Source organism: Astatotilapia calliptera, chromosome 10, assembly GCF_964374335.1.
Source record: "Astatotilapia calliptera chromosome 10, fAstCal68.1, whole genome shotgun sequence".
In the NCBI taxonomy this organism is placed as follows: domain Eukaryota; kingdom Metazoa; phylum Chordata; class Actinopteri; order Cichliformes; family Cichlidae; genus Astatotilapia; species Astatotilapia calliptera.
This window is the reverse complement of record NC_137431.1, coordinates 22,644,982-22,789,160: the sequence shown is the minus strand read 5'-3', so window position 1 is coordinate 22,789,160 and position 144,179 is coordinate 22,644,982. Positions and strand designations below refer to the sequence as shown.

The window sequence follows — 144,179 nt, the reverse complement described above, 5'->3', positions numbered from 1 at the left end:
GTGACCTTCACTGATTATTGTAATGGTGTGCATGGGTGATAAACCACTTGACAATTTAATGGAAATAAACAACACTATAAAGTCTCTCTTCTCTTCTCAGGTCTGTCAACTTGATAGCAGTCTAATGAATCTTTGAGTTGCAGCTAAGACCGTAACCGTGATGAGAAGATTACGATAATCAAAGGTCGTTAGCTCTTACGGTGCTACATGACTTGCAAATAAAACGGTTTGGACAGGATATGAATTTGCTGCACATTTGCGCTCATTACGAGGGGGCTAAATTGTTAAGTGTGCCGTGGTTGCCTGTGGGCCAAATCATGATGGGTATATTCACATGCATCTTCTGGTTGGCAGCAGCTGTCTTCTGCCAATTAGACACTTTGTCTCTGTGTGTGTGTGTGTGTGTGTGTGTGTGTGTGTGTGTGTGTGTGTGTGTGTGTGTGTGTGTGTGTGTGTGTGTGTGTGTGTGTGTGTGTGAGTGTGTGTGTGTGTGTGTGTATGCATCCTTAGATTCATCGCCAAACACACCCCAGTTCCCTTTGCCCCACAGGCACATGCTGCCTGAGCCCTGGCAACCCTGACGGTGTTCATACACAAACACACACTAACCATTAGATCCCGCAGTTTCCCCATACCCTGCCCCCACTACACCCTGGGTTTCTGTGAGGTAGACAAACACGCACTCTCTCTTTCTCGTCAATCCAGATCTAATACTGTCTAAATATGGAACAAAACTGGGTGAGGACAAAGGGGAGAAAGAGCAGAGCACGGGAAGGCTAAGATGTTATTGAAAATGAAAGAAAACACAGCAGGAAAGGATTTCATATCAGTATAACAGCACGCCTGTGTTGAATTACAACAGATATGATCTCAATATTACGTTGTCAGACATCATTCGTGGTTTGACATCAACGATTTTAATTGTGACTCACTTGGCGACACATGACACGAAACAAACTGTAGGTTTTTCGTAAGCCAAGTCGGGAAATAATTTTCCTTTTTCTCTCATTCTGCAAGTTACTATTATCTGATTTTATGCTGCACACAGCATGAGCATGCAAACAGCAGGGCACAGGAGAAGGAATTGGTTACCTTGCTGAGATTTTGGAGGTGTGCAGCCGGCCACCCGGCGCTCTTCATTTAACACTTCACTATGGTTGCACCTCCTTGATCTGCTACACACTGCAACATTTCAAACCGATCCATTGTCAAAAAATGGCAGAAGTACAGTAACTGATGTCTTATTTTATATATTTATTTTTGGTGAAACAGACAGATAAGCTAAGTTCACAGACATAACACATGATATTTCCCTTCTCAATAAAAATCACCAGTTAAATGCTTTTAATGTGAAGCACAGCTGTAGGAAATGCTCAGTTTGTATTGGCATTTTTTTAGGAATGTGACCGCAAGCATAACATTTGTTATATTGCAAAGAAATACAAAGACACGATTTTTCCATATTGGTTGAAAAGCTACCAAATCTTAAGAAAATCCTCTTAAATTTGAAGTTCCACTGATGCTCACACGGTTCTGGTTGGGATCATTCTCAAAGTGGGTGGTGAACCAAAAACCTTCTTGTAATTCCTTTGGTTCCTAGCAGATTGCCGAATTTTACCTATAGTTTGCATGGAAGATACCGACTTGTCTGCAAGCAGTTGAGAAACTTGAAAAAGTGTGACACAAACTGGAAACATAGACAATTTGCCTTTTAAAAAAGTGTACTTTACCAATAAGACTAGCACATTTTTCAAGGTGCAACTTTATTTTGAGCATGAACAGTCTGTTTCCTGTTTGCATAGTGCTCTTAAGTTAAAAAAAACTGCTGAGTGCTTGTAGACAAGTCATCTACAAGATAACTTCCATATAAACTATGGGCAACTGTAGAAATCTGATAGCTACTATACCAAAGCAAGTGCAATGGGGTTTTCGGTGCAGCACCTTCACTGAAACCAATTTCACCTAGCAACAGGGAGGAACTTTAACCAACCATTCGCTAATTGAGGAATACACTTTTTCTTTACTAACCAGTGGTAACAATGTAATCACTCATTAGTTATTTTTCCCCAGCCATGTGGTTGCCAACCGGTCTCTGTGGCTGTGTGAATGGGGCCTAACTGTGGAAAGTGATACATTATAATAGTCTTGATGACCTTTATTGTTGTGGACATGGCGCAATTCAGTTCTCGGCTTAAACTGGCTTTCTTCACTATTAAATGGTCTTCAACAAACATAATGTAACCACAAACGTATGGACAGTGCTATAGGACATGAATCAATTGGGTTTTAAATATAAACTTTCCAGAGCACATGGAGTCTAATTCAGGGGTCTTATTATGTCTAAAAGCTTTTCATAAAATAGTCGGATATGACGGCAGTGTTATTTTACCTGCTGCTGCAGGGGGGGGGGGAGCTTTGTTTACCTCACCTTTAAATGGAAAGAAAATTAGTTTCAAATTTGGAGACAGTGAAGCGCTAAAAGCTATTTACAGACCCTTATCACATACACTCTGTGCAAGAGTACTCACTAATGGTTTTAGTCCATTTTATATGACTATAAAACAAAAAAACAAAGAATTGTAGGTAAACATTCATCAATCCATCAAAAGTAAATGCTTATCGTTTAACCAGGCTGACACTGGGCAGAGTACAGCCTTGACAGGTTGCCAGACAATCGCAGGTCTGACACCCTGAGAGAGACAACCTTTCACACTCACATTCACACCTACAGGCAATTTATAGTAGCCAATTAATCTCAACTGGATGTCTTTGGAGTTATAGCACCAACAGGAAATCCACAGAGGTGAAGCTGAAACTTCACAAAGACAGGCCATTGTTTTTCTTACATGCATACAAAGTAGCAGTGCCATTAATGCCAGGGGTCATTTGTAGCAACAATAAATGTTTGGCATTGTTAAAAAGGAAATCATGAATTGCAGCGAAAAACCACTGTCGTTTCTGCCCTTTTTCTGTATATGGACAAAAAGTATTTGATGCCCAATACACTTGACTTTTAACCCCAAAGAAGAAATAATGGATGGATAAAAGCTTGAGTGCTCCTGAGTCGGCTTGCCAGAATACACTCTTAATCCCAAGGCGAACCATCAGTTGGACAAAACTCACACAAGCAAATGTGTGTGCACTAATAAAGATTGTGTGCCAGTTTTGACAGCTGTGTTTGTGTGAAACCTTTGGGCACTGGGACCTTAACCAGGCTGCCTGCCCATCCCTGCTGTTGGTCTGGTTCAAACTGATGCCACGCATGCATCCAAAAAAGAAAATGAACACGAAAAACAACTCAAACAACACCGAAATTTTGGACAGAGTCAAAAATTATGACATTTTCTGCTTCTTAAAACGCCGTTATTCCCCCATAACAGAAAAAGGTGACCACCAACCAACCAAAAACCGCCATCTCACAAGAAAGAGAGACCCAAAAATGACAGCAGTCGGTTGGAAGGTCACAGTCTGTGCACTACATATCCATTTGAGCTTTTTGGCATGGCGATCTGCTATGATAATGGCTGCCCGGAGGGGGAACTGGCTGGATGGATGGAGCTGTTTTAATCTCAGAGTGGTAGACCTCTGTGACCTTGTCAGGAGGTGTCCTAGGTCTGGGTGACTGACGAGACTCCCCACAGGCATGGCACATAGCAGGGAGCGTGACTCGGTACCCTCATGCAGTAGAGACTGGTGTTAAGAGAAAGATGAGAGGCAGAGTGTGCAGAGCTCATGTCTCAGGCTTAGTTACAAGACAGTGAGGAGCAGCTGCAGAAAGTTACAAGATAAGGTAAGTATGTGTCATGAGGAAGAACAAAAAAAGAAGAAGAAAGGTACTTCTTGGAACGCATCTTTTCTTTTAGCAGTTACTTGCAAGAAAAAATCCAACATATATTTTTTTACCAACAAGACTGATTTCTCAGCAACAGGCACTTCAAACCTGAGAGACTACAAGACCGAAAATGGAGATTGTGCTGTAGCCAAGCCACAGTCTTTGAAAAAACAAGCCAACATGGAAGTGGTAACAACTCTAATAACCACTTGAGGTCAACTTCCAAACAGAGTAAACCTTAAAGCAGAAATAAAGATGTTCCTAGCCTGGTACAAAAATTGGTCTCTATGTATGTTTACCTTTCATATGGTTTTTTTTTATTTTAATATAGCTCACCCTTTTTAAGTTCAATGATTGCTATAATTTATGCATGATCAAAGGCATGGCATTTTGGGTGCTAGCACAGACAGCTAAAGCATCACCTTAGGCCTGTTTCGCAGGGCTAGAGTGACCCCCTAGCAGAAAGTGTGTACTTCATTGTGATCAGTTTCACCTACCCAGTGACAGCTAGAGACCTTCCTCAGTCAATCGCCAAACAGTCAGAGAGTAAACATTTTTCCCATCAATTGGTTGTTACCAGGGGGTCACTAGCCCACCTTTAGGCCTGCATGATTGGGGTTTTATAAATTGATTTAACGGCAACTACCAGCAACCTCCAGCAGCCACAACCAGTCATTGAATAAAAAAAAGCGATTGGTGGTTGCCGGTTTTGATACTTGTCAAGAAAGGGAGGCATCAGCTTTACATCCAGCCCATGAGTTTCTAACCCCAAACAGCTTGAGATATTTTTGTAGATCCAGCTTTTTGGAAAACAAGAAGTCTTCATTTAGGAGTGCAAAGTCTAAAAGGTCATGAAATTATTTTTGTTGTTGCAAAATTGAGACTGATTACTCTGAGCTACATAAGTTGTGACAGGAAATGTTCAATTCTCAATCATTTTATTTGGCTCAGTAGCCCCTTTATCTGTTTGTACAGAGTTTATTATCTTTTGTGTTTCTTGCTGTTTAATATGCCAAAACAGCAACCTTGCTTTTTCACCCAGCTCTTAGTAAAATTGTCTTAGTTTCATCAGATTTTCTGTTGCATTCTCTTTCAAAAAACAACAGTTGATAGGGATTTTCAAAGAAATCTGTCTCAGTCTACCTTGTTCTGTTTCGTGTGGCTTTTTTTGTTTGTTTTTTACTGTTCCACCTACAGTCTGGAACATTTGTGCTTAAAACTTACAAGGCTGTCATCTAACCTCTTTTAAATGATAACTTTCCCAGTGCAAAGCAGCAACTAACAGGTCTGTGTTATTTTCAAAATAATAATCAAGTCATGCCCCCAATTAATTTCATGAATTCTGGATTTTTAAGCCAGAGTGGTAGGTGATGGCATCTTGGAGGATAATGCAAGGGTATAGGTATGTTCACAATGAGGGAAACCAGGGAATCATCTTTAATCATTGTACTATCATACCAGCAGTGTATAATTGTAGACATTAAGGTTGAAGTGACCAGGCATTAGTCAATTCTGGAAAATGTATAGTAATTAATGAGAGTAATAACAAAAGGTTTTCCTCTCACCAAGCATCAGTTAACTCCTTAATATAGTTTACTAACTAGTTTCAAGTCTACTGATAAAAAATTGCTTTTCCTGTAGCTTTATATCAGAGTGAAGTCTTAGATTAAAATAGTCCCCTTTAATAAAGTTTGGGGCAAGGTAGCGAGATAAAAGAACAGTTGTTTGAAAAAGGAGGGGTTGTCTTATTAGGTCTATACATATTGACCAGATTCAACCTGAGAGAATTTCACACTGAATAATCAGATAACTACCAAATCAATTCTCCTTAATGCTGATAAGGTGAAACGGTAGCGAGTTATGTATGAGAGTAATTATCCCACATGAGTGTAACGTAAAAGAAGCTGGGAATACTTGGTCCGACCATCACGTCGTCATTCTACTGATGGGTATCTTGGAGATAGATTATTTTAATATTTAGTTGGCTTATTCTGCTCATGAATTGCTTTAGCTTGACAAGTTTGATTAAACCTCTTATATTTCATGAGGTGAACTGAAGTTCAGAGGACACCTGATTTATTCACGTGATATTAACCGAGTTAAGTGGAAACAAAAAAATTAAAGAGAACAAAAAGAACAACACTGACAGCCATCAGCTGCTACCCCTCAGCATCCTAGCACATATGGTATACATTTGAAACTCCTATGTTGCTTTGTTCTCATGTTATCACATTCACAAACTTGGGTGTCCATGCCACCTGCATGCCTGGTGGTGTGATGACAATAAAAATGACATACCATACAACACTGAAAATATAACTGAGTATACTTTCCCAACTTAAATGGACCTTTTCTTTCTGGAATAAAAGTATCCAAAAAGCCTTTTAAAAAGAGCCATCCATGCCATCATCACAGTATGCCCTAACAATATGGACATCCAGGATGGAAAGTGTGGCCAATTTTCTTCACTTCATTAAAGATTTCCTTACATTTTATCAGTGCAGCTGACACAATGGGTGCCCAATGAATGAAACCAGTCGTAGATATTTGTTTAATATGCACACTGACATTCTGGTTAAAAATGACTCCAAGATTCCTCACATTGTTACTGGAGGCCAAGGTAATGGCTTCCAGTAATATGTCTTTAAGACATGCATGTAGATTACCTCATTGATCAGTATCGTCTGGCTTCATAGATGAATCAAGCTGGGTATCATCTGCATAGCAATGACAATATATGCAGTGTTCTAACAATATCGTCTAAAGAATGTTTGTATAATGTAAAAAGTATTGGTCCTTGCACAGAACCCTGTGGAACTCTGACTAACCCTTGTGTGCAAACATGCACAAACTGGAAGCAGATATGGTTCAAACTAGGGCTGGGCCATATCATACCGTTCCCGGTAATACCGGTATAATGTTGGGCAACGATTAGAAAATGAAATATCGCGATGGAATATTGGTAAAACGCGCATGCGCAGTGCTTTTATTTTCATACGCACATGGCGGAAAAAGCATGGCAGCGACGCAGAATGAGAAGAGCGAAAGCGGATCGTTGAATGAAACAGATGAACCAGAATTGGTTTGTAAAAATGCTGCAACTTCAGTGGTGTGGAACTGGTTTGGCTTTTATCCATCAGATACACAATAAAGCACTATTTTTGGTAGCGCATGCTAGCGGGCTGTCGTTATTTGGAAAATACGGAACACTTAAAAATCAATCCTTTGACAGTGCCCCTTATTATTCCGTGTGCCTTATGTATGGATTCTGGTTGTTTACTGACCTCGAAACGATTTATGTGGTACACAGCACTCGAAAAGCTGTCATATGTTTTAGTACGACTTTGCTAAGCTACGAACCCGCAGCGCTTGATGGATTGTCGGAGCATTACGGCTATCGTAGGCAGGAGCCTCGTGGAGTGATACGTACTGTGCTTCAACATAATATTACCGTATTGTGTGTGTATAACCTCTTTTTAAGTTTTGTGGATATTATACATGGTTATGCCGAGGATATGTTGGCCAATTTCCACTGGAAATGTCTTTGCAAGGATTTGCATTTGCACTGTTAAGTTTTTATATAACTTTAATGCACATAAAAAACAGTTGCTTGTTTAAGTGAAATACATTGATGTTTGTTTGGTTTGTTTGACTGCTACTCTTTCACCCATTTTTAATATAAATCAAAAGTTAGAAATCAGTATAGAATCAGTTGACACAGCTGGATCAGTTAAGTGCATTTAAGTAATGGTGCCTTAAGAAAGGTAGATTAATCACATTTAAAATTGAAGCGTTAACTAATGGAGAAACTTTTTTGAGTAGCCTTGTAGGAATGGGGTCTCAAACATGGTGAAGATATTGACTATCTATCTATGGAGCTATGTGTGAAGCCAGTATTTTTTGAATGTTAAATACAAACTTATTTTGGTGCCACATCACAGTGACTAATGACAATATACAATCAGTCAGCTTGTAGCAAAGAAATGGCTCTAACGAAGGTAACGAAAATATGACACAGACAGCAAGGCAGAATATTTTTATTCATACAAGCACACAAAGAGAAGGCACACAGAGTGCTCTTTTTAATTTCTGTCTGAACTACACTTTCCCCAAAAGACTGAACCTGCAATGCGAAAACAACCTTTCATAACCCCAAAGCATATTCATGCAGTGCAAAAAGCAATGTCTGTCTGGTAACCTGGCAACTCTCAGCAAGCAAGGCAGGGTGATAAGACTGAATCTACTGAAAAAAAAAAGAAAAAAAAAACAAAAAAAACTTAATTTCCCTCTACACACTCATGAGCCAAAAGATATGCATATTAAACTATTTTGGACACACTTAACCTGTAAAGGAACCACAAAAACAATGTCAAATCTACTGCTGAGACCATATTATAGCAATGCCAGCTCTTATAGTATGGTCTGAGGCTATTTCTTTAGAAAATGAGTTTTGGGAGCGCAGGATGGATGGAAAAGTCAATTATTAAATAACTGAATGATGGATGTGGCGTACAACAGCTCAGTTTGGCAAAGCAGTAACACATCACATCCTCTCACTATTAATGTAATGTCAAACACACTTCCATGTGTCTTCACATTTTTGTGCAGGAAAGTTGGTCAGCAGACAGGAGAGCCTTGAGACTCATGTCTGCTCTATTCAGCCACTCAAGTGCTGGTTACGCTGTGCTGTCTTTGTCCCCTGGCACAGCTGTTGCATCACAGCACTGGCAGAGGATGGGTTGTAAGGATGGGTAGTGAGTGCTGTTACTGTCTCCCACCTGTGTCTGTACTGGCAGGTTGGTTTTGGCATACATTATAATTTTGCCTCTCCTCTGGTTCATGTTTTACACTGAAAAATCTTGCTCTCAATTTGTTCCAAATGTGCAGATTGAGCAAGTTGTTTTAAGCTGTTCCAGTCTGCTTCCACGGTACTACAGTCAAGCCCATGCTGTACTGTGAAGAGGCATCTAAATGACGTTGACAAGATCTTATAACGCCGCACTGGATTGGCAGCAGGTAAACAGAAATGTGAGACAGGAAATGATGAGACAGGAAAGTAGATTATATGCCAAATTAATATCAATCACAAGATCCTCAGGTTGCACACCAATACCTGGACCCCTGTAGAAAACCAAGAAAATGCAGCAGGCATTCGAATTACTCGAATTTGAGAACTACCTTTCTATGAGACATTCATTGGGATAACACTGGTGTTACTGCTGATTATTGAAAACTGAAAGCAGTCAGGGTTTGGCTTAACACGTGCTTACACAATTGACTCAGGCCAACAAAATAAAGGAAATCCTTTTCAAACAGCTATCAACAATTCAGCAGCTCTGGTGATTTAATATGATGTTTATGTCTATAATACTGAGATAATTACATGGCACTGTGTCATTCACGATTGTGAGGCATGAAATTTTTCTTTGCATTTAGAGATAATTACAAGAGCAGTGAACAAACGATAATGCATAACGAATAATGAGAAATCAAGTCACAACTGCTGCTGAATGTTAATCTGATCCAGGCGCTTAACTTCACCTACACATTCACTCATGCCTAATCTCCATGTTTGCAGAAGAGGAACAAGAGTAGGCAGCTGCATGGAGCTTTTATCGGCTCTTTGAAAGTGACTAAGCTTGTTACAGCAGGGCCAGGAAAGCACAGCTTGAATTGCTTCTAAATAAATAGATGTACAAACAATGCTGACATTGAACATACTGCTACGATTTTGGAGTAATTTTGGCCAGATTGCACCGACCAATATAAAACGAGTTTGGTTGTTTAGACCAAAATATTCTTTGCTAAAAGCAGTTGCATAACTGCAGATATATTTTTTCCATTCCTATTCATTATGTGTGTTTATATAAGTTATTATATAAGATTTCTATTTTTTAGCAATTTAATTCTCTTCATTCTTTTCAAGCTCAGGTATATTTCTGCATAAACAGAGAAAATCATGTTCCCACTGTGGGCAGGCAGCAGGGGCAACACATTTAGAAACCCCATTCACACCTGTGAGCAATTAAATCTGTGGGACGAACACTTCAGTGAAGAAACCACCGTGACAAAGTTGAGAGTTAAAACTGCAATTAAACGGCTCCTGTTGCTCCTTCGGTAAAAGCCAGATCTAAACCACATTTTTAATGATGCTCCCGAGTCCCGAGCACAACAGCAAAACACACTCAACCAAACATGCATGGTCACGCAGATGTAAGAGAGCAAATTACCGGCAAATCCCTTAATAACACTTAATAAGTCTCAGTTTATATTATCACCTACCGGGAATGTAATGGTTCTCCAAATCTACGGTTTGATTCAGTCGGTTTTGTTTTTGTTTGCTTGGGTTTCTTAAGTTGTTTTGCTTTAGGAGACAAACCCATCATGCAGTTCCATAATGAAGGGCATTGGGCATTAAAAAAATATAAAGCTAATAATACTTATATTTTGGCTAAGTATCATTCAGCTAACTTAGTCCTTAACTGGTATTCTTCACCCTATATTAGCACACATGCTATATACACACACCACAGAAAAGTATGTTTATTGAAAAATTGTATCTCAAAGAAGGTATGTTAAGCGATGTAAGTGCAAATAACCATGTGGGCAGAGAATGTTTTCACTTTTCTGGCACATTTCACATAATGTAAGTTGCTTCCAGTAACTTCAGGACAGTTTTAATGTCCATGTTTAGTTTAAGACCAATTCACACTTATTCAAATCACTTGGATCCACTTCACAGTAGACGAACACACTGTCGTCATTCGACGTTACTAAAATATGAGTGGGTTCCATCTGCAGGGCAGGATGCCCCGTCAAATCAATGAATTGACGCAGCACATTATTACACAAAACATTTTGAACGCAAGCTTTCACACTATCAACAAGCTAATGTGAGTCATTGGGGTATGACGCACAATAACTTGCTGGTATAAAACACCGTTCCATATTAAAGTGATGGTTTCCAGCTTCCTTGGGAAGATAAAAAAAAAAAAAAGACAATTTTCACACCATCCTGTTTAGACCAACCTAACTATTTTTCTTGTGTCAGGCTGACAGTTTCTCCTCCCCCCTTTTTCCCCACAGCTACCCACTTGTCTCTCATTTCATCTTCGTCTCTCTGCATTTTTCTTTTCTTGTTTTGTTTTATCTACAAAAACTACAGTAACGTTTACATCTCGTGGATGATTTGGATCAACTGAGCCCATTAAGCTGAAGTTAGTCTTATAATGACTGATAGGTCAAGGCATTTAGACATTTTGTAATACAACTCTTCAGCTTTTGCACTAGTACCATTGTGCAACCAAATTTCAGTTTTCCTAATGCATTTATCAGCCTTCCATAATTTCTTACTTTACAAAGTGACTCAAAACTTGATATTTGCAATATTTATTGATTTCAATATGAAGTTTTCCATGAACAATGACTTACAATTTAAAAAGAAGACTACTAGACCTCGGGGGACACGAGTACCTAGGTTGGCTAACCATTTGACCTTGACCTTTGACCTTGATTTTTTTTTTTTTCGAGAAATCATATTGAGTAATATGTCATATGAAAGAGGATGGAGAGAGCTGTGCAACACTTTTTTTTCTCCAGGGTCACAGTGACACCATAACAGGCTGACATCAGCATGTTGCAATCAAAACATCAAAGTTTTAGTATAACCCTTGCCCTTCAGGTGGAGTTGTGCTCTTGTTTACACTGCCAACAAGTTATTCATTGGGGTATTAGCTTGTTGGGATGCAACATGGTCCATATTAAATGGATGGCTTACAGGAGCTGACTTTTTTGCTTTCAAACCATCCAGTTTAAAAAAAAACCAACTCTATTTTTCTTGCGTCGAGCTGACAGTTCCTCCTCCACCCCTTTTTTCCCCACATCTGCACTTGTCTCCTGTTTCACCTCTATCCCTTTGTTTTTTCTTTAAGCATCTCATGGGGAGCTGATGAAGCTTAAAGTGACAATGACACCGCCCTGTCTCATCCCTCAGAGTTCAACTTCTGTTCCTCTACCCAGGCCACAAAAACTCACTTTAATCTGACAATCGAGTTTGATGTTATTAATCTAAATCCATAATGCTTTCCACCTAATATAATTTTTTAATCTTCATTTGACTTGAAGCACAGATCACAATCAGTTATTTAAGTTCAAAATATAATTAACAAAGCATAAATATAGCTAGTGTGATGTACAGCATATTCATCTGATACAAAACGCAGTGATCGAGGTCAGCAATCAGCATATGACTCATACATAAATCCTGGCTGAGAATAGAAGCACTGAATACTTTCTGGAACAGTTAAAGCCTTGATATTTATGCAAACATGTGGCACAGCTTCATATCTATACATTATATACACGTCACTAACGAGCAACAGCAGGACCCCCCTACTCTGTATGCACCGTTCAGTGCTTGGCTACCAGATTTCATTCATTGTGCTCAAGGTTAATTGTTTTCTAGGGGAAACACAAATGACTTGTAAGTAGCATGTTCATGCAGCTGTTGGTACATGTTTGGGTTTGTGTGATGCACATTTCCGTGTGCACCAGTGTCAGAATGATTTAGCATCACAATTAACAAGCAATTGTGAATAAACAGACATGCATATGTTTACCCATCTCTTATGAATATATATAATATGTGGCAAAAAATAAATAAACCTAAGTAGATGCCCAGCTGTGTTTTCACGTGAATAAACAATCATCCATGTCAGCCACTCACATATCTGCACAAACAAGAAGAAAAAAAAAAAAGAAGCACAAGCGCAAATCAGGAGGGGTTATGTCACTGTGAAACCAGTGATGAGAATTTCAAGGTTAAGGTCCAAATTATGAGGTGGCAGTTTGCCCACTCAGTGACCTAACAGCCTACCTGGCACATTAAATTATTTTTATGAAACATAAAATCTTAACTAGCAAACATCTGTCTATGCATTCTTGGTTCTTGTAGTCCCTGGAATTACTGAGCAGTGAATAATGAATGCGTATACTAGGCTTTTTATAGTAAGAATATTTATATTTTATTATTTTATTGTTTTAAAATGATACAAGAAAATGTAGAGTTTTGAGTTTGGGTAAGCTAAAAAAAAAAAAAACTGATAAGATGTATATGAGGCATAACAGCAGATCTGAATTTTGCAGAACTCCTCTTTCCGTGAGTCTCCTTGGACAAACAGCTGCTACCTTTTCGCTCGATAAAGTCTTGTTCTGACCAATCACAGTTGTGCATATGTAGTGCCCTTGATCTCAACTGAACAATATCCTTCCAGTAGACATCTGCATTGTTAATCTGACTATGGAGATCACTTTACTGTGCAAAACCCTTTGAATCCGGAAAAAAGAAAAAACAACAAACGTATTTCTGATTGTACTCCTGACCAAGCACCAACTTTCATCTTGGACACTGTAGACAGCTGAAAACCGCTGTTTGGATGGCGAGTCATAGCTGAAGAGCAGGTTGTCATGACAATGATTGCTGCCATGGGAAACCCAGCTGAGTTTGACACAGACACAGAAGTTGTGCAAGATTTGCTTTTAGAAAACAGACATTTTACGCCTGTTTTTACATCTCTGCATGTTATATTTTTGCTTAAATCAAACTCAAGGAGCAAACTCAACAAAACCATCAGCTGTTGTTTTAACTGTCTTGCATATTTGTCTCATGAACAGAGACTTCAGTGAAGCACAGATAAGTCATTTTCTTTGCAGGGAGCAAAGGTGATTGAGTGACTGACGGATTGACGCAGGTTAGAGCGGCTGAATGTGTTTGCAAGTTGGGATCTAGGCGACCGTGTTTATAGGACGGCCTCCAAACACATAAATAGGAAGGTGATGGACAAACTGGGTTATGTAGTAAAACTAGCAGATAACAAGGAGGGCCTGATTACCACCATGATAGTGAAAATGATGTGGCAGAGAACAGCTGCAACATCCAGCCTTTAAATACCCAGAGCTTGATTAGTCAACTCGGAACAGCTGTGGAAAGGACAGCCTGAGCTGGAAGCCTCCACCAGAAGGTGGGCCTGCAAACGACTCCACCTGAGACTTAAAGAGGAAGATTAAAGGAGGAGAGAAAGAAGGAAAAAAGGGGGAACCAAACCCCATCCCTGCCTCATTTTGCCAGTTAGTGGAACAAAAGTTTTCACATTTGCAATGCTGCCTTGTGGTTCACTGTGAACAAGAACAAGATTATTTCTGTGATGGAAAAAGCAGAATTTGTTGAACTACAGAGCAAAAGGTAATAACTGAGTGTAAAACAGCTCTATATTCCATGTGTGTTGCTACACATCCACGTTGCATTTGTACTGCTGAAGGTTAATTGCAATCCAGGGAAGGCACAAGTGGTTTTGTAACAGCGATGTCTTGCAGGTTGCAATTTTGTGTGCGTGTGTTTTTGGGTGTATGAGTGTCACACTAAATCACCATCACAATTAATATCCAGTTGGAAGTAAACCTGACATCTAAGTGTATGTTCTTCTCCTGCAAGTAGACACGCACACAAAAACAAACCCACGGTTTTACCATCAGCAGTGCTGCCCGAAGCAATTATGAAGGTTATTATGGCCCAGTTGCGAGTGGCACGGTGGTGCTTGTGTTTGGAGGCTGACTCGACAGGTGAATTCTTTATTATTTTGACTGCTGGCTACTGGAGTCGAACAAATAAATACACAAGGCGCACACAGGCAAGCACGCACACTCACACATGCCCAGACTGCCGGGCCTGACCTGACAGCCGCCTACCCTGTGGTTCCCCGCCAGGTCAGACTCGTTAACTGTATTCCATAGCCATTTAGAGCCACTTAGTGCAGGAAACCGCTCCCTCACTTTCTCTCCATCTCGGGTGTACCGCACTCCGCCACTGACTCACTAACTCTCTTGCTCTCTCTAACACTCTTGTTTATGACAGGCTTTTCCCCTACCATGAGTTTCTCCCCCATTGACCAAGTTCTGGCCATTTAGCAAAGCCTATTAGGGCCCATTGTCTTTCGTGTGCAATGGCCAGTCAAACCATCTCAGCCTAATCAGAGCACAGGGAATTCATCTCAATCTTAAGTGGAGAGAAGTGTTTGTTTTTCTCTCAGACTGTCCAAGAGGCAAAAAACACACACCGCTCAGCTAAACAGCTCCACAGAGACAGTGATAGGACACTAAATTGTCAGCTTTCAGTCCATTATATTCAGACAATCATAAATATAAAACTGTCACACTCCAACAGCCTGCAATCAATCACATTTAAGCTGTTAGAATATTATAAGCAATTGTTACAGAGTTGCTCAATGATATGCAGGTCACAGCGGGATGTGTTAGCATATGTGAGTGTAGCTGTCAAAATTAAGCCGTATTTTGTCACTGCTAACTGCCACATCTGTCACGCACACACTTAAATTGAATTGATCATGCCAATCAGTCAATCAGGCAGTCAGTCATTTAGAAGGATAAACTGCCGGGAAGCCAGCCCAAAAAAAATAAAAAAAATAAATCAGGTCAGTAAAGTGCCAAGTCGGCACACAAGACTGAGCAGTGCCACAAAACAAACCAATGCAAAAAGTGAATAATGAGTTAACAAAAATATAAAGAGAAACATGCGGAAATCAATTATGTTAATCAAGTAGACAGTGATTTCCTAAATTAGCCCTCCAGACATCCATTTAATCGATGACAATAATTGAGATCCGTAACTTCTTTACAGCTTCTACATATTCCAAATTCTACGCTGGCCTCGAAGGTTTGACAAATGGAGGAATTAAAACTTAAATATGGCCAAATGCTGAATAAAAGTGGAGATGACAAGCCCGTTTGTCTTGGGATTAATTACAGGATGCTCAATTACTTTTCATTAGTCATGTAATTTGGTTAAATGGCCTTGGGAGTGGAAACCTTTTTATTTAATTGTCTACAAAAACTAGAGAAACATTTAAATTTTGTGATCTGGACCAGCTGAATTCAAAAAGCTGAGATTATTTGTCTCATATTGGCTTGTACATGTAGGTATTCAGAGATTTTGTGACATTGCGCCACAATAACCTTTCCAGTGGTGACACTGGTGCAGCCCGCGTTCAGTTTTGCTACAGCATTTATTTATTAACCTTTCATTGGGTCTTACTTTACAAAGGCTGACGGTGACTAAAGACTTGATATTTGCTAGATAGATCGATAGATATTTCAACATTAAGTTTGGAGTGAGCATTAACTAACAAATTTGAAATACAGCATATGACAATATTTATTCAATAATAGCAAAATGGAGTATTTATGTTTCTAACTGCTGTAAGGTAGACTAGGCTAGTATTAAATGGATAGGCTGGGGGGTCTGCAATTACTAGAAACAGTTGGCACCTCTTTTGCTGTGAGTACTCTCTTAGGTTCAATGACATGCTGGAAATATTCCTTATAGATTTGAATCCATATTGATGTAATAGCATCACACAGTTGCTGCAGATTCTCCTCACCACATTCAAAGGTGCTCTGCTGAATGGAGATGAACAACACTCAGCTAGGTCGTAGTATTTAATCCAGGGGTCTCAAACTCCAGTCCTCCAGGGCCGGTGTCCTGAAACTTTTCCCGTGTGTCTCTGTTGCAATACAATTAGTAGGTCATTAGTGAGACTGTATAGAAGTTGAATGCATGCTGAGGTGGCAATTCAGCCATTGGATTCATGTTATAGCAGCTCATGAGTGAATGAACATGGTGCAATAAAAGTACTTTTAGAAGTACATTTTTCCACTTAAATTTACTGAAGTAGCGTTAGTGGTTGCCACTTCAGCATGCAGTCAAGTTCTACACGCTTGCTAATGACCTAATTTTATTCAGGTGTGTTGCAACAGGGACATGTGGAAAAGTCTCAGGACACTGTCCCTCGAGGACTGGAGTTCCCTGATTTAATTGATGCTCATTTGGTGCTAAGGGGCTTACCCAAAGAAATATCACCTGCACCATTACACCGACACCAGCAACCAGAACAAATCCATGCTTTCACACCAAATTCTGACCCTACCATCCTAATGCTCCGAGTTGTCAAACCAGGCAATGTTTTTTTCAATCTTCTCTTCTTCAATTTTCATGAGCTCGTAAACTGTAGCTTTAGTTTCCTGTTCTTGGCTGTGTGGAGTGACATTGAGTGTAGTCTTCTGCTCCCATCTGCATCAAGGTTTGAAGTGTTGCTCCGAGATGCAATCATGCCTTGTTCAGTGTCACTCAAATCACCTTTCTTCCCGAATCTAATGCTTGATTTGAACTTCAGCAGGTCATCTTGACCCAGTCTATTTCTGCTAACAAGCAGTCGGACAGCAGCCAAAAACTGTATATTTTCCAGTAATTGGTAGCCTTTCTGTCAGACGTTAAGGTGCACAAGGGAACAGCAACAGGGGATGCAAAATTTGTAACAAATGCAAGCAACAGCTTCTGTTATGGGGCTATGAGAAATTTACTAAAATAATTCATACTAAAGTAGACAAAAAAACAGAGTAGTCCTCCACTGAAATTCATGCAGTTTTGCTGTTACAGCACAACAGTCATAAAGAAACAAACCACATCCAAGATCATATAGTCTGATACAGCAAGAAAGTCAGGAAACTGTAATGCAGAATAAAGACAATTGATTATATTTGATCACAAGACAATAAAATTCCTATGAATGAAAAAATAAAATAATGGTCAAATTTAAGTCATTTTTTTTAGTTGTTTACACTTGCAACCAATCAGTTTCTTCTCCTATAATAATCTTATTTGTACAGTTTCATCAAACCATGGAGCTAGAAATGCATGACGAATATGTTAAAGGGACATGCTGAATTCTCCTTCTAACCTATTATTTAATAAGCCCCAGAGCAATTAATTATTTTTTCTTGCTGTTATCATCACATCACAGGCCCTGTGCTGTCTTTATTGTGTTCATCATTGTTTATGGGCAGTGACAGGAAATGTCACATCTGTCACCTATTATGAGGCGCTAATAAAATTTGTGTGAATTATTCTCTCCCACTGAAGCTGTACCTCTCTAAAATAAGTTCAGGTGTGCTAAAGAATGGCACATAATCATGCAGTATTCACTCCATTTTTTTTTTCTTATCATCATAGCCTCTCCAATCACAAACAGTTCCTCCCTTATTAATGCAACAGTCATAACTGAGCTTCATTCATTTTGAACAAATCACAGCATTCTCAAGAATTTTCTAAACTTCCCAAATGTTACCGGCATCAGACCTACGGGAATCTGGACCGGCAGCAAGTGGCACACAGGCTAGAGAGCAAACAAACTGGATTAACAGAGAAAACACCGAAGTAAGCGTCTTGCTCAGGCCGCAGTTCATTTATTTCTGCAACATATACACAATACAAATCACACAAAACCATGGATTCTTCCCATAAAATAACATATTTCATAAACAAAAATAAAGTTACAAAAGGTATCCTCTCAAAAGCAAAATAAATACAAACTAATTCAAAATAACTTTACATACAACTTAATCGAAACACTTATGGCTAAAGCATAACAACATACCAAAATAACCCACCTTCACACAACCTTTCCCCACATTCGCGCCATATACTTTTGAACATGGCGTCCCCCGAACGCAGCACAACATAGCGGCAGACGACTGCAAATGTTGTTTCATCAACTTACAACTTTCCCCTTAAGACATGTACTCAGTACTGCTTGGCTAACACTAAAACAAACACTACAACACATTTTCTGAAGTCGCAGGTTGCCACTGTCATAGCATATACTTATAGTGCTACGTAACATAATAGCATTATGCCGATGATACACTAATGCTCATTACAACAAAATACCACAAAACGACATCATCACAATCATCTCAAAATATGGCCGAACAGTTGTTACTCAACTTACATGACATTCAGAACCAGTTCGGTAACATAAAAGTTTGTTTGTCAGTACTTGTGTTTTAATAGAGAGGACACCGAAGTTAGCGTCTTGCTCAGGACGGAGCTCACTTATTCCTGAGCTGCGCATGCGCAGAGCCTATAGCGAGTCTCTGGTAGTTCCACAGCAGTGCAAGAGCACCATCTACTGGCATAATGAGATATAACCTTGGTCTGGCAACGCATAACAATGTCAAAATAAGTCACAATAATAAACCAAAAAATAAGGGGGTATTTGGTTTCCTTACAAAACTAAACATGTAGCCTTTTCCAACCTGCTACACAAACATAAATCCCCCCACAAAAACAGCATTGCTGATTAGGTTCACCTACAAAGTCAGGCAGTCTATAATAGTTAAATTACAAGCATCAATTAGTATGTCAATCTACCCATCCATTACTATTCAATTCATCCAAATCATTGAAATTTAATCTTTTATTAGGTGAATATTAAAATGCAGCAGGTTCACATTTGGCATTCAGTTTCTGACAGAGCACTGTGACACAGCAACTGAGATAAACTGAGGAACATATATAAATCCATGACTAAAAGCACAGTATATTGTCAGAGCCAAACAGCCTCCAATGATAGTGTGGTATAGTGAACAGAGATATGCAGCAGGAGGCCTGCACCGGGATGACTATGTATAAATTAAACCCAATTTCAAACCCAAACTATTCCCCGTTCCCAATCTCATTTTAACCCAATTTTAGTGCAGGGTTGCATGTTGAACCACAACTGAGGAGGTCATAATGCATGATTACCTGTCGAAACAATCTGGTTCTAGTGCCAGTGTCCGATATGTTGTCCAAAAACAAATGCTGAATACATTTAGAGTTTGAACTATAAACAGTTTCCTAACTTTCAAAAGAAATGGCAGTCTATTCCTAATGCCTCACAGTCAGCAACAGCAGAGCGTAACCTTTTTACTTGCGCTTTTATACCTTAAATGTCTTGGTAAAATCTGTTTTGGTGATTTATATTTACAAAATAATAACCATATAACCCTCCATATTTTTTAATTTGTTCATCAAGGCTGTGGAAATCAATCTTTCTCAATCAAAGAAAGAAACTCCACCCTTGTGAAAGCATTGAAGTAAAAATTTTGGTCAAATCTCTCTTAGCTCGATTCATCTGTATAGTGTAAATAGAGACATTGTGCTGCGGAAACATTAAGTAATGTGTAGTGTTCAATGCTGGCAAGCAGACATGTACAAACCGAGCGTCAGAATAGGGGAAGAAAAGTGATTTAAGTGATTTTGAACATGGCGTGTGGTTGTTTGTGCTAGACGGCCCAGTCTGAGTATTTTAGAAAAGGCTGAACTGCCAAAGGAAACTTCAAATAACTATTCTTTACAATCAAGGTATGCAAAAGAGCATCTATGAATGCACAGCATTCATTTCATATCGTATTGTGGATGTGCCATATTTTCAATGTACGACTAATAAAATGGCCACTTACTAAAGAGAGCTGATTTTTCCAGAGACTTCCTATGAAGAAATGATCACGTGTGTCACGTGATTAACCTAAAGCCTGTGTGAATCCTCAGATACATTGTCAAACAGGAAACCATCCATTAAAAATAAGCGCAACAACCATAGAGATAACATTATTTTTTACAAGTGTTTAGCTGTCAGTTCAGTTTTAAAACTATGAAAGCATCATAACACAGTTGTCAAACCATCGCTAAAACAAAAGTTAGCTAAGCCGCTACAAGGACTTAATTGGCCAGGCTCGCATCAGACACCCTGACATGTTGTAGCAGGAAAAGCAGCGGTGTAATTAATAGGGCCTCGGCGGCTGTACTTCTACACTGGCACACACAGAATAATAAACATCATTGTGGTTATTAATTACATCTGCTCTTTTCCTGCTGTAAGTCAACATGCCTGAAGTGAGAAAGACAATTTGCTGGCATTATAAATATACATGTCACAAAATACATTAATTAGAAGGCAGCTTGTGAACCTGTTAGCACAAGAGGCAACTAACGCCAAGCAGTAGGCAGTGATGGGATGATTACTGTCGTCTCAACCAATAATAAATCCTTCTTTGGAAAGAGATCCTGCCCAGAAACATAAAGAAAACGCTGAAGCACTGACAACTAATAAGATATTCACCCCTACTTTACCTAGCTAATTAAGTGGAAGGCAACAAACTATGAGAGGAAAAGTCTGGACAGAGTGCTGACAAGGTCGGAAGTTCATTTTACTCTAACGTTTGATAGCCTTTTTTTTTCAGTGGCTGGCCAATGGATGGAGCAAACAATCCAAGGGCTACTTTTTTAAACCTCTGTATTTATATGCTCATTTTTATTATTTATTTAATGGTGGTAAACAACATGGTTTCAAGCAGTTTGTATGAACACTGTAAGTTCAGCGTAGGCATGGGTGTAAAATGATCACTGCTGGCATCAAATAATTAGTGAACTCAATACACAATAATTGCGTTTTTCATTCATGTAATAAATCATATTGTGGTTTGATGGGCTTTGTTGGATATCCCAGAAAACATGGCTGAAACCCCAATATCATCTCCCAGGGTGCAACTGCTGAAACATATCTGAGCGATGTTGACATCGTTTTGCAATGAGGTCTAGTCAGACAATGTTTTACATTTACATTTAAATTAAGCCATTTGCAGTTATGTACACAGGATTTCTGTCTCATTTGTTCCCTATTGTCTGCTGTCCCCAACATCAGCATAATGTAGCTTACACCCAGGGACCAGGACTGAACTGGTAATCAGGTATACTGGGTAGCTTTATTTTTATTTATTTTTTTGAGCAATTATGGTGGGCTGCCTGGATCAACAATGCCATGGCTGATTTCTTTGTCCAGCCCTGCCAGGGACACAACTAAAATGTTAATATTGATGTAAAGTCAAGTATCTCAGTAGGCTCAAAAGCCTGAGATCACAAATATTTTGTTTACTTCATTTTTATTTGATTTGATTTTTTATAAAATCACCAAGTACCTCGAACCAGTAGCAACGTTGTTTAACTGTCATAGATAAGGCAGGTAGACTCAAGATGCAGACTCAGGGGATCAACTTCAGTGTGTTTACTTACACTGAATGTGCAACAATGAATGCAAATGACAGAATTGTGAGTCAGCAGATCATTGGGCTCCAGATCAGGCAGTTCCACAGAAAAATATTCTCTCCCCCTCTCAATAACTTTTGCGGGGTCACCTTCATCAGATGCACAGATGAGAACAAATGGGTAAGAAAGGAGTATAAGCAAACACTATGAAGAGTGGGGCGGCAACAACACTGACTGTTTCCTGCTTAACGATGCAGCATAAATTGAATGTGATCCCTCTCCTTAGGTAGCAGCCAGCTGAGTTAATTGTCAGAGGTGTGCTGGACTGAAGGGCAGGAGGCAAAAGGACCCGCCCCTGCTACAGAAAGTGTGGTTAATCCAAACACACACACATACACACCTTAATACACAGACAGAGGAGAGGAGAGCGAGACTGATAGAAAGATTGAGCCAACACAGGAGGGCTGGAGGACCGTGGCATTAACTTTCCATCCAGCTATTCTCTTCCGCTTCTCCTTGTCATGGTCACAGGGGGGCTGGAGCCTGTCCCAGCTGTCTTAGGGCGAGAGGCAAACACCCTGGACAGGTCGCCAGTCTAACACATAGAGACAGACAACCATTTGCACTATGGGCAATTTAGAGTTACCACTTAACCTAACCTCACTAACTGCATATCTTTGGACTATGGGAGGAAGCAGGTGTATCTGGAGAGAACCCAAGCAGACACAGGAAGAACATGTAAACTCCACACAAAAAGACCCCAGCCTATTGGTGGAATTGAATTGCTGTGAGGCAACAGTGCTAACCACCATGCCACCGTGCTGCCCTGGCTTTAACTTTAATTTTGGAATTGTTTTTCAACAATAGATGTTGACAAAAATCCTTAACTGAACGTTTTCAGTCTCTAAAAGTTCACTGCAGTCCTATTTTAGAGCTTTACCAAGAAAGATTGTCACTAGCAGTAACTACACTGCTGTATAACCAGAATACAACCAGTTGGAGACCAGTTGCATGGAGTCCCCTACTGCAAAGAGACACATCACAGACCAGTTGCATTCATCAAGACAGGCGAGCTCAGAGTGATTGCAATGTTCTGACAATCTCTCTGCAATTATAAATAAAATGCCAATTATTTGCAAGCATTGCCCCCTCTCTCTGAGAGTGATGGATAGTCGTGTGCCACATCTACTTGCAATCAATCTCCAACAGCAAAATTAATCAGTGCAATCATTTCACATTATTCAAGTATGACTGAGCCCTAAAGCAATCAAATTAGAATTTGAGCATTAGGAGCTTTAAATCTTAATCATCAATACCTTAGACATATAATGTCATATAATCCCTACCTAATCATACATACATACATTATATATTAAGTGGCCAGTAATAAATACCAACAATTCAACTTTTACAAGAAGTTATAATTTGGCTTCACAGAAATTGGGTTAGTCACTATTAAAGCTGGGTTAGTATGAGAACAATTAAATGCTACAGTAGATATGGATATCAACATTAGTATAATGATAATAGTCATATAACTGCTAAATAAATGTGCACTACTACGTAATTAATGATACTTAGAGTAATTAGGTGAGCACTGTTGCAAGTACAACTCAAGTAAAATTGTGGCAGTGGCTGCATTGTTGCACTGCCAGCAACACTTTTATTAGCAGCCACTACACTGATCCAAGTACTTGTGGGTCTCTTTTCATTTCTCATCTTTATAATTTTGTGTTTTTATTGTTGCACAAAAAATGAAAGGTCTAAATAGGATCGTACATCTCTATTTTTAAAATCCTTTGGTTTTTTAGAACTTCTGAAGCCAGACAAGTGTGTCCAATTATTTGATTTAAAATGTATTTGAAGGCCAAGAAAGTTTAATAAATAAATCAGATAAATTATGTAATTAATGAAATAGCTCAAAGAAGCTCTTACATTATACAAAAAGCTTATAAGAAATTTTTACTTTGGCGTTTTATTTGAATCAAATTGAATAAAACCCACAGTTAGTAGACAAAATGGTTTAGCGAAATGAATGGTGGAAGACATTTGGCAGCTTACCTCGCTTTGCAGAGCATTAGATAATTGTAAGAGTTTTTCTTCCAAGTGCTTCATGTGGAAACTTTGCTTTCTCCCATATCAACTGATTTATTTAAGCATCCTAGATAGAGATAAATACCACTGGTACCACTGTTGTCTTTGCTGCACCCATAGAAAAACAGGTGAAACGATGCCTTTTTTGGAACAGTGAAGAAAAATCCTCTCTTCACAGAGTTACTGTTCAATCATGTAAGGGGTGTGCTTTTCTATTGATTGCCTATTTTCTATACTTTTTTCCACCACTTATTGGCTTCATAGGGAAAGCACATACATTCAGTTTGAAAATGGTGCCCCCTGCAACTTAGGAGAGTTTATTTATAACCACACTAGATTCATTCCCTTAAGCATATTCACAGGGTGGAAACATAGCTTGATCCCTAGACCTGCTGCTAAACAATTGACTTCCCACTCTGTAAGGATGTGTAAATACCCACAAGGAAATGAAAAGAAATAAATTTCCTGTTTACTAAAATAGTAAATGTTTGAACCGATTTCTAATTTTTCTCATATGTTCATATTATTTACTTACAAATTTGATGAGTAAATCGTAGCATTTAGGAAACAAACTGGCTTTTGCCTTTTCTTTTCTATTCATTATACCTTGGTAAGTAGCTGGTTGGTGTTTTTTAGATAAACCTGTCACTTCCATGCAAACTACAGGTGACTGCAGACATTTTCTAGTGACCAGCGTAACCACAAGGAGGTTTTTGCCCACTGGTTAGGGAATACACATTTTTCCCTAGCAACAAGTGGGTCAATGGGAGAAAATGGGGGTCACTGACCATTCTGTAGCCCTGTGAGATTGGGACTAACAATCATTTTCCTTGGAGGTGCCATCGACTTACAGCAACCACCTGTAACCAGATGGGGAATATTAATTTTTCCTTCGCGATTGGTGGTTGCCAGATATCACAGACCAGTCTCTTAGCTCGGGGGCCTTATTCGATTAATCCTGAATTGTCAGCATGACAAAAACTGTTCTGTGTACATTTACACTGTGTGAATGGCCGATTTCTGTGTGTGTGTGTGTGTGAGTTCATGCACGTATTTGTGTGTTTCATTTAGTGTAGAACTATATTTATGCACTGTCAATTAGCATATCTTTCATTTGCAAAGTACTGTACTCCTGAGGCACCAAGCTCCCCAATATTTCACACATGGGACTATATCACAATGATTTAGGAAAAAGGTTCAGTTTTAGAAAACACAAAACTGCAGAGGGGGAGTGTGTGATGCAACAGAAACGTGAACGGCGATGACGCAGGTGGGATGCGGAAGCATTAACTGTGTCAGTGAAGCTATAATTAATCTATTTTAGTGTTGCTTTAAAATCTCTCATTATGAAGATGAAAACAAATGCACAGCAGCAACCCTAAAGCCCGAGGATTTTATTTATGGAGACTAAATCCACCATGTTATACAAGACTTAGGAACCCTTTCAAAAAGGAAATAAATGGAAATCCCATGCAATATTATCAGCATGCACACCCCAGAAAGCTGAATTAACTGGCATCATCTAAAAGTTTTTTCCGGTGCTTTTGGATTGTCACCTTTCATAGTCAAACACATGCAGAGGGGCTCTCAGTAGGTAAACCACAAAGTGATAATCTGTCTTATTTCATTTCAATACTGTAGGTCTAAAGACTTCATGATATTGAAATTATATACTGTAGATGTGAATTCCAGTCAGAAAAAAGCTTAAATGTATATCCAACATGTTTGTTTTTCTTCTTTTTGTTTTAAGGATGCAGGTCCATTTTTCAGTAGAGCACCTGCTCTCAGACTTGACTGGTCAGCCTCAGAGTGTCATGCATGTATGTCAGACATGCAGGAAGGAGCACAATAGCCCCTCGGGGACAGTCTTGTTTTCTATCCTGTTTCCCTCCACACCTTAGACTTCAGACAGTTTATGGCTGACTGCTATCATGGGCTGTATCAGCGGGGACCCGGCTTTGTCGAGTGATGTCGGCTGAACCACCTACAGCTCAGCATCTCTGAGAAAAAAGAAAAAAGAAGCTGGAGTGGAGTTTAGGAGAAAGGAGACCCCCTTGTCACCTGACTTCATGAAAGGAACGGATGCAGAGGTGCTTGAGGACTTAGATACCTGGGAGACCAATGCCTCTCATCTCTTTTAAGCCTCTCTGGATGAACACAGGAGTAACTTTGGCGTCAGACTGTTACCATTAAAGGGCAACACTGAACACTACAGGAGAACCTTCCTCCCAGTGGTCATCATTCTGCACAGCTCCACTCTCACTGCTGGACTCTGACAAGGATTATTATCTTGCACAGCAATTGCGTGCTTCAAACTCAGTCCAGTGCTGTTAACACTTTCATCTCTCAGATTTATTTATTTTATTTTTTGGCGGGGGAGGGTATCAAATCTACTTGCTGTGTAGTGCATCTATTGTCATAAAGCAGCTCATAACTTAATGATCCTGCTTTTAATTGTTAATACTTCACAGCGTGGCTCACGCTTGTTAAGTGTATAAGGAACATATGTAAACGACGAGGAAGGGAAATGCTGGCGAATGATGGTTGCAAGGAGGGAGGGGCTTCTATCATGGCTTCCTCATGGACTGCTATGCAAAAAGAGAAAGAAATGGCAGAGGTGTGGACTCGAGTCACATGACTTGGACTCGAGTCAGACTCGAGTCATTAATTTTATGACTTTAGACTTGACTTGAAAAAATGTTCTAAGACTTGTGACTTGACTTGGACTTTTACACCAATGACTTGGGACTTGAATTGGACTTGAACCGGTTTACTTGAAAAGACTTGATATTTTACCCCAAATATAAAATTTAACATGCATATTATATAGAGATTGAAAATGTGACGTCATTCACGGGTAGAACCGCAAAGGATTCTGGGAACTCGTGGCAAGCGGTAGTAGCGCACGCAGGCTTTCAATTAAAATCAGTCACACAGCGATAAAAAGAAACACAAAAATGTCAAGAAGCTGTTGTATTATTAACTGCAATAGCCGGTCGCATGACAGCCACGGGAAGCCGACGGGTAAAGAGATCGGTTGTTATCGGATTACGTCGTTGAAGAGAAATTGTTCGAGCCATGTTTCCGAAGTAACAAAGAGGCGACAGATGGCCTGGATTGCAGCCATTCAAAGATCAAATATAACGTCCCAGAACACTCCAGTTCACAGGTTAGTCTGCTCCAAGCATTTACACGAAGGTCAGTGTTTTTTAGTAGTTAATACGTCATTTTCATAACATAATTGGTGATATAGGTTACAAGCAAGTCTGGCGCTGAACAGAAATTGTGGCGCTATGCTCCTTTATTTATTGTGCATAAATAGTGAATTGTCCTGACACAATATTGCGTTTCGCTTCTGTTATTATGGTACATTGACAAAAACATATACTTTTATTCACAGGATAAAACAGGTTTTTTGTATCACTAATTGCCCAGTACGATTACAGCATACAATATTGTCACTGCTACATTTCTGTGATGCTACCAGAAATTATTTCCACTACTAATTAATTACCGTTGAGCTCAAAGGTTATATTAATAAACGGTTAACGAATGTGTATTTATGACGACGATTTGTGAGACTGGTAAACTTATGATACGTACGATGGTCTTTCGTTCTACACGGTGCATTTCAAGGTCCTGCACCCATCCGTCGGTAAACTGTACCTGGGCTTGTTGCAGTGACCGGAAGTTACTAAACTTCATGAGTGTATGCACTCACTCCAAGAACCGTATGGTTATAAATATGCATATAAATATGCTACGATGAGATAGCTGACTTCATCTAACTAGCAAATGTTGTCCAGGCTACGTTGGTGATTCAGTTTTTTTTAATGTGTATGATATTTTTGTCATGCGATTTTAAAGCCGGTCCTACAACCGCATCCAAGAATAACATGCAGCTTATCTCAGAACTGTCGGTGAAAATTATTCTTGGAGCTAGGTTTAATTGAGCTGCATTTTAAAGAGGTGCAATTTCACAATTTGTGTATATTTTCTAAGTTCACTATTTTGTCATGTGTTGAGAAAAACACAGATTTTAAAATTACATGGTCTAATATTTACATTTAGCATAACTGCAACATTATTTTTTCGTTTTTTTTTTTAAAGACTCGAAAGGACTTGAAATTCAAAGTTTCAGACTTGTGACTTGACTCGGACTTTTACACCAGTGACTTGAGACTCGACTCTGACTTGCCTGACATTACTTGAGACTTGACTTGAGACTTGAGGATAAAGACTTGAGACTTACTTGAGACTTGCAAAACAATGACTTGGTCCCACCTCTGAGAAATGGTGTGCAGAATTTACCACACACATTTATGTTGACAGAAAGTGCTTGTTGCATGGTTTCTGCATGCTGCAGCTAAATTATTAATACATTTGTAACATTGCAACGTGAGTTTTTGCTCACTGTCTGTGATTTATATCTGACTATAGTAATCTGTACATTGCACTGTCGCTCACACAATCCTCTTCCAGGTTCAATAATACTAAAATCCCTTTTTTCATGTAAAAGAAGGGATTGTAAGAGATTGTAGGGCAGATTGGGGGGCCTCAGACTGAACTACACAGCACACTTGGATTGCACGTCATGTTGTTTTTGATTGATTGACACACAATTTTACACTATTTTTCCAAAAGTATTTGCTCGTCTGCCTTCGCATGCATATGAACTTGACGTACATCCCATTCTTAATCCATAGAGTTTAATATGATGTCATCCCACCCTTTCAGCTATAACAGTTACAACTCTTCTGAGAAGGCTTTCCACAAGGTTTAGGAGCATGTTTATGGGAATTTCTGACCATTCTTCCAGAAGCACATTTGTGGTCAGACAATGATGATGGATGAGAAGGCAAAGAACGCAGTCTCAGCTCTAATTCATCCCAAAGGTGTTCTATCGAGTTGAGTCCTGACCTCAACTCCAACGAGTTGAGGGTGAGGCCAGTCAGGTTTTTCCACACTAAACCTGCTCATCCATGTCTTTATGGACCTTGTCATCCCCAAACTGTTTCCACAAAGTCGGGAGCATGAAATTGTTCAAAATGTCTTGGTACAGAAGAAGCTGAAGCATTAAGTTCATTGTACTGGAACTAAGAGGCCAAACCCAATCTCTAAAAAAAACAACCTCAGAAGGCTCTGGTTTAAATTCTTCCACAAATAATGGCATAGTTTTTGTAGGACAGCAGTTCAATGGCAAAATGACAAAGCAACCTTGGTTTTAGATAGGAATATAACCGGAGTACAACCAGTTGGCAACCAGTTGAATCAAGTTTCCTATTACAAAGAGAGATGTTGCAGATGATTTGTGCTCAGAATAACTGTAAAATGTTGGCTGTATGCTTTTATAAATTAGATTGCAATTATTTGAAAACCTTCGCCACTCTCACTGAGATTAATTGCGGTCAGTCTGAGTTGGATTGTGATCATTTTGAGACAGGCCTTCTTCCACCAGGAAGCCTGTGTAATCAACTTCTGATCAAAAGTGGTTTCACAGAGGTTGAGCATGCACAACGTTCAGCCTATGGGCACCCAGTCGATCACTGCAACTACTTGCAATTTGTCTCCAACAGCAAAAAAATTGAAAGCAATCACTTTCAAACCATTTTTTTCCTAGTTGCAAGGAGGCTGTTGTCCTGTTTTTAGTCTAGTATATCTGAGCAAGAAAATCAACCAAATTAGAATTTAAGTATCAGGAAGTTTACATCTTTGCCATCAGTGTCCTAGGCAAACGAACCTTATCATATATACCAAAAGGCCAAGTCATAATTTAAGTCATAATTTCCCTTTGATAGAAATGAGGCTAGCCATTATTAAAGCCTGGCTTGTATAAGAACAATTTTAAAAAGTCGCTATGGATATTAACATTAGTATAATGATCTGTATAATTGATCAATAACTGTCCACAACTATAATGCCGATGATAGTTAGCTTAATTAGTAGAGCACTGTTGCAAGTACATCTCAAGTGAAATTATGGCTTCATTGTTTCTCTGCCAGCTTACAGCTTCATGAGGGTGCAGCAGTAAAGACGTTTCTGTCACCTGTTTTCTTTTTTTTAATCATACGCGTAATGTTTCAAGGACAGTTGCTTCTTAAGCCTCATTAATTTTGGACTGTCAGCCACAGGGCAATTGTTTTCCCTGCTGAACAGGTCTATTCTGTGACAAGGCAACTTAATATTAAGAGAGTGGAGAGAGTGTTCACTTATTCACAAGGTTTAGAGTAAAACTAGGAGACACGCACACACATTCACACATCAGACGAAGGTGAATGAAGCAGCGCGGCCCATCCACTCTCACAGCAGTAACAGTTTCGGTCCTCCACAACACATATCCATCCACAAGAGCAGTTTGCTCGTGCGTCACACATTTGTCCTTTTTGCATTATTCATTGAAATGTGCTCATCTGTTTTAATATTCTAAGATCTTCCCATAGCTTTTTATTCTCTCCCTGCGTCACTTTAATGACAGCGCCGGTGCTGGAATTGAATGATTTCAAACAAACAAACATTATTATCGCAGCCCAGGCCATTCATTCATTTCTTATTCATATTTATCTGTTTTCAATTGTTCTAGCTAGTAATTGGAAAAAAAATTGCTGTGATGGCAAACACTTTTGAATACAATAACAAATGCGCTCCCATCAGTGGATAAACAGCAACTTGCCAGTCAAATACTGACTGAAAGCCTGTAAATGCTATTAAATTCCAATTCAGACAATACAAAAACATGAATGTTCCATCTAAAAAGCCTGTTACACAGCTATTGCTTGTGATTTCATTTGCAAATTAGAATGAAATGTGGATTTTTTTTTTTAAACTCTGTCATGATCTAAATTTTCATTAACTGGCAGCAAAGCATTACATCAACGCAAATACTCCCTGGTTGCTTTTTTAGAGTACCACAGCATCTCTGCAGCCACCTCCCTGGGGCCGTGGACACCAAGGGAGGGAGTCGTTTAAATCATGGTCTATTTAAAACATAGGCACATAGGAGGCAGGCTGGAGCTCGCTCGCTGGATAGTTGACAAATATTTTCTAAATCTTAAGCAATGACAACAGTGAGCTTGGGGAGGAAGGCAGAAGGAATGAAAGAGAATAAAAATGAGATGAGAACAAAATAGGGAGCCGCCAACCAGCCAAACATGGGAAATGTGCCCATAATTAAGAAATCTAATTTATTTTATCACAGCAAAATGTAATGTTGGAGGTCTGCAGTGTAATAATTCGCTTTAGGGTCTTATATTCCTCACACTCGACATTATCTCATTATTGTGATCTACAATTTGTGTCTTAAACGACATCTTGTCTGGAAAAAGTCTTATTTGAGTGTTTTGAAGAAAAAAAAACCCACCACAAGAAATGAACAGAACAGTTTGAACATAAAAAAAAATCCAGTTGCTGAAGTCAATGAATATATAGATTTTACACATGAAATACCTTCTCACTTCAACCTGACAACATCAGGAAAAGCACATCTGTTTATTCGGTTCTCGGGTCAAAACCACCACACGCAACTCCCACCTCCCCCACCCTCTGTACAAGCTGGATTTCTATGCATGGACGGGCTGCAGATGTGTCCAACCAACAAGCCAGTAGCAAGTGAGTAAATTCTCAAACAAGTGTGCAAAGGACAAACGCGGTTCCACTGACACGTTCAGTCAGCGTTGTTGAATAACGGATTCTGGCTCGTGAAACTGAATTGGTCATGTTTTTTTAATGTCAGCGTGAACTTTGACCTTGCATGTGCTTTCCTAAAACACAACAAAACATCCTTCCCAATCAGAACAGAAACAGGCTCTATAATTATCATTGCAACAACAGATAAATGTGTCACCCAAATATTCACTGACTCGTGAATAATAAGGACATGATTTTAATTAACATTTCTGCAAAGCTATAAAGAGTTCACAGTCAAATTATCAGCTACATGTTAGCCCACCATGTATTTCATTTGTTTTCCTCACGCTGTCTTCTTTTGCTGTAACTACAGCGCAATGCACTCAGTTATATAAAGGCAATAAATGCACTTGGTTAACAGTGGCTAGGAGCACAAACACATGGCTGTTTATGCATGCATTTTCTTTACAATGCTTAAAATACTAATATCATAATAAATACAATAGCCACTGTTTGGTCGTCCTTCCACTCTTAGCTGCCGACATCTCCTCCATTTAAAATTCACATCGCCGCTTCATTTGTCAAAGATGAATCTCAAACTCTACCGAGTTACATACAACCAGCTTTTCTTTTGCTGAATACGTTCATGCTTCAAGGTCAATTTTGAGCATTAAAAGGATGGTATAAAATGCTTCAGAGAAAAGGGGAAGAAAATACTCATAAAGCCTTTTTGTTAAATATGGCTATGAGATTTATACATTGGGTGATTGATACGATGTTAGGGAAATAAAGGATCCTCTATAACTGACAGAAAGCTGTATAAGAAAGTGTGCTTAAGGAAGAGTACAGGAAGACGCCAATGTAGACAAGCTTTTTGCTCAAGCTAAGATGGAAGCAAAACAAAAGGTTCATTGGAGAATATATCTTGAAACTGTTATTTTCCCACAATCCTACTGGGGTTAGTGTGAGGACAAATCCAGCAGAAGGCCATATTGAGTTAATGGGCAAAGAAGTCCCTTATCTGTTCAAGTGGGCCAGAAACATTGGATGGATGAATTAAAGCTCAAGCAAAATGGATTTGAAAGTTTAAAAAAAAAAACACTTAAGAGATGTACTGGGACGCTGTTTTGATGCGGAGCGTAGATGAATGTCCACAGACAAAGTCTTAATTTGTCCTGATGCACTGTGATGAACTCTATTTTCAGCATGCACTGCTTACTTCGCTACAGCCTTTTACCATCAAACACAACCCCATCAAGAGCATCTGTTGTTTACTGCAGCGAGGAACATGAGAGACACGTGTTCCTCGCCGCGTTCCATTTTTGATGTGGCCATTACTCTTGGTGCCAAAATATAAGAAACGCTGTGGTACATTTTCACTCCACCTGTGCTGATGCCTCAGTTCTTATCATGTTTGTCACACATGAAAGGCATGCCCGCTCATGCTTCCTCCACTGTTTGTAAATGGGTGCGCTGTGAGTGAAATGAACAAACACATATCTGTGTGGCAGGGATAATAAAGCAATGTCAACGGCCCGATGAGTGGACAGGATAAAAGCATTCAGATGACTGTTGTCTTTGTAAATTTTTACTTTTGCGCTGAGCAGAACTGATAGAATTAATAGATAAGAATTATGGTGTCAAATATAACCCTGACAGTTTAAAACAATGCCGAACCGAGACAATTTGACATCCTGTCAGTGAAAGCATTTTGCTCTGTTCTGACTCAGAAAAGATCACTATTTTTGCCTGCATGAAACACGGAAGCCTTGCACATAAAACTGTAACTTTCCGCCTCAAACTTTCCACCTCGAGTCAGGAAAAATGAATCATTACTCTTCACCTCTTCCCCTCTTTTGGTCACATTCACACCCACGCACTTGTCATCATATTGTGATGAGCTGTCTAGCTTGCCTACAGCATTCTGCCACAAGTGTTGGAGAATCTTCAAGAAGAGAAGAAGTGCTGATATTTCACCATTTCTTGACCTTGCTATTTTTGACACATATTCGGTGAGCTGTACAAGCCGCCCCACTGGTGGTAAGGCATTGTGCAGCATATCACATGTCTTTTTAGCTTCAGATTTATTTTCTTGAGCCCTTAACTAAACAGGAAGGGTTTTATGAGACATATGTGCGCAACAACATACAAAAAACAAACATACTATTGATCAAGTAGCTTCCAGCTTCCAGAGTTCTCCTCAGGCAATAATCATATTATATTTTGGCTCACATTACCACATTAGCATCATGCACTTTGTGCACGAATTTGTTGGCCTCACATCTATAATGATATGATGAAGCTCTGGTTCCACCTCATCCAATAGGTGCTCTGCTAGATTTAGATCTGTTAACAGTGGAGACTTTTGAGTACAGTGAACTCACTGTCATGTTCAACAAACCAGTTTGAGATGATTTGAGTTTTGTGACATGGCTGCTTCCAGCAGAAAACCATCAGAGGATGGTCATAACTGGATGGACATGGTCAGTAACAACACTCAGATAGGCTGTTGTGTTTAAATGATGCTTAGTTAGTACTAACAAGCCCAAAATATGCCAAGAAAATGTCCCCCTCATCATCGCACCAGCAGCAGATGCCTAAACCACCGATACAAGGCAGGGCAGAGCCATGCTTTGGTGTTGTTTACTCTAAATTCTGACCCCACCATGCTAATGTCAGAGCAGAAATCGAGACTCATGACAGCAAGTTTTTCCAATATTTTGTTGTCCAATTTTGATGAGCCCGTGCAAATTGTATCCTCAATTTCCTGTTTTTAGGTGAGAGGTGTGGTCTTCTGCTGCTGTAAACCATCTGCTTCAAGGATCACTTCGAAGGTGTTGTGCATTCTGAGACGCTCTTCTGCATACCTTAGTTGTTGTTGTTGTTTTTTTTAGTTATTTTGTCTTCTTCCTATCAGTTCAAAGCAGTCTGGCTAGTCTCTAAACTGCAGAGAACTGCAGCTCACTGGGTATATTGTCTTTTTCAGACCATTTGCTGTAAACCCTTGAAATGATTGCGTGAGAAATCCCAGTAGATCAGTAGTTTCTGAAATACTCAGACCTGTACTATACCTATACCTACCTATACTCAGATATCTATATCTATATCTATATAGATATATATCTATATAGATAGATATCTATATAGATAGATAGATAGATATATAGATATATATATATCTATATATAGATATATATCTATATCTATATCTATATAGATATAGATATAGATATATATCTATATCTATATAGATATATATCTATATAGATATAGATATATATCTATATAGATATAGATATATATCTATATAGATATATATCTATATAGATATAGATATATGTCTATATATATACATACAGTAACTGAAGTTTGGTGCAATAATAGATGTGCTTTGAACTTGGATTTCTTGCAGTGACTGTCATTTATTTGGTTATATGCGTGGTCTCCAGGGAATAACACTCCTTTCGTATTAAGCTCTTCCCCCACTGAGCATCCTTCCTTACGCAGACCTCTGCTCCCTTTTAATTTTCCCTGCTTCCAACCCTTTGAACCAAACGTTGGTTCATTCATTAATATTTATTTCCCTTTACATCACTTTGATGGTGGAGCCTTTTAAATGTTTAATTTGGTTCAGGGCCATTAAACAGTAATGCTGGAGTCTTTTAATTCTAATGTACACATTATGCCACAGACTGAACACAAGCTGTGTGGACATAGCCTCTATACTCTGCATCACTGTGGCCAACTGTTTTTGCCTCAAGTCCATCATATATTGATGTTGGTCAGAACCAGTAGGAAGCACATTTGAATACACTGGATAGTTCTTTAAGACCATTTGCAAATGAGAGCAAGTAACCTTGTAAAAGGTGCTTAATGGTGTGAAGAGGAGTATATTAAATAAAAGTGTTAGTGAAAAGCTAAGACTAATGAGAAATTTAAAACAAAATATAAAATGAAATCAAGTGTGAAAAAAACAGTCTAGTCTGGATTCGAGCCTTCTGGTTGTAAGTCATGTGATTATGCCACCCACCATACCTCAACTCTTCATATTTTGCCTCCAAGGTGCAATAGTCCTCCAAGGCTTCTGACACATTGGCTGCTTTTTCAATCATTTTCATTTCAGTCCTTGTGCCGGAGCACTTTCAGAGGAATGTTTGTTTGATAAGCCATTTAACATTCACAAGCATGAAAAGTCATCTAATTCAAGGGTTGAACCAACATTGTGTCTACACATAACAGACAACTTAGCAAAGAATCGATTCAAACTTTGTCTTTACGCACTTTGTTACTAGCAGAACAACAACTTGGCACATCTGAGGGTGGTGTACAGTGTGTTCCTACAAATGTGAGGAAACCAGATAAGTAGATGGCCAAAAACTACAGCAGGTGAACAGTATCTGAAAATCATGACCCTAAGACATAGGAGGAAAGAAATATCGGCAAGACCTGAAACAGAACCTGGGAGCTGCAAATGTCTCTTTAGTTGATTCATCTACTGTCAAAGAAGCCTCATCGAAAATGGTTTTAGAGGAAAGATGTGCTGTAAAGAAGCAGGGGAGAAAAGGTAGAGGTATGCCAAATTACACAAGAACTGGACTGAAAATTCAGGCACCATCTTATCTTAATGACCTTGTAGTACCATATCACCCTATTAGAGCACTTCGCTCTCGCACTGCAGGCCTACTTGTTGTTCCTAGAGTATTTAAAAGTTTTCAGGCCCCTCTTCTGTGGAACCAGCTTCCATTTTGGATTCGGGAGACAGACACTATCTCTACTTTCAAGATTAGACTTAAATCTTTCCTTTTTGCTAAAGCATATAGTTAGGGCTGGACCAGGTGACCCTGGATCCTCCCTTAGTTATGCTGCAATAGACGTAGGCTGCCGGGGATTCCCATGATGCATTGAGTTTTTCCTTTCCAGTCACCTTTCTCACTCACTATGTGTTAACAGACCTCTCTGCATTGAATCATATCTGTTATTAACCTCTGTCTCTCTTCCACAGCATGTCTTTTATCCTGTCTTCCTTCTCTCACCCCAACCGGTCGCAGCAGATGGCCGCCCCTCCCTGAGCCTGGTTCTGCCGGACGTTTCTTCCTGTTAAAAGGGAGTTTTTCCTTCCCACTGTCGCCAAAGTGCTTGTTCATAGGGGGTCGTATGATTGTTGGGTTTTTCTCTGTATCTATGAAGCGCCTTGAGGCAACTTTTGTTGTGATTTGGCGCTATATAAATAAAATTGAATTGAATTGAATTGAAAATTAGTGGCCACGTGTCTTTTTTTTTTTCTTTTTCTTTTTTTTTTTTTTCGCCTGTCCCGTTTGGCTCTTTTGCCATCAGAATTGTTGTCTAAAGGCAAACAAAGATGCCCAACGGATTTACTTTACCAAATTGACCATCCCAGCCTTGCCGTAATGGTCCATTTGATTCACCTTTTATTGTTTATTTTATTTTCACTTACTGAATACGGGACAGACTTGACTGGGGGAAAGAAGGGGAGAAAGAAAGAGGGAAAGAGAAACAGCTGAGAAGAGGGACGGGGGAGAAGGGCAAAAGACAAAAACCAACAGAATGAGCAGAAAAAAAATGCATATATCAATCACCTGGGTCACCTGCTGAGAAAGAAAAAAGAAAACAAGCAGAAGAGAACAAGAGTAATAGAATAAACAACATCACGATGATATATGGGAATATGACAGTAAATACTAAATATTAAACATTATTGTGCAGCACATAAGATCAACAGAACACAGTGTGCTTTGAGGTAGGAGCCAAAAAGGGTGTAGTTTGTGGGTGTGATCACCCGTGTGTACACCTGTGAGCATGGACGCGCTTGTTTTTTGTTTTTTAAAAGGTTCCTTCATGTAATAATCTGCTAGAGGGTGTGGGGGGGCCACAGCCCCGTCCTCCAGGGCATGAAGCAGGTATGGAGGAGATCAAAACTCCAGACATCCAGAGGCCCCCAGAACACAAGAGACCAAGGAAGACCAACAGAGGGGCAGCCGCGCCACTGTCCCAGAAAGAGCTGAGGAGAGTCCCAGATGAGGGCTCACTCAGCAGCCGCGGAGCAGAAGCCAGGGGGAGTTGCAGTGAGCTCCGCCGGCAGCCAGCCGCGCCTGAGTGACCGAGCCCCAGGCCGAGAGGCCGGGGGCACCCCACCTCCGAAGTGGCCCGAGCGAGCCCCAGGCTCCAGGCCCCGATGAGCGGCCGCCAAGGAGTGAGCCGGTGTGTACCTGGACGCCCATCCCCGGACACAAAGAACCACCAACGCACCAATGTCTGAGGGAGTCCGCCACTGGCAGGGGAAGTGGTGGTAGGGGGAGATAGGCCTCCAAACCTTGGAGGGCCTGAGATGTCCCCAGAGAGGTGGCGCCTGACACCCAACCTGACATATAGACACAGACATACAGGCACACACAGATACAAACATCCATTCCCCCCCTCATGCTCTCATATGCACTTACTCCACACTCAACCAACGTGGAGACAGACATAAAGAGACGCTGTACACACGATCACACTCCCCAAGCGTACTCTACAAACCGGGTCTAGGTACCCTTGCCCCTGGAGGGGGGAACTGCACCCAGACCCAGGTGGTGTTACCCTTTTCCCTGCGGTGGGGGGAGGCAGACCGCCCCGACTCCGCAGCAGCAGGAAGGCCCCACACTCCAGACCGCAGTTGGACGGCCAACTCCTCCTCCTAGCCCCCCCGCTCCAGCAGGTCGCAGAGAATGGGGGTGAGAGAAGACTCCAAACCTCCCTCCACCCGCTCATTGTAGTGTTGATGCATGTGTGTTCTAAGGTGCATTTAAAACCCAGGAGGGCATGGAGCTACCTGCCAGAGAGCAGCAGGTAAGCGCATAGTCCCTCCTGTTAGCCCTCAATGTCTACGTGTATTTAAAATTGAGAGGTGGGCAACGACGCCAGGGGTGGGGTGTACACCCTGATGGTACGGATTCCGTGTATCGTGCCCACCCCCAAGATCCTATATGTATGTGTAATGAGAGTGTGAGTAATGTGAATGTCTAAGTTGTGGGATAAAATTGAGGCAGAGGCAGCCAGAAGGGGACAGAGGGGGGGGTAGCCTCCTCTGCACCCTGGTGACATACCCCTACTCCAAGGTCCTGCATGTGTGGGTGGTTGTGGTTGTGAGTGGCCACATGTCTTATGGAGTGATAAATCCAAATGTGAAATTTTTGGTTCAAATTCTCCTCAATATGTATCCAGAAGGTCAGGAGAGAGCATTCACAGCTTAGTGGAGGCTGTCTGAAACAGCATTTCAGCCAGTTGTGTTAGGGATCGTCAAAACTGATGGAATTATGAATGCATAAAAGAACCATCAGATTTTGATCCACTATGCAAAACCACCTCGGATTGGCAACGGCTTCATTTGTCAGCATGACAATGATACCAGATACACTGCCAATGCATTAAACATGCACCTGGATAGAAATACACACAATGGAACACTATCAGTGAGCAAAATTCCCCATAACATAAAGTTGAAGACATATAAGGCTTCCAAGTTTGGTTTGTGCTGCATTGCTCTCCTCACTTGTCTGCCTTTATACTGAAATGGAGGTCTTGTTAGACCACATCAAACACATGTCCCAGCTCTCTGTTATCCCCACTCACACTCATTTCCATGTCTCTCTAACTGTTGGGCTCAGTTCTTTCCTACTAATGCATCCCCATCTCTTTTTACTTTGTAGTCCAACACATGACACCGACATCAATAGAGGTCCTTTAAAGAAATTACATTAAGTAAAATACTGCTCAGAGGGAAGGCAAGAAAGGAGCATCTCACAGGAGGTTTATATATAACACACGTAAAGAATCACAATCAAGTAGTCACACAGTGTTACACAACCTGTGAAATGTGTTGTATAATGTGTCTGGTTGCTTTGGAGGAGCTTTGAAAAGTCATTTCAATAATGTTGTAAGATGTAGGAGTCATGACGCCTGACAAAAGATGTCATCATGTTACATTATGGAAAGTTTAAGACCCAATTTTTTGGAGCTTGAGCTTCAATGGTTTCGACTGTGCTTTTTAAACGTGTCTCTGCAAGTTACTGCACCACTGGAGTACTCGCTTTAAAAGTCTGCTGTGTTTATTCATAAACTTTAGAGACTTTTCAAAGAGCTCTACTTGCAGGGCAAGCGGTGAAAACATGTTATGGATTCTCTTTGACTTCTGTCTGCAGCAGGAAACCTTTATGTCTTTATTTATATTTTACAGGTGATCAATGTTTTGGAAAGGAATGATTTAGCTTTGAAAAACCATAACCATCACTTACGCTTCTGTTGGACCACATGTGTTTTATGACCCGCTGAAAGTCTCAGCTGGCCTGTGCGAATGAAATCTGTATCCAGTAACTGGATGCAGGAGGTGATCTGGTGGGACTCCAAAAAGATGACACAGTTACAGCAAAATCAATGAAGTCTTTAATGAGCTGCAGTTTGAATGAAACAACACATCTGTTAGAAAGTTATATCTATAAAATTCAAATGATTTGTGTAATTACTTCCAATCATTTCACTGTGTGAAATAAACTTACAAATCATCTGATTGATTTTCATTCATGCAGGCCTAAATAAATCTACATGTTTGCAGTTCGTGTGAGGATTTATGCTACCCTGCTTATTAAATGTTTCTTTTTAAAGGGACAGCATACACAGGGTTTCACAGCCTTTTTTTCTTCCCCTCAACTAACCCAGGAAAGCTAAATAAAAATGTAGAGATTACATTAAAATGTTGCCCAGTAACAGCTTATGCAGATATAAGTCAGGTTCAAACCCGTTCACTTTTTATTCACAATTTAAAGTTGAGTTTGAAGATCTTTTAGTATTATGTTTACTTATTATAGGCTCAACATATACACTATATACACATCAATTAAAACTGATATCCAACCCTTCATCCAAAAACACATTATCCTCCAAAAGATTTTTTTAAGTCATTCAAAATTCACTTTGAATGACTTTTAAAATCTATTAAATACAGTAGATGGTATTTTCTTCCTTCATTCTCATTTACCAGCTCTGTGAGTGAATGAATGATAACAGAAGCAAGCTGAAAAAAAGCTGAGGCAGGAATCAATTTAGCGTGGACGAGAGCTGTTAAAGTGCTGTTAGAGGCCACAACACTGTCCACCCATACATCACTTGACAGTATGTGCAGGGTGTGTTTTAAGCTGAGGGTAAGTACTAACAATGTACAGCATACTTTGCTCAGTAACTGTACAACAAGCAAGATTTAACATGCCAAGTTACAAAATTCTATTAGCACTTAAACCGACAACTCCGAGAAAACGTACAATATTAATGCTGGATTAACCTCCGAATATGAAATAGTAATTTTAACATTAAGCAATAAAACAGAGAAATATCCTGTAGGCAAAGTGGTTAGTAAATCTAATAAAGCAGTTGTCTGCTTAAAACTGTACACATAAGCCATTCCAACAATAAAAAGACGTTGTATAAAGATCTAATAAAGTCAGCTATAAAATAATTCTGAAGAATGGGGGTAAAATCCCATCTCATTAAGTCACAAAAACAAATAAAAATATAATTTTCATGTAGACACAATGTATCACAGATAAAGTGCACTACGGTGTAATTACTGGAGTAGCTGGAACAGACAACATGCATTTTGTTACATCTGTCGATGAATTTTCTCGCAGAAAACAACATAATCCTGATATTACAACTAACCCCACACAGTCTAGCAGCTCAAATTATATTTTCACTGCCAGATTCGACAGTTTTTTAAATATTCTAACTAAAGTTTTATATAATATATGCAAGCAGAAAACAGTAGCTGTGTTATTTTGAGTGGAAGATGTTTATTTTGTTGGTTTTTTGGCAGGTGAAAAATATGGTTATCTCACAGCTGTGGCTCGTTGCTTCGTGTCTTTTCAGTTCATGGTCATTCAGCGTGATTTTGTCACAGAGCAGGTATTCAGGTGTGCGTGCAGACGATACAGTTGTGTATCTGTCTGATGGAACATTTTCATATTCAAAGCTGTTGCGGTACAGATAGTGTTTGACTTAAATACCAGGGGGAGGTTTAGACACATATTTCAGTAATTTCCCTCATGCGAGCCACAGATATGCTTTTCTACGTATCAGTACAGCTGTTTGTACAGGCAGCATAATAAGATGCATTTTACTATACAGGTCTTAGCATGACCTCAAGCATAATTTCATACTTCCCATCTATTTATCCAGCATATATAAATAGTTGAAAATGCATTGTGATGATTGAAGCTCCTACAGTACTGTTTCTGTTTCTTCTTCAAAAAGCTTTCTATTGACACGGGATGAAAGTCAAACTTGAAACAGTCCCTGTATAATGATGAGGTGTGTAGTCAAGGTGGTGGGTGCCTTCAGTTGTAGTTTATACACTTTGGTGCCTTTGTTGTGGTTCATTGCATAGTTGGCTGCAGCTAGATCAAACACCTGGTGGTGGCTGTGGTGGTGGAGTTTCAGGGTGACCGGCTTCTCCGAGTGTGTTACCCTAGTCGTCCTTGAATTCCAAACTCTGAATTGCAGTTTTTCATTCACCCATTGGCCGGTGTTACTCAACAAAACTCATCAAAAGTTATGAATTATATAATGCTCAGTCATTTTAAAATGTAATTTAATCACTCTCTGGAGAAAGTAAGTCGTTACAACATAAAACCCGAGGCTACACTCGCGTACGTTGACATAAATATCTGTAATAATGATGATAGACATATGGGTTTTCTTTTAGCCTTTAACTTTGAAGACTGGCCTAAGCAGACTTCAGTCCAATGACTATTGTGTTTCTACTATAGAAGCATGTATAGGTAGAAATGGAGGCTACAATGCTACAAGCCTGAGAGCTCATCACCTGTAGAAAATCTGGCTGTTGGGCTGGGGTCAACATAAACTCTGCTTTAGTATCATTCCTCACCAGCATCGTCGCAGTCAGAACTCATTCAGTTGAAGACTGTTTGCAGACCGAGTCAACCACATTTCCATTTTATCACCATCTGGACACACCAGAGTGGTTTTGAACGTCACAAATCTGTTCCCCATGTTTTAGGCCATTTCAAGGGCAACAAGATTGCAGACATTTGCAATAATTTGGGTCATCAATAGTTTTATAATGGAGTTGTTTCTGTCCTGAATGCTGTTTGCACTCAAATTGTAGACCATTGTTGAGAGATACGTTTTCAATTCAATTCAATTTTATTTACATAGTGGCAAATCAAAACAACAGTTAACTCAAGACGCTTTATATTGTAAGGTGAAGATCCTACAATAACAGAGAGAAAACCCCATAAATCGGTTGGTGACAGTGGGGAGGAAAAACTCCCTTTTAACCAGGCTCAGGGAGGGGCACCCATCTACTGCGACCAATTGGGGTTGAACTTTTTAACATGTTACACCCAATATTGCCATTCGCACATGCAATGCAAAGCCCTTTACAGTACTGCAATAAGTTTTATAAAATGCTTTATATTTAGTATATTTTTCATTTTTTACTTCTTGCACCAGCAGCAACAAGTGAATTAAGCTCAAAAAGTATTTAGTACTCTGAAGCTTTGCCTTTGCCGTGCACTTCAACAAAACAACCTTAAAATCGAATCAACCTAACATGAGTCATTCAAACAAAAAGGACGACACCGTTATCTAATCAGTTTAAGCTCAGGGTGGAGAACAGAGGATTTCTGAAGCAAAGTTATGCTGATGTTATAAGTAAGTTTATTTTACAAAGGGGTGGAGGACCAGACACTAACTCAACAGCTGCTGAAGGAAGCTTCTGGTCTGGAACAGTCCTCTGTTTAATGAATTTGCTTTGCTGTGTTTCTATGACTGACAGTAAAATATTACAGTAATAAAACATGACTGCTGTTTGTTTTCTTAATACTGACTTTATCTTTGAGAGACTCCAAGATGATAAAAAGATGCAGGCGAAACAGATGTTAGCATAAACTGACTTTAGTGTGATAATTAGGATCCTGATTGTTGGGGCAGGCATTATTGCACAGCTGTTAACAAAACAACTTGTCTTCATTTAAAAATCGGTTGAATAACAATTATTTGATATGTTGAAGTAAATAAAGAAGAAAGGTCTGCTTACTGTAGATTTCAGTATTTTCTAAGTGTGTGTGTCCATCACTACATTAATGAGCACCTTCCAGGCAGGTTGCTGTGATGAGGAGGTGCTCTCCTTTCCACAGAGATGAGAAATGATGGTGGCAGCCCAAAGTCTAATTATAAAGTGGGTCTAACAAACCAGCCGTTCATATGTCTCTCACAGCTTAATACCTCAGAGGAGGCAAGACAGATTTTTCCTGTAATTTTCATTCTTTGTCTTCTGTGCGTTTTGCTTCCTCAGAAATGTCGGAATGCCGCGTGCCTCCCTCCTCCACCTACACAGTAGCCGCTGCAGCTCCCTCAGTCACTCCCCGAGAAGAAATAGCATCAATAAACAGTTGTCATGGTTTTCAACTCCACCAACAAGACTTGGTGAAATGCTGTTTAATCTATTCTTTAAAATACACGTGGGAGGATGTTTGTGCATTGTGTATTCTGAGTAGTGAGAATGCCTTCAGACATTCATCAAGAGTAAAACATTGTAGTTCCCCAGGGGTCAAAAAGACTTTCTAAACATAGTTTAATCATAGGAAAGAACAAAAATAATTAGAATACAGTTTAGTCCTTCTGTGCTGACAACTCAGTGTGACTGAAACTAAAATGCCTTGATACTTAAGTCTCTGACCCAGCAAACATGCCCATGCAGGCCCGAACCCCTGTTTATAGGGATGCTCACACTTGCAGATGATTAAGACCATATGGTTAGCAGCACCTGGCTGCTACTTGATTTTTTTTTATTCCTAGTCCAGCAGTGAGTATCGTAGGTTTTGCACAAAGTTCAGTAAAAACTTTATTTTGTAAGTTTTCTTCACCAAACTATCAGAAAATTGATAAAATACTCAGAGTTGGTAGAGTTTTACTATTGAAACTGATACTCAAAGTTGGCTACACAAATAGAAAGATGTAGCTTTAGATTGTGGCCCCCCGAGCCTGTATAAAAATGATTTAGTTGGTTCTTAACTGAGCTCAAATGTGAGTGTTTTGTTTTTTTTCCCAGCCCTGAATATTTCACGTGGGTATCAAATGTACTTCAGAAATTGTGAAGACTCAAAAATAAGATATAAAATAATTACGATTTAAAAAGCAGCAAATTTCAATCCTGTCTGGCCCTGCAGCATAGACGATTTTCCTAGTACGAAGGTAAAGCTTTGCATGGCTTCACTGGATGCGCTAAAGTGAATGTACAAGAAAAATCACTTGACTTTGTGGGATCAGGTGGGGACTGGTCACTGATTTGACTGATTTAATATGGAACGAATTTTGGAATAAATTCAAAAATCAGCCTCCTGACATGTTCACATTCTGATATTAAACTGGAGCAACATCATCAAATTCAGAGCCCCTTCTGTTTTCTTTTCTGTCTTTTTCTTTTTTTCTTTTACCGCACAGCTTGTTTCTTTTTTGGTGTGGATGTACAAATTTTTCCAGGTTTTATATACCCCATTAAATGCCCATTATTACTGGGTAATTATTCCCATAGTAGTGCAAGTTAGCAAACTTTGGTTCCCTATACTAGTTATCATTTCATCCATTGTAATCACCAACAAACATCTAGCCAGCTATGTAGCCTAGAATGTCCTTAAGTGACCGGCCGTCGACTGCAAAACAATGTGAGATGAGCGAATCACTTCCTGTGGGTACGCAGCCTGCCTGACCCTCACTATGGTTGCAAACGTCATGCAGGTTTCTGTTTAAATAAACTCAATGACAACAAGGAAAGCCACTAAACAAATATGCGGTGAAGTCAGGCTTCTGAAAGAGGAACTAAGAGGAGAAAAATTCACAAGACAAGTGGAGCAGATAAAAGTAGAAACTACTTTCAGCTCCTAAGGTTTCGCCACCCCAACTGTAGAGGAGAGACACTTGAATAACATAGCCTAGCTAGGAGAGCAGCCTAGCATGTCCAGGTGAGTCGACATGTTTAGCAGAGCATAGTTACCAACCAACCTAACCAATCCAGGGTAATGATTTAACAGTCATTTTATTGGACTGCTTTTCCAGTTGGTGTCACATTATTTATAACAATAATGGCAATGAGCTCTGTGAATTTCTTGCCCAGGGCAATGGCGACTCTAGAATCGCCACTGGCCTGTAAATTTTATGACAATCCAAATTGGTGAACTGACTGACATACAAATGCTACTTTCCCAGGAGCTTTGCTGCTTACATGGCTAGAAAGTCATGAGATTCTACTTCGAAAGAGCTGTGCCTCACATTTTCGGGGTTGTGAATGAGTGCAGTCGACTCCTTATATAAGATGATGAGGCGAAGCAAGCAGATGAGAAACAGTTGGAGGGGTTTGTGGTGCAGCATGAAAACTCAGCAGCTGCAATTCCTCCTTCACTTCGGCGAAATTAGATCAGAAGGCATTTTGATATTTCGAAATGGATGTACAGCTGCTTTCATAAACCCAAACTACATTATGCATAGAAGTTGCGTGGGGGTGCAACAATGCAGATATCATATATGAATGGATCATTCTGATCGCACGGTTTTATTGTTTAGGGTACTTTATAAAATTGCTAATAATTCCCATAATGAACACAATTGTTCTGCCTAATCTCCACTGAATTCTAGATAACTGTAAAGAATGCCCTTGCAGGTACTACTACATAATGATATGTACAGTGGTGGACAATTAGCTGTGCAATAATGATTATTATACAGTGGGTGGTTTCAGCCAAGCAATCTTGAGCCATAAATTTTAATTTGTTTAATGCCTGAAGTAAACCCGCACTCAATACAGATCACACCAACATTTAATTCTTCACCCGAGGTGCTATGCAACAGAAAAAAAACGATTTAAATGGAAATTTGCTTATTCCATTTTAACTTGCATGAGACTAGTGATTAGAATTTAATTTTAAAGTTAACTGGCATTCAACAAAGGGTTCCACAAGCGCCTCAGCCAGTCAGAAAGAGACTGGAACCAAGTCACTCACACTGAAATTATTCAAATGAGTGAGCGTGATGCTTGATTTGTCTGATTAGGTAAACCTAAATAAACTGCTCTCACTGAGTAAATCATTGACTCTTTGCTTTCAGATTTACCAGCGAGATGCACTTGAGAGTTAAGGACGCGACAATCAAAATATAAAAGGTAAAATAAAATCCACGGCTGGCACTCCAGTCACAGAATGCCGAGAGAGAGACACAGAGCAAACACAAACTAAACTGAGCACACATGCTAAAATGAAAAGGTTTGAGCTGGATCAAGGTTGTTTTAACATAAGCCTAAAAGGTGAAAGGCACCAGAAGAATCGGGGATAGAAAACTCATACTTCAACAATGAAAGCTATTGAGTTTCCAGAAATTCCTAGGCGACCGCTGCTCTGCTTCCAAGATGATTTTATTATATAATATTTTCCTCTCTTTGTACTCAAGAGAGCTTTTGTTCACTATCCCTTTTCACTTAAAGCAGCGCAGCCTCTGTGAACCCACACTGCCCCCTATTGATCAAAATCAGCCCCGGCATCAACACTTGGTGCTCTGTGATGAATAACAAAACTGCTTTCTGTGAAGCAACTTTCTCCTCTCCAGTGTTTTACTTCCACAAAAGGAAATGTGACTCACGCTTACCTCTGTAAAAGGACAAAGTGAGAGCCCACCGGAGGACATAATAGTAAAGACTAGATAATATGCAAGTTCAAACAGAAAACTTGTATGCACTCTGCAAAAGTATTCTGCATAAAACTGCACTCTGGTTATACTGCAGTGGGAGTGCACGGAAACAGCTCTGCACAATTTATTTATCAGTCAAGATGCTTGACTCATTTGCATATGCTGAGTTCCTGCATATATTTATGTAGCAATAATAGAAAAGACGGTGACTCAGTCTCTAGTGATTACCTCCTGCTTTTTTTTTTTCCTTTTTGAGCAACAAAATTAACGATCGTCACTCAAAGAAAAGAGATTCTATTTGCCGTCTTTGGATTTAAGAAGACACGGACAGGTGATGTAACCTTCCACTGTTTTATTTCCGTCCATTATGTCTCATCAGACACACTGACTGTACAAAGTAATGGGACAACCTGCCACCTCTCCATTAAACAGCCCATGAAATTGATTGAGCTGGCCTCAATGTTATTACCTCGATGTTTTCCATCTTCAGCGTACAACCTTTAATAAAGGCGTAAAGGCAGGGGAGAAAGTAACACAGTGGGGTTTTTTATTATTCAGATGGAGATGATGGTCAGGCTGTCTTCAACCCTTTCTTCTCTAACGCTTCTCAAACTATATGAAGTATTGCCCTCTTGAAGTTATGCATTAAAGCTGGGGTGAAACCGTACATCAGAGAGCCAATGACAGTAAGGTGCTCCGGAGGAGGAACAAAGAAAGGAATGTACTTTTATTAAAAAAGGTTCATGGAATGGGTGTTCAGTTCGGCATTTGATCTTCGTATCACAGAGATGATGAAGAAAATGAAAGAAAACATGACTGAGGTTAATGAAAATCAGCTGAATGGTGAGACTGCTTGGAACACCTATGAGCTGGCCTCTGTCTCCCCCCAGTGGTGGAGGGAAAATGCAGCGATGTTTGATGGCTCAAGTTAATTTTATGTCAGCTGGCAGGAAGTAAGCCTATTTGCCTTTAGTGATTCCAGCAGCATTTCGATGGCCAGCTTCCATTTACCCTTCTCGTATCTGCACTATGAAAAGTCGATGAATAAGTGCAGAATACACAGTCTGGTCTATTTTACTGGAAGCATTAAATATTCGGCTTGAACTGCTTTACTGTACGCATGTGCACTATGGGAAGTGTTCTATAGATTAATAGTACAGTCAGACTTTGAATACATTCTGCAGCAGAGCAAAATGTCAGATGTTAGCGTTTAAACATCATTAATGCACATTTTTCCTCTTGAAGAGCTTATTTAACTAACGCCTCTTGTTTTTGTTATGTCATATAACTTCAATTAAAGTGAAATGAACATATAATGATGTTGAGATTATGGACTTATATGACATCAATATTCATAATAAGTCATAAAATATGTCATCAAAGGATTAACCGGGTCCATTTATGAGCAAACCATTAAACATGAGACTAACGTTGGTTAAAAAGCTAGTTAAAAAGCTGACTGAGGCCTGTAATAGACTGGGGACCTGTCCAGAGTATACCCTGCCTCTCACCCTGGTATACCCAGCCCCAGGTGGAAAAAAGTGGACGACATTATAACAAACAAATCAAATATTTTCTTGTTTAAGCCTCTCAAATGTGAAGATTTTATACTTTTATCACCTTTATGTCTCTGTAAATTTTATATGCTTTAACCTTGCTGTCCTACCAATAACACCTTGAGTTCTTGGCATTGAGATGGACTTCATATGGACCAAATGATCACCTCGGTCACTAGGTGGATAAAAACAATTTGTTTTTATTAATATGATTTCCATTCCTATCTTCCACAATCTCAGTATTACTTTTTCCTCTCTTTTTTTACTTTACCTCACATTTATGTTTTATTTTCTTCACTCTTTATCACTGTGGTATATATAAAGGACTATTTTTCCACTATCTCATAGTATAAGGCCCTTACTATGCATCTGTGGCACTTTACTTATTTTAGAATACACTGTTTTTATTTTTTATCCTGCTGCTGTAACACAATAGTTTTCCTTGTGGGATCAATAAAGCATGAAAAATCCTATCCCTTCAACATTTATGAGTGCAATGAATAAAATAAAACATGACGTTGAAGACATAATGTCAGCATTTAGAAAAAAAAAAAAAAAAAAAAAAAAAAAAAGAAGACATAATGTCAGCAAACCAACAAGCCCAGGATGACAGCACTAGAAGGGGGTACTGTGAACCATGCTAGAAAGCTAACGTTCGCTGCTTATCACTAATCCCAAAGAACAGTTGAGGCCAGTGTGAAGGTAATTAGATTTGTAGGTACTGAACTTTAAATGTTAAGGGATTATAAAATGTTTTGCAATTCATTCTCAAGAGGACATTTATGTCTTCACTTAAAGGCAAAAAAAAAATCAGAGTACCACCAAGGTCAGTATAATTCAGCCTCTGGAGGCTCTGTCTGGGTCGTGCATTCATCAGTTTTTAAGAGATTTTACTTTGGAACAAAATATTGGCCTTAGTAACAACAGTCTGGTTATATACTTAAAACTCATGGTATGAAACTACTGCAGGATGAGATCTGATAATCAGTGATCAATTATTTTCTCATTATCAGCCGCTGTCTGATAACAGCTGTCATCTATGGGGACTTTTTTTTGTACATTATGTCCAAAAAGGGAATTCCCAAAAATCTGGGCATGCCTATGTGAGCTGTAATGTGGAGGTGACGTTGCTCTAGAGGGGCCTCAAAAAGATCAGCCATCTCAGTTTGGCCCCAGCAGTGATCAAAGTCAGAGATCAGATGTGACTTTAGGCATATAATGTGCTCAGCCAAGTGCACAAAGCATTCCTGACAGGACAGAGATGGCTCGGCGTTGACAATGATTTACGGTGTGGTGTGGAGCATTCTTCGCCTACGAGGGTAGACAGGAGACATAGGAGGTCTGCAGACGCACTGTAAATTCTTGTTAAACTGATCAGAGCAGACAGCACTCAAACATCACCGAAACATCAAGCTAAACATGTAGAGTCTCCTCTGCTTCCCACTTAAGATCCAAGAAGCTGAAGCCAGCGTACCCCTGAGGCTCTGTAAGTGTTTTCAACTCTTGTACAAGCACTCCGGCTTAACTCCCTTGTGATTTTACTATAGCACAGCATAATTACATACGTTCCGTTAAATAAAACTGTGTTAAAGGCAAAAAGATATTTTACTGGGTTACTCAGATAGCCTAAGGTAAATACTGATGTGGTCTAGGGGGAAAAAAATGTCACTTGACAATTTGGGATTATTGGGTAAATCTAATCTATTTTATTTATTTATTTATTTATTTATTTATGAAGTGAATCTATAGTCTGTTGCAAGAAACAGGAAAATAAATAAGCACAGATATTTTTTAAAGTCCATCTAGAAATGATTTTCACATGCCCGAAAGAAATTATTGGCTTTTTAATCTGCAGGCTGTTAAAAAAAAAAAAAGACACCTCCTTCCAGACAGGTCTTTAAAAAAAAAAAAGTAATAAAGTGCAAAAGTTCAAGCAGTCTGAAACTGTGAAATCAAGTGAGTGTCACAAGTTATGTGAAGTGATTAAAGCTCCATTGTTCGCTTGCTGAGCTGTGACCGATGAAGGGTAAAGGAAAGGAATTTTGCACAAAAGAAATTAAACTTCATTAGTTTGACATCGATTCCTGAATTTACATATTAACTTGGCTAATACAAGAAACAAACCTTTTGAAACAAACCTTGCAAAAAATCAGTCAGGCATCATGTTTTAGTAACTTAACAAGTGTTAAAAAAGAGTTCAAGCCCATATCAGCTGATAGTTTAGCTGATTCATATAGAGCCTATGATATTTACGCTGCTGTAGCCAGCCTATAGTTAGTATGCATTTGCAAGCCTCTTTGCAAGCCTCCTCCATGCTTAAATCTGTCCTATCTGTTCTTGCTGATGCATGCTCTTTTACCTTTCTCCAGTCTTATGTCCTCTATGAATTAATGTGAAACAATGCTGGAGGTCCAAGAAAGGAGATAAAAAGAAAAACTGATTTTAAATATCATTTTCTACGTAGTGCAGAGGTTTATTTTGCTGCCTTGACCAGTTTTACATGCAAAACTATGATAAAACACAAAGTGTCCAATCAAGAGAAGCACTGAAAAAGAATGGTAGCTTTCAGATTCTAGGAAGTGAAGATAATTGGGTAAATAAAGAGAATTACACCATATGAGGGAGATATAAAAAAGTACTGATATGTGCATCCCCAGAATATATGTGTGCATAACCTCTAGATCTTTGCACAAACTCAAACTAGTCTCAGTTTAAACATTCAGAGAATGAGGACAAGCAAGAGATATATGAGACAAACACCTGACTTGATACACTACATACTGTGTTCACTCTGCTAGTTACACTCTGTCAACATGCAGATATGCTGCTTGCTGTGACTGTTGTTTCTTATCAACATTCCTGTCTTGACCTTGGTTCAGACACATTGGTCAACTTTGAGACGACTGAGAGGAGAATACAAACACTTGCTGCCCGTGGTTTGTTGACTAGTGTAAGGTAAGGTTTGCCTGGTGTATAAATAGACAGAGAAGGTCTAACGCTTCATTTCTGAGGTTTTCCTGACAGGAACCACAAGCACAGAAGCAGTCAGGAAACTGTGAGACACAAATGTGTTCTCTCCTAGAGCCGTTGTGTTGTTTGATTTTCTCTAGATGTGAGTGTAATTTTACCTCATGTTTGAAATATTCCTTTTATGACTCTATCTTGGGAGAGTGTGCTTATGTGATGGAGGAGAAAACTGGCAGACCAACAAAGATATAAGTATATAAGAATAGCATGATTTTAGGGTTTAGTTTTAGTTTACTAAAACTTTACTTTAACTAGCTGGAGACACCAACAGACTAAATAAACAGAACAGGAAGGCTGACTCTGTAATTGACTGTTGGTTGGTGTTTGTAGTGATTTTTGGTAGTTGTCATTGGTAGTTGTAGTGGTTGGTTGTTGTAGTTGGTTGCTGGTTGTTTATTGTTAGTTGTTATTATTGTTGGTTTCTGCTGTTCATCAGTTGTTATTGGTGGTGATTGATGCCAGCTGTTGCTGTTGGTTGTTGGTATTGTATCATTATTCAACTGCTGAAATAAAAGAATTTGTGAAATAGGGGATTTTGTGTTTTCCATCAAATTGTATTGTAGTTGTATCTAAATGATTTAAACAGTTAGCTGTTAAAAATGTATTAAAGTTTCATTTGAAGATCAGTCTGAAGGCAGAAAGGCTGCTGATACAAGTGTTAAATAAAGATAACTGCAGCACAGCCTCTCACAGTACCATTAGTTATTGGCTAAAAAACAGATTTTAAATTTAACCTGTCATTAAACACAGGTGTTTGCCTTTATGGCAGCTGAACGTAGCAACAGAGTAGCAAATAAAAAGAATGACATGTGGCTGGTTAAACGCTGAGGTGCGTTTAAACAATAACTTAAAGCACATAGCAAGTATTTTATTTCTTCATGTGAGGGCAAGCACTACTTCAAACTTGTTTGTCAGGGTTTCATATCAAAAGCAGGCTGCTGGATTAAAGAACCAAGCAACAAAAACACCTTTTACTGTTTTCAGTGTTTGGTGTCGTGGTTTTTGTTGCACTGCATCTTAATTTCACTTTTCTAAAGGCCACACAAGGTAATCTTCCTGTTCAGAGACATCACTCCCAGATCTGACTAAATGGGAGCAAAAGGGTCAGAAAACAGTCACTCCAAATAATAGTCTTATCATCCATCCATGGTTGGGAGACTGTATGAAATGCATCTTGGGTGCAATTAATCAAATTCTGCTGCCAGTGGTGACACATTGATGAATGCTCCCATGTTTTTACTGGTTAAAGACAAAGGTGGAAACAAAAGAAGCACATTTCTGTGTGATTTCTTACTGTCACACAAACAAAACATACATCTTTATACTTCTAGAGACTCTGAGAACCTTGTGTTGATTTATTCAGACATTTTTTGTTTCTTATTAAGTGCTTGTTTTACTGTAAAAAGCCCCACATAGGTGTGATTCATCATAACCGGATAAAACTAGAGGTGAGCTTTCATGAATTCTTATAATCAAGTATTCTGCAGATTCTGAGGGCGACTGAGGTAAACAACCTGCTGTAAAAATAAAAATGCTTTATTGAGCAATACTTAGTATGGATTGCAACATCCTGCGGTGTTGCAATACCAACAATGGGGTTTCATTTGTTTTTCTGAGGTTGGCAAAAAAATTATGAAACAGGAAATTTCATTTGAATGTGTGGCATTTTGATACCTGCATTCAGGCTATCGCATGCAGCAGATCCGCGCAAGTTGCATAGAAAGTCAAGTTGTTGTTTTTCTATGTTTTCCTGCTATGGTGCATGATACGGTAATAATATGTGTGTGTATATACATTCTTGAGCACCTTTATGCATCTAAATCAAACTCTTGAATTTGTTTTAAATACAAGTGCATTCCTAAATAGACTGCTCAAAAAATAAAACAACATTTTCAAAAAAAAACAATGGGGAAAAAATTACCATGCTGGATATGAACTGGGTCGGGAAAGAAAGGATGCCACATCATTGGACAGAAATGAAAATTATCAGTCTGTAGAGGGCAGAGGTCATCCTGTTCCTCCTTGCACAAAAGAGCAGATATCAGGCGTGCTGATGGGTTAAGGAATGCCTTCCACGGTCTTCTCATAGAGTAACTGCCTGTCTCCTGGAATCTCCTCCATGCTCTTGAGACTGTGCTGGGAGACAGCAAACATTCTGGCAATGGCACGTAATGACGTGGCATCCTGGAGGAGCTGGACTATCTGTGCAATCTCTGTAGGATCACATCATACTACCAGTAATGATACTGACCCTAGTCAAATGCAAAAGTAGTGAAAAAAACACAACAAAAACGTCAGCAGCCGCCAAGTCTAAAAGCATTTCTGTTTTTGGTGGCTATCTCTTTGTTGCCCCTTTAGTGCACCTGTTGTTAATTTCATTGACACTAAAGCAGCTGAAACTAACAACCCCCTCTGCTACTAACTGCCCAGATCAATATGCCAGAAGTTTAACTGACTTGATGCTGTACTTTGAATAAATGTTCCTTTAATTTTTTGAGCAGTGTATTTATGTTGAAAGGCATAGCATAGCAGTCAGTATACACTAAAGCATGTATATATTTGTAATATCATTGGCTAAGCCATCTTTTCATTTGGATGCATACCAAATAAGGCTTCCATCTTCCATATATAGTATTTTTGTGTATTAAAAGTTGCATAGGCTTTAAAAACAATCCAGTGATGGCTGGGCTCTGTGTTTTTGATACAGAGAGATCAAATTCAGCTCTACTATATGGTGGTCCACTGCCTATCAAGCTAATACTTGATAGGCAAGCTAATACTGCTGCCAATGCTGTTCGTAGAAGTGGTTTATGTTTAAGATCGCAATTTCAGACTCTCCTCCATTAGGCTAAAACAGCTAAACTATAAGCTCAGACAGCACCAGATTAAACAGTGTTAAACTCAGCTAATGGCCCCTGTTGACCACCCCCAACACGTTGCCTCTATGCACACAACTTCAAAGCAAACAGTAAGACTACGCATGTCTACAGAGCTGATATAAAACCTGTAGCTAGTTCGCCAGAGTAATGCGATTGAGGGAAATTACAATTCTAGATGCACATTTCTCTCCGTGGTACATGAACTAACATTCATTTCAGCCATCACAAAATGTTAAATGCTACAGAGAACTGCAGGTTTCGGGCTTGTGGAAAGAATTTCAGGCAGATTCGATTTCAGGTTTACAGATTAAGAATGCAGTAGTCCTAAAGGTAAACAGTGTCTTAGCGGTACATTATCCACAGTATTACCAAAGAAAACTTAACACAAAGAAATTACCACATCAAGACTGCTGCACACTAAACTTAATGTTTGTTGTTCAGGTGAACTTTGATGTCAGTGAGAGAAAGGTTAACAAAACTCTTCTTCTTCATCTGGCTGCTCTCTTTAGGGGTCAACCATCTCACCCAATCGCTAGTCCTCCTCCTTCTCGCCACTTCTCTATGGTCTTCCTCTTTTCCTCCTGCCTGGCAGCTCCATATTCAGCACCTCTGCCTGACCTGAGACAAAAAGGCAAGACATATGGGTGCACCATCTAAGACAGATAAAAGGGGGCACAACCACTAAGAGACTTAAAGACATATTATTATTATTTTTTTTAAAATAGATTAGTAAATGAACTGGAAGACAGTTAAGGGAAGCTAAAATTGGGATGACATGCTCTGGTTGGTTGCATCAGATTAAAATCTAGCTGCAGTGTTTTGCACCAGTTGTGGGCGAACAATACATCGTAGCAGGTCTCACCACCATAATATAAACCTTCCCTTTTAATCTTACTGCTAACCTTCTCTTGCAAATCAGCCCTGAGACTCTCCAGCCACACCACTGTCAAACTAAAGATTTCCCCTTACTTGCAGGCATACATATTACACGTGTGCTTTCTATCCCACAACTATACAAAAGATCTACCTGAAAAGGTCCATCTATCCATTTTCACACACTGAGACCTCCTTGTCTTTATCTTGCTGGCCACCTCCTCCACCTCATCCAGGAGGGGGGACACCAAGGTGTCCCACAGTCTGCCAAGAGAGAGGTCTTCCCTGAGGCCTGTCCTCAGTAGGACATGCCTGAAACACCTCACCTAGGAGGCATCTTAAACAGGTCCCTGAACCACCTCATCAAACTGAAAAGGTCCAATTGTAAAATCAGACACAGCCACAGAGTTGTGCGGCTGCAGGATCTCACAGCCCTGTGGGGAATGAGCTGTATCAAAGGACTTTGGAGGGGAGGGGAGGGGAAAGAAAAGGGACAGGACCAGGAATCTAGCATCCCAGCAGTGAGAAGAGGGATGGATGGGACTCAAATACCCTGCGCAAATGGAAATATTTTTCAGGTAGAAAGGGCAGCTGCTGTTCATCCTTCTGCCTCTGTGCAGGAATGATTCCCACACAGGATAAACCGAGAGCAGCTCCTTATATTTCAGCAAACACCATCACTTTCTTGCTGCACACAGCACAAATCTTCCATTTCCAGAGCTCGCTCGCCCATTTTGTGTGACGGGTCCCGTATGTCTGACCCACTAACACATTTCCGTTTATCAGGCGGCGTTACGTCACGCCAGTGGGCGGAGTCTAGTCGTTCAAAACACAGCCTGCCTTCAAATCCTCCCAGATTTTTTTACGATTCCCACCTTTTTTTTATTTTAAATTTTGCTCTCATTTTACAGCCTCCCTCAGCTTTTTCGGTACTCGGCGCCTTTTTTACTTTTTAAAATTTTTATCTGCTCTTCGTATATAATGCGGTGGATCTCCGTGTATTCTTTCCGACCTGGTTTTTCTTCCGAGATTGACTTCACGAACAGCATCATCCTCTGTTGTTTGTTTTCTGGATGCTTTCGATGGATATGGATTAATTTAAAAGCCGTATAAATGCACCTGCCGTCGGAGAGACACTCGGCTTTTAAAATCGCAGAGGTAAGACTGTGCGAGAGCTAAAGCGGAGGGTTAACGGGAACAAATGTTTTTGTTTGCAGCAGCAGCAACTGTGCAAGAGGCTGCAGGAGCAGCTGCGGGGCATTATCCCGCCTGGAGCCCGTCTGCGTTGTGCTGCACGTACTGCACATCAGAACAAAGTCCATACTTTCAAATGATTTTGAATTTGCATTTTGTCAGCAGTGTGGAAGTCTGGGGAAATGGCGTTATTGTTGTCGAGCAGACTTGAGCGCGCAGTTCATTTCCTGCTTCGCTTCTTTTTCTGAGTAGAGCAGATTGTTTACCAAAGCAGACTAAAAATCGCCGCTGCAAATTTCGGTTTCGAGCCAATACCAAGTGAGCGCAGGCCCAGTGTTACCGACACTGATGCTTTAACCTTCTGTAGGCAATCTCAAAAGTACATCTCAGTTTTTCTGCGTGATGAAGAAATGCCCCTGTAGTAAAAGAAATCCATCTGTAAACACGACTCTCAGGGTTTAAACTGTAAGAAATGAATGTGTAAAATTACAGATTAAACTCTGGTAGCTTGTTGCCCAGACTTCCCTCTAATTATAAAACTTTCTTTTTCTTACTATGAAACAATTTTTAAAAAAACAAATTCTAAAGTAGAAGCAGAAAAACAGGAAATTTTGTTATTTAATAGTTGTAATTAAACATGTAATGTGACCCCACTGCTGAGGTCTTTATTAGGAAAACCTATATATCCTATGAAAATACTGCATTAAATAGCGGCATTTAGACAAATGTGTCCTTTCTGATTAATAGGAGAAATATATTGAACTTGGGGGGTAGAAACAAGGTCAAGTATCAATCCAATACCAATACTAGCATTACTGTCGATACTTGGATCGATTGACTCATCTCTACTGTGGATCGTGGAAATCACATTTTTGCACAAAACTGGTTTGTATTTAAAGAAGCTGCTCAAATTGCTGTTTCTACGAAACGTTTCATCTCCCTGAACTTTACTAAGCTGCTATCATTTTTCTTCTATTAATTAAATTAATAGAAGAAAAAGAATGTGATAGCTTCTTGTCTCACCCAACCCTCCCCCCCCACCATCAGGTGTGTGTGCCCTGGGTGCAGCCTGGCCTGTGCTGTGGATGTGATGAAGAACCCAGGAGCCGCGGAGAGCCGTCGGCTGGACGGCCTGCTGGAGGCCGCTCTGGTCCGAGAGGCTCGCCTCTGGAAGGTACCAGTCTTCAAGAATGGATGCATCCAGGTGAGCCCATAGTTGTTAGGGGATGCATAAATGTAGGGTGTCATTTTTGCATTTTCAACTTGAGTAAAGCCGTTTTTTAATGTTTATAAAGCACAGACATTTTATAGGCAGCTCAAACCTTTTTTTATGATATAAAAAATGGAATGATGCCAACAGGAAAATCAATTTTGATTCGGTCAGTAAAAGGAGCCATTCTTATGACAGGAACCAATAAATCTCCATCTCAAAGTAGTTCAGCTGGTATTATAGAAAGGCAGCCTGTCATCTGGTTTTTATGTTGCTGTCATTGTACCTCTTAAAGCAATAACCACAGCAGAAAACCTTACAGGTTCTGGTTTGCGCCTGGTTGCATTTTATTCTTTCATCTAAAATGTAGTTCTTTGCACATGTAAATCATTAATCTGTTTTATCCTTTGTCCGCTCAGGGCGCTGACATCTCTTCATCCCAACACCAAGAAATGATCCTTTGGCTTCGAGAAATGAACAGGCTGTTTCGTTTCTGTCCAGAGACCTTTGCACTGGGAGTGTGTGTCCTCAACCGTCTGCTGTCTACTGTGAAGGTAGACAACAACACGTGATGGTGGTGGTGTCCGGCTTTTGTTTTGGTTTACAGCTTAATTTGCCCAGTAACTAAGGTTTACACTTTAGAATAATAGATTCTGTAGTTCTAAATTAAACTGTTCAAAGTTGCATTGCGCACATTTCACAGCTAATATTCTGTATGCACACCCTGTTAGTTTATCCAGTGCTGCAGGAACAAAGAGGTGAGAGCGAGGCAGATCTTTACTGTTGCAACATACCATGTACTTAAAAGTTATCAGTTGTGATGTTTGATTTAATTTCCGCGGGTCTTTCTTCATGGAGGCAAACTAAACAAATCCTTTTGTGTTTTATAGGCTCAAACAAAGTACCTGAAATGCATCGCTTTTACCTCACTGGTTCTGGCTGCCAAAATCAACGAGGAAGATGAGGTAAGAGCAAGCTTTAAGCTGCAATGCAAAAAGGAAACCAAGAGTTTAAGGCTCAGTCACAGTAGAGTAAAATTGGAGGGCAGCCTCCTTGCGACTGTGGGGGGGAAATCAGTGGTTGCCAGGTGACTGCAGTGAATTTATGTACTCTGATTATTGGGTTGGTTTTTTTTTTTTTGGTTTTTTTCACACACAACTACTTGAGCGTGTGATATCCTCACCCTCCACATTGGATTGCAAGGTGATTGCACAGGTTGCCTGATGTGAGGCAACCTGTCTCCAGACAATCATGGTGTGACTCGGACTCACTGCAATCACTCTCAGACTGACTGTTAAACTGATTTATAAACGTCCAGATTTCCAAAACCTTGCAATCAATCTGATACAGTCTACGAAAATTACTGCAACTCCTCTGCAACACATCTCTTTTCAGCAGGAGACTAGTTAACTGTATGTATTCTGGTAATATTCTGGCAGCAACTACGTCACTATTTATGGAATTTTCAAAACTGAGGTTCTGACTGGACACTTAATTTAGCAAGTAGATGGCAACAGAATTGGATGTTCACCGATTTATCAGTTAATTGCAATGTTAATACAAACTGTATGTAGTTGCCAACCAGTTGCAAACTGATTGCAGACTGACTCCGACTTATTGCAGTTTCAAGGCAAAGGCGACAAAATCACAAGTTTGTTGCACATGATCACTAATAATGATTTTTAAAAATAGAAATAAATAAACACCTCCGACTTCAGTGCATTTTTCAAAACATTGTTTATTAATTTCCCTTTTTGTCTGTGTGTGTTTAACAGGTTATAGGCTCTGTTAAAGGCCTGGTTGTGCAGAGTGGATGCAACTTTTCAACAGCGGAGATTCTTCGCATGGAGAGGATCATTCTAGACAAGCTGCACTGGGACTTGTACACCGCAACACCCATTGACTTCGTTCACATAGTAAGAGAGAATTCAGCAGATTGACAAGCAGACAGAATTATTTTATTTTTTTCTTTCTTTTTTGTAATCTGGACCTGAACTCGAAATGCTTCATGAATTCAGCTCCTGGTCTTGCATAAAAACACACGTGGTACAAAAGCGCACATAAAACTGTCATGCTTGCATCATGTTTGCTTCAAGATGGCATTCACAAACCCTCACACCTTCACCTCCCCCTAAAGAAAAGAACTGGTCCTTGTAGTGATTGTGCATTTATTTGATATGACTCAATGTGGCTACAGTTATCTATATTAATATAACAAACTCCATTCAGTTGATAAAGAAATCCTGGATTTCACTAAAAGCATATCTGGAAAGCTGGATTGTGTTTTTCTTCATGCCACTGTTTTAGAAATCAGATTTGATTTCTTTATTTTTAATGAGCAAAAATTCCAAATATTTTGTTTTTCAGGTTCTTAAATGCAGATTTTAAATAAATCCTCCAAAGATTTAATCCAGACTTTTTTTTTTTTCTCACTTTCCTTCTAATTCATTGGCAAAGATGACATTTAGTGATTCATAGACTATTAAATTTGTCCATTGCAGAGTAAACGGATGAAAGAATTAAACTTGACATTAAAATAAAGCTTTAGTGCCACTTTGTGATCTAAAGATTTGACTTGCAGATCTCCATAGTGGACAAAATCAAGTTTTTGTGTTTTTTAAGCAATAAGTCAAGCGTTATGAGGCTTCTCTAACACAGAAGGCTGCATGTGCAAGCTGCAAGCAAAGTAACATACGTTGCATATCAGGCCAAGGCACTTCTGACTAACCCTGCAGCCTCGCTGTGGAGACCTAAAAGATGAGCGGCCAGGAGGGTATAAAGATCAAGGATCTCTAAAATTATATCTGGGGTAACCGCTCAAAATCTCCGTGTTGTGTTTACGGCTTGGATCTGTGGCACTACTTGTTAAATCTTCCCAAGTCATTGCCTGAGGAGGTAACCGCTCACTGAGCTGTCAACAAACACACACATTATTTGGATCCCCCCTCGTGCAGTTGGGCCTCGGGCTGTATTCATAATGCTTTTAAGTGAAAGTCAAAGAGCAAAAATTCACGGGACTGAGGTAAACGTCTCGCCTGTGAAGGTGCTCTAAAGAAAAATCTTTATCCATGTGATAGAAATAAAGCAGATTGTAGGCCAGAAGCTGGAAGCTTTATGAATACAGCCTTGACAAATGGTTAAACTGAATTCAGCCACATGCTTTACGAGTTTTACCTACGACTCGTGATGCACACTTTCAAATGCATCTGACTTTTTAGAAAAGTTAAATATTTTTATTTTTGTCTTCTCATGGATTCTGTCTCAACCCACACCTCAACGACCACCAACATTCCCAACAAATGTATAAATAACATCGTTGTGATTCTGAGAGCAGTGTAGGACTGCTTCTTAAAGCCACCAACCATAAACTGTCCCCCCCAAAAAGCAGCTTGGCACATTCAGGCTGAATCCCCACTAAACTTACAAGAAAAAGAAAAAAATGGCACTTCCCCTCCAGGCTGATATTTATGTCACAGGTTTACCGAGTGCAGTTCTTATTGTGGCTCTATTATTGTCCTAGCGCTCGACTTTTCAGGTATTACAAAATCCAAGACTTTTAAAATAAAGACATGATGTATTAATAAAAACTATAATAAAATAAAGACATTTTCTCTCTTTGTACTATTCAAATAAATACTTTAACTATACTTTTAAGTATGTCACAATTACATTCCCCCGGCCCTGAAGAAGTTTCCCTTCACTAAATAAAACTGTATTCTACCGTTGTCTACAAAACGGCTAACAATAGACTCTATCGATTAATTTGTCACAGACGCTCCACCATGACACTTTGATATGAATAAATAAGAGGATTTACAGAGTTTTCTTCGTGTTACCTCTCGTCGTTCAACATCCATGTGAAACTCCTGGAGAAGCACTATCAGCTGTGTGATGGTAAAAACCATCTTTACTGCTACATTACCCTGAAAAGGACTCCAGAAAGAAGTGTAGTGGTGAGGGGGGGACTCAAGAAATTATATTGACTTTAGCGCCACACCGCTGAATCTGCAGCTCCAGGAACATCCCACTTTCTTTAAATCCCATGGCTTATATTTGCTACGGCGTAAAAGACGAAATAAAGCAGATGAACCAAACGCTATGTGACTAAATGAATGACGGGGTTTGAAACAAAAGCTGGATGAATGCATTCCTTTTTTTGATTCTCAGGATGTTCATCTAAACCAAAAGACTGAGCCAGCTTATTCAGCCTGTACTCACTGGTTTTAAAAGTGAAGCAGATTAATTAGTTTATGTTGCTATTTGGAAAAACTGAAACCACCTTCTTTTTCCACTGAGCCCCAACTCAGGTTTGTCAGTTACCTCCCACAAACGGTAACACAGAAAAGCACTGCACGTACAATACGATACAAACGAGATTACAATAAGCAGTCGGACAAAGAGGAGGGGGGTTTGGCGGGCTTCATTAGCAAAACCTGCACTGCTAGAGCTTCAGGTTTGGACCTCTACACTCACCTTTGAAGAGTGGATGATCAATCGGCAGATTGATCACGTCTTTGTTGGTGAGAAATTTGTGTAAAAGGGATGAATGATGTGCAGTTAAATGCACTGGTATACTTGATATAAATCTAGCAGGTTAGGAGTGGGCAATGGGTGGACAGACAATGAGATAACAATGACATCGTTATGGTAACATTTTGGTCTCGATTATGTTCTTTCCCCCCCCGTTGGTCCATCCTAGTTCCACGCCATGCTCGTCTCCAGCCACCCCCACCTCATTCCGTCCATCGGTCTCGGATCCGGTGTCGGCTGGTACCCTGCAACGGACCCCGGTGTCCCCCCCGTTGGGCTGGGGAATCAGAAGAGACCTCCCGGCCTCCAGGTGGCGTTGTGGACCAGGCAGGTGCAACACTGTATGGCTTGCCACCAGCTTTGGCAGTTCAAGGGCTCCACATTGGCTTTGGCCATCATCACTTTGGAGCTGGAGGCACTCACACCCGACTGGTTCTCCATGTTAACAGATCTGCTGAAGAAAGCACAAGTAAGAAAAAGCGCCTACTACTTTCTCTGGTCACGTTAAACATCTTAACGCAAGATATTCAGGGATTAACACATACTACAGCCCAACCAACAGTTTCATGTATTCTGCAATTAGTGGTTGATTTTTAGCTCAAGTAGATTTTACCGCAAACGTGATAATGGAAAACATGGGCAAAAACTTGGACAGTATTGGTCGGTTTGTTGAACTCATGCAGAGAAATGTAATATATGTTGAAAATCTAGCACTTTCAGTCCAGGCACTCCATGAGTCGTAGCAAAGCAGTCTCTCAAAATCCAACTGGAAAAATCCCAAAAGCTTGCCCATAGCTGTAAATCTGCAAGCTGCTTTGCAACCCTGTTTTTGTTTTGTTTTTTTCCCTGATCGAATCAATGTCATGTCAGTCACTGATGTCCACTGTGCTCTCAGCTTCTCATCTATGCGTAAGAAATAAAGCTGAGGCCATAGGACACAGCCATAATGACAAACATTTGATTGTAGAAACTGTTGCACGTCAGGTATTTCTATTTGTATACCACCAATTCACAAAAAGCTTAGCCTCGAGATGCTTTAAATCCTAGAGCAGCGGTCCCCAACCTTTTTTGTGCCACGGACCGGTTTATGCCCAACAATATTTTCACGGACCGGCCTTTAAGGTGTCGTGGATAAATACAACAAAATAAAACTAGTACCGGTACCGAAAAAATATTTATTCATAACACACGTGAAAAGACCCAGGAAAACAAAGTTAACGATAAAAACGATAACAGAATAACGCTGAAAACCATACATTTCACACCTAAGCCTCAACTCTCGCGGCCCGGTACCAAACGACTCGCGGACCGATACCAGTCCGAGGCCCGGGGGTTGGGGACCGCTGTCCTAGAGTATTGGATTGAACTCTTATTTGCTGCCATGTCAAATCTTTAATTAGAAAAGTAACTTATTAGCAGTGACCCTGGCAACAAGCCTGTACAGGAAGTAACTAACAAAATGTTGTTTAAACACTATGTGTCTTCATTGTTTGTGTTCTGTTGCAATTTCCATTTAAAAGCACACTAACACACCAAAGTCACAAGAAAGACTTTCCTACTCTGGCAGTGGGACCATCTGAAGTATAATAGACTAAAGTAGAATCAACAATATAGTCTGTAGGCCATCATTTACATCATGCTTGTCTCTTCTTTTTCTTGTTCATCTCACACACATTATCATGCTTCTTCTTGTTCCCATCTCCCAGGTTGACAGTGCGGAGTTCATCCATTGCAAAGAGGTGGTGGACGAGTACCTGCACAGCCTGGAGTTCTCCCTGACAACCAACGCAGTCTACATTTTCAACAGCACTCAGATCCAGGAGGAAGAGCGAGCCCAAAGCCCCACGCGGCACTTACGAGAGTCCGGGAGGGACCAGGAGGACTCGGACGAGTATTACGACGGATTCAGAAATCTCTATAACGAGGAAGCGACTCCCGGGGCAGAGGGGAGCAATCGCGATGATTCGTTTGAGCAGGAGGACATCTCGTCGTGCCCCCCACTGCACCCTGCTGTCAACTAGGAGGACATTTTATTCACACCGTCCACCTTTCGTCTACAAGGACATTGTGGGACCCAGATGCTCCTCGCTAACCATAACATTTCAAGATTTTGTTTTTCCTAAAAGATTTGGCTAATGTAAAATTTAGTATTATTAGTTTCTTCTTTGCACTTGTCCTCATTGACTCTGAAGGTGTCAGGATTTTTTGGGGGGTCTTATTCTGATCTTGTGGCTTGTTCTTGGCGGCTGAGCTGAAGCTGTGGGGAATCACTTACGTTACCAAAATTAGATTTGAATGTTTCTCTTTAGTGCAAAGTTACTGTTCTACCTGTAAAGGCCTTCTTCCCCTTACTTTACAACCTTCTTTTGGTTCACATCAACTCCAGATTTTTTGGGGGGTGTTTGTTTTGGGGTTGTTTTTTTTGTTGTTTTTTTTTAAGGCCTGTTTATTTGCTTCTTTTCCAAGTTTGACGGTGCCCCCCCTCCCGAGCCACACAGCACTTTGATATTAAAAAAAAAAAAAGCTTTTTTCTTTTTTATACAAATAATTATATATTTTTAACCTCTTATTATTTTAATCTTAACTCTACTAAAGTTTTCCAATTTTGTTAAATGTTTATTTACCCTTTTATTTAGAAAAGTTACATTTTTACTTAAAAGCTTTATTTCATGACTTAATTATGCAAATGTTTTTATTAAATTAAGTTGCAGCCTGAGTTGGTTTAAATTATGCAGCTGTTACATATCATATCTGAGTACCTTTGGGAGATTGATTCAACACTAGAGCAGAATAATAAAACAATGGTGATTTTTGACGGCATGAGATTATCTGATTGATGATGCAGCATCAGTGATAAATTAGCAATATTTTTTTAAATTATGTACTGTATGATAATCTGAGGTTGACCTATGGGATTATTCTTTCCTCTGATGTGTAAACTGATGAAGGCTGATAGATGGGAACGCAGCGTCTCTTGAGGGACTTTACCTCCACCGCTCTACCAATGCTGGAGAGACTGATCTTTGATTTTATATATTTATTTTTGTTTAGGTGGCTCAAATTGTGTTCAGTCTCAGTAACATGACTTCTAATGTGAACAGGTTATTTTCTCATTTGTAAAGCCTGCTTTGATTCATCAAGTTGATCTGAACCAAGCAACACATATTCCTTCAGATACTGAGGCAGCTATATCTTATTGTCTACCATAGAAATAAAGCTATGATTTCAACAAATAAAAATTCATTTCCTGATATTTTGAATGTTTTTGGTTTTTACTCAATTTTTGCTTGATATTTAGAGGTTTTGTCAATTACTGCATACGAGGATCAAGTAGTTGGGATGGGGGGGGTCAACAAAAAATTGGAAAAGTCAGTGACACTAAAAAGAAACAGGTGGTGAAACATTTTATAGCTAATATAACTGCATCTACAAACTGTGGAATAATGTTCCTCAACATAAAATTGCAAATATTTCATCGCCTACAGTACATATTATCAAAGGATTTAGAGAATCTGGAGAAATCTCTGTGCGCAAGGGAGTTTGCTTGTAGTTTGTCCATCCACAAAATCTGAGCTCACAGTCGTAAGTAGGTTAAAAAAAAACTTATCTAGTCAAACCCCTGAAATACGTCACGCATCTCAGCAGCTATCACTTATCTGTCACTGGCTTTGATGTTGTGTCTCAGTCCAAGTATGTACATGGAGGCTCTCAGGGTGATTAGCAGGCAGCTTTGTTGGCAGTGTTAGTGTACTACAGCACAGAGAGAGCTCTGAACATATTGTAGGGCTGAATGAGGTCCAGTGAACTCTGCAGGTGGTAGACAGAATAATACCAATGCTGGCAGATCCTTCACAGTAAATGGAAAACAGTTGGTGGCCCAGAAGACGCTCACAGAAAGCAGCACTGATGACTGAGGTCGATGAAGATCCACCTTTTATGACGCATGACATCAATCGGGTGGTCAGGGATCCCTTTGGCGAAGAAGTTACCGATGGAGTGTCCAGAAAAGAAATCTGGAGAAATTCTAAACAATGAAAGAACTTAAACTGAAGTGGGGAAGGAACTGGGTAGGATGTGGCCGGCGTCAGGTCGTACGGGTTTAGTAGGGTGAGTTTACTTTAATAGTTTGTCATTTTTTTTCTTCCATTTAGATAGTCCTGGACAGGAATTGGGTCAATTCAAGCCACTCTGTTCCCAGTTACCATAGTTTATATTTTCATACTGGAATGATGAAAAAGCTGAAATGCAAAGTGAAGGGAGGACACACCTTTCCACCTCTCACTCCTTTGAAAAACACACAGCCACACCCAACAGAGGTGAGCAGCGATGGTGAAAGCAGGGAGGATTGTGTGCCGAGCACACAGCACTTTGTTCTTCAGTTAGAGATCGCTACACAGGAAACGCTGCCTCAAGCTGACAGCTGTTTGGTTACAGCGAGGGGCCGTCAGCCTCTGTGTGTTGTCTTAATGCGCACCTGAGGGAATGAGAGTCTTCACTTGCCTGTGCTTCACTTTCAGCTCCACGCTGGGTAAATATAGACAAACAAATCATGGCAGAGACGCATCAAAGTCAGGAGTGGAAGGGTGTGGGGTGGGGGGGTTGCATTTATTTCCAAAAGACACACAGTAAATACAGCTGCTCTCTTCTACATCTGAGTGTAAACGCGTCTACATCAAGCTGAATAGTTTCCTGAATCCTGGGTTTACGTCGATATACTGGCTTTGTGTTTGCGTCCACTGTCATAACAGTCACATCGAGACGATCAACTCACCGTTTACAATAAAGTTAAATCACTTACGGACAATGTACACAATCATATGTGCTTCTTATAACAATATCAGATTTAAAAACTAGTACATTTTGCATATTAAGCTTGGTAAGCTCTAGAAAATATTCACATACATTTAATGAGTTAAACTGAAACAGCACCAGAATATTGCATACATTTCTTTAAAAAAAACACTTAAGATTATTAGGTTTAGGTTGTCAGCACCTATGTGTATGCAATATGCAGTACACAGGTACTCAGTTATTGCTATTTAAGTATATTATTTGGGCTTAATTGATTAAAAAAACAAAAAAAACAACTTTAACCGACTTTAACTTTAACCAAGTTTAACCGACACATTTTATCTGGGCAATTTTTCAGAAAGATCATGTATTTAAAGACAAAAATCTTTACTGATATCTTCTTTTATTATTTTTGTAATACTTGCTGAAGAGTTTAAAAAAATGTTGCCCAGGTGTTACGTTGTAGTACCAAACAGTCAAAGGTTCGAATGGTTTTAAGCTCTTATTTCTTGTGTGGATAGTTAATGAAGAAACAAAAAGAAAACAACAAAATATTTAAATCACAATTAAGCAAAACAAAACGCATATACATACATATTTATTTTAAAAAGTGTCCAAAGGGGGGGAAGCAAAACAAACAAACAAAGATCCTGAATAAATGAGATGGCCTCTGATGGAACGTGAATATTTTTGCTCATCATCTCTCACCATCTTTCACTCTTTTCTTCCCTGTGGCTTCACCATCATCATCATCATCATCATCATCCTCAGTGTCTTTGGTCCGTGTGCACAATATCAAGATGGAATGTCGGAACAAACAAACGAAAACAAACAAACCAACAAAAAACAGATGTTGTCGCTGCTATGGTGATGGAGGACAAATCCATGGCCGTGTGAGGAAGGGTATACAGCGCCCAAAAATTAACTGAAAAACAACGACAAACAATAAACAAAATAAATCGAATGAACAAACAGCGACTTTACTGAAATAATAAGTGAAATAAAAGAGAGGGATCAGAAAAGCAGCACTGAAGCAAAGAAGTTAGGAAGCTCAGATAAAATCGTAGCGCGTGTGCTGGTGAATGAGGTGTGAACCTTTTAAACTACACTCTGTATGATGATTACTTCGAACACCAGTCCTGAGTGAAACGGCCAAAAATGATGTTCGGAAACGCACAAAATGGAAGATCTGCAACAGGAACAAGAGTAATGCACGTGAGCGGCCACAAGATGGAGCCATATGCCTGGTCAACTTGGTGGGAATGACCATGAAGACTTCACTGCCGTTCACCTATGACCAAAGCTTGGCATACACACAGAGATGCTTGCTTCACTCAAAGCCAGCTCTGATTGTGATACAGTGTGTAAAGGACCGCCAGCCAACAAAACAAAACACAGATAAAGAACTGAAAAGGAGCTACACGACAGACTGAAGTAAAGTGAAACCTGAACATTGTACACGTTTGACTGTCTGAAATGGCCTTGAAATCATCAATATGAGATTAAAGTGCAGACTTTCAGCTTTAACTCAAAATCCTGAATGAATGTGCAGGAATTACTGCTATTTGTTGATATATGTGCCCCATATTCACAGGACAAGTGACTGGCAGGTAGAAGGTTCGTGACCAGAGATGGGCAGTAACGCGTTACTTGTAACGCGTTACTGTAATCTGATTACTTTTTTCAAGTAACGAGTAAAGTAAGGGATTACTATTGCAAAATCGGTAATTAGATTACCGTTACTTTCCGGTAGGAACGCTGCGTTACTGCGTTACTAAAACCGTGATTTTTTGCAAGAATGTCTCATGACAGTGACGTAAGCGAGTGTGACGTTTGTGACAACAGCTGTGTGCAGATCAACAATGGCTCACATATCGATTGTGGGAGAGAGTATGAGCACGCAGCGTTTAAAGCATGGAAGTACTGACCTTACTTTGAGTTTGATTCCATAAAAAGTGACAAAAACATTAGCGTCCATCGTGCGTGGGAAGAAAACTTCTTTTTACAGCGAAAAAAAAACCCTAAACTTCCAAGCAAGCACCGAGTGCACAACGACGTACACAGAGAAACTCGCGGATTCTTCAAATGACCGCGGCACACGTGCACCAGGGTAAACCTCCACCTACCCCCAGGCCTGCTTTACAGGTGAAAATAGAGCAACAGGACCGCTGAGTCTTTGACTTTATTTTCTGCTGTGTTTTAGTTGCATCTATTTGAAAGAGTGAGTGTAAACACAAAAAATATTTTATTTTGTGTGCTGGAATGTGTAGAAAATAGGTTTAAATGTTAAACTAATTTATTCAAGTCAGAGAATGTTGCATATAATTAAATTTTTGCTTGATGCATAAAGTTAAAAGATTAAAACTGATAAAACAAGTCAAAAAAAGAGACTTTTCCATTTGATTACATTTTGTATGATGGATTATTTAGAAAAAGTAGAATTGGGCTGAAAGATCTATCGCTTTATCACCTATTCAGGTTGTAAATCGTGTTTTTAAAAAGTAACTAAGTAATTAATTACCTTTGAAAATAAGTAATCAGTAAAGTAACGGGATTACTTTTTTGGGGAAGTAATCAGTAATTAGTTACTGATTACTTTTTTCAAGTAACTTGACCAACACTGTTCGTGACCAGGTCATTTCATGAAAAACTGAGCAGATAAAAGTTGAATCCAAGTACTGAACTTGCATTTTGTAGCTCCTAATAAGGATTTCAAAACGTTATCAGCTTCAAGAAACTTCAAGCTAAACTTCTGTTTTACTACATGAGTTCATGAAGATCAAACTCATTTTATAGCTTCAACAGTCAAGTTGTACTTGACCAAGACTAAACCAGAAAAAAGCAGCCTCTTATCAACAGTATGTGAACAAGTTGGTCTAAAGACAAAACAAGCTGAAGGCTCCTAGAATGCAGCTTTAAACGAAGGAATTTCAAAACAATGCTGACTGGGCTTTGAAACAACCGCAGCACCTTGATCCCTGCTGTGATGGGTGAGCTATAGATCGCTATGCATGTCAGTCCAATACCGTACTTAAGAAGAAAGCATCAGGTATAAAGTGGAAGATTTAACAACGATGAGCACACCCCTATTGAAACATCAGTTTTGCCCTTTCTGAGGTTTTCACTACCTCCTGACTGAGTATCCTGAATAATTAGAGCGAGGCGAAAGGAAAGAGTGAAAGCACAGGAAATGTTAAGCTTGGGCAGGACAAAAAGGAGAGGAAGTTTCCTTAACGCATGCCAGGCCTTTATAATGGTTGAAATGCTTGTGTATTGGAGACAGGTCGACAACAGGTCTAAAGCAGCAAAACACGCTCTATTCAAGGCTCCATAAATCCAAGGGAATTAGCAGAATGCTAACCTCGTGTATCAGTGTTACTCAGCAAAACAAGAAGAGACAAGAGCAGCGGGGAAATCATTTCAGGTTCTGAAGGCACACAGTGAAAGGCAAGAGGATTACTTAAAGAAAGGAGTAGGGTTTAAAAAAGAAGCAGCTTCCTGTTACTGAGAGAAGAATGACACGATTGAGTGACTTAGAGGGACTGCCTTACTTTTTCTTGTCCTTGTCTTTCTTGACGGGCTGAGATAAGGACAGTGTCTCGGCTGCCGCCTTCCTCTTGTTAAAGGCGTTCATCTCCTCCTCCAGGTATCCTCGCTTATCCTCCACCTTCTTCTTCTCCTCCTGGTGCATCCGTTTCAGCTGCTCGAACTTTTCGTGCAACTGAGGGGGAGAAGACGAGTGTGGAGACGGACAAATGGGATGAGGACAAGAGAGACGAAACTTTAGAAGAAAGGGCAGTTTAGGAAGAGTTTGTCTGACTAATATTTTTATACTCAAACTGAACTGAACATTGGCTTTTCCTATATTTTTTCAGTGTATATAATTTTGTCTTGCATGGTTATATTACTAAGAGCAGGTTAAATAACCATATTATGAAGTGCAGTGAAAAACAGGGCATCCCCCTGCTTAGTCATACACTGCTTCCCTTGTGATCGACAACACACCATCATCTGCTATTGCAGTGTGCAACACTTTGGTATGTATAACACTGGATGCACTGCAGAGCTGCTCAAAGTGTTTTTGAGGGCCCTGTATAGTTGACAAGTAGACACTCAAACAAAATAGAAACTATTAAATGCAGGTGTTAAAGACCTAAAGTGTGGCTTTTATGGTTACTGGGAGCCCTTAGCAACATTTTATGCACTCCTCAAGTACAACAAGGAAATAATGCACTTTTGTAGATTTCAATCGTAATACTATGATGGGAGGTGAAAACTCATCTCTTTCCAACACTGAGAAAGTTGGTGGTAAACTGTAGAAACTGCACAAAATGTAAAAATGCCAAGACAAACTTTCTTAGATCAGACATACAGTCAAGTTACAAACAATAATTTAAAGTGTTTGATCTGTGCATTTCTTTCTGTGTAGTCACAGCTTCCTAAACTGACACTGAGTCATAACTTTGAGCCTCACTGTAGGGAAATCGTGTGATGAGGGTCTTGGTACTTTCTCACAGTGGTGCCAGATATGAGTGATTAGGATAAACCAATACAAACAGAGTCGGTCATTCACATGTGCAGACACTTTGTCATATCTTAAAATGTGCTGAACTCAACAGGTTTTACAGATGCCATGCAAAACTGTGTGCACAATATTTCTGATCTTCTGACAAAAAAAGCACCTGAAGTTGATGTGTGGACATGTCAGGTGCAATTGACTATCAAATAAACGACAGCTCGGCTTTTCCAGACTGACCTCTCTCTCCTTGTCTTTAAGTTCTGCTTCCGTCTCTTTTACTTTGTTGACAAACATTTGCCGCATTTCTTCCTCTTTGCGCTGCAGATCCCCCAAGAACTCTTTCCTCTTAGCCTCATACGTCTCCTGAAGGCTGCAGAGCAGTAAAGCCAGGACAGAGAACAGAAACAAAGAAAGATTAGGCACAGTCTTCAAAAGATAATCGTTTCCTTTCATTGCTGTTGACAGTTGGTTGACTGTGTGAGCCTTTCAATAAACGCATTGTCTGTGTTGCACTGGGTGTGTCCACCATCTACCTGAATGGCTCGCTGTCAGGATCTGTATCTTTGAAACCCATCTCCTCGAGCTTGCAGCGCCGGTACAGCTCATAATGGCGGGCATGTGTCTGCTCCCTCAGATCCTCCATGTTGACTCTGATCAGCATCTCTCTGAGCTTTACAAAGTCGCAGTGGCTCTCGTTCTCAACTAAAAGGACAAATACAGAACGCCATGAGTACAGCAGCAGAGACTCAGGAGGCCCTTTTAGTTATTCCCTCCACATTAGACTCTTCTGGTGTCCAAATAATGTTGTTTTCAGTCCTTGCTTCACGCCTTCATTCAGTGCCTGGCCATCATTTTCAAATGACTTTAACATGCCATCTGTCACTCCCTCAGCCTCTCTTCCTCTTAAAAGCAGGAATGTGAAGCCTCCACAGGAAACAGATAATTCGGCATGTACATATACGCCATCCTGAGTGATTAAATTAAACCAAATCAATTTTTTTTTCCAGCAGACTTCATATTCTGCACTTTTCGTGCTCACTTTGTTCAACTGGAGAGAACTTTCACTTTAGTTTCACGTTTGAGTGAGTCTCACACTTAAATGCCTTCATGGTGACGAAAGGGCAGGAAGTGTTTCCTGCCTCACAGACTGACAGCAGAGGAGGGGAGAGGGGATGATGGGTGCCCTGGGCATCCACTCTGTTGAAGCCTTCAGTCACAGGTCACCTCACCCCATCAAAACAATAAGGACTGTTCTGATAATAAAATGTGTTTCATTTTGAGGCCAAAGCTAAGATCTGTAATGGCAGGAAACCCTAAGATGACTGAACCATTTTGTACAGTAAAACAATCTCAAAGTTAAGATAAAACAAGTGAGTCATAAAGAGCTAATACAGGCAGAAAGAAAAGTCAAACAAGCACTTTGGGGGACTGTAGATCAGGAAGTACTATAAACCAGCTATATAAATGCAGTCCATTTGCCATTATTTACTGAAGTTCTGACGCGAGTTTTGTATTTTAGCTAATACTGACAGTTTCCCACCATAAAACGATGATCTTCCATTCAACTATAGCTAGCGAGAATGCTTGCTACAGATCTGCTGTTGCTGAGAGAAATCTTATTAAAATAAAATAAAAACAAAAAGGGTTTAACTTGTGTGCAACATCATTTGTTCGGATCAAACATGCAAGGCAAGACTTCAGTATATTAAATAAAAACTTTTAATACCTTCTGAGTTCATTCGATCTCTTTTTGTCTATATTGGAAACTAACTTGAACAACATCTTCAGTAAGCTTTTTTTGTTTTGCTTTTAAATAACAGGAGACGATTTGGAGAACAATGAATGGAGTATTAGTAGAGCCCAAGGATATCTTAATAGAATGTTTGACTAAACTAAAAAAAATAAAAGCATAACTCATTAAAAAATTTGTTGAAAGTCAAGTTCATCAACCTACTGGCAAAACTCAGCAACTCCTTAAGATTACTTTGGTTGCTTCAGACCCGATTTGTGAAGAAAGGTCACCGTGGTGAGAAAATACAAAGGCATTATGTTTAAATACCACCAGAAGCTCTAAGGATGAATAAACAACAGTGGTTGCATTCAAAAAGCACAATTAGCATGGCAATTAGCTTTTCCAGGTGGACACAGATGTGAAAGTCTGCAGAGGATGACGTTAAAATATAACAATGCAACATAAATATTTAAACAAAACAACAAAGGGTAACTTTAAAAAAAAAAAAAGAAGGCATTCCTTTATTAGACTTGGACAAAACACAAAATAAACTAACAAATTCTTTTGAAACCAAAATTAATTTCAAAAATCAGCAGTCATTCAGCTGCATGACTCAGTCACTCGTGTATTTTTTGCTCAAATTTGCTGGCTAACCGCACATCATTAGTGGAAAAAACATGGGTTTAAAAAAAAGAAACTAGCCGTTTACTGGGGCTGCATCCAGGCTACAGAAAATTATTGTTCATTTGGCATCTAATAGCCTCTCTTCTGCACACTACCACCACTACCACCACACCCCCGTGAGGACTGAATGAAGGCCAACTCTCCAACTGCCTGCAGCACTGAGCCCTCAAGATACAGAAGCACATGGCTCTGCTGGTACACAGACACATGCACAGAAATACAGAAGCAAGCAAGCAAGAGAGATGTGGCTCCAAATAAAGTTATCAAAAGTAAACATTCATGCAATTAAAAATCTAGAATGATCGATTTTTACTGGGTTGATTAACAGCTCCGTGAGTCTTTGGAAAGGCTTCCAGATGTTTGGAGTTTCAAAGATAAATATTACAGATTTGGGAAAGCTTTGCCTCATCATATACATCCTTCAGTCTCTGCTGAATCCTTGAATTCCTTACTGCTTTCCAAATATTTATTCCCTGCGCCAAGGAGGTAGGTAGGATTTTGATAGTGTCATTCTATCTGTAAACACCATAGCTCAAACTGTTTTGAAACAATTCTGATAAAACTTAGTAGAGGTGTAGAGTGGGGTCATGTTAACAATCCATTAAAATCTGGCTTACATCCACCAAGGTCTTCAAGGTCAACTCACTGACTTATTGTGCAAATATTGACAAAAATTGACAACAGTTTTTCACACTGGCAAGAAAATATTGGCATGGAACATTAACCCTAACCCTTTAATTTTATTACAGTACAGTAATGGGTTATAACCATTTAAATACAAAACAATTTGGGCACATGTACAATGATCTGGGTCATTTATGCTTTCTTCAAGAATTTTAAGATGGACAGATGGAAATATTCACAATTTGCTAATCTCTCACTGTCTTGCTGTGGGCTTATATACATACTATGTGTATATACTATTACGATATTTAAATGGTAATAAAAGCGAGACATGTTGTAAAGTACATGCCGTACTTCATGCAGGGATGTGGGAACCAGCAGTGCTGTCTTTTACAGTATAAAGACGTGATCTCACCTCATATTACTTCAGTGCATGATCATTTCCTCTGGGGCCGTGTCTAGACTCTTCTTCTTTCTTTCTTTTTACTTGTTTGTATAAGAGAACATTAAAAAATTGTGTTCAAATAATGCCCTTGTACAGTGAGGCTGTTTGGGTGGTGACGAGTCTTCAGGCGTGTTTGGTGGAAGTTCTGAATTTAAAAATCCAGGGTCACTGTTTATTTCTGCTTTCTGCTGAAATATTAAAACCAACGAAATATCAATGGACGGATTACATTCTCAGAAGAAAATAAGTCTGCGAAAAACTTGATCTATGTGATTATTTAGTAGCTTTTAGTGATACTTTTACTGAGTAGATTAATGCTGAATAATACATTTTTTTAAATCAAGAACAAATGTACGTTTCTGAACTTACATAAATCTACACATTCTCAGGATTTACTGTTTATGTGATTAGGGATGTGTAATTTGATGCCAGAAAAATATTCTTAATTTTGTGTCGTTTTCTATCTGTGTGAATAGTAACACATAGAAAGCTGCAGAGAAGGTCTGCTACGTGTCACAGATGTCTGGAGTTCAGAGATAACAGCACAATGAGATCTTGGGGAAGATTAAATACACACACACACAAAGACCCCCTGAATAGCTCTTTTAGTCAGCAGACAGCCCTCGTCTGTCTTTCTTCAAGCTCATGGAAATTTCTCATGACTCTTTAAGAGGTTACCATAACCCATCTATATGACATCTGGCATCTACAAACTGTTTCCACAGATTGAGAGCCTCCCTTCAGTTAGCTGCATGTTATAAAACACAGAGACCTCTGTGCTCAGATACTGTGACAAGTGTGTTGTATGAATGATGAGCAATCAGTGTGAAAGCAGGGCTGAGTCAAAATGGAAGCAGCTTTGCTCTATTATATCCCATCAATTTAGACTTTTGATGCCAGACATTGATGGACTTTACGGATGAGACATAACCATGCAGACAACAACAAGCTTCAAGAGTCTACTGCACAAGTTATAGTTGTTTCTAAATACAAAAATAAACAAATACTACATACCTGCTTGCAACTATAATACATTATTGTGTGTTGTGTAATATATAAGAACACTTGTAAAAAAAAAAAAATAAGAAAAGCAACCAGGAAAGAAATGAGCTTACAGCAGGGCTGACAAAACTTTTTTGCAGTAAGCACCAGTCTGTCGGATGACTGGACTAGAGCAGCACAGTGACTGATAAGTCCAGAGGAATCCATCCCACAGGAGACACACAGCAGGCTTTAGAAATAACCACAGTGTCCTCTGAGGGTTGGAGAATGAGTGGCCACTAGATAATGGAGAGAGGAGAGGAAGAGAGGATGGGTGAGGGAGGGAGCAGTAAACGAAAAAGGAAGGAAGGAAGCGAGAGATGGAGGGAGAGTGGAAGGGAGTGAGCGAGGTTCTCTGAGAGGATGACTCCCACATGAGCAGCAATATTCTCACAGCAAATCTGTGTGTGTGTGTGTGTGTGTGTGTGTGTGTGTGTGTGTGTGTGTGTGTGTGTGTGTGTGTGTGTGTGTGTGTGTGTGAGAGACATTATTAAATTAAACTGTTTACCATCATTGACAAACACAGAGGAATGAGCTGTGGGAAACAAAAACTCCCAAGAAACCCGACGTCTCCACGGGCAACGCATTCATGCCAATATCCAGGCATACATCCAGGCTCTGCACGCCTACAAACACAATGCATGAAGCTAAAGACGAGACATCATTAACGATAAACTGTCTGCGTGCGCACAGAGACACTGTCAAAACGATCTCCATACTTCATTTTAGTGTCACTCCGCATAAAGTGACACTGTCAGCTGTGGAGGGCATTCTGCATTAACGGGTAAAAATAAACAGGAAAACTATGGGATGCACTCGCCACTCTGCCACGTGCAGGAAACATCCTTCACCAAGGATACTTAACTGAGTAAAACGTCCTTAACGAACAAAAAACAAATAAAAAAAACAAGAACAAAAAAAAATAAAATAGTGAGTCCAGCTACTAGTTTGTTTGTTTTTTTTATTTAAAAATGAATCATATGATTCAGAGCTTTGTCAGTCATATATTATTTTTTATGATTCCTGCAGGTTACTTTTCTTCCACTGGCTTTATTGTTTTTCTCATTCTACTTTCTCAAATACAGAGTTACTGCCTGGTATGACTTTTAATATTGCAAAACATCCACATGAACACCCAAACACAGGCACAAGGACACTGAGTCACCTACTTCCTCAGATATATAAAAATAAACAAAAGATAAAAATCCCACATGACCGATTTCAGCCACATTCACAGCACAGCAAAAACAAGAAAATCAAGCAAACTTATAAAACGGCGTAACAGCAACTGTACAACAGTTCAGCGTTTGTGCCAATATCCCAAACAGTCACCTGTCACACATTAGGTACGCCTATTCAAACGCTCAATAATGCAAATGCCTAATTAGCCAATTACAACTTAGTACTTTTAAGTAAAGAGACAAGGTCAAGATGCATTAGAAAGGGGAAGAAAGGTCACTTAGGCAACTTTGAATGTGGCATGGTTTTCGGTGCCAGAGTGGTTGTGCTGAGTAATTCAGAAACTACTGATGGTTCAAAAAAGAGGAAATATCTGATGACTAGCAGTGCTCTAGAAGAAAAGACCTTGCTGATGTCCGAAGTCAGAGGGGAGTGACCAGACTTCTTTGAACTGATAGCAAGGCAAAACTAATAATCATTCACTACAACCAAGGTATGCAGAAGAGCATCTCTGAACACCCTGAAACCTTGAAGCAGCAGAAGAGCACACAGGGTGCCACTCCTGTCAGATATTAATCTGCACAGGCTCACCAACACTGGACAATGGACTGTAAAAAAAAACATTGCCGGTTGTGACTAGTACTTTATGGAGTATAACCATTTTCTCTAACTGAGGATATATAATATGTGGTATTTTACAAGAAAAAAAACACTTTCTTTTTGTAGTAGTCCTGAAAAATTAATCAAACAAGAAATGATCCTTTAACCCTTTATTGACCGGCCCTTCAAATTTACCTGTAAAATGGGCCCGCCGTTGGGCCCATTATCAATAAAGGGTTAATAAACCAGCTATTTGATTGTAAAATACAAACACAACATATTGTGGTTAAATTTCTTGTCAGCATCTCTCACCTTGAACGACACCCCAGGGGTACTGTCTGGCCCTCACTGCTTTGTTCCCCACTTTGACTTCTTCCACACTCCCGACTACAGCAAATGGCAGATGGGCCTGCACAGAAAAACAGGTTAGTGTCAAAAAGGTTTTTACAAAAAAAAAGTTCTTACTGGTGCAATAAGCAGGGGACCAGGGTACACTGCCCTAAGGAGATTTTTTTTTTTATTCTTCACAGAACAAGTCAATTTTCAGTAGGCTGTGGTGTAAACTGTACTAAAACGAACAGGACGGATAAGCCGTTTCACTGTGTTTGTCTGCTCTCTTATCCTTCACAACCAAACCACACCAGTGCAAAGCGTAACCATGTTTACATATGAGCTGCACCAGTGATCGGTTTCACGTTTTAAAACAAAATGGGTCTCCCAACTGCGGCTCAGATGGGAGACCTATTTAGTTGAAGTGATTAAACACACACGCTTTATTATTGCTCTTGGAGCTACTATGCTTCATTAAGACCAACAGTGAGGAGGCATCGCAGGGGAAACATGCCTGACACGCTACCTCAAAAATTAGATGGCGAGTTGAAACCAGCTGGCTGGTTACAGCTCAGAGGAACCAGCAAGCTGGCGAGTGTGGGTGCTGATGTAACCAACTATGAATAGACTGGGATACTGTACAAGGACAGTGCCTCGGAGAACCAAATGCTGTCTTGTTCACCATTTTTGTACATGCGTGGGTGTGTGTTTAAACATTATGATTATACATGAGAGGCATAATAAATTCTGATCTAAAAATAGACAGATATTATCATGAAAATGCACTTGTGCCTGATGCTTCAGCAAAGGTCTGTAGCATACGTTTAATTATAATCCTACTTGTAAGATGAAACTTAAGTTGGAGTAATATCATAAAGTTTATGCACTTTTTAAATTTTTTACCTAAACCAAGGAGGTTACATTTTTGGTAGCGCTTGCGTGTGTGTGCATTCAATTTTGTCATTCTGTCTGCAAACACACTTGCATATAAAAGTCTTGCATGAATTCTGATCAAACTTTGTAGGACTGTAGAGTCGAGTTGTGAAGGTCAAAGTGATAATAATGCTAGACAGAGCCATTTAAAATTATGTTTCTTACTGCTACTGTTTGTATTATTTTGTATAGGTAATGATATAGGGTGAATCTAAATATCACGTCACTTTGGGCCTCTTCTTCAAGGTCAAGTAAGGTCAAACTTTCATAAAATGCTTTTTATCTTTTAAACTACGCTTAAAATGTACTGTCTTTGTCTGTATTGACAAGTGATACTGATACAGTGGGATGCAAAAGTTTGGGCAACCTTGTTAATAGTCTTTATTTTCCTGTATAAATCGTTGGTTGTTACAATAAAAAAAATTGTCAGTTAAATATATCACATAGGAGACACAGTGATAGTTGAGAAGTGAAATGAAGTTTATTGGATTTACAGAAAGTGTGCAATAATTTTTTTAACTTAATCAGGCAGGTGCATAAATTTGGGCACTGTTGTCATTTTATTGATTCCAAAACCTTTAGAACTAATTATTGGAACTCAAATTGGCTTGGGAAGCTCAGTGACCCCTGACCTACATACACAGGTGAATCCAATAATGAGAAAGAGTATTTAAGGGGGTCAATTGTAACTTTCCCTCCTCTTTTAATTTCCTCTGAAGAGTAGCAACACGGGGGTCTCAAAACAACTCTCAAATGACCTGAAGACAAAGATTGTTCACCATCATGGTTTAGGGGAAGGATACAGAAAGCTGTCTCAGAGATTTAAGCTGTCTGTTTCCACAGTTAGGAACATATTGAGAAAATGGAAGACCACAGGCTCAGTTCAAGTTAAGGCTCGAAGTGGCAGACCAAGAAAAACTCGGACAGACAGACGCGACCACTGGTGAGAACAGTCAGAGTTAACCCACAGACCAGCACCAAAGACCTACAACATCATCTTGCAGCAGATGGAGTCACTGTGCATCGTTCAACCATTCGGCGCACTTTACACAAGGAGATTCTGTATGTGAGAGTGATGCAGAGGAAGCCTTTTCTCTGCCCACAGCACAAACAGAGCCGCTTGAGGTTTGCTAAAGCACATTTGGACAAGCCAACTTCATTCTGGAATAAGGTGCTGGGGACTGATGAAACAAAAACTGAGTTATTTGGGCATAACAAGGCATTATGCATGGAGGAAAAAGAACACAGCATTCCAAGAAAAACACCTGCTACCTACAGTAAAATATGGTGGTGGTTCCATCATGCTGTGGGGCTGTGTGGCCAGTGCAGGGACTGGGAATCTTGTCAAAGTTGAGGGACACATGGATTCCACTCAGTATCAGCAGATTCTGGAGACCAATGTCCAGGAATCAGAGACAAAGCTGAAGCTGCACCGGGGCTGGATCTTTCAACAAGACAGTGACCCGAAACACTGCTCAAAATCCACTAAGGCATTCATGCAGAGGAACAAGTACAACGTTCTGGAATGATCATCTCAGTCCCCAGACGTGAATATTATTGAAAATCTGTGGCGTGAGTTAAAGAGAGCTGTCCGTGCTCGGAAGCCATCAAACCTGAATAAACGAGAGATGTTTTGTAAAGAGGAATGGTCCAAAAGACCTTCAACCACAATCCAGACTCTCATTGGAACCAACAGGAAGCGTTTAGAGGCTGTAATTTCTGCAAAAGGCGGATCTACTAAATATTGATTTCATTTCTTTTTTTGTGGCGCCCAAATTTATGCACCTGTCTGATTTTGTTTAAACAATTATTGCACACTTTCTGTAAATCCAATAAACTTCTTTTCACTTCTCAAATATCACTGTGTGTGTCTCCTATGTGATATATTTAACTGACTTTTTTTTTTTTATCGTAACAACCAACGATTTATACAGGAAAATAAAGACTATTAACAAGGTTGCCCAAACTTTTGCATCCCACTGTATATGGGGATTCCAAATATCACATAATAGTTTGCATCCAAATATCATGTAACATTTGACCTCTCACCTTATATCTTTAAAGAAAGCTTTATGAAGAGAAAGAAAATGAGCTGACTGGTTATATAGAAGTATACTTCAGTAAAATATTATATAATACGCAGAAGTTATTCATACCCAGTTATTTATAATTCAATTACCTACTCCTCCATTAAGTTTATATACAAAATATAATACTGCTCCCTTAAAAGTAAATAAGGCCCAGAGAGTGAGCTCCCATGGCCCAGGTTTGTGCACTCAGAGTGCCTGTTATGGTTATGCTTGCATAGGCAGACTAGTGCAGAACTTCTTTTTAGTTCTTGTTACGAACTAAAAAGAAGAATAGAAAAGTGCCAATCAGTGCAATCAGTGGGTCCAACGACATATGATCCTTGTATATAGCTACATACCCACGGTTAGCTAGTGTTTGCAAATATTATAAATATTTTACAAAGTATACAGTCAAAATTGTGAGACTGTAATTCATCTGCATTGAAACACTGACTCTTTATTTATGGTGTTTTAGTCAAAGCATGTGTTACCGTCATTAAAACAAAGAATGTTTTGACTTTTTAAATGTTTTTGTGCCAAAAATATTACTTACATTCATGGAGGCATTGATCTCACTGACAGTTTCGTCATCTGTTGGGAACTGATATATCTGGACGCCGTTGCTCACCAGCTCGCTCATTATCTTTATTTTGAATTTATGAAGCTCGCTCTTGGAGATTGTGTCCGCTTTGGCAATGATGGGAATTATGTTGACCTGCGGAAATAATGACAAAAAAAAAGTGAGATAGTTATTAAATATGCGGTGCACTGCACTGTTGTTGCTAATGTGGTGGAGTCTTCCAAAAATGATAATGCAAAGACGTTTTGTGTTACATTATGGAAGCATTTGGTTTAGCCTGGTTTAAACGTTGACATGACAAAACAAAAGGATGCACAGGAAACACCTGAATGTTTTCAGATCATGACAGATTACAGCAATTGCCATCTAACCATCATGAGCAAACACTGCTTAAAAAAAAATTAAAGCTACATTAAATATGTTGAGGTTTTAAACAGCTGTGTAGCGCATCTATAAGACCATGCACAGTTAACTGAATAGCAAATAAGCCCAATCAGAACCCCGACTGATAAATAAAACAAACAGTGATTATGAAAACAAACTCGGCTCCATCTACAATCAGCAGCAGATGTGAAGAAATAAACGCACAGTTTGTCTGCATTCCTCTGTACGGCTGCATTTCCCAGATCACCAACTGGGAAGATGGCAGGACTCCCACAGATCCACACAGCAATTCCACAGCGTGCCTTAGAGTATGAGTCAGAGCTTGTTAAAAATCAAATTTGAATCTCATCATACTTTGTTGGCTCGTTAATTTGCAGCGGGGTGGCCAGTATCAGGTTTTAACCCTAATATAACAAACTAATTTAACTAATCTCGGTGTTATATTTGCTCGCTTCCCACAACTGAGTTTTCCCAGCTGACCAAAGATCATTCCCAAACAGTTAATGTTTGTTCTGAGGGACCAGGAGCGCCAGCTGTGACCACATTAAAGCAGTTCACAGGAAAGATAATCCCTGAAAAAACAGCCCAATATTTTTGGCACTTTGTCATTTAATGTTATACAGGGAAATATCTCTGAGTGTGCAGGTGAGACCACGCTGATACAGTCTGAGCCTTAATAATGAAAACGCTTACACAACAATATAAAAACACCTAATATGAATGGATCCCATTATTATCGTTTGTGTTACATAATTATCTGGATAATGAGCTGCTTAACTCAGTTTTCATAATGAAGTTCCTGTAATTTCTGGGCTTTGGTGAACAAGAAATTGATGTACAACACTGCTGTGGAGTCAATTACTCACCTTTTTTAAAGGCTGGATTTATTTATTGATATAACACTGCTATGATAAATTACTTATTGCATGCCGCTCGTAATAGATTAGTTTGAATCATCATGTGTTTATTTTTTCAAGAAAAAATAAACACATGATGACTCTTGGGGACGCTCTGGAGTATTTCCTGATTTTTTTTTATCTGATTTATGGACGCTGCTGGATAAGAAGATTCTGGGAAAGTCGCAATAAATCTACAAATATAAAAATAGATGTTTAGCAAGATGTTTTCAAGCACGCCTTGGAAGCCTAAATAATACCTGATGGCAATAAAAGCAGGAACACAACAAATGTCTCACAGACTTAGATAAGGGTTTAAAAGATCTCAAACCTGCAAGCTGCCACTGACTGTGGATAACGTCACACAGCACTGATGTGAGAACAGCGTAGGCATGGTCTCATGGTAAGTGGGCAGCATGACGTGTCCTGTCCCATGCACAGTCTACTCAGGCAGCAGCTTCTCTTGAACCAAACCGAGTATTTTCAGTACCACTGTGTGCTATATGTAGGGAGCGGACAATGCCCTGACCTGATTGTGCCAACACTGTTCAAAGCTCATGTGAAAAAACAGCACTACAGGAGTCAGGAAGCAGACTCCTTATTACTTTTAGAACCCCAGCATGTAATGTGTCCTTTCAGTAATGCTGCTTCAAGCCTCTCCCTCTATTTTTACTTTGGAAAACATCTCATCTGCCACAAACAGGAAAAACGGTATAACCAAAAACAGCAAAATGGAACCTAACCCAGCCATGTGACAGTGGATTACATCACAAATTAAAAAGGTATTCTTAAAGTTAAGCAGGAGGCATGAATCCTTTCGCCGAATAACCTCAATAAACTCACTCTTTTACATTCTTTAATTTATAAAGTTAAGTAGAAATGTTTCCCATCCGTTAACAAAAAGACTTAAAACCTTCATTTAAAACAAACGACACTCCTTTCAGACTCCTATCTCTCTTCCTGCCTTCATTTACTAAAAACCACATTTTACTTTACGGGCCTTGTGTGGGGAGGGCTGATTCGTTAACAAGAAAAACACCATTGTCTGGGTTAGACAGAAAAAAAATACACAGACTGAGGGAAAAGCTGTTTCTGGTCTCTTTCCCTGGTTTTTCTGTCAGAGGGGACAGATCTGTTCATTTATCTGTTTCATTTCCAGATACAACTTAAGATTTACACACAATGTAATGATGCTTTCTCTGACAAGGATATGTCTCTGCATTAAATTTGATATTAAAAACACATAGCCCTGATTTATCGAGCCATGAAAAAACATAACGATTTCCAGCTACTGGGATGGGGTTTTTTTTGTTTGTTTTTTTAAAGCAATTTTCTTGGTTCTGCATGTTTAAGAATTAGATTTCAGGCTGTAAACGCGTCTGTAATCTGTTGAAAACTAACTGGTATAAAAAACTGAATGCAAAAACATAAAATAACTTTGTTAAAGCTATTTGGTTTATTGTCTTGGTTTATGCAAAACAAAGTAGGCACTTTCTGTGGTCACCCTCCAGATATCCAGAGCCCATAAACATGAAATAAGACAGAAATCTCATAAATGTGCAAAGGTTGAATATTGTTTGGTTTGCAAGGGTCTTAAATGTTGCCTCTAAATCTATCTAGAAAGAGAACCCTGCACACACAAAGTCCATCTGCCCTGTAAAACACAGCAGTGTCACTTCTACATTGCAGTTACTCAACACTGGCTTGTTTTCAGATACAACAGCAAACACACTGCACATTGTGGAAAAATTGCTGGGACAGATCCACTGAGATCAGAGTGGTACTCATCGTGAACACCCGCAGCCTCACTGGTGGGTTCTGAATTGTGTAAATCTTTAAGGATAAAAAATAAAGCCTACATTTCTTCCGGTTTAATCCGGAAACACTTTGTGAATGTGTGCAAAAAAATGCTTAAAAGGTGTATATATAAAATGTCTCTGATTGTTACATCAAAAGAAAAAAAATGTTAATCATATGGATCTACATAAAGTTTAGGCTGTGGTAGCTGCTCTGCTACAGTATATTTAGCTCAGGTAAGTTGGACGAGTCAAAGCAGAGGCCATGGCTTGGCTGTGTTCACTGTGCTCATTTGGGTGGTATAAGGAGACAGTTGGCAAACATAGCATGCCAGGTTTTGATCGTTCTGTTGGCACATCAAGACAGCACACGGGCTTGGTGGTCAGCGCCATCGTTTCACAGCAAGGAGAGTCCTAAATTTGGATTTCTGTCCTTTTCTAAAGTTCGTATAGGTTCCTTCACAGGTTAGGTTAGAACTCCTGTATCCCTAAAGGACAGTTTTAGTAAAAATACCAGAAGCACTGGTTTAATTTTGTATTAAAAAAGTACTTTGAAAAGAAAAGAATAAACCCTTGGGTTTTTAAGAAAGGGTTTAATATACTGAATCAAATTTGTTCCTGAAAGCTGAGGACTGAGTTAAGAGCCGTTGCATAAATTATTTATACACTTTTTCTGATGCCATAAAACTATTAAGTGTCCCTGTAGAGCGGCATTTGGCTGAGGTATCTAGTTTTTATTATGAAGAGTATCGAGAGACTTCTGGCAGAGATGGCTTGATTGTTGGCAGGGGAAAGCCAGCAGGGTTGGTCACAAGCTGACCATCTGCTTTATTCTGGATTTATTATTACTGCACCAACAGAAACAAACAGAGACAAAGCTACCACTTCATCAGCTCTACAGCAGTGCTATTAGAAGTTAAATAGACTGAAAAACTAATCGCAACCACTGCAGATCAATCTGAATGATCGAATAAAATTTGATTGCTGAACCTTACAGTGTATTGTTTTGGTATAATCTCATACAAATTCACAAAAATTGGCTTATGGCTTCCACATAAAGCTTTGTAAGTGAAATGTGACAACTCCTGTGTGAGTTTACTGCCTCACAGCTTTAAAGTTAAACGAGCTCCTGCAGAGCTGAAAATACAAATCTCCTCTTTCACCGTCATTCACTCTCCTCTGGGTTTTGTCGGCTTCATAATGTCTTACAGCTCACCTCCCTGGCTTTTAATAATTTCTTTTATTAAACTGTGAAAACAGGAATAAAATGACAAAATAAACAGATAATAAACAGGCAATGCCCACTTAATACAATGAAAATATAAATAATAAAATAATAAATACAAATGGCTCCAACTTAATGGCTCCAAACTGACTTATCTGGCTTGTCTAACTATGTACACCACAGTGACTCCGCCCCTTTCCCTTTCTTTGCCCCAAGTGCTGTTTTGATGAGATTTTTTTTCCATTTGTTATTTAATGAAGGCAATCCCAACGACTGCATCTCCAGTGAGATACACTCATCACATACAGCAAATCATAGATCCATGGAGCAATAATCTGTGCAGTAATACTCACAACAACAATGAAAAAGCCACAAATCAATGTGTTCCTGAATCTGACTATTGACTGTGTGCTGACCTGCAAACATATACCAAACTCAATCTCAGAGTGAATTAGAGGGTTGTGATGCTGATGTATTGGAAGCAGAGTAGTTTAAACTGACATAAATATCTTTTTATAAATAAGAACCTCTCCCTTAAAACACCAAATCAAATTTTTTCACTATGCTGGCTTTTTAGGTGTAAAACTAGTCATGGAGAGGTTCTCTTTTCCCCAAATCACAACTATTACAGTTCAAACCATTAATCCTTTTCCACAGAAATAGCCAAATAAGTTCAGCCTAAACACTGCCATGTGAACTCTTCTTGAAATCCTAAAAGATGAAATGGAAACTTGCATAGTCACTGGAACATTTTTGTTTCAACTTTACTCTTCTCTTTTGGGACACAGAGTCCACACCCTGGTAGGAAGATCAGGGATGCCCTCGTTTCAGTGAAATTCAAACCAGTCACACGGAAAGGGAAGTCTGACTTCAGACTAATATTATTCAAACACACTTGCATTTTTCCAGAGGGAAAATATAAATGCATGCTTGTGTGTCACATGTGCGTACCTTGCTGTCCAGTTTTTTCATAGTAACGAGGTCCAGGGACTTGAGGGAGTGTCCTGTCGGGGCAATGAAATAAAGGCAGATGTGGATCCTGGTGTCGTGGTAGTTAAACAGCGAGCGTTTGATCTTCAGCTCTTCCTGGAGATAGTTTTCAAACTGAGTGTCAATGTAGTCAACAATGGGTTTGTAACTGTGGAGAGAGGAAGGGAGAAGAGAGAAACCGTTAGGATTTATGTCTGTGGGTCAAAGCTAAATATTTGTCTTCTTATTCATGCACTGGTAATGAATATGACAAGGGAAAGGGGACTTTTCACAGGGAAAGGAAAAGACACAGATATGTTTTCAGTAACTGTGTGATCTGATTCAATGCCAAGATCTCAGCTTAGAATTGCACAGCTTAGTGCTGCATGAAATTTGTGTTCAGCTTATGGAAGGTCCAATCAAAGAGGCTGCAGAAAACAACGCGTCCTCTCTATCACAGAGCTGTGACCGCTTTCGGAGCCTTTAAGTGTCACCAGTAAATCAGTGAAGGGCACGAACACAAAGTAACACATCGTCGTCTTTACAGCCTTTTCTCCTCGAGCATTTGCGAGAAAGGACAGGAGAGATGGGGAGTGCCTTTAATGCTACACCACTCGCTCACAGCTACTTGACTATACAGCTAAATGTCAGAAAATGTTACTTACATTGCATTAAAATAACACATTTCTGTTGGTTATTGCTCCAGTACAGTTGGTTTCTATAAGCTGTTTTCAATCTTTTAACCACAAAAGCCGGTGACCAGCCTCATTGGGATGTTTTGAATCACATTCACACCAGACTTGTTTATTTGAGTCTGCAGCTTTAACTCGTTTCTTTTGGGAAGATGAGAAGAAAACCATTAGAAGGAAGCCACATGCTTAAATAAAAAACTAAGCGAACTGTTGGTTCATTAGTCATAGTAGATAACGTCACACAGTCATAGTCTGGTTCTCACATCAACACTTGTCATTTTCTGGCTATATATCTCTACAATTATGATCATCTACATATGAGATGTTCAGTAAATTTGTTTGTATTGAACAGATGTCTCCAGACGAATTCCTTCGTTTATCTCATGCTGTTATATTTGGACACTGCACAACCAACTCAAACACTGTATGTTTTTCTTGCTGTGGATAGTAGAAAGGCTTGAAAACAACTGCAACCAGTGTCAAACATCTTTAACACCTCCTGAATCCATATTCAGTCACATAGACTTCAAAGTGCCTCGGAGTGACCAAAATGCAACCCAGATGCTCATGTTTAACATGCGTCTGCAAAAGTAAAAGTGATAATGATGACATTTTGTCTTTAGAAAACAACGAACTCTGAGAAACAAGCCCAAAAAACAGGGCTATAAGGACATAGCTGTTTTGTTTCTTTTAGAATTAATAGGAAGCAGTTCCCTTGTGTGCTCTGGAAAGATGCAGTTTAACACTAAAGATGGAAAATAGTGACACAGTCCTGTTACGTTTAATCTAAGAGCTTGAATGTGATTTCTACAAACTCTCTGACCTAAAGCCAGTAATTCCAAGTTTTTCCTGTTAACCATCACCATACACTACTTCCATCTTTTCTAAACATGACAAATAACTGAAAATTACATCATCTTGTCCACTGTTCAACTCCGGATGTGCCACTTCACTGATGTTTTACAACTCAAAAGTGACACATAAGTAGAACAGGAAAAAAATGTATTCCATTCCCTCAGCTTGCAACATGTTTACAGTCATCTGTCCTCTCACTTCACATCCATCTTCAATCTTCTCTGAGGAATGCACAAACTGTGACCTTTTGAAGCTCTCTCAGTGTGCCGTTACACTCCGCTGCAGGCTCTGTCCTTCGCCATGTTGGTTTAAACGGTCTACGGAGAAAGCTGCTATCAAAGAGCGTGAGAGTGCTGCTTCCTGGCTAGGCCACAACAAGTACACTTCATTCCACAGCTGAATGTTAAAATAAACAAATCAACAATTTCCTCTTTATTTCTCCAACTTCCTTCAATTTCAGCCTTCGGAGACACCATAAAAGATGCAGAAGTCTGGACTGACAGTGGTTTGTGTGTCTGGGTCACTCGTTTGCCTACGTAAGCATCTTTTCATTAAAAATGTGTCAATGTCATTTTGGAGCTTGCCGATTTTTGGGGAAATAGTTACAGGGAAATCTGCTTTTACAACAGACCAAAGGAAATCACAAATTCGTTTTTTTTACTTCTGCTTTTGGCTTATGGGATAATGCAGAGATATATTTGTGATCATCATTGTTAGTTTTTGTTGCTGGTTACCAAGCAGGTCTGGATACTTTGTGAGGCACTCTGGGCTGTATGTATGTGCACTTAGCTCACCTATCCTCTTTGTTGATCTGATCGCCGAAGCCAACCGTGTCAACAATGGTCAGTTTGAGGCGGACGTTGGTTTCTTGCAGGTCGTATGTTCGAGGCCGCAGATACACGCCGTTCTGGTAATGGCTCGCCTCTTCGTTCTCAAACATGGTGTTAAAGAGCGTGTTCATTAACGTCGACTTTCCGATACCAGTCTCCCCTGTGAACGGTCGGAAGCAGAGAGGGAGATGGAGAAAGAGAGAGTGCGTTAGCATCACTTGGGAGTACTTCATCAGCTTTCAGACATCGATTTTTATTGCTGTAACAGAAGTGTAAGCCAGTGTATTACGTTCATGTCAAGAAATACAACACAGTGCTGCTGTTTGTTATTTATCTTTGTAGCTAAACATGTCACTCAGTGCAAAGTAAATCAACACGAGGGCCAGAGGGACTCTGGAGAAATGTACAGTAGTTACACATTCTCTGTCCGATACTCACCTACACATAGGATGTTGAAACAAAAACCCTGCGTGACCGATTTGCTGACCAGCTGCTCAGGGAGGCTGTCAAACCCAACATGGCCACCCAAACTGAGGTTACGCTTCTCTTCATTCTACAGGACACACACACAAAAAAAAAAAAAAACATCAGAAGTGTGGCGGATGTCAGGAAAACACATGGCCGAGTCATTATTCAGAAGAGGATGGCACAGATACTGAAGCGCTCACATTCCAATGCGTGGAAACATCAAAGACCTTCTGCTCATTCTGCACATGTAAAATCCATCACATTATGATTTAGGTAATCGGGGCCTGCAGTGAGGATGAGCTTCAAGAATAATCACTCAGAAGCACAAAGAAGAAAGACATGCTTTAACAGACAGAGGAAGGAAGTGATTATATTTGTATGGAAAATGGAATAAGGCACTTGAAAACATGCAAGATGCAAGTTAGCAGCTTGTTTTATAGAAAACCCCAATGTGGACATTTCAGAACTCCACCAGTCCACCTATTCTCCAAACAAGCTCATGATCAATTTATCAGTTATTACACACTATAATAGAAATATATCGTTAATAGTGGGATGATAACAGCAGGTACAGAAGAGGCACCCAGGCTGCCTTATCTGCAACACCTTCGTCAGGTTTGATCTGTGGGATCCCCTGCCACTTCAAGAGCAGCTGGGAGATTTAATCCCTCTACTTCGAACCTCCGCCCTGCTGGAGGTGCGTTGTGCACCTCTAAAAAAAGGAGCACCCACAGGGCATCCTTATGAGAAGGCTAAATCAGCTCAACTGACTCGTCTCACCGTTTAGGATCACAGGGATATTTCAGCAGGTTGTATCAGTGATCTTGCTCTTTCAGTCGTTTCTCAAAGCTCATGACCATCGGTGACATAGATCGAACAGTAAATCGAGTGCTTTGACTTCTGATTAAATTCTTTCCCCACTGCTGAGGTGAAGTAAGATGCCCACAGATGTCCAAAGAAACGGCCACGGAAGTATTTAACCTAAAACACAAAAGTTAGCAATGCACGACAAACTAAAAACCACCAGAAAAAAAAACAACAACAACAAATCAGGAGGGTTGTAACCTTTTTTCACATTTGATCTAGCTCATTTAACCAATCTCAGCCAAAGAAGAGAGTTAAAGCTGTACAAGAGGGCCAGCACCTTGAGATGAATAGGGCCACCCGATCTCATCTGGCTGAGCCACGAAGGACTGCATACTTGAAAGCTGAAGTCACCAAGCACAGGCAGCTGAGAGCAGAGCACAGCCAACAATACAGAACTGAGAGGTGGAGGCAGGCTCCGAATACACAGAAGATGACTTTTAAACCTAACTGAACTGCATAATACAGGCTGGAAAGTGTGTGTGCGTGTGTGTGTGTGTGTGTGTGTGTGTGTGTTTGTTCGTGTGTGTGTTTGTTCAGGGGTTTCGGGAGGTGAACGAGAAAACAGGGCTTAATGTGTCAGGCAACACAGCTGGAGTAATCCAACATGAGCTGAGATAGGCAATACTGAGCTGAGCTGCAGCACATTGGGGAGATTACTATACTACACTAACATGTGTTAAAAGTAATAAATATCCTATATGCATTGATAATATGAATATTATTTAAACAAAGACATCAATTTCACTGCAAACCCCACAACAACAGACAGAAACTCCCTTCATTACATATCGTTCTGAATTTATTAATGAACATTGTATTTATAAATGTGAAAGGAGCAATAACACAATAATTGTGCATTGTAATAGGTGCATGACAGACTGAATATATTAGTATGCTAAAACAAGGGATAAGGCCGGTTTCAGTTGTGTGCACTGTAGCTCCATAATCATCCTCGATTTCCAGTTCGAGCAGTTTATACAGCTCTTGTTCTTAAGTCTGAATACGTATATTGTAAGTCGCTTTGAAAGGAAAAAGCAATGAATAACTGCAACGTTTGCAGGAGTCGGTTTCAGGTTCACCGAGATGAATGAGAGGAAGAGGCTGTGGCCATTCTTTCTTTGTTATTCGCTGTAAACTCAGACCTTGTCAAACAACATTAGTCGGCCTGCTAGTCAGCATTGGTAGTCAGCCTGCTGAATGAATGAAGCCGGGTAGAGATGTTCAGATAGAGCAGTGGTTCTTAACCTGGGTTCGACTGAACCCTAGGGGTTCGGTGAGTCGGTCTCAGGGGTTCGGCAGAGCCTCCGCCGTGACATGTACGGCTCATTTTGTGCACCAGTAAAAAACATATGCATGTCTTGAATTTGAAAAAAATCTTATTTTATTTTTCACTAAAGAGGGGTTCAGTGAATGCGCATATGAAACTGGTGGGGTTCGGTACCTCCAAAAAGGTTAAGAACCACTGAGATAGAGGGAAGGGAGCAGACTATGATATTGTGCCTGTAAGCAAAACTAAACTCTGGATTCCTGAGTAGGTTTTAAAATAGGAGTTAAAAATTTACATAAGCCTGTATTTATCCAGGAAATTATAAATAAAGGCTTGCGTGCTGCTTTTCCATAAACATTTTTGTACTTTAAACTCTGAAAATGTGTACTTTAGTTTGTAAATGTACTTCTTCAAGCTCACAGTTCCTATTTAATACTTTTCTAGACATTTAGAGCATAGCTAAGCTTAAGGAGGGTTTTTTTTACTTGTAAACCTGCTTCTGTGGATATTCCTCCAAACTTACTAAACCACAATGGTGAAACAAAAATTCAGAAAAACAACAGGGATTCTGACTCACTCTAGATCATTTTGGGTTGACCTCCTACACTGAACCTAATCACGCTGTCAGTAGCGCATGATTTTTGTGTGTAAGTGAGTGACACATAAGAAGCAGATGGAGCCCGTGAACGGCTGCTGCAAAATGAGCGCCCAGGCCTGACCAAGAGTGTTATCTTTTAGGAGAAGACAGCACAGAACTGCAGACGTGGACACAAACTCCCCAAGCTGTCACTCGACTGGCTGAATGTGTAAGTGTATGCACTGGACTGACTGCAGGAGGAAGCACTCAGTTTCCTTAGTGTCCTTAGTGCAGTAAAATGGCTATCCAGCCATGTGCAAGTACTCCACTTTAAGTAAAAACTTAACGAATCAAAGAAGTTGGAAAAATAAAAATGGACTGCAATGACATTTCATTTCTCAAAAAGAAAAACAGTGCAGAAATAGTTCAGACAGAGAGTTGAGAGTTGATAAGAAACTCATTCATTGCAATGAGTGCAAGATGTTGCAGAACTAAATGTGTTAAATAAAGCACTTTAATTTCAGCTGCCAAAACACTGCACATTATATTGTTAATATAGATTTATTTTAGAGATTATAGATTTAAGATAGATTTCACTTAAGCAAAGTGTGACGTACAGCCAAAAAATAATATTATGTTAAACATTTCTCCATCTTTGGTATTTTTCAGGGAGGCATTAAAGGATTGCCTAGTTCACTATACATTCTTTTCACCCTATGTAATTCAAGCCAACTGGATTTCTTTAACAACATGACAAATCTAAAAATAAACCTGCCCGTTTTTTTTGCTTTCTGGTCCATTTAGATTTGATGTCGAGAACATAATAACACCCATCAGCAAATACAGGATGTATAACCAACAGACAAGAACAGTTAGGGAAACTATGAGGTATCTGACTGTCCACCAACCCACCCGAGCTAGCTCGGAAGAAGAGAAAAGCAGCGGCACAAAGTATGTCAGGAATGAAAAGCTTCTGGTTAACTGTCTCAGGGTGAAGAGACAACACAGTTCCCAGGCCACCAGGAAATGGTTGCACAGAAGAGGCCCCAGGTGGCTCCAAGTGAAATGAGCCACAAACAATATGGGCTAGGTCACAATGCTGCTCGCTTGAAACTAGCCGAGTTACTAAAGCCTTTTATTATTGTTGCAGATGAAAATCCGATGTGAAACAAAAAGAATGGCACAAGTAAAGGTAATTAAAGGTAATCAGTTTCAAGGTCCTCACCGTCACATCTGCATGGTCTACTGGGTCACCCAAAAAGAGTTGTGATACGTTTTTTTGTTTTGTTTTTTAATAAAACCTGTGCAAAAACTAAAAGAAAAGCTCTAATCTCAGTTTGTTCTGTAGTATGTGTATCCTGCACTGCAACCCTAAAGTCAGTGAAACGTGTAACCATTTTCATTGTATATTCTGCCACATGTTTAGTTATGATTGTTTAAGCTACAAAATAATGAACCTCTGCACGGGATCACTTAATCAGGGACCGAAATACTGCTCGTCTGCCGCTCTTATCCAAGCTAGTTCTTTCTTTAGAAATGCAACTCAGTGCTACAAAGCTGTGGATATTCAGTGAATTTCTGGGCTCTAACCAAGCAAGCCGTGAGATCATTTTTTCAAACATTCTAATAAATATGTGATTCGGATCTGACCTGATATAAACTCAGGCAAAAACCAAGCTCTGTTTCATGTGCCCATCAGTCCACAGAAACACTCGGCCACCGGCCATCAGTCGGCCCCTCCCTCTCTAGCCATCTTCTTTTCAGCTGTCTTCCGGCCTTCTGGCCTACATCCCCGCCTGACTGGTGTCTGCAGCTTGTGTCTGCCTCAGTGAACCTCCACCTGACAGACAGCAGCAACCACGCACAAACACACAGTTGCAGCTCGTGTTTGTGTGTTTGTGGGCAAGAAAACTTCACACATTACTACTACTACTTTAACATCTTGATGTAAAATTTGTTTAGATATAGTTTGTCTGTTAGCAAAGACAGAATTCATCCACTTGAATGTGGCATGAAATGAAATTACTTTTATTGTGATTCAAACTGCATATACTGTATTAAGCTTTTGCAGGTAATGAAAGTGCAAATGACATTTTGGGGGCTTCTTGTCACACTTTGGGTTTGATTTGACTTAGCATCTGTGAAGGGAGGAGACCACAGGACAGCCTCAGTGACAAACCCACACACGCACACATTTATCACTCTTTAGCTGAAGTGGCTGCTGACTGGTGTTTCCTGTCCAATGTGTAAGTTCATGAAAGTGTAACTCTACTTTCAAACTGCCAGTACACAGTACTAACATGTTACACTTTTGAAATCAATAACGTACTTTATAAATTACGTTACAAATATTTTTGCATCTTATTCCACGTCAACAAGCATGAAATGCTGAGTGAGGTGTTTTTGCGTTACTGTCAGGTCAAACCACACCTACAGACTTCTGCTCCACCGGTTCTCAGCAGCTGCCCATGCTGGCAGCGATGTTGTAATGGTAAAAATGTTGACGGTTGAAATTTGAATGACGTGTGCCTCCTCTTGTCTTTTATGCTATTATAACCTGCCCCACGCTCATGAACATGCTTACATTACTACTGAGCCTCACCAGTAGTAACACCATCCATGCCGAACAGGAAAGACAAAAGGGAAAAAAAGGAGTGACAGATGGGAAGTTGAGACAGGAACCATTTTACGAGACAGATGGACAGCATACTTATCTTTATGGGGGTTCCTTACCATTAGAAAAGAAGAAAGTATGTTTTTGTTTTTAACTTATCCTATCAGCCACAAAAGCAATGTTTTGTAGGTCAAAGGTAAAAGTGGAATAGATTGGATTAGCTTTACTCTCACCCATGCATGCTAAGTACAATATAAGCCTTCTTGTTTTAAGATCTTATACTAACTAGCAAACACGATGTTGAATACTTCTGGTTGATACTTCAAAGTTGATTTAATTCAAAAATGTGGATCCCAGGGAAGAAAAACTCCAGAACGTAAAATATGTAATTTTCTTTGTGTGCTAATTTTGAATGAAGTAAGAGCTTGATTTGGCTAGTCATATAAAAGGAAAAGGAGCAACCAACTGCACAGTCCATAGTCCATACATAAATATGATTTTGACTTAAGAATCTACCTAACGCAGTTTTCTCTTCTGCCCTTCTTATTGGTATTTACTGATGAAACTGGAGGGACCCTACCTTCTGTTTGACCGTCCACTTTGCCAAAAATGGCCAAATCAGTTCTGGGTTAATGAGCTGATGGTTGACTTAATTTTAAAGAACACAAATATTCATCTGGAGCAAATTCCATAGAGAAGAGCAAAAGTTTGATTTAGAAAACATGATGTTTGGAGCTGATGCCAATTTGAATTTTTAAGGAATAAATATCACAATATTGATGTACTGGACATCATAACGTATACATGCAACAGCTACTTTTTGCTGCTCCCCTATTCACAAGGGATCACCACAGCGGGTAGCTCCGCACGTTTAATTTGGCAGAGTTTTAACACCGGACATCCTTCCTGACACAAGCCCAAAGGCATTTGCGTTTCCTCCTGGGATGGAACTTGGGATCTTTCGCTTGTCCTGCGAATGTTTAAACCGCTACTCAAATACAATATGTGAGTTACACTAGAAAGGGAAAATAACTTCGCAGCAAAGTGGTTTACTAACCCGTTAGCATCTAAACACGAACACACTGCTCATCTCCACGCTGCCTGCTCAGCTGTGGTGTGCACCCTGCTCCATGTGCTGCAGGGTGCACAACTTAGCCAGAGAATCTTTTTCTACATCCAGACATATCAGCGTACAGTTTCATATATCAGATCGGCTGTAGGTATGGGAGCGTGTCTAGCCGCCAGTCTATCCGGTTCAGCTGTTCATTGTGGACCACACTTTGTTACATTTCACTGATATCTAAGAAAATAACTGAGCTACATACATGGTAATCCTCATTCAGCCTATGCTGACATTATTTTGCAAATTTAACCTCAGTATATAAAGAATTGGGAGACAGATATTGACTCATCACAGCTGAGGCTGCAGCTTGGATGTCATGATTCATCCGATTCACCAGGTTTGACAAGCTCGCCCGAAGGCCGTTTAAGCCCCACAAGTTCTATATACAGCTTACAACGCTGATGGCGGTAAACTTGAGCCACACTTTGACCTAAACAATGTGATACAGGCGTGTTCCTTCTTGTTCCAGGATGTGTTTCATTAACAAATACATGTGCAACTAGAGCACCAGCTGTATGAAGACATTGTAAGCACAAGTTAAATAAGCTTTTAAAAGAGCAAGGACCTGCCTGCTCGCCTGCTTGAGTCCTTACTCCACGTCTCTTGGCTTTAAGCACTTTATGGAGCTAATTTCATTTCACGCATGCAGTCCTCACAGGAGAGACAATACTCTTCAGGGTCAGTAAGCACTGTGCCTCCTGAATGTGCTCGGGCTTTTTTTTTTCTTTTTTTTTTTTTAATTGCATCCAAATTAAAATGAACATCATTATTTTTATGCTACACACTCTAATGCAATCAATAATCGAGAACGACACACATTGTTAGGCAGTTGGCTTGTATTGATCACTTCATGTGGATCCGGCCTAGAAAGTTATCCCAGCGCTACAGGCTCCACCGGATGGGGCTGACGTGGAAAAACAATCCAACCAAGCACACATCTCTATCAATAGCTGGGTGTAATTAAACAGTACTCCCTTTACACAAACTGCCAGGCCAGCAGGTCAGTTTGTTCAATGTGGTCTCACTTAGTTCAGGATGTTAGACAGCTGCGTTGCTGCCAACGCCGGCCTGTTTCGCTGCATTCTCAGCATTTTTCTCATTAATCAATCAATCCTCTAAATTTCGTATTCCAAATGAGACATTTTGGAAACTTCCACTGGGCTCTGAGCCCCCATTCCTGGATACCTTCCTAATTTAAGAAATGCGAGGAGTGCAATATCCTCTCTTTATTTCTGGATCCTCTCCTTTTCTTCGCAGACATGTGTTGCATCAATAAGTGGTAGGAGTGGCCGGGAGTGTGTCCTTAATCTCTTTATCCCTGCAAGTCAGCTCTGCTTACAGCCTAACACAGAGATCTTTTCAAGCATCTGCCAAAAAAGTTAATCACCTTCTCCCATTCATTTGCCACTTTACTACAACATCATCATCACCATTATTACTAACATCATTCATACACTCACCTATTCTTTGTCATGTGACTTTGTGGGAATTTACAGAGAATTTTCAGGTATGTTTTGCGACACTTCACTGTACCTACAGAGTCACACCTGAATGACAACATGGCATGTTACTATGGATGTAATCCAGGATGCATTCCACCCTCAACTGATACTACTCTGCCCAGCCTGCTACTGTGCCACTGTACAAAGCAGTATCATGAACTGACATACCCATGGCTGTAAACATAACATTTTGAGTCTAAGGAAGAAAAACACAAGTGTATTTATCACTCATCACTGCGATTAATACACCTAAAGGAGTCTTCAAGTGGTAATTTTATCCACTGGCTAGCCAGTGTACATGCCTTACTGTGATTCTCCATGGCGGTTGCAATGTTTGTTTCCTTAATTTCTAACAATCTCAACAGTAAATAGTTTAATGTTTCCATACGCTACACCCATATTTTCAGCAACGCGTCCACGCGTGTAAACGCAACCGAAGAGAAAAAAATGCATTACACGGCACGACATTAAAAATAGTCAGCTACTGTAGCGTACTTAATTTCCCCATAACTGGGAAAAACACAGTCACCATCACCGAAATCACTCCCACCATCTCGCCTGAGCCCACAGTCCAGGCTCCAAAAGCGGGGGAGGCTTAGCTACATACATACCCACACATAGACAGCAGCTAACACACACTTTTACTAATCACAGCCAAGTGTGCCCGTAGCTGCACTTGCAATGTTTACTGCTCCTAGAAAACAGAGAGGGGAAAAAACAAGGAGCTCCGGATAGCATTTGCTTACCGAAAACACGTCAACGTCCGTGGCAGCCATGGTGCGGAATGTATGGTGTTGGTGTGCTGAAGCAGACCGAGCAGAGGCGAAAGGGAGCAGCCCTTGTGTCTCCGTACTAGCCTGCTAAACTACTGACTGAGCTGAGCTGACAGTGATAGGAAGAGAGGGACACAAGGCGGAGAGGAGCTGCTGAACTGGGCAGGGAGGGCGCTAAGCTAGGTGACGAGAGGACTCCCTGCTACTTCGGTTCTGCTTCGCTCAGACACGCTACAGTTTTTCATTTGCTTTTAAAACGGTACTAGTGTAAAAGAACAACAGTTATTTTTTTTATTTTTTATAAACTGATTATATATAAGGGAAAGGGTGAGAGAGTCGGTACTTAACGGCTGTTTGACGGAGCACTGTTTGCGCATGCGTACGCACATTCCACATTTTTATACATTTTTGCTGTTTTCACATGAAGAAAGCTATTTTTAAGTAGCTTTTCATTATATTGATTATCAAAGTGAACTACAAAAGATGGTTGCTATGTAGTTTTTATTAAGCACTAAAGAGTTTCCAGGCGATATAAGAATAAATATTTATACCTAAGTTAAAGTCGAGCGTGAACTATCCCAAGTATAGTTGACATCTTTGGTTGTGACATATACTTTTTCAATATGGCCAGCTTTCTCAATCGCTGCAGGAATGTCATGTTGCACACTCTGCAAGCCAGGACAGGAGCGAGCAGCAGAGATATGTGTCAGTCAGAGATGGATATCATTTAAAAAAAATACCTAATCATTTGGATGCCAGTCAAAACATGGCATTCATATTAAAATTAAGCTAATTAGGTCAGAGATTGAGTTTACTAGAATGCAGATCAGCCAATCAGAGAGTTGGAGCAATCCGTCACGTGATGTCGCGATTTTCAATATTTTTCTGTTATCTGTCACGCAAAAAAAATAGAATTTGTATCTTGTATGTGTGTATACCAAACTGGCTTTATTCCAGATAAATGAATGGTATTACTATCATGAGTAAGAGCAGTGGTTAAGTTATAAGATACCGTTGCAATAATTAGGATTTCCAAAGAACTAAGTGGCAAACCTCCAGTACTCAAAAGTCAAGCTCGCACATGCCACAAACTGCAGTTCTTCTAATGTCCACTTGCAGCCTGCTCGATGAGTAAGTCAGTCTGTATTAATTACAATGTTGATGTTAAAGTGCCCAACTTTATCAGGAGAAATAGAAGGAAGGTCGGAAAGAGTTGCACTGCGTCTTTGAGGATCTCAAGAGCACATACTGGAAGAATTAAAAGAAGTTAAAGTGACTAAGTGGCATTTTAAAAGGCTGGTACAAAAAGGCTTTTGGCCTCTATGGATAGTGCCCCCCTTCATTGGGGAGATGCATAACTCATCCATGTGGATACTGGAGTTGGGTGTGTGGCTGTCTGATTGACAGGCACAGTCTGCCGTGATAGTGATGTGTTGTATGGCCATGTTGGTGGTGTTCCTGCATCATTATAATAATGTTGGTCCACAATGCTGATGTGATGTCATAGCTTGATGACTGTGATGAGAAAGGACAAAAAAATCCATTTGTTTATATAAAAATCTCTTCTGAAACAAATGTTAAGCATTTCAAGTGTTTTCCTTATTAATTAATGCAATTAAATAATAAAGTTAGGTTTGCTGTTAGCCACATTTAGGTTCCTCATCCTGGTTTGCTTGGGATAGTTTTTCATTGCTTTAGTTAACTTCTTGGTTAATGCTAACTGAATGCTCACACAACATGACTGACCAGTTGTAATGTTTATTCTGGAACAACATTATGATGAAGATATAAGATATATAAGATAGGAACAAAACTAACCTGGCGATATCAAATCGTATGTGGTGAAATTATCTGACAAATACTATGGCTCGCTGCGAGGTACAGACTATCAAAGAAGTCTTTGGTTCAGTTTTGTGGAGTAAAATTGCAGCAATTTATTAGCCCAATGCAGTCAACAAGATAGGATGGCCACAACAGCCACAACAATGATGCTTCCAATCAGATGGGTGAGGTCACGTTGCTATGTCCATCTTTTATTTACAGTCAGTGATGGTAACAGATTATATAACCTATATGACATTTTCAAAATACAAAAAAGAAATAATGAACCCACATTTCATTATAAAATATATGTAACTAGATTGTAACCACAATGATTTATTAATTTATTTATTTATTATTTTTAATCTTTAAATTCCATTGTCACCATTGTTTACAACAACTTATTATGTTTGTTTGCTTTTCTTGAAAAGGGGGAAATTACTTTTTTTAATGTGGCTGCATTAGTTTGTATATTATTATTATTTATTTATTACTTTATTATCATTATTATGATTAATATTATTTAAAGTGTAATATTTTCAGTGTTGAAGTATAACCCTTGCATATAAAGTATAATCCTTATTACAAACATTTCATGTTTGTGAGTACAGTACCTACATTTCAACACCTCATGTGAGCCTAATCCAACATTTTTAGCCTAATTACCAAATATTTTCTCCTTATCATTTATATGTACTTGTAGCCTACGAATAGGAACAAAGTGATGCTTTTTGTTTTATTTTACTGAGGTCTACTTTGTTGATTTACCGAAATTTTTGAGCATAAGAATGTTGAACTACTTTGCTCATAGTAAAATATGTACATACATTATTCAAATTGTCCACGTCCTCACTTTCCCCGGAAAGAGCCTCCTCCAGGTGTGGGGAGGAGAGGGAGCGTCCAGGTAAAGCGGTCTGTACCGTCACACGGATAAAGGTGTAACACACCGCGCAGCTGTAAGGAGCTTTCGCTTTTTTCTTTTACAGCTTTAATAATGATTTTGACACAAGAATCCATCCTGTCTTTGCTGGTAGCGGAGGGTGGAAGAGTGAAGAAATCCGACCTGGTTGATAAGTTCAGAGAGTCGGTGGACACCGCGGATCCCGAAGAAAGAGAACGGAATAGGGAGCTTTTCAAGACTTTTGTCAACAATGTAGCGTTTGTGAAAGAAATCGACGGCGAACGGTATGTTGTCCTGCGGAAAACCTATCAGCATTTGTTGGAAGGTCCAAAGATCCATGTGGAAAAGCCTGAAAATGAAAAGATCCCGCTGACAGGTGAGCAGCAGCGCCCACCTGCGCAGGCTGGAAGCTCTGAGGATCAGGGAGGTGTTCAATCAGCTGTTACTGAACCTGATCAGGAAGAGGCAAGTGAAAGTAGTGACCATCCCACAGAACTGCTTTCTCCCATACAGATGGCACTGCAAAGGAGTAAATTTGCAAGTGTACGACTTAAAAGGTCGCTGAATGTTGATGTCCAGCTGCAGGATAGAAAGGGAATTAACTGCTCAAATGCGCCTGTAAAGACCAAGCCATATGCCTTGCCTCTGAGGATGCCCCCCAGCGCCACTAAAGTGGAGATCCACAAACTTAAGCCTGACCCAGATGAACCCGAAGAACAACTAAAAACAGATGCTTTCAGGGACAAGAGAAACAAACTTAAGCCTGACCCAGATGAACCCGAAGAACACCCAAAAACGGATGCTTTCAGGGACAAGAGAAGGATGCCTTCGGCGGAGAGCAGCACCGGCTCACCCCAACTAAGGAGGGCAGCGAAGAGCACCAAGGCATCAGAGGAGCACAAAGACACCAGGATTCCCTCTATGTTTCCCCTGGAGCACTCAGAGCATCAGTGGCTCGTCAATTGTGCCGCCGGCCACTGGAGCCAGGCTTATGGCCTGCTGCTCAGAGACAACCAGCTGGCCGAGAAGAAGGACTTCATGTCAGGGTTCACTGCTCTGCACTGGGCAGCCAAAACTGGGAACAGCGACATGCTTGTGAAGATTATCGAAAAAGCCAGGCAAGGAGGGGTTCACGTTGACATCAATGCAAAAACACACGGGGGATACACTCCTTTGCACATTGCTGCATTGCATGACAAGCAATATATCATTGGCATACTGGTGAAGGAGTACGAAGCCAACATAAGCATCAGGGACAACTATGGCAAGAAGGCCTACCACTATCTCCACAAAGACGTTTCTGAGTCTGTGAGAGAGATGCTTTGTAAGCCCAAACCCCAGCCGGCAGAGGACAGGGCCCTGCATGAGAAAGAGGAGCTGGATTTGTTCCCGGATCTCTCCAAGGGCCTGCATTCAATAAGCCGCCTCTTTCAACCAAACGTGACAGGCCACAAAAAGAAGCACAAGCAGCGGCCGGGCCTGTACTCCCTGAACAACGACCCCATCGAAGAGGGAGAAGACAGCGGCACCGGCTTCAGGCACAGGCCCATGTCAGATGTTTTTATGTGAAAGCAAAGCTCTTCCCTGACGGAAAACACACCAATGACCTTAAAAGGATTTGGTTAATGCTCTCTTTTTTTATTTTTAGCCTACCTTCTGCAGTTATTATTGGAGATAATGATACAAAAAACATGTGGAGGGATTCTATAGAAACACAATTTAAGTGGTTAAGATCAAAGAGAAAAGATTTAAAAAACCTCGAGGTCAGCAGACGCTGTGTGTGACGTTACCTGCATGAGGTGAATGTCAGACAATGGTGGCTCCTGTGAGTCGTCTTATTACTCACACAAGTGTGGGCTTTTGTAGGTGTGGCCCCTTTAGTCTGTCTGTTTTCAATTGAACTGAGCTTTAAAGTTGTACAGAGAATTTTCTACTGAGTCATTTCAATTAAGACCAAAGCATCATCACCTGAGAGGAATCTGCGTGTTCAGCAAACTGGTAATAAGGACTAATGTATAATATCACAGCATTACAGTCACAGAAGTTAGCATGTGGAACAATTGTACAGACAAAGTGGAAAAAAATAGTACATCACTACATAACTTCACAGACCAGCTGAAAAACAACAAACTGAATGAATATAGGAAATGTTCCTCTCGGTGATTGAGTTGTTTCATTGTGTTCTTATGAAGCCTTGTCTTCATTTTTGTTGTTTAAGGTGAGAATAACCCTCTTTTTTTGTAAAAAAGGAGTAGGTCTCAATAAGTGTTTAACTTCTAAATACACCCGTTGAGGTGTAGTATGTATATAGTATGTAAAATTTAAGATGATTTCATATTGTGTTTATATATCACACATGGAGTGTTAGGATGGTTTCCTTGTTTTTTCTTCTGTTTATGTTTTTTATATGAATACTATAGCCAGAATTAACCCCTGGAGGGTCCTAGAAAAATGCATACACTATCGGACCTAGAGCCACAAATCGACCCAAGACCCTCCAGGGAAAATAAATGTAGTGGTTTAGACCAGTTTTCCAGTTCATGCCATTAAAAAAATTAAGGTGTCTGTTTATGTAATCGAGCTTCCATGTCCGATAAGTCGTGCCATGAATTCTCTTCCACTGTGATGTCGAACGGGCTGTTTTTCTTTTAACCACAGACTTTAATCTGGTTGATCTTTTTTTGTTTTTGTCAAAGTACCCATTCTTATTCTTCTTTTGATTTCAAGCTAAAGCGTACATACTGACAGGAAGTGAATGCAGAATAAAGACATTCTGTTACTCATTTACTGAGATCAAGACTTGACTTGCTCTGTGTTTTCATTTATGAGCAAGAAATGCAGTGCAGTGATCTCACAAAGCAGGCATGCGCAAACAGGGAAAAAAAACGAGGTGTTAATTTATAGGGGAATTAAACTTCCAGTAGAGAAAAATATAATTGTTTTGGAAAGAAGAGACTTAAATATTTGTGCCTCTGAGGGCAGGTTTAGAAGACTAAGCTATTCACTGCTTCACTTTAAAATAGATTAATTATTAAAGGCTGTAAAGCATTAAAAAATTCCCCCGAAGGAAGCCGACTCTGGATTTCACTGTAACATAATCAAATTTACAACAAAAAAAAAAAGGGGGGGGGGGGGGTACAACTTGTATCATTCATTAAGGCCGCACAGGTGCTCCATAAATCATTAATGCCCCTGTATTTGCCAAGTAATTCTCCAGGCTTGGCTACATCTCCTGACTTGTCGAGACAGCTGTGATTAAGCCAGGTAAGCATCTGGCATTGAATGTGCGTGGCTGAAAGATCAGAACGAGCTTTGCATACACTTAACTCAGTGTGTGCTGAAAACTGGAGGTAAACGAGAGGCAGGAGAGAGCGGGAAGAAATAGCAACATTTAGAAATAGTAGGCCAGCTCACTATCCCGCCGTTCGCCTGCCCTTGACTCGTCTCCCTCTGCTTCTTGCGTGTCTCGTTATGTCACTTTCCCAGAAGCGTACATTGTTTGTACGTCAAGATGATGTTTCATCTCAGAGCCTCTGGGCTTTATTAAGCAAATGTTCTTTTCTGTGGCTGCTGCGGGGAGGAAACCCAACACGGGTTCAGAGAGCTAGGAGAGTCAGCACATAGAGCTGATGTCAAACTGTTAATGCACATAAACATATGAGTGTTTAAGGATTAAACTGTACCATAGAGAGCAATCAGAGCAATCCATAATTAAACGTTGTCCTAGTAATGTTATACTGCCTAAAAGTGCACTACTGTAGCAAACCATAAAGGAAAAAAAAGCACTATCTGACAGCAAATTCGTAACGGAAATCCTGTTCAAATCCTTGTTAACTTTTTACATGTTTTTAATGTAAACAAGCATTAACACAAATGTCTAATTAGCCAATCATTTGGCTGCAACTCAGTGTTTTTAGGCATGTAGACACGGTTCAAGAGGACCTGCCAAGGTTCAAACGGAGCATCAGAATGGAGTAGAAAGGTGATTTATGCGAGTGACTTTGAACAAAGCGTGGTTATGGATGTTTCAAGTATTAAAAAAAACTCCTGATCTTCTGGTATTTTAGCCACACTACCATGTTTATGGAGAATGGCAATGGAAAAAAAGAGAAAACATCCAGTGAGCAGCAGTTCTCTGGGTGAAAATATCTCACTGATGCCAGAAGTCAGAGGGGAATGGCCAGACTGCTTCAAGCTGATGAGAAGGAAACAGTAACTGAAATGACCACTCTTAAGAACCAAAGTATGCAGGAGAGCATCTCTGAAAGCACGACATGTCAAACATCAAAGCAGAAGAGCACACTGTGTGACGCTTTTTCAGATAAGAACAGGAAACTTATCTACAATGCGTGTGGGCTCACCAAAACTGGATAATAAGATCAGTGTAAACAGCATGAAAGCATGGATCCATCCTGCCTTGTATCAGCAGTTGAGGCTGCTGGTGGTAATGATGTAATGGTGCAGGAGATATTTTCTTGGCACACTTTGGGCCTCTTAGAAACTACCACATTTCTTTAAGTTAGCTTTAATAGGTTATCAATGTGTTATTAAATGGAAACAGGCCACTTTGCAGCTCTGTTTCCTGCTTATTACATAGAAACTACCAGGTATTCCCAGGTAATAATCACACTTCTTTAAGTGTGCTTTAATAGGTTATTCACCCTACCTTATATTGTAAGGTAGACTCTATAATAATATGACAGCGAAAACAATCATATGACCCCCTATGAGCAAATGGTTTGGCGACAGTGGGAAGGAAAAACGAACTTTTAACAGGAAGAAACCTCCAGCAGAACCAGGCTGAGGGAGGGGCGGCCATCAGCTGTGGCTGATGCGGGATAGTGCACCATGTCAAAAAATTCAAATAATCTCAAACTGGTTTGATGAACATGACAACGACTTGACTGTACTGGTGTCCACTCACTAGATTTCAATCCAACAGAGCACCTGTGAGGTGTGGCAGATCAGGAAATTCACATCATAGATGTGCAGCTGTTAAATCTGCAGTAAGTGTGTGATGCTATTGTGTCAACATAAACCAAAATCTGTGAGCAATGTTTCCAGCACCTTGTTGAATCTGTGCCATGGAGACCAAGGCAGCTCTAAAGGCAAATAGGGAGTCCAGCCTAGTTCTAGTAGGTGTATTGCACACAACCCACATTTCTAATGTCTGTAATTTTAGCAGTAAATTTAATAAAACAACACAATTCAGTCTGTCAGTCTGCCCCAGGGCAGCTGTGGCTACAACTGTAGCTTGCCTCCATCAGTGTGTGAATGTGAGAGTGAATGAATACTGGAATTGTACAGCGCTTTGAAGTTCTCAAAAAGCGCTATATAAATGCAATCCATCATTATTATTATTATTACAAATGACACCTGCCAACACCCCCCTTAGTCACATAAAGTGCACATTTATTTCTCTGCATTATGTAATGATTTCTAACAATGTAAGGCAGTGCACCACGGCAGTCTTGCAATATTTATTATGGCCCATAATGTTTGACTTTTTTCATTGCATTGTTGGAAATGTGTAAATCCTGGTAAAATCATAGTTATGTAACATTATGCTGAGAGCTGTCTGTAAGGTGCTCTGTAGATCGAACCACCTCTCAGCAGTCCAGTAATACTGACCTCAATGCTAAAACATATAAATGAATGAACACCTCTGTGACGGTGTCAACGTAATGTATTTATAGATATCATTAAAGCATTTATGGCGGACCAGGTGTACCTAATAAAGTGGATACTGAGTATATTGAGAAAGGCCTGGCATTCATATTGTACACTGTTCAGCAGGAATATATAGTGGCAATAAATCATAGCCATATACCATTTTACCGCAGCCTAGTTAGACTGAGACCAAGCCTTTGTTAGTTTTCATAACCGAGGTGAGTAATGACTGCCAGAAGGTGGAGGCCAACACAAGGTGTGCTGACATTCCTAAGGGCAGAGGGTTCAGAGTTCAGGTTGAAAAGTAAGCTTTAAAACCACTAATCTGAGCTCCTGGCAGAGACATCACTGAGTCACCCACTTTGATAAAGAATCCTCCTCACCTCCTGCAGGCACTGTGTCTTCTGGTCATTTTAACACAGTTATATGGTTACATAAAGGGGGGGTTGTGGAATATATGCTTGAGTTTTCTGTTTCCCCACATTGCCGTGGATACAGTCGGTGATTATCAGCAGCAAAGCTCTTCATTATCTGGCGCTGTGACAGAACTGCTGCTGCAGCTGTGCTTCGCCATGCTATATCCTCCCGTTTGCTGTCTGGAGTATATCTTTATACTGTCTCTGTAATGATGCTAAACCAAATTGCCATGCAATCAGTGTCTTGGAAACAAGATCTCGCTTGTTTAGGATGCTCAGAGTTGAGTTGTATGACACCGCTGCTTCTCTGGGAATCTGTTTTGTTTTGTTTTTGTTGGTTTGCAAAGTACTCCAAGTGCTGCGTGGCGTCTCTTCTCGTCCACCTGGGGATTTCTCTGCCACTTTCCAAAACAAAACCAACCATTTCTTTGCTCATTTCATTTTGTGTCTCTTAATAAGCATGTGCTGACATCCTCGAAGGCATCCCACTGACTAAACAAATGGGAGCAGCGAGGCCTGAAAGACACGAGAGGCGGACGACAGCATCAGTTAGTGTTACTTTGAGACCACACAGTCTTTTTTCCATCAGTTAAATAGGATAATATTTCTGTTAATCTTCCTATTGATTTTGGTCCAGACTTTCATGTCATTTGGTATACCTTATATCTGTTTGTTAACACGATTATATAATCAAAGTGAGATACACGACACAACCTCAGTGCATTTAGATATGATCAAGCAGACCAGCTGAAGTTCAAACTGAGCATCAGAATGACGAAGAAAGGTGATATAAGTGATTTAGGTGATTTAACAGAAAATACTGGATATTTTCGTTCCCTAGGTGAAAATATCTTGTTGATGCCATAGTTTAGAGAATGGCCTTCGAGCTGATAGGAAGGCAGTTATGGAGAAGAGCATCTCTGAATGCACAGTATGTCCAGCCTTGAAGCAACTGCATTATAGCAGAAGAAGGTCACACCAGTTGCCACTGTTATCAGCTAAAAACAAACACTGAGGCTTCAAATCCCAGCCTCACTGGAAAAATGCCACGTGGTCCGATGAGCATCAATTTCATTCAGATAGTGTAATCAGAAGTTGGTGTAAAGGCCATAAAAGCATGAATAAATCCTGCTTTGTATCAAAGGTTCAGGCTGCTAGTGGTGGTTTAAAGGTGTGGGGGATATTTTTGGCACAGTATTATAGCTGACCATGCTGAAATTATTCCACAAAGAATTAAAGCAGTTCTGAAAGGCAACAGGGGGCCAACCTGCTACTAACAACAAATAAAGTGTCGAGTGTAGTCCACATTAATAAAAAAATGTATTTTAAAAAATATTTAGTTTACATGCATAGATGATGTATGTATTATCTCCACAATATCATTTTTTAATTTAAAAAAATGCAGATTAAGAACAAAACAGGCTCACAGGAAGTTCTCTGCTAGGAAAATTTGGACTTTCAGAAACAATGTGTTGATCTGCCTGTAGAGGGCAGAGGCGAGCTCTGATTTGAAAGCCCAAACAGGATCTCCCATTTGTGAAATAATGAGATAAAATGTTATGTCTGTACTGGTCTCCCACAGTGAATCCTGCAATGGTAGCACCAACCTTAAATCCTAGACAAATATGCCATTATTTGCTTTGAGGGGGAAAAAAACAAAGGAGGAATGAGTGTGAGCTTAATTTATTCACAATATTACAAACATGATGGAATTTGGAACTCCAAACAGGCACAAAACAACAACTCTTGACAGAAAACAGGTGTGAGACATGCCAGAAGAGGTGGGTTTACAAATGTCTGCTGCTGGCAGTCGGGACTCACTGAAATGTCTTTGCTTCTCTTGGCTTTAACACAAATTCTCCATGTATCAGTGTCACAAATCTGCAGTTTTTGGATCAAACCCGCCTTTTCCTTCAGCTAAACACAGCTGTGATTGAAAGAGAGAAACAAGCAGTGACTCAGGAAACCGCGCACACGTACAGTAGCAAAAACCAACATTTATCCGCGTGCAGCCAAGGGTCTTCTGTTTCTCCAAAAATGCCGGTCTTTTGGATTCTTTAGGAATTCCAGCAGGCTGAACGGAACGGCATTCAGCCTCTCTAACACTCCAGCCTTGCGTCAGCACAAAGGCCAAAACAAGCATACGTTTGTTTAGCAAACTGAAGCGGTCAGAGTCATAAATCTCCAGAGAAATGTTTCAGGGGTGGTGGCCAAGGTGGAAAAACTGTTTACCACAAAAACATGGAAATATTTATCCAAGGTAAAAGGGCACGTAGTTACTAAGAAAAACTGATTTATTGTTAATCACAATTTATTTACTTTTTTAAATTTTTGAGACTGCTACTGCGTCTTTGTGGTCGTTATTCCATAAATATAACATACATAACCCACAAGCAATACAGTGTGGATATATATATATATATATATATATATATATATATATATATATATATATATATATATATATATATATATATATATATATATATACTGCGCAGGACCCTCAAGCTCCCAGGCCTCTGGTAGAGGACCCGAGCTTGAAGGATAAACCGCCCGCAGGGGCGTGCTGGGTGTTTGTTTATATATATATATATATATATATATATATATATATATTAGCCAGCAGGTGTAGATTCCTGAGAGACGATGACATTTCAATCACCTTCACAGGAGTTTTGCTGAAAGTTAACACGGCAAATACCAAAAGGAGTTCTGTCTTTCTGTTCAACCACACACACACACACCACAAGCACGCGCGCACACAGTGACGAACAGCAACATTAAACAGCTCTCAAAAGTGTTGGACTGAAGGTTCTGTGAGAACAGAAATGTATAAAACTATGAAAACTAGCTGACAGATTTTAATGGGGAAACAGTGGTGCAGTTAAAGGTGAGTGGATGTGCGGGTAAAGTGTGTTTGTACTTTCAGAAACAGCCTTTAACTTAAGAGAAGTGTGTAAAATGAAACAAGCATCACGTGTTTCTAGAGGGGGCTACTCTGTGGAGGTAGAGAACAGGAAACCAGTCTAAGACGCCTGAATTGAAGATTGCGAATTTTTCTCATTAAAAAACTTAAAACAAAAGGCATTTCAAGTATCAAGAATCGGCTATGCGACAAAAGGACATTGGGGAACAAAGTACTCAGTGATATAATTGTTGCTTATGTGTAATCTGCTTTTATGAGGCTTAGCACCTCTTAGCACCTCCGTATGAAGAACTATTCCAGTATAAATCATCAAGGCTTTAATGAAATTAACTGGAAAAAAATTTGTACACAATTTTTCATGCTGATTGATGCGCTCGTGTACCTTTTAAAAAAGATCACCTCAACATTCCTATTTAAAACGAACCTGAAACAGGAAGAAATATTGTTTAAATGGATGGAGTAAGGCTTCCACTTGAAATGATCTTGAATCTGATTTGAAGAAATGTGCATTTAGGTTGTTTTTTTTACAAAGTGCTTTTTTCCATTCACCTATTTTTTTTTTTGGTTTTTAGTGCCTTCATTTGAAACACATTTAAAAATAAGAACATTAAAAAAAGATTAAATCTTCTACATCTATTGTACATTTTTACTGATATGATACAGTACATCGCTCTCTTTCAGACTGCTTTCTTTCACTGGCGTCCTCCCGCTGCTCAAATACAATCTTAAAGCTTATAGTAGGTTTCCACAGGTGCAGATACAGGGCTGAAGCACTAATGAAAAGTGAAGGGAGGGTTTCTGCATTGCTAAAAAAGTGTCCCCACAGCAGCTCTAATGGAAAATGTTCCACAGCTTCAGCTATCATCAAGGCACACAGAAAACCCCCCAAACAAAAACAGTTCACTCCTGTTCGAAGTAAAAGATGTACCGTAGTGGGACAAGCCTGGAAACAGTGGTGGGCGGAGTCAGTGAGCATTTATGAGTCTCAGCAGATGACAGGAAGGTAAGCAACTTCAGTCATTACTGCTCACCTCATGCACTGCCTATATAAACAAATAGAAGAGGGGTATCGTGGGTCTTGGTGTAACTCTGCTAAACTCTTTTCAATGACCAAAACAGTCATGACAGAGTGCAAAGGGTTGCAGAGACCAGCTGGGCCTCTACAAAGCCAACATGTCTCTACATGTCTCATTCTGAAGAAGCCATCCTCATTTTAGGTAAGCGAAGCAAATCCAAAATTTCCCCCTCACAGATCCAGGCTGCCGGTAAGGGCCTCCAGCTGCTCCTCTCCCAGCCTCTGCTTCTCCTCCAGGTCCTTTTGCCGGATGAGCAGCGACGCCTTGGTCTGGACGAAGCGCCGGTAGTCCTGTAGCTGTTCGGCGGACAGCTGGCGTGACAGGAAGGTGGAGACGAGGTTTTCTCTGCGATCCAAGTTATCCTTCAGATCTTTGGCATCCTCCCTCTGTTTGCATAGCAGACGATGGCGACTGTCCAGAGATTGCTGCATGGAAACGCAAAGAGAAAAAATGATCAATTCTAAGTGACAGAGTTATAAGGCTACATTTCCTCTCTATTAGACACATGTTGATAACCAAAATAAATCCCTAAAACAATCATGTGACATTTTGTCTCATATTTTGGGGTGTTTTTATAAGTGACAGGAAATAAAGAGGAGTGAAAGTTGCACGATTATGTTTCAAACAGCTACAGGACAGAGGGTGCAGTGTTTCCTTGTGTCAACAGAGGGCAGGGTAGTTACAAATGTCATCGAAACTGGGTTGGAGTTTCGATGAGTCAGTGTAAATACCAGTGTTGCTGATAACAGCGAGAAAACAAATGAGCCCTCTAACAAGCCCTCAGTATGCAGCACGCTCAGCGCTGCTATTACAGAGCACAGGGCTAACAAAGAGTCTTTTCAGGGGAAAATCTGGAGGTCTAATGCATCCATGCAAACATACAAAAAATTATGCTGGAAACACTGAAACAGGTTATTCAGAAAGCGCAAGAAAGCACAGCCAGAACTCGTGTTACGCCTGTGACGTGGCCACTGGATTAATGATTAATTAAGAGAGCGCGGAAATTATTTAGGAGAAGAAATTAGCAACATGAAAACTCTTTTAAGTGAAGCCCCTATCGATTAATCAAATTAATCTTCAAACATTTGATAAGCTGAAAAGTGTCAATTAAGCCCAGATAAACCCAGCAGCATTTTTTAAATTCCACAAAGTGAGAAACCTTGACTCCATTACAGCTGCCCTTCAACTTTCCCCCAAGTGGCGTGTTTGCTGTTCTAAAGTAAACAGAATAAGAGTATAGCTGAGGGCATGGGAGCAGCTGCACACTTCTAACACTTGCTCTCCGTGGTCTTTTTGCCAGGAGCTCCTAATGAGCCACAGTGTATATTGAGATCCTTAAGCTTAGTGACGTAGCATTTCTCCCAGGAGCACTCGCTGACAGTATGCTTTTACTCACATGATTTAGTGTTTATGTGTAAACAGCATCAGCGTGTGAATGGCATCAAAATACATTGAGCACATGCTGGTGTATTTGAGAGAGTTCATTAAAAAATTATTATCAGATCATTTGATCTAAAATGCTTTTAATTTTTATTAAATTATATGTGTTATGTAATGTGACTGACTGTTATGTGTTCATGAAAATCCAAATCTGAGTCAAAACAAAGGCAAGAAGGATTGAGTGATTGTGGGTTTTCTTTGCAGAAACTTGGAGAATTTTGGAGAGTTTTCAAAACAATCCCTGGTAAACAATTATGTAACGCTAATTAAAAATACTAAATTAATTATTCAGCGTTATTTTCACAATAGTTGGCATGCAGAATCAGCCAGTCAGAGTCAATGTTTCTGGTTCCCCACCTTCTCCTCAGCATCAGTGTTCTCATCCACGGTGCTCAGGGCGTTCTGTACCCTGGCCAGCCGAGCAGACAGGCACAGCAGCAGACTGACCACCCGCTCCAGGTCACCTATGAACAGGTTGTACCTCTCCAGTTCCACAGGGAGACAACGCTCACGGACCAGCACCTGTAGCGCTTCCCCGCGGGCTGTGTTCTCCTGAACCTCTACCTGGAGGGCTCCACGCGTCTCTTCATACAAGCGCAGACGGTCCTCGATGTACGAAGCCAACAAACGCTGAAAGGAACAAAGAGAAGAGTTTGAGACGCTTTAGATAAATGAGATGTGGTGAAAAAAGGATGGATATAAACCAGTTAAAAATATGTTTTTTTACATTTGCTGCCGTGGAACCATACCACTGTACTAGCAGTGAGTGTGCATGGCAGCAAGAAACAGGGGGGAGTTACTTGCTAAGCCAAACATTAGACAAGAGGGAGACACTGATAAGAGGCAGACGGCATATCATGTGATAAGAGACAGAACTATTGCTGCTTGAATAGTCCACTTAAGGCCAAATAGCTTACAGATGGTATCAATATGAAATCACCAGAGGCTCTGGTTTAAAAATTAAAACTGAATGAGGCCACAGTTCAAACTGTTCACATAAAAGCAGTGCTCATTCTGTCTGGCTTTCACTCATTTAACAAAGCAGTGATTTGAGACATACAGAGTATTTTTACCCATAAAGCAGACAGACCTTTGGTCTCATAGGGATGTCTTGAATGTTTTTCAACTAATGAATTCTTTCTTCTTACTTGTTGTGAGGAATTTTAATGTTGAAAAAACGATTAAGCTATACTTGCTCTGTAATGCACGCTGAACTAAACTACTCACTATTTGCATAAAATGATGATTACCTTCTTCTCTGTGATGTCAGTTTTGCTTTGCAGGTCTGCTGATTTCTCACTGTCGGGAGCAGGGGGACAGGGAGAGGCTTCCGACCCTTCCACTGTTTCAGCACTGCAATGAAATTTAGTTATGTTAAAACAACTTGATTCCTGCTGTCACAATATAGACATGCTCAAATGACATGTTTGTTTCAGGCAGGCCACATTTTAACAGCAACACAGAGTTAACTGAGCAAAGTCCAAATGTTTTCTGCATATTTAAATACTCTGAAATGCATCTGCACATTCTCTTTGTATCTGAAGTGTGCTTACATTAGCAGAAATAGAAGTGCAGGCACAGCAGTAAGCAAATATACAGGTGTGTCCGTGCATGAGATGTTACACAAGATAACAGAAGCACCAGTGGAGCTCAGTTCGTTAGCCAGTTTAAACTAGTGTCAAATTTCATGGAAACCCATCAAACTAGAAATCCTAATTACCTGAGTGCTGCACACCATTGGAAACTCTAGCTTGGCTGTTATTATCCATTCTTTACGTTAACTACTTCTTCAGGAGTGAAGAAGACCTCCAGCACAATTTCTATTTTCCACGAGTGTAAACTGAAAAATAGTCATTCCATCTGCTTTGTTTACCACTGCTGAGTTTACCTGAAGTGTTTTCTTCTGGCACATGAACATTTACCTTTCTGCTGCTCCATTCTGCTCTTGTTTCTTCTTGTAGTGCTCCTCCATGAGCAGTGTGTCCTCCGACAGCAGCTGCTCCATCAGCATGAGCGCTGTCTTACGATTGGTCAGTGGGTAGAGCACTCTAGCTAACGTCTGGTCGGCTCCGACAACTGCTTCTACAAGCTCCTCCCACTTAGGTCTCTCAGCAGGTGTCTCCTGGCCCTCCGTCTCTCCCTCTGGTGTTCCCCTTTCCTCCATCTCCTGGTTTTCTCCCACATTCTCATCTTCCATTACCAGATCTTTCTCCTCATCCACCTGATGACTGATGTCTTCGTCGGAGACCGACGTGCAGGGAGACACAGAGGTTTCACTCATCTGCTTTAGAGGGACTGCACTAGTGGAGTCAAAAACACTGTCAGTCAGAGGTGTAGTCTTGACTTCCTCTTTGACCTCTTCTTCTGGTGACAGAATCCAGAGCAAAGGATCTGTGGTGACGCCACAGCTCAGAGACACCTCGTGGTTTGAATCAGGTGGCTGGCCATTACTGCTTGGTTCATTCACCGACTGCTCCCTCTCTGATTCAGTCACAGAAGATGTGCTGCCTCTGCTGGAAGTCAAAAAAAATCATGATAAAGATTTACACCTGATGAAATTTGCAAAATCTTTTTTTGATGTAATGTTTCCTGTTACTGATTACCGTAAATGTCGGGCTATAAGCCGCTACTTTTTGCACAAGCTTTGAACCCTGCGGCTTTTAGTCAGGTGCGGCTTTTCTATGGATTGTCCGTGATTTTTGTCATATCGTAAGACGATTTGTTTTGTGTGTTCCGCTGTTGTACGGCACTACGTTGCCTGGCGGAAGGATCGGGGTTCAAGAGTGGTATGTTAGTCACATGTCCGTCCGCCAGGCAACGTAGTGCCGTACGAAGTAGCGCGAAAAACAAACTTCAAAGTAGCGCTACGCGTTCAGCGGGAGTCGTGGATGATGAGCGGCGATAAACTTGCAAGTTATGCCCAAAAAGCAAGTTATGCCCAACTCCACCGGTGGATTCTGACAGCGTGGAAAAGTGTGAAAACATCCACGATCACCAACGGATTTTGAAGGGCTGGACTGCTGCATGATGGAGAGGAGGACACCGCCACGGCCCTTCTGAGGGTGTTCGACTCTGACAATGAGGATTTCTTTGGTTTTGAAAGTGACAACGAAGGAGAGAAGAAGAGTGGATGACGAAGCCATCATGAGCCTGTTTGTATCCGACACTGGAGAAGAGGACTTTGGTGGTTTTAGTGCGGAAGAAGAGAAAGATGGTGGTGAATGACTGACTTTTCTTCTTGTTAAAGCTGTGTCACTGCACCTGAGCCTAAAAGGTAGGCCGAATCTATTGTTCTGGTGTGCTGTAGGTTATTGTTATGTACTACATGTGCAAATATGTACCCATAACTTGTTTTTCAAAATATTAATAAAAGTGATGTCTCCAAACAGCCATCTCTTTCCTGACAATTCCCTTTGTGCATATTCTCTTACATATGATAAGTCAACATTGAAACACCTGCGGCTTTTGGTCAGGTGCGGCTAATGTATGTACAAAACAGGATTTTCCCCTGATTTTAGCTTGTGCGGCTAATATTTAGGTGCGCTTTATAGTCCGGGAAATACGGTAATTCAAATGAGGAAGAAACTGGTATGGCACATTTTAACATGGGGTCTAATCTTACCTGGATCTGTTTTCAAAAGGAAGCTTTGTCTGAGTGGGGGTGGACACAGTGGATTTAATCTCCCTCTCAGTGATCTCTTCACCTCCAGGGGACGGTGGGTTTGAGGAAGTCTCACTAGGCGATCTGCTAGACCTGCATTCATCTGTGACAGGGCCATGAGATCCAGGACTCACAGGATGAACCTTGGCCTGAGAAGGGGAAGAGGAGGAGATAGGGGAGATTGATCCACTTGAGTTCCTTGATCTGACTGTAGCATCCTCCTTTGAGTTGTCCTTCAACAGGGCTTTCCTCTGGGTTTGGTTTTGTGACTGTCCCTGAGTGTGCTTCTGACCAACAATCTCTGGCTCTTTTCCTGTTTTCTCCAAAACACTTAGTTTCTTCCTCCTTCTTTCCTGCCCCTGGGCTTCTCTTTCATCAGAAAAGTCTGGTCGTCCCATCTCACTCGAATACCTCCGCAGATGATCCAGCTGTTCAGAACTTTTACTCAGGGCTGACACCTTTGTCACCTGGGATACCCCAAGCTCTTCCATGGATTTTCCCCTCTGTGACGGTACACGGACCTGGTGATGGTCCACAGGAGCTGACTTTCTCGAGGATTCCTTAATGGCAATCTTCTCAGAACTAAAATAAGAACAGAATCAGACATAAAGATTCATGGCAACTGTAAGTTACTTTGGAGCAGAAACCCTTGCAATGACGTGTACCCCGCAGGGGCCAACACAAAGAGAGAAGAGCAACCATTCACACCTAAAGTAATTTTGAATCACCAATTAACCTAACCCTACCAGCTGCAGTACCCAAAGAGAACCCACGCAGACATGGGGATGTCTGATTCGAACCTCTCGCAAAAGTCCTAGCCACTGTGCCACTATTTTACCTGAACATGAATCATTTCTAGAAAATAAAAATATCAATGTTCAAAACAGGAGACTCAAAGTCGAAATCAACATAATTTCAAGAAGTAGGCTAACTCATTGAAACTGGTTCAGTCCATTACTCTTCTTTTACGGTCCATGTGTAAATCTTTTGAAAGGAATGTCGGTTTGCTGGAGGAAGTTGGTGTTGACTTTCCAGCACCACAATGAAACAAGTTGAACTTTATAGTCTGTACCACAGTGCACACATCACTGACCTAATACTTCTCTGACCTAAAACCCAATAAAAGTGTCCCAAATTATCTGCAGCACTGGTACATACCTGCTGGTCTCCATAGTATTAGCTGGTAGTAGATCCTCCTCATATTCATTTGCCTGCAGACGCAAAAAAAGAACAAAAACACTGAATTTAATTTGTACTGGTGTCAGAAATTACTACACTGCCAAGTGAACATGACCTGAAATATTTCGCTTTTATTTTAATTTTGTATTATTTACGTTGCTGCTTTTTAAATGCAATACAGACTCTAAATTAATTAACTATATCTGTGAAAGGAAATCTACAGGTGACTTTAGTAAGGAATGTCATATTAAGGATACATCTAAGGGCTTTTTAATGATATTGCCACTAATTTGGCCTACTTTACCTCAAGTGTGTGCGGTGTGGATGTGGAACGGTTCCTAAGGAAACTGGGTGGTTCTGGCTGGTCCAAGAGACTCTCCGCTGATGCAGACTTTCCCTGAGAAGGACCTTGGCTCTCTCTCCATCTGGACTGATTTTGCTGGCCACTATATTGGCCTGAACAGGACTGTGCTGAGAAGAACTGTGCATACCTGTTTTGTGAAAATTAAACAGAATACTTTAAATGCTTGATTCATCCACACTACACACTACAAAGGCAGAACCAAAAGAAGCTTCTCAGCTGTACCTGATCGAGCTGGTGGAGGAATCGAGGATTCGGCCTGCAGAGTGGGGTCTGTTAAGCTTCTTCTTTGTATTTTTAGCTTCATAATTCCCCCATAGAGACCTGGGACCTGGCCAGTCAAATGGTTTCTCCCCAAGAGAGTGCCTCTGTCTGGGTGGAGGTGGTATCTGAGACGTTGGTTGCTGGGGTTCGGTCGCTTTATGGCCCGTCTTACGCTCCATGTAATCCACCAGAGCCTGATGTCGCAGATGTTTTAGGTTTGTCTTCGAGGTGCTCGAGGTTGAAAGAGCTCGACCTCTTGTCTCAAACATCTTCCTCCGTGCTTCAACCAATCCCTGCTCTTCTTGCGGCACCTGCTCCTCTCCCTCATTTTGATCCAAAAACAGGTCGTCGCTTTCATTGCCAAATGAACGGCAGGCTGAGTGGTGTGGGCCACCGCCGAGGTGGTTGAGTTTCTCTGGCTCCGAGTAAGACATCTTCTTCTGCTCAGGAGTCAGTCTCTTTCTGCTTCCAATTCGTGCCACCTGTGGCTGGGCAACATTTGTTGGCCTCCCACTTTCATTTTCATGCTTTTTGCCAATCTCCATGTGATCGCTGATGTCTTCTTCTTTTATGCTCCCCTTCTCCATCCCTTCTGAAGTGACAGAAGGAGTAAGCGTGTCGCTAGAAGTCTCTGAGTCCTGTGATGAAGAGAAACGATGAATCACTCCAGGTCTCAGCTCTGGCTTTTCCCTGATCCGGTGTGGCCACGACAGCTGCAGGTCCCTCCTTTTAAATGACGTCTCCCTCAGAACTTTTGACTGAGCATCCTTCAGCTTCTCTTTGTAGTACTTTTTAAATGAGTCATCCAAGGTGTTACAGGCAACTGAAATATCATCACCTCTATTATTCTTGCTAATGTCACCCTGTGGAGGTGTCTCACTGTCATTTACTGGCACATCACCTTGGCCTGTTTTGTTTAAGACTGTTTCCTTGCCTTTTACACTGATCCCAGGCTCATTCTTGGGCTGTAATGCTGCTCTGCTGGCACCAGTGAGGTGGTACAGAAGCGGGGTTGTTTCCTTGTTTATCCTCTCACTTGCAACATCCCCTAAGGGCTGCCATTTCCCTCTCTTTGCATGATCGTCTCTCTTGTGGTGGTTGGACTGCTCATTGCTAATCAGTGATGTATCCTCCATTGTTGGTGAGGCTGATTGTGAGCAGCTTCTTTCGGGACCACAATAAAATATAGGGTTGCTGGCAGTGTGCCGGCCAATTTCTCGATTCTGCACTGTGTCGATTTCTTCTAAGGCATCGAAGCTTCGTGAGGATTGCGTCAGCTTAAAGGACGGTTTAAGTTGCTCCCGACTCTCAGAGATCATATCTTTTCCTGGGGTAACAGAAGTGAAAACATCATTTTCATCTAGAATTGTACCACTGAAAGAGCGAGAAGTCTCTTGGAGAGGTCTAAACAAATTGTCCATTGTGCTGTGGCATCTTTCTCTTAGCTTGTGCGTCTCCAACACAGTAGAGACTTCACTTCCAGCCTCAGAACCACAAACAGAAAGAGAGTGTGTCTTCAAACCAGACTCAGACAGCTTACACACTCCAGTGACAAAGTAGTATTGACCCTTGTGCTGAATGCTGCTGCCGCTGATAAGACTCTGATCATTACTCCCCCAGGGGTTGGCAGCTCGGGCTGGCTCTGAACCAAGCCAGTCGTAAGCAGAATGTGCCCTTTTGCGCTGACTTTCAAGATGGCGCTTACTAGCTTTGCTATAATGGTCTCCATTACATCCACCAGTGCTCGGGGGCTTTTTGGCTGGCAGGTGGTCAGGCTGACTTGTGCCTCGAGGAATAGATCGGCTTAGATTGTTTGCTGACTTCTGCTGCTCAGAGGCAGCTTTGTTCTCTTTGATGGATAGGTATTCTGGGTTCAGAGGCAGCCTGGTCTGATCATTAGGCTGGAAGTGGGGTCGGTAGTTTGGTGGCACCTGTGCCTGTGGCTGCTGCTGTTGAGAGCCTCTCCAAACTGGGTATACTGGGTCAGAAGTGAAGTCCGAGTTGCTTGTATCAGCATTAGCTGTCTCAGGTTTTGTGGCATTTAGATCATGGTGCTGCCGAACTTGGGGTCTGGCCTTCTGATAAGGCTGCTGGAGCTGAAATTCAGCATTATTATGATGGATGTTTTCAAAGTTTTTAGTAGCTATAAAACTATCCAGGCGTGCTGGAACTGGAGGAGGACGGACAGGAGGGACAGCACTTTGGGCTGAATTCCCCAAATGCATCTCTCTTTTTGAGAGTGCTTTGTTGTTGGTATGGACACTGTTACTGCCATTGTAGTTAAGGTGGTTTACATTAGTGTTAGTTTTGTTGCGGTACTCCTGGGTGATAGATTCAACTGAGCGATAGAGCTGGTCCATGGTCTTTGAGTCAGACTGCAGAACCTGGGTCGGATGGTAAATGGACTTTATATACTTAAGATCAGCATAGTGGCTGAAGGAGTTTGGCTGAAGGTCCTCTGGAAGAAAGGGAGATGGATAGTCTGGGGCAGTGGAACCACCAGAGAAGGAGCTATAGGCAGAGTCTCCTTTGCCGTGTTGGTGGTGTGCAAGTTGGTCGACGATGCTACTGCTGGACTTGGCTGGGGAAAGCCGGCTGACAGGCATGCTCAGAGGATGCAGATCCACGTTGCTCATTCTCTCAAAGTGGAAGTTGTAGGAATCCATGGAGGACTGGGGCGAATGGCAGGAAGGGAAGGGCAGAATCTGTAGATATGGTGTACGTGTATGAGCGCTGATGCATGTGTCTTCCTTGTGGTTGAAACTGGGAAAATTACCACAAACACATCTGCACCAGGTTGTCCGTCACGTTGGTTACTATTTAGGTCATTTTCCTGCCTTCTTTTTCTGCAGTCAGAGCCCCATGAAACAGTCTGCTCCTGGGGAAGAAAACACAAACACAGCACAGGCCTGAAAACTCAACTTAGGCTTAATTTTTCAGGACAAACATGGTACAAATGACTTTGTTCATGTTGTTCACATTAGGCTTACAGGCAAATAACATTAATATTTTTTTCTTATTAATGCATGTGAGATAGTATTTTGTAATCAAAAGCAAAATAAAACAGTATCAATCAAATAGGTTTAGATAGTTAAAGTACAGTCCCTTTAACACAATTACACCTTTGTCTGCCTCAACATGTACTCAAAATTAATACTATTATGTGAGCAAGACAAGTTTCATGCCATTTTTTTTGTTTTAGGGTTCTTACAGTTCACGCCAGCTTGGTTTTGTGGGTCAGTGCAGTTAACCACCTGTTGAAGGGGTCTGCCGTTTTGCATCAATAAGACCTCTAATTAAGTTCCCTGAGACTAGCAGAGCACGTTGCAGCACACTCATGAAAAAATGTCAGGAATTTCATATAGAAGAACAGAAGCACCTGAGGATTAGTCATGTGACAGGTGTATAATGCATTGTTATACACAAGTGGCTCATAAAAACATTTGTTTTCCTCTTATTCACTGCACACCGCAGTATTTGATCTATGTATTTGTTTTGTCAAATGACTGTCTAAAATATGATATGTTAAGAGCAACATAATAATCAATGATCAATGCACTATTTAATTATGAAAAAAGATCACTATCCTCTCCTTCAATGTAAATCTAAATGTTTCAGAAGCAATATCTGCAAATATGTAAAATTTTCAGATTTTATCAAGTTCACCACCTGACCCCGTGACTGGAAGATGCTTTGCACCGCTAGTGTCACACCATTTCAAATGACACTTTTTATCTGCAACATTATGGAAACCTTATGGAACATTATGGAACATTATGGAAACCTTTAGAGTGGAGCAATTGCTCCACTCTAAAGGTAACTGTTCTGACATGTATATACAATATACTATTTAATGTTGAGGCCACGTGCCTATGTGAGTGATGTGCTGCTAACAAACAGATTCTGCCAGTTTCCTGTTTGATCAGGAACTGAATAGAAACAATCAAATTTAGATTTTATATACTTATTTACTGCATTTTAAGTTCTGCAGTGGATATTTGTTCATATAGTCACTGCAGTTCATTCTCATACAAAAACCAGCTCTCGCAAGTGACTGCGGCGTTTGAGCGTTACAGTCGACTCTCCCATGACCTGCATGCATTTCTTTCACTATGTCATCAAAGTTTATAGTCACACACCTGTCATGCATACACAAAAGCAAATGCTACTAATATAACAGAGTCAAGCCAACCAGCCCAGTTTTAGGGCTCACCAGCGACCAGATTTTGCTTAACTGATTTTGTTTCCTGTGTAATCGGGAATTATTTCATTCACAAACCACAATGATGACTTGAAATTCCTTACAGTCGCTTTCAAAATTTATTTTTTTCCCAGTGTTTCCAGGTTTTTTGCCTGGTATTAAAAAAACTGCATTACAGATAATCCGAGGTGGCCGTTTTGCATATACACAAAACCCACCTCCCAGGAGCCATTCACAGCTAAACTACAGTATTAAGGGGGGTATCCCATGTGTTTATGAAGGGCCTTCTGATCTGTAGTGTGTTACTCTGCGTGTGCCTTTGTGTGTGTGTGTGTTTTCTAGCCATCCTATTTCCACTGTGAACAGAGAGAGGCTCCCAAACAGGGGAGCGCTGAAGTGGAAGTGATGGAGGGGACAGGCAGTGACAAAATGTACAGAGGGGAGAGAAGGAGGGAGGGTAAGGCAGAGGGTGACCGGCCCAGACAAATACTCTCACACGCAAACCACAACAACAAGAGACAAGAGAAGTGAACAATGACAACAGGAAAGCTGAACACAAGTTAGAAAAACAGACCAAGTGTCACAGTAGCAAAACGGAGAGGGAACTAATCTGGAGCTCTACTGTGTTCAGATTGGATTGAAAATGTATAAACTTTAGGGAACACCATCAGAAAGAAAGGAAAAAGAAAAACTCACCAGAAGTCTGAGTCAAAGTCACTGCCCTTCCTGATTTCCATCTGAAAAAGAGAGTGTTTCCTAAGTTTAATCTGAAATAAAGATCTGCCAATTGATTTCCATGCTTGTTTCTAATTCAGAACATTGTTCGGCTTCTAAAGAGGGACCAGACCAAGTAACCAGGAGAGCCAGATATTAGAGAGAAGACTTCTAGCGGGTTCCTTCTCCCCCCACTGAGACCCGAGGCTGCCTAGCGGGGACCACTGATTGGCTAGCCGATGACGTCCGGCTCTCCGATGCACAATGAGCGCAGCGGAGGGAATATTTCACTGCTGCAGATAGCTGCTAGTGCTGCCGGCCGCCTAAACAACAGAGAGCGAGAGAGGGGAGGAAAAAAAAAAGAGGCCTCGCATTCCTGGCTGGCTTCAAAGACGGAGCACAGCCCGGGCGGCATTCATTCCCAAGGCCCTGAGCCCGGCACATGGAGACTAGCCAAGGCAGGAGGGAGGGGATAATGGTGGTGGGTCGGGTGGGTGTATGGGTGACCTCCCAGCCTCCACCCCAGAGGGAAAAAAAAAAACCAGTCACAAAGAACAGCTATCCCCCACTTTCATCCTAATTTTCCTCTTTCCACAATTTCTACAAGTCTCCTCTGTATTTCTTAATAAACTCATAAACTGGGCATCACACAAACAAAAGTATCACACAGCAGTACTGCAGTATTTGTGTTGGTTTGAGATAAGTGGCCTCTTTTTAAACCTACAAATGTAAAGCATGTTCACCATGTCAATAATACACTTTGAATTAACAGGTTAGTTTTATTAAACCCTAAATGGGCACAAAAGGCACAATATTAAAAGAAGACTTAAACACGACACTGATCAGTCAGTCACACGAGTCAACAATAACCTCATCTTTCAAAACTCCTGCGTGATTGTGTAGTGTTGTACAAAGAGCCTTGTTGCTTTCACTGTTGTTTTCTATTGAGGCTGGCACCACTAGTGCTCCGCTATGCGGGATCTTTGTTACTGTCAGCCACATCCACGATGTTCTAGTGATTTCACTGCTGGCTGACTCCACCTGTTGTAAATGTACTCTAACTTTTGTTTATGATCATGCTGAGAGAAGGAAAGAAACATTAGCATGTAAAACTGTAGCATTATCACTGAGAAAATTGACTATAATAACACTTAAAAAAACAAACAGGCAAGCAAAGTTGGCTTCAAGTATGTTGAATGGTCAATTGTTGAGCTAGATTTGAGCTTAAAGCAATTTCCACACGTGATTACAAAAGAAATCCATGAGAGGGGTTGACCTTAAATATTGAGGTTACGCATAAACAAGGATAAGCTCATGACCACTTTCTGCCTGGCAACTGAGCTAAGGACTATATCATGGCAGATGGAGGGGAGAGTAAAAAAATTAAGAACTGCAGGCTATTCAAAAAGCAGATTTTTTTTATGTTTAAAAGAAATGGTCACAGGAGGAGCTTGTTTTTAATTTGTTAGGAAGACGGGATTCATAAAACCAACAAATGAGAGGAAGAGAGGTTAGGCTGATCTAGAGAGGGAGGAATGAAGTATGGGAGGGGGGTGTTAAATTCTTTCTTTTTTTAATGTCTTTTATTGGTGATTACGTGTTCCAGCGTGACCTTCACCATGAAGCCACGAGACTGGACCACCAAGTCTCTGAGAAACAGATATGACTCTCAGAAGGCAGAAATAGAAAAAGAGAGGATGCCAAGAAGATCAAAAGAAAGAAAGACAAATATGCAGGGAGAAACTATTAAAACGGTTAATCCTGCCGGCCCTGCTACATCTTCTGAGAAAAATGACAACAGGTTGGTTGATGGACACCCTCCCAGACAGACCGCAACAAATGCTTCTGTTATGAGCCCACAAACTATTGTTGGTACTGTTGCTCTTAATTAGAATACTGAATAAGTGTTTTTCCAGCACCATGTCACTGCAGCTGTATCATTTTTCCAGAAGGCAAGCATTTTCTGCTACAGTCCTCAAAGCAGAGTAATGACATGTGTCTGCATAGTTTTTAACTTTGAAAAAGGACTTAGTTTACCCAGAATCCACCGCAAATTAGTCCTATTTAACACTGTCATGAACTTAACAGCTTTCTATAACAGATATGGCTCATAGCTAAGCCATATTCAAAAGGTTTATCTTGGTAAAGTCAACAAAACCTCTGAACCTTTGTAGACACGTCAAGATTTCTGTTGACCCTCCTGGTGGTGGGCCCCACTTTAGAAGTGCTCTTTAAATGACTGTAAAAGCGCCAGTATGCCTGCCACATTGGCTGTTTCTCTCACCACCACTAAAACATCACACAGTCACTTTTATATATGCCTGCAGTTAACACGCAGGAAGTCACTGCAGTATTCTCCTGAACGATAAGCATCTAATTATTTTGCAAATTACAAAATTACAAAAATAAGTCCAGGCGGCTTGTATGATACTTGGGTGATAAAGGACTACGGAAAGCGATTTTCCTGCTCTGCTGTCTTGCTGTTGGTGAAAAAGATTTTTCCATCACAAACAGTAAATCATTACGTCTTATTATTATCATCATTTTTTTTTCTTCTGACTTTGGTGATTATACTAATTACACATTTGTGATCCTTTTGACAAAAACAAAAAGAAAGGCACACCAGATTGGCAGTTTGAAAACCAATCCTGGGCTGTATGTGGACACTACTGCCCACAACTCCCACTGTGTTTGGATATATATCAGCTGCAGCACTGAGCGGAGCCTTCCTGCAGAGCAGAACATTCACTCCGTCTGAGAAAAGTTCAACCACAGCAAATAGAAATGACAGATATTTAAGTTGATGAGAAGCAGACCAAGACTCACAGAGCAAAGCTTTGACTCAATGTGCAAAATTAGAAGCCAAAGAACTTTTTGGCTCATGAAGGCCTTCATCAAGCCTACGAGCCGTGATATTCTTCACTTACTCTCAGTGAAATAGAAACATAGTGCTTTAACCTACATTCCCTTTCACTGAAATCCACAAAACCTAACTACCAGGGAGGCAAAAGAGACTCAACACAAGCTCAAATTAAAATAAAAGTTAGAAACATGACTTCACTTCTGGACAAGAGCCTCCCAGAGGACCAACAGGGCATCATTCTATTGTCCTCAATCAAACAGAAGCAGGGAGGAAGCCGTATTTGAAAAGGTGGAAGTGGATGTATGTTGAGCTCTGACAGAGCAAAGCGGCTGGTTGCGGGAAAAGGAAAGGGGCTTGCCATGCAGTGTTATCATTAGCACCAGCAGTGTACTTCTTTGTGCGTGTGTCAGACACACATATGTATGAACCACAATGATTAAACAGTGAGAGCTGCGGAGAGAAACTGTGAAACTGTTGCTGGGCAGTGCTCACATCAGTGGCTAAAATCTCTAGCTGACCAAGACAAGCTGTCACACTCTAATAAGCTCTGCATTCCTGCCCTGATCTGGCCTAAATACTTGACAATATCAACACTGAGTCCACTTCATGTTGTTGTTGTTGTTTTAACAAAAAGAAAGTATAGAAAAAAAGAAAGCAATATGTTTGCAACGCCAAACACTGAATGCATGTTTGTGCAACTATGACACTCCTTTTGTGTTTGCATAGATGCAAATTACTAACATCCCTTTAGTTTAGCTGTGCTTACGTAAACGCCAAAGATGAGACACACAGAAAACCCAACAAGGGCAATAAGCGTATATTAATAACATGCACCAAAGTTATTTTGTATCCTTCCTGGTCAATGATTAACCAGGAACTGCATCGTGCCTCGCAGCACTTGGCTCAAAAATGAGTACAGGCCTCTAAGAATGATAAACTATTCTCAACTGGCCTCTGAGAAGACAATTACTTTTGTATTTAAGACCCCCCAGGGCTTTGCAATGTGATCTAGTCATGGTCAGTTTAACTGGATACTGTAGGAATTCCACTGCACTAGAATAGTAAGAGCCTACAGACTATTGGGTTTTACTTGTGTGAAGGCGAGTCTGCATGGAGCCTCAGTCTAAAAATGGGCCGTGCAAATTCATAATTTCGGCTCCATATCCTTTTCAGTCTTTGGTATGTGTAATAAAATCTGAGAACATACTGACCTAGGTCAAAATCCAGATGTAAAAAGATAGTAAACAGCCAATTACAAATATATCTCAATAAACTAAATGTTGGCCTGTGGCCTGATAAGATAATCTGATCATTTAGATACAGACTTTATTAGGTGTCCTATGCTACTACCAGGTCGGACCACCTTTTTTCTTCAGAATCTCCTTAAGTCTTTATGACACTGATTCAAAAAGGTGGCAGAAACATTCTGCAGAGATTTTGCTCCATATTGATATGACAACATCACACAGTTGCTCCAGATGTGTCAACTGCACATCCATGAATCCAATTTCCACTGTAAAGGTGTTCAATTGGATTGAGATCTGGTGACTGTTAAAAACCATTTCAGTACAGTGACCTCATTGTCATGTTCAAGAAAGCAGTTTGAGATTATCTGAGTTGACATGACACATTAACCTCCCAGAAGCAGCCATCAGAAGATGTGTGCATTATGCTAATGAAGGGACGGACATGGTCAGCAACAATACTCAATGTAGGTTGTGGTGTTTAAAAAAACGCTTGTGTGGCACGGACATATCCCCCACACTATTACACCACCATCACCAGCCTGAACCACCGATACAAGGCAGGATGCTTTTAGCATGCTTTCATGTTGTTGCTGAATAACAATTATGACCCTACCTTCATCACAGTTAAGCAGACGACAATCTTTGTTTGGGCATGCCACTTTGAATATTTTGGAATTAATTTGTAGAATATTCAGAAGATATTCAGAATATTCAGAAGACACCACTGCAGGGCAGCAGATAAAAAGTGATTGTAAATGCATGATACCATCAACAACAAAGGAGCCATGGCGACAGCAAGTGAGAAAGAAGAGACTGGTCCCTACAGGAAGCTGAGACAAACACCACAAAAAAGCACAATAACAAATGACCCACTTCCTGGTTAGAGGTGGGGAAAGTCTCAATGACTCCTTCATTACAGAAAAAAGTTATCTTTAAATAAAAAAGTTGTCTATTCTTCTTGGGTCCTGAGTGTCAGCCCTCACAGCTCAGCCCTGATCTCTCAGCTGTCACTGAAGACACTGTTAGCAGTCTAAACAGGGAGGATAATGTGCTCCATTTGATCTTCATCCAGCTCAGCTCTGTCTTTTCTTTAAGCACTACGTGTCGCTCAACTCGTCAAGCAGGGTACCAATTATTTTATTTTTATTATTATTTATTATATTTATTAACTTCTATCTATAAAGTGTAGAAAAATAGGGGGGGGGGGGGGGAACTCAGTTTCCCTTCATCTTTGTTTTCTCCATCCCAAAATCAAACACAAACACTCACTTCTGACAACCAAGAGTCACAGATTTGTTGGTGCCAATACATACACCACAACTATTATTAAGACATGCATGCTTACATCTTCTGTTTATGATATACACACATATAAAAGATCACATATACTGAAACCTAAATAGCTTTACATTGAGTATCGAAAAATCCAGTAACAATGTAGCCACGTTTTACTGACCACTTTCACGTCTTCAGCTGACATTCTCTACCAGTGAGCTCAGTGTCGCCTGGTGGCAGTGACCATCTCTGCCATGTTACATAACGAGCTGTGGTCTGACTATAGACACATAACAAACACTGGATATCACACATGGTGGCATTGCTGCTGGGGCTACACACCACGTGGCTTCACCATGAGGACGTGAATTCGCAGAGGTGGAGACTTCCTGGAGAGAAAGTGACTTTACAGAGCATGTATTGTTCTTGTAAGACCAATCCCTAATCTTACACTATCAATGTCATGGACAAGGTATGAACACAGACTTCAAACCAAAAAGAGCAAATAAGAATATATGCCAATATAAGAGTAAATACTATCTTCAGGAAAGACCACGTGAGGACATGTGTTACTAATGAACAACATAAAAGAAGTAAACAAGAAAACAAAAACTAAAAATAATCACAGAGATAGTGCAGAGGATTTGGAAATGCTCATGCAAGACGCTATGCATCTGCATCTAGACAGTATATAATACACTACTCATAAAATGCACTAATGCTGGTAAACCCAGGGTAAAGCTGTTAATGGGCTTCCCTATAGCACAAAGGCTACATGATATGACCTGGTTCTCAGGTTTTTCAAAAGCAGCTGCAGTCTAACGCTCTCTGAGGGTTTACAATGGAAATCAGTGTAACCCGTTTCCTGGTCGTTATTAAGAAGCTAATTAACTCTGATTTTAAAGCATGGAGCTTACTTTTAATTTAGGTGTGTATTCCTGTAGTAATCCTTACTGCAGAACATGTCAGATGTAGTAGCAGCCTCAGCCTAACTCACATATCTGCTTCTATAATTAAACTTTAAAAGATTGAGCATTAGAAATACTACTTATTTCATATAGTTATTATTAAGGGTAAGTTTCTTCTGTTGAATGGACTGGGGCAAAAACCCTGATTATGAAATCTAATCTCTAACACACTGTGCTCAAGTCATCATGATGTCAGCAAAATGTCTCATCAACTACTAGCTGGGCTACCTTTAAATGACTACAAGTGAACTGCCATGATTACCTTAAAGTTAAATCCAGTGCTTTGGTTTACAACTAAATACTGGTCATTCCCATGAGTCTCAGCTTTACTACGTGCGTGTAGTGCCAATTAGCAAACGTAAGTAGATTCTTTTCTTATAGCTGACTTTACACTCATGACAATATTGATCAGCGGGGCAAACACCTGACCCTTTATGGTGACATGGCACTTAGTGCGTTATCGCAGGCTGATTGGCTGGATTGGGAGCTTGGCAGAAGCACAAGGAATGTGCTTGATAAGCAGCGAGAACATGTACTGCAGGTAAAAGCAAACAGGCTGTTATAATCATTACACAAAACCCCAATTTTACTTGTCGTTTCTTTCAGATCACATCCCGACCTCAGGCCACTCTGAGAATTCAGTTATCAGTTATGTTAATGGTTAGTTCGCAATGGCGTCTCTTGTGCTCTAGTGTCAACTGGAAGAAATTCTCAATTTCTACACGGTTCTTACAAAAGTTGTTAATTAAACTGCTGTATCTAAATATTACTCATACTATCAAACTGGCAGTGAGCTCACCTGTTGGCCTGTGTAGATAGTACGTGAACATCTGATAAGAGACAGCCTGCGGGACACTTCCTGGTCGAATACAAAAGTGCATAAGAGAAGATCACAGAACTGTGAGCCCTCAGCAAAGCAATGAGGTCACTATTTGATTTAAAAGATACGTTTAGACCATCTATGTCTGGCATACTCTGAGACAAACACGTTGAAAAGGGACTGCCCTTTTTCCTATCCACTGTGCTCAACGCAACTTAATTTCGATTTGCAATCCAAAAGTTCTCATGACACCTCCAGACAGGAAAAACAGGCCTGTAGTGAAGCTTTGTTATATCATAAGGACAAAGTTTTCGTTTCAATACTGATTACATAATGACGTTAAATATTTAATCCTCTACTGAGGGAATATGCATGAGCAGAAGTGCCAGGTTAACAATGTGCCAATGGCGAATATTTGCAAAGATGCCTAAGCACCAATTATGACTGTTAGCGCAGAGACCAAGCACACTTTAGATTTAGTTATTTGATTAATCAGAATTTACTAACCCTTCTTCTAAGAACCATGTCAGCCATTTAGTAGCAACACAGTGACGTACTACGGGTCTAGCCTCAGGTTTATAAGGTTTGTTACTGCAGTCATGGAAAATCCAAAATCTCATCCCCATCCATCTGCTGCCACACAGATCGTAAATTTTCACATCAACACACTATCCTATTACCTTTGAGACGCTCCGAGGACATAAGTAGAAATGGGCGTTTTCCCCTCTCATAATTGTTCAACCTCCTGGAGTGGCTAAAGTCAGGTTACAGTACTAAATGACCAACGGCATTCCTGGTCAGGTCTTACTGCTCCCTTGTACCTATATAATGTGAGGCAATTATCAGTAGTGAATGGACAGTCGTAGAACACAGAAAATAACAGAAGCATTTCAGAGACCGGTTTTGAGGGAAAACCTGCATTCCAGACTCTAACAGTAAATACACTCCCTCATTGCTGAGATCCAAGCATCAAGGAAGGGCACTGCACACTCCTACAAAAGTTTTTGCTCACTCAGTAACTCAAGTTTGGAAGATTGTCAATTGTCAATCAAACACACCAAAACAAGAAGTGTTCCCACGAGTTGTTGTAACAGCAGTTTCTCAAGTAATAAATATTTACCACGTTTCCCCATTCACTTCTATTGAAGCTTGTCCAGCTGACAAATATAAATGTGGGTTTCCTGCTCGGGTCACATGTTTTTTTACTGCGTTGTCATCTCACAAAAAAAAGGAAAGAAAAAAATCGCTGTACACATGTTATATAAAGATAATGGCTGTGCTGTGATTTTGGCTAAATGGACAAGTGAAATTATCGCTCAGGGAGAAAGTTAAAAGCAACAGGATGCTTGTAATTTTCTTCTTTCACACACTTATTTTGGGTGTTGCAGCTTTCTAAATTGTACAAAGGAAAAGAGAGAGGCGTGCCTGGGGTGAGAAAGGCCTTTGATAGCTTTTTGCTTCTAAAGCGCTATGAAAAGTCGCTAAGTTTGTAACTATGACATGAAGTGAAGAAGAACGATCGTGGCTTCATGCCAGAGTGATGAGAGCAAGGCATCAGAGTTAAGACTGCATGTACCTCCACATGTATAAAAAAAGAAGGAAAAAAAAGAAGAAGAAACACGCAAATCCTGAAACTTCCATCCATGCACTTATGCAATGAACGAACCTCAACATTCAAATATTCAGCTGCAGCCCTAGTTTGGTTACCTAACAGGCTCCACCCACCCTGAATGCACACCTGTGCTTGTGTTGGTCCATTAAACTAAGCCTGCATCCAGTCACAGGCACAAAAAAAAATATTTAACAAACAAACTCTGCCAGTAGAATAACATGTTTTTGTCCTGCTTTTGTTGAATTCCTTTCCACAAAGAGCACATAAATGCAGAGTCACTGCAGTCAGTGGCAAAAGCTTACTGACAACAGGAGTCATTCACGCATGGAGCTTTTGCTGCTGGGGATGTCATTGACATTAAGTCTGGAAAGGAAGGAGACCAAGGAGAAAACAAACATGAGGATAAAAAAGGAAAACGTATAAGAAACTGTTTGATCACTATCTAAAGTGCCATGATGAAAGTAGCAGACATGCCTCTAATCTCCCTCTTTTTACCTGGTACTATGCTTTTAGATGCATGAAAAGGACAGTCCAGATACAGAGCAGCAGCTTCATCAAGGACAACAAGGGGAAATTTGCTCAGTGTTGCATTAGGAGATTTGAATTGCAAAACAACCGGGAAGGCAGATAGAGGCAGTCTGTGTGGGCAAACAGTAAATATGCACTTCTCCCTCTGCCTCCAACTTGACACTGAACAACAGTTCTGATCCAAAGCATATTTTTGAGGAAGGAGATTTGAATGTTTAATCTAGAACCCACTTGGCCACTGTGACCTCCCCGCTCAGTTTAACACCCTCCAAATGGCAGATGAAATCGAGCAAATTAAATTGGCCAGCATTCTCCACATTTTTGTTTTCGCTCAATGAGTGCAAATTATCAGGATTACCCACCCTGATAGAACAACCGGATTAAGCCAAGGAGAGATGAAGGCCCCTTACCAGAGCCTGACTAACGGGCAGAGCTGCAAGCAGTTAAACTGAAAAATTGATAACTTATTCTTTTCATAATCACTTGTTTTAATCCCTGTAATCTACTATTCCTTTAATTTCTATAATTTGTTAGCCTTGGCATCCCAGGCTCTAATGTCACTCAGTCTCTTTCTTCTTTATTTACACTCATGTCTCCTACTCATTCCTCTTAAAGTGTAAAACAACTGAGGGTTTCCAGCAGATTTCCTTTTGAGAAGGATGCATTTCATCTGCTATAGTAACCAAGTGAATAAAGTGCCTGGAACATAAACATGACTGGAAACCACCTCACTGTTTGGCAGTTACTTGTCAGAAACCATCTGGTGTCTGACTTTAAATTCCCGTTTATCTAAAGAAGTACTTTCGTGCATAAACATTGCAGGTACAGAGACACCAAGATTAGAGCAATTTAGCCACCACACTAAATAAACTTTCTGCTTCCTAAAATACTAATTTGCTAACTGAAAATGCCTACAAGCACACAAAACAAACAAGTAGTTTGATCACATCTCTCAAGGTAGTTAACAAAAAGAACAGAAGCTAAAATGCTCAAGCTGACCCATGATCAGATGCTACTACACTTTATTGCAACAGATCTAGCAAGCTGTAAGTTGACCTCCTCACCCCTGCTAATCATCTTTCCACTCTACATGCACACAAAGTACATTTAATCTAGTGGGCAGCTTAATGACAGATTTTTTTTAAAATTCTTAATTCCCAGCTTTAAGCATGCTCCACATATTTTTTCATGACCACATAGTAAACAAACCAGTACCAAACACTTCCAGTGATACTTACTTCCTCAGTTTTGATGTGTGCCTGAAGTAGATCATTTATCTTTTTGAAATGACAGTGACTTTTTGCAGTGACAGTTTCCCTCAGTACAACACACACAGTATAGAGTATCACGCCACTACTCAGTTGGTGTGTAGGCTGAAGAAGAAGAAGACAAAATCTTCCCATCATAATGCAATCACAAGCAAAGAATTTGTTCCCTCAACAGGCTGATAAGTCTCTCAAACTAAGTAATCTTGGCTAAGCGCTTTTGCTCTGAAAAGTTTTCTTTATGCTGCAGAGAACTATATAACGAAAAAGAAACAACTAAAAGCAGAGTTATTATTTTATCTGGAGTACAGTATTTCTTTGTTGCGACATGAACTGAGTTTTCTGCATTCGTCCCACCTTTGCCTAAGTAGTTTCACTGACAGAGCACATGACAAAGGTGTATCAAAAGAACAAATGTGTGTCTAATGTCCTGATAATTACAGAGTGCCACCCACACCTCTGCATACGCCTCACATTATACCAACGCCTCTGCCAAGGTGAAATACTTGGTATTAACTTCTAATTATCCTGCTTTTGAAACACATACAGTAACCTAATAGTGCTGATTATCATGCTCAGGAGTCAAGCGATTCCTAATTTCTATAGTCTTTCTCAGCACCAAGTTTACCACCTTGGTTAATTTTAGGGGTACTGATCACAATGGGCTCATGTTGCTAGTGGCAGTGCAGGTTTCCTACCTCAAAGCGGGGGATGAACAAGGGGGTAAGGAGAAGGAGGAGGACGGTGTGGAGACTTTAAAACAAATCACACAGAGATTAAACTTCACTAGAAAACAGTGCAACTCAATTTGGACTTTGTAACCTGCTACAGAAAAATAGAGTGATGTAGAAACACTGAAGTGACTACAGGGGTTAACATTAATGTCTTTTCTAAAAAAAAAATAAAATAAAAAAAGCTATTCAAGATGGAAAAATACTTAAAACAGTATTTTTTCACAGTGCTGTTATATATACTATTACATAATAACTATAGGTCTTGGTTGCATTTTTTTTAATATTTGTCTTGTGGCTTGGCCTGTTCTAGTCAGATGGCATATTAATAGTCTGAAAGGTCCAAAGGAATATGACAGATTGCATGTAATATTAAACAGGACCATTTCTGGCAGAGAAAAATCAAAAAGAAATCTGTCTTAAATTACTTCAGAAGGGCAGCTCACGATTATACTAATTTTTACTTTAATCATGAGTATTTTAAACGTAAAAAAAAGATATTCATTTCACACTGGCATGAAACAGAGAACAGCAATAAATTTTGTCATCAGAGAGGCTTATTTTTGCATGACAAATGACTGAAATCATAATTCTATTGCAGAATGTCAACTAAACAATCCACTGTACAATCACTTTAGCCCACACTAATTTATCATTTTGACGTGTGCAACGTGCTGAAGCTATGTCAGCACTGACTGGACAACCACACACACAAAAAAGACATCAAGCGGTTAGTTCCAGCCATGTCGGACAGCTGTAAAGGCCTCTTTTATTAGTCAATATCACAGCCACATTAATGCATCCCTGGCCAGCTCAGGTCTCACTGACAACCCCTCACCCACACCTTTTCATCAGGGGCTATGAAACCTGAGAGGACCCTAAAGCAGACCTGCAGGCATGGCACAGACCCAAGCACACACCCCACAGACTGTGCGCCTTCCTGCCTTTTACTGAATACTCTGCTGTGAAAACCACAGTGAAAAAAGCAATAGTGTAATCCCCAGTGTTATTCATTAGAGATTTTACAACTGTAAAGTAATAATCCGTGATCAGTGTGCAGCATCTAAGTCCAGCGCTGTGCTGGATTTGGATTTGTCCTGATGGATTTACTGCATGTATTGTTCTTGACAAATAACGCAATGCATTATTTTCTCTATTTATGCAGAATTTAAATTGGTCAGTTCAAATATTTACAGAATAATCTGCTTTTATATCATGCAGAAAGAAACAAAAATTGCATATTTAATCACATGTAAATCTTAAGTTATTTCAAAAAGAGTGGAATGTGTAGGGCACTGAATTTGTTGTTGGATAAGCAACAAGAAATCAATAAGATAAGAAAAGATTTTAAAAAGATATGGTATAGAAAATATATTTTTACAGTCCAGGTTCTGCTGGGATATACTTTCGAAAAGGCAATAACACGATGTCTTATAATTAAAAGTACCCAGTGAAGTTTTTGCCCTTGTGTGTCATCATGTCAGCACTTTTGTAGTGTTTATTTGTCTCATGTATGCTAAAAATGATGCACATGCATGCAACTATGTTCAATCTATCAACAAGTTCAGGGTTTTCATTTAAAAAAATCCAGCAATGATCTAGAGACAGAGAGGAAGAAATCTGCAACACAACTTTAAAACAACAAAAAATGCCCCTTGATTTTGTTTGTATAAAAGATAACCCCACGGGGCACCTTTAAATACTTTGTGAGTGTAAAAGACCTTTATCTAATGTGCTGCTGCAATTCTATCTACACAGCTCCTAAAAAAAGCAGAAAAAAAAGATTAAGGATGTATTTTTAAAAGCTGCCCATACAAGTAGGTTACTCTATGTTTTACCATACACATGGAAAATGCACTCATGACATATGACACTACCATATAACAATGAGGGGCTTATAGGTCCAAACAATAGAGCAGGAGTGGTCCTGTAAGAGCACCAGAGTAGGAAAGCACACACATAACCGAACACACTTTTCAGCTTCCCCAAAGGGGGGTCTCGCCCTAGCCAGTAATAACCCCTGGCAGCCATTTTTCTTCTTCATGTCCGTCCATTATGTAGGACTTTAACGGGTTTTCTGCTCCTCTGACAAAAGAAGGAGGATCTGACCATAGCTCACAACTACAGACAAGTGAGTTGTCAAAGCCATTGTAAATAAGCCCCCGTCATTGCCTGCAGAACAGAGCCCTGGAGTAAAAGACAGGAAACGAGGAGGGGAAAAAAAGCAAGCAAAAAGAGCTGAAAAGGTTCCATCTGTTTAAGTCTGCTGGATGGTGATGGGGACAGCCTTGCCTGTTTCTCAAACACGGAGCGTGAAGGACCCCCTCAAATGTCTGGAAGGCCATCCATGCATGAGGAGAGAGAAGATGACGGTCAAAGTGAAGGGCGCTCAGACGATCTTCATCTTTATGTATGCATGCATATAGACAGTGATGATTTAAAATAAAGACTTACATGTGATCAGCCATCATTTTTACCATTGTTATACCCTTTATACTAAAGAAATGATTCAATACAAAACAAGGAGAAAGGGTATCCAAAACTATGACTAGGTATATGATGATGAAGAGTCCTTAAGTTTCCTCATATTGCCCAACATCACAGAAACCATCTAAAGGCAAAAGGACATTTTCACCTAAGTGTCTATCATATAATAGCATGCTTTAAAAAAAAAAGTCAACACCAGTTATGCATCTAACCTTGGTATCTAAATGTTCCATTTGCAGCTCGTCTGGTGCAACTTAATAACAACACCTACAGACTTCCCTTGTTTAGTTTATTACTTATTAATCATGTAGGGCAATTTGGGCTTGAATACAGCCTACAAGCAGGTTTTTCTCTTCCTCTTGTGTGCTCTTACTTTAGGAAACTATAAAAGAAAAATCAACTGATCTGCCATGATTTCCTCATCAGGACCTCATCAAAGTCACTCCAGTGCAAGTGAGCATATCTGAATACGTATACAAAACACAGAGGCACGCTAAAATCCTCTTCAATTATCACACCGACCTTCCCAAGGGCACGACTTTCAACAGCCTTACGAACTGGACCACTAAACATTATAACACCTAACATCAGCTCTAACTAGGGTTTAATTAATATGTTACAGTATCAACACGACAATGTGCCCACGCTTTAAGAAAGACTAACCTCTTTCTGGATGATATAAGGTCAGATATAAAGTCTGGGTATTAAAGTCAGACTTTAGTGGTCCAGTTTGTAAGGTAATAAAGTCTGACTTTATTACCCCTAAAATCTTGATAACATTGTGTCTGAGGACTTTGGTCAGCAAACATGTTTTCGCTTTTACCTCAAACAAACACATTCTGATTCATTTTATTTTTAAAATGAATGACACACTGCTTTTATACTTGGTCACTACGTTCCAGACGTGGACCGCTACAATTTGAGATACTGCACAGATTACACTTTTCCCAAATCTTTCCTTCTGTGATAAACAAATCACTCTATACGGGGTGAAAGCAGCCACCCTGGAATTGTCAAATAATTGGTACCGGTTTGCGTTATTGTGAACACAAAGACATGGATGTTGAAATGGAAACAAAAGAAACCACCGGGCCACCTCAGCTTACCAAAACATGTCACGAAACACAGTTGTAAGGGATCAAATTCTCCCTGAGAGAAAATGTGAATTTGTTCGATATGGCACAAATCAAACACACATTTTATCTGCAGTATTACCTGTGACATACTTCCAATAAAATCTCAGAGTACTTTTTTTCTCGCAAAAAATATGGTGATATTTAAGTTCCTACTGACCAAAAACCCCTAGAAAAAAATCGCCACTTAGTATGCTCTTAAACTTCTTTCTTATAGCTGATTACAGCATGCCTGCGTCAATCCTTTTGTTCATCAAAAGACGCCAGTGAACTTAACACCTAATTCTATGACTCATTCATGATATCACTTTTTTCTTTCACAGCGGTATACATTTATCTTCCCGGAACCAACAATGCCATTCACACATCAGTCTCACATCATTCAGGTTCAAAGCAAAAGGTATATTACATCAAGCCTGCACTTCCATCATGTAAACAATCCACTTAAGGCTAACAGAAACTAACAGGCTTCTCATTTAATTACAACTTAGAGACCTTCCTGCTACATCTTACGCCATTATTTCACTATGATGCCTCGTGCAAAGTTCAAAGTGAGGCTGATAATGGTTTAATTACTGCGCTGTTAAGTAATGTGTTAAAGATTTCTGTTACTTTCAGCTGCTTTGTCTCTGAAATTTAATGAGATTTTCTGTGTAATCCCATTTCATCTGGATCAACCACAAAAACCTCAGTTTCTACAGAAATAATCTGAAACCTATGTGAACTATAACCTCACGCCCAGAGCCAAGCCAGTCGCTTCAACCTTGCAGTGGTTGGTTGTATAAAAGGTCACAAAAAGAATTTAAACATCCAAAACTACATACGTTCAGCTGCAGTGTGAGTAATTTTCCACCGCTCGAGGAAAAAAAATAAACATAAAAATGACCATGTCCTACAGGTCGAACAGAAACATACCGCATGCAGGGTTGAATTCCTACAACATTACATACTTTACTTTTTTTCCCTAAAAAAAAGAGGGAGAGAGAGAAAGAGAGAGGGAGAGAGAGAGAGCAAGGGGAAGACTGAGATCAGGTTTCAAAACCCAGTCTAAGTTTACATTTACACCCCATGGCTTTGTGACCCTACTCTCATTTATAACGCTACCCTTCTGCTATTTGCTTCCATCTTTGGTTTCCGGCTTTCTTTCTTCTTTATACTTCCTGCAAACAACACTTACTCAGGCTACAGTCCAAGCCGCCACCTGTATGCAACCATTACCAAATATTTGTATTGCCACATGCTAGCTGCCGATTGGGATCAACAGGTGTTTATGCAAGCACCTCTGGGCTAAGTCCCTCATCTCTCTGCATGCATTACGCCTACATAATTATACCCAAATATCTGAGTGCGTGCTGCTGTCAGGTCAGGCTCTGTGGACGTAGCTGGGGTTGAGCCAGGTCAGCAGCCCCAAGCATGGCATCCTCCAGCAGTGGCAACAGCAGCACACAGAGAGGCCAGTGTGCTCCCACCATCTGACCAACTTCACAGCCTAAGTGCCTCAGTTTCAGCTCCAACACAAAACACCAGTGTCTAGTTTCCCTTTAAATAAAACATACTCCACTCATTAGCTAAAAAGCCCCCCCACTCCTCCCTCCTTGTGCATAATTGAGCGCTAGGTATCAATTTAAGGCAATGAAGTGAGGTTAGAGCAGGACAGTACTATGTTTTTTTAGTTGTTTTGATTTGTTTCAACCAACAACCAAAGCATGAGTAAGTAAGGTACAACACAGCAATTTAATATGGTGATAACAGTAGTTAGGGTTTAGGGTTGTTTCTATCCAGTCCTCAGTATCTATTACAAGCTTATCAGTCAGCTGTCAACTCAGATATTGCTTATTATCTCCCACTGTTACCTAACATTCATGAACAGTAATAATAATGTCTATTAATAATAAGCTGCTAACATTAACGCAGATAAAACCTCATCATATTACAAACTAAGGAAAACTATGCGATTTTAAAGGTTAAGGGTATAGATTAAGAATTACATCTAATTTACACACACACACATACATATATAATACATTTATTAAGTATTACAAAATAAATAAGTAGCGATATAAGCAGCCTAGATGGGCTTTGCTAAATACCACCAGATCCTACTACTGACCTCACCTCCCAGTAATAAAACTGAACTGAGACCAGCTGTAGCTTATTCGTGGACACTTTAACTTCCCACAGACACGAAAAACAACTTGTACAACAGCAACAAGAGGTCTGACTGTAAGGTGTCACTGTCATACAGGTATTCTGCGAACATTTTCACTAATAAACCAACAGGTTAACAGCTGACAACCGAAACTGAGCAGCCACAGCGATACTGGATGCACCTGCTGCCACCCTAAACTACCCTCAACGTACCTGCCGATTCCCGCTTCCTTCGCGGTCCTCAAACTGTAGCTTTACTCTTGGTTTGTTGTCTTCAGTGGGTTTCCTCTTCGTTTATCAGTGATAGTTACACTAACTAACTAACAAGGACGGCTCACCTGTATATGGTTAGCTGGCGTGTCTCGCAACCTCTGGTAATGAGCTTTCCTTTTCCTCCGTCCGCACTCAGCTTACCTTATTCCCTGGAGAGAGAAGCGGATGAAAGGTAACGGAGGACCAAGGTGGCCAATTAGACGTGGCGGGAGGCGGGCGAGGTGGAAATGCACGACATCCTATTGGTCAGAACACATTAATGGCGGAACAGTGGAAAAGTTAATTTCCCTGTATTGTTTTCATTTATAAAAGAGAGAGAGAGAGAGAGAGAGAGAGAGAGAGAGAAAGAAGGAAAGAGGCGCAAGCTGGAAGCAAGCTGAAGCTAAACTTCAAATATAAAAAGAGAAAATTTTGAAAATAAAATGATCTATAAGAAGCGACTAATGTTTAAAATGTGCCTAAATAATAAAACTAAAATGTGGCAAGTTGCCTTTACAAAGAGTTAATGTTCTCAGGCCGGTGCAATGTGGATTGAAAGGAGCTAATCATTTCTAAGAGGCTCTGCCATGCAAAGCTATATAAACTACTTTTGTCTCATGCACAGAAAGATTAACTAGGCACCTTTTTTTAATCTTACTGAAAGACACGAATTACTGAGGCCAAACAATTTGGGTGGTTTGGGATGTCATGAGCTCACTGTGAAGATATTCAGGGAAAGTCAGGTTACTCTAATGTCGTTTGTTACTGAGTCACAAACACTGTATGATCTCAGATTGCATTAGTTACTGTAAGCTCCATAAAGGCATATTCATGGACATGTAAAGGTATATTTAGTTCATGGACCACATTCAGTATAATTTAATTCTATAAACTATCTTCAAGCTAACTCTACAGTCAATATTTTTTCCTTAAACTCTGCATTGTTCTGTCTGTTCCTTTAAACTCCCTGATTCAAGATTAAATGAAGCACTTGGGGTGTCTCTTTTTAGTTATCCATCACCTCTGTGCATGTCACATGGTCTGACTAACAATCAACTGAAGTGGCAATCCACTGATAATATGGCAAAAAAAAAAAAAAAAAAGGACAGGATAACAGCAATGACAATAGCAACTAATGGCCACTTGGTGGCAATTCATTCACTGTGGAATGAAGCCTAGGCTTTGTCCTGGGTCAGCAGCCATCTGTGGTGTACACATCACTACATAGGGTTGATAAAATGTCACACTGTGTAAAAAGAGACTAGAGCTGGATAATTCAAATACAGCTTCATATGTGGTTCACCACTCTGATTACAGACCACGACGGTTCATTATCACTGCTTAATGCAAAGTATTTTCACTAGATGTGGGAGTCACCAGTCACCCCACAAAATATGACCAGAATACTTCACTCACAATATATCATTGTGATTTTTTTTTTGACATTTTCCAATATCCTGAGTGTTGCAACAACATATACTGCTATTTATAACTTTTTTTCAACTGCAAGTTATGTCCTCAAAGTTAAACTATATCGGTTTTATCCAATAAGCTCAAGTTAACTCTCGTCAGGTATGTTTTTTTGCTGCAGAGTGAAATTGTCACATTTACACAGGAGTTACTTCAAACTGCAAGTGTTTGCAGAAAGGTTTCCTCCTATCAAGAGAGATGAGTACTTTTACTTTGTAATGTATATTGTGACTCCAGGACCTAACTTATATTTGTATTTATTTAGGGTGTTTTATCTTTTCATTCTAGCAAGATTTGCCATTCTGATATTAAGTTTGGAAACAACAACAAACAATAATTGCAAGAGTTCATTATGCTTTACTACCACAGACAAATTTTGTAGACTGTTTCTTGAGATTGCATATTTAGAAATGAGGTAATCTTCCTTGTGCAAACTGTTTTAAGGGGGGAAATACTTCAGTCTAGATGGGTGTTAGTCCCATTTTAGTTTGCAGGCCACATACAGTATCATTTGATCTCATTTACCTCAAGCCACTAAAACTCACTGCATAATTACATTTCCAAAACGTTCCTTTCCTGTGTAAAGAAGTACACGGATTTTCTGAAAACATTTGCATTTAGTGAATCATCCAGACTTTTAACAGACTGAGATGTCTGGAAAAAATAGGAACAATTTCAACAATGGTCTCAGTTTTTCCACATTCAGTCAGCGTGTCATCGCAGAGAAATACGTCTGCAGGGCCCCTCAGCTTATAAATATTACTTCAGTGTGGGATAGCAAGGTTAAATTGACAATGACTCAGACATTTGGCATCGACTAAATTAACAGCTCTGATCACCACCCTTATGATGTGCTTGATTTTTTGCAACATGATGTGTTCCTGGTGAAAAATATGTCAAAAAGTCCACTAAAATAAGCCCTCATTCCCTGCAAGAATGCACTCTTTAGAGAAAGCAGTTCTGTTTTGTGTTTGTTTAACTGGTGCTCACTTCATTAAGTACACCTGTTCAACTGCTTGGTGACCTGGCAACAGCGTATGGTCCAGGAGGACCTGCCAAGGTTCAAATGAAGCATCAGAAAAGGAAAGCAAGGGGATTTATTTTAGGGACTTTGAACAGAGTGTGGTTGTTGATGCCAGATGAATTAAGAGTTCCGGAGGCAAAACATGAAATTTATATATTGTTAAGACACAAAACACATCAGTTGCTTTAAACTACATCAAGTAGAAAATCTAAAGCTGATGGAAATGGGGAGAAAAAAAGAAACAGCACTCTATTAAACATATCCATATATATTTTATTCTCAATACGGCAAAATACAAAGAATATTCAGGACAGACTTTTATTAGTCACAATTAATACTCACTTCACAAGAATGCTTTTAAATTACATTACCTAAGTTTGAAGATCAAACTTCAATGAGTACCTTTAATCATATTGCATCCATCATATATAGCATCTCTATCATCAGTTCTCTTAAAACTAATCCAATTTAGATTATTGTACATAGTGTATGCTGCTGGTCTCGGCTCTGAGACAACTTCTAGAAAAAAAAGGTGTTATACAACTTACTGTATAAACTGCTACAACTGGTTTTGATGTGTAGAGAAATACCTCTGTTTCAAAAGACATGTTGGACCAATTGTTCAAAAGAGACACATAGTAAATATACCTCTCTGAGGAAGAAACAGACATGGTTTTACAGAACAGACTGTACACATGCCATCCATCCATCCCATGAGATCAACAATATACACTTCATGAAAAAGTACACAGCTCCATATCAAATACAGAGAAGACAAAATATTCGCACTTGGATCGAGAGACGTTAATGATTATGCGGCGACTGTGATACTGAGACAGTGAAGCAGAAGACAAAGAATACCAG

General features: G+C 40.1%; 4 protein-coding genes across 8 annotated transcripts; 2 read left to right on the top strand and 2 right to left on the bottom strand.

Annotated features, from left to right (window-relative positions):
• Nucleotides 1–56,385: 56,385 nt before the first annotated feature.
• ccni2 (cyclin I family, member 2) lies at nt 56,386–60,376 on the top strand. Its single transcript, XM_080307233.1, has 5 exons — nt 56,386–56,721; nt 57,805–57,961; nt 58,387–58,521; nt 58,858–58,932; nt 59,743–60,376. The coding sequence occupies exons 2-5, from the start codon at nt 57,848–57,850 to the stop codon at nt 59,905–59,907; spliced, it is 489 nt and encodes a 162-aa protein (XP_080163359.1). The 5' UTR covers nt 56,386–56,721; nt 57,805–57,847; the 3' UTR covers nt 59,908–60,376.
• Nucleotides 60,377–62,650: 2,274 nt separating this feature from the next.
• Nucleotides 62,651–98,995, bottom strand: septin8a (septin 8a). 2 transcript variants are annotated; one of them, XM_026181122.2, is made up of 10 exons: nt 98,836–98,995; nt 90,110–90,224; nt 89,636–89,831; nt 87,277–87,463; nt 81,998–82,159; nt 78,425–78,521; nt 72,341–72,509; nt 72,045–72,177; nt 70,840–71,009; nt 62,651–62,948 (listed from the first exon to the last, which is right to left on the bottom strand). In XM_026181122.2, the coding sequence occupies exons 1-10, from the start codon at nt 98,863–98,865 to the stop codon at nt 62,783–62,785; spliced, it is 1,425 nt and encodes a 474-aa protein (XP_026036907.1). In that variant the 5' UTR covers nt 98,866–98,995; the 3' UTR covers nt 62,651–62,782. The 2 variants fall into 2 exon arrangements, with proteins under 2 accessions (XP_026036907.1, XP_026036908.1); XM_026181123.2 differs by lacking the exon at nt 62,651–62,948 and adding an exon at nt 67,084–68,213.
• A 2,569-nt stretch (nt 98,996–101,564) lies between these two features.
• On the top strand, nt 101,565–104,160 carry sowahaa (sosondowah ankyrin repeat domain family member Aa). Its single transcript, XM_026183307.2, has one exon. It carries the CDS (start codon nt 101,678–101,680, stop codon nt 103,151–103,153), a length of 1,476 nt encoding a protein of 491 aa, XP_026039092.2. The 5' UTR covers nt 101,565–101,677; the 3' UTR covers nt 103,154–104,160.
• A 5,177-nt stretch (nt 104,161–109,337) lies between these two features.
• Nucleotides 109,338–140,989, bottom strand: shroom1 (shroom family member 1). 4 transcript variants are annotated; one of them, XM_026181763.2, is made up of 10 exons: nt 140,783–140,989; nt 123,475–123,515; nt 118,539–121,455; nt 118,257–118,443; nt 117,932–117,984; nt 116,735–117,355; nt 115,035–115,625; nt 114,363–114,465; nt 113,470–113,742; nt 109,338–112,097 (listed from the first exon to the last, which is right to left on the bottom strand). In XM_026181763.2, the coding sequence occupies exons 3-10, from the start codon at nt 121,241–121,243 to the stop codon at nt 111,843–111,845; spliced, it is 4,788 nt and encodes a 1,595-aa protein (XP_026037548.2). In that variant the 5' UTR covers nt 121,244–121,455; nt 123,475–123,515; nt 140,783–140,989; the 3' UTR covers nt 109,338–111,842. The 4 variants fall into 4 exon arrangements, with proteins under 4 accessions (XP_026037548.2, XP_080163358.1, XP_026037550.2 ...); XM_080307232.1 differs by having other exon boundaries at nt 115,035–115,622; XM_026181765.2 differs by lacking the exon at nt 123,475–123,515.
• Nucleotides 140,990–144,179: the final 3,190 nt, after the last annotated feature.

What these genes read in the sequence shown, in the direction of transcription:
- ccni2 (XM_080307233.1), top strand. Translation starts at nt 57,848, where the DNA reads ATGAAGAACCCAGGAGCCGCGGAGAGCCGTCGGCTGGACGGCCTGCTG. An exon ending in TCAAGAATGGATGCATCCAG is followed by an intron (nt 57,962 to 58,386) that starts GTGAGCCCATAG and finishes TTGTCCGCTCAG; the next exon opens with GGCGCTGACATCTCTTCATC. An exon ending in GTCTGCTGTCTACTGTGAAG is followed by an intron (nt 58,522 to 58,857) that starts GTAGACAACAAC and finishes TGTGTTTTATAG; the next exon opens with GCTCAAACAAAGTACCTGAA.
- septin8a (XM_026181122.2), bottom strand. Translation starts at nt 98,865, where the DNA reads ATGGCTGCCACGGACGTTGACGTGTTTTCG. An exon ending in TTTCAACATCCTATGTGTAG is followed by an intron (nt 89,832 to 90,109) that starts GTGAGTATCGGA and finishes GACCGTTCACAG; the next exon opens with GGGAGACTGGTATCGGAAAG. An exon ending in TTAAAGACAAGGAGAGAGAG is followed by an intron (nt 71,010 to 72,044) that starts GTCAGTCTGGAA and finishes TCTCCCCCTCAG; the next exon opens with TTGCACGAAAAGTTCGAGCA.
- sowahaa (XM_026183307.2), top strand. Translation starts at nt 101,678, where the DNA reads ATGATTTTGACACAAGAATCCATCCTGTCTTTGCTGGTAGCGGAGGGT.
- shroom1 (XM_026181763.2), bottom strand. Translation starts at nt 121,243, where the DNA reads ATGGATTCCTACAACTTCCACTTTGAGAGAATGAGCAACGTGGATCTG. An exon ending in TCCTCCACCAGCTCGATCAG is followed by an intron (nt 118,444 to 118,538) that starts GTACAGCTGAGA and finishes TTCACAAAACAG; the next exon opens with GTATGCACAGTTCTTCTCAG. An exon ending in CCACACCGCACACACTTGAG is followed by an intron (nt 117,985 to 118,256) that starts GTAAAGTAGGCC and finishes TTGCGTCTGCAG; the next exon opens with GCAAATGAATATGAGGAGGA.